General features: G+C 36.6%; 2 protein-coding genes across 2 annotated transcripts; both read left to right on the forward strand.

The window, feature by feature from the left end:
- Window positions 1–9,429: 9,429 nt before the first annotated feature.
- Window positions 9,430–45,292, forward strand: LOC129078875 (desmoglein-1-like). The gene is made up of 16 exons (XM_054583847.1): window positions 9,430–9,474; window positions 18,279–18,314; window positions 18,580–18,711; window positions 19,922–20,077; window positions 21,693–21,837; window positions 23,959–24,125; window positions 26,050–26,184; window positions 26,472–26,657; window positions 28,920–29,179; window positions 30,610–30,749; window positions 34,022–34,306; window positions 37,734–37,867; window positions 38,201–38,273; window positions 41,693–41,901; window positions 44,126–45,012; window positions 45,088–45,292. Exons 1-16 carry the CDS (start codon window positions 9,430–9,432, stop codon window positions 45,290–45,292), a joined length of 3,195 nt encoding a protein of 1,064 aa, XP_054439822.1.
- Window positions 45,293–52,525: 7,233 nt separating this feature from the next.
- Window positions 52,526–102,586, forward strand: DSG4 (desmoglein 4). Its single transcript, XM_054583810.1, has 17 exons — window positions 52,526–52,602; window positions 74,878–75,025; window positions 75,749–75,784; window positions 77,615–77,746; window positions 79,801–79,956; window positions 80,299–80,443; window positions 83,027–83,193; window positions 83,441–83,575; window positions 84,408–84,593; window positions 88,841–89,112; window positions 90,340–90,479; window positions 92,447–92,674; window positions 95,154–95,459; window positions 97,926–98,065; window positions 98,211–98,274; window positions 99,422–99,630; window positions 101,819–102,586. Exons 1-17 carry the CDS (start codon window positions 52,526–52,528, stop codon window positions 102,584–102,586), a joined length of 3,309 nt encoding a protein of 1,102 aa, XP_054439785.1.
- The last annotated feature ends 17,495 nt before the right edge of the window (window positions 102,587–120,081 follow it).

Below are 120,081 nucleotides of genomic sequence, written 5' to 3' on the forward strand. Positions count from 1 at the left end.
TAGGTCAAGTTTTCTATTTTTTTATCTTGTTTATTCTATTACAGTTGCCTCAGTTTTCCCCCTTTGCCCTCCTCTGCCCAGCCCACCCCCCACTCCCACAGTCAATCCCCACTCTGTTGTCCATGGCCATGGTCATTCATACATGCTCTTTGACTAATCACTTCACATTCTTTCCACCACTCTCTCCTTGCCCCCTTTTTTTCTGGCAGCTGTAAGTCTGGTCCATGTTTCTAAGTCTCTGGTTCTGTTTTGCCCATTAGTTTATTTTGCTCATTAGATTCCTCTTATAAGTGAGATTACATGGTATTTCTCTTTCACCAACTGGCTTATTTCACTTAGCAAAATAATCTCCAGTTCCACCCATGCTGTCACAAGGGGTAAGAATTCATTCTTTCTCTCTGCTGCATAGTATCCCATCGAGTAAAGTTACTTTATTTTTTAAATCCACTCATCTATTGATGGGCACTTAGGCTGTTTCCAATACTTGGTTCTTGTATATATAGTGCTACTATGAACATAGGGGTGCATAAGTTCTTCTGAATTGGTGTTTTGGGATTCTTAGGATTTATTCCCAGCAATGAAAATCCTGGGTCAAAAGGCAGTTCCATTTTTTATTTTTTGAGGAAATTCCATATTGTTTTCCAGAGGGGCTGCACCAGTCTGCATTCCCACCAACAGTGCACTAGGGCTCCCTTTTCTCCACCTCCACACCAGTACTTACTGGTTGTTGATTTATTGATGATAGCCATTCTGACAGGTGATAACTCATTGTGCTTTTCATTTGCACCTATCTTATGGCTCAATATGTTGAGCATTTTTTAATATACCTATCCGTCATTTGTATGTCTTCCTTGGAGAAGTGTCTATTCATCTCTTTTGCCCATTTTTTAATTATATTACTTTTATTCCTGGTGGTGAGTCATTTGAGTTCTTTATATATTTTGGAGATTAAACTTTTGTCCATTGTATCATTGGCAAATAAGTTCTCCCATACAATTGGTTCCTTTTTCATTTTGATGATTTCTTTAGCCATGCAGAAACTTTTTAACTCCATGTAGTCCCATTTGTTTATTTTTCCCTTTATTTCCCTTGCCCTAGAGCATGTATCAGTGAAAATATTGCTGCTTGAGATATCTGAAATTTTACTGCTTATATTTTCCTCTAGGAATTTTATGGTGTCACAGTTTATGTTTAAGTGTTTTATCTATTTGGGGTTTATTCTGGTATATAGTATAATTTGGTGGTCTAGTTTTATTTTTTTGCATGTACTATTCCAGATCTACCATCACCATTTGTTGAAGAGGCTATTTTTACTCTATTGTATGCTCATGCCCCTTAATCAACTATTAATTGACCATAGAGACATGGGTTTATTTCGGAGCTCTCTGTCCTGTTCCATTGATCTATGTATCTGTTCTTATGCCAGTACCAGACTGTTTTGATTACAGTGGCCTTGTAATATAGTTTAATATCAGATATTGTGATCCCTCCAACTTTGTTCTTCTTTCTCAAGTTGCTATTTGGGGTCTTTTTTGATTCATATAAATTTTTGAAGTATTTGTTCCAGATCTGTGAAATATACAGTTGGTATTTTATAGTAATTACATTGAACTTATAGATTGCTTTGGGTAGCATGAACATTTTAATGACGTTAATTCTTCCAATTCATGAACAGGATTACTATGCTTTCATTTATTTGTGTCTTTCTCAATTTCTTTCTTTGGTATTCTATATTTTCTGAACTCCCTGGTTAAATTTATTCTTAGGTGCTTTAGTTTTTTCTTGTTGCTATATAGTAAATTGGATTTTGTCTCAGTTTCTCTTTCTGATAGTTCATTGTTGATGTACACAAATGTCATTGACTTTTGAATATTGACTTTGTATTCCACTACTTTGCCAAATTCACTTATTAAGTTGAATAGCTTTTTGGTGGAATCTATAGGGTTTTCTAGGTATACTGTCATGCTTTAAAAAACCTATAGAAGCCATGTTTTAAATTTTAATTGTTATAATGGTTAAATATTGTAATTAAAACTTTCTTACATTGAACTACCTTACATTCCTAGAGACAATTTCAGTTGGTCTCCAAATTCATCTTTCTCTCCCTTGTGTCTCTTTGTTACCCATTTATCACAAAGTTTCCAGAACAAATTCTTTAAATGCAACTTTGAGTTGTCCCTTGCTCTGAAGCACACAGTGGTTATTTGTCTGTCAAAGAAAACCACCCAAATTCCTCAGGAGGGTATTCAAAGTTTGGAGGAATTTGGATTCCATGGCAGACAAATAACCACTTTGGGCTTCAGAGTCCTCCACGTTATGTTAACAAATCAGCACTGCTACCTCTCACAAACCGTACACTTAGGTCCAATCTGACTCCCTTTTGCCCTGAAAAACACATATTCCTCTCTGTCTTCTTTTTCATTTACATCTTCATTCATTGAGAATGTAGTCATCCTGAAAATTTCAAAGCTACCTTTCCCATGAACTGGTCTCCAATGCCTATAATGTAGAAATTGTTTCTCATTTGCAGGGCTCATAAAACACTACAGGCTTTTCCTAAGGCACATATGTCAATGTGCCTTACAGTAAAGATTCATCACCCCTTTGAGGTACAATCAAGATTATAGCCTTTGTAAAGAGAGAAACTTCTGTTACATATTTTTATCTCTCTTGTCAACAAGCACAACCCCTAGTAGGACTCAAAAGAATGAAGGTGGAAATCAAATTTTTAAACCTTCACTCAACAACATGGTGAAGTAAAATTTTTACTTGTTTACAGACTATAAACACACACTTCAATAATAATTATTCTAGACAAATATCAATTAATATCTTACTTTAAACCATGTTGGTATCATCATCATCAGAAGCAAGCTCTTCAAAAATGGAAGTCAAACACAAAAATTCTTAAGACTGTGAAGGCAATTGCATTTTGTTTCCACCAGATATAGTAAATAACCTGAGGATATAGAAGCTACAATATAAAGATATTTTGACCTGGGAAAAAATATGGAGTTACTGTGGTTTCTCGGGAAGAGGCATGACACATGGAAAGCACTGTTTCAGAAAGACTACTCTGGACAATGAATACAGCATGAATTAAGAGGGACGAGTGTGAGGTGCAGTTAGAAGTGTGGCAGAGCACACCAGGGGAAGAGGAACACGAGCAGATCTATAGCAGCAGAAACAAAGGCAGAAAGTCAACGCTGAGACAAAACAAGACATAAATTTGAAAGCATAGTGTGGGCTGATTTAGGTAAGCAACAAAGAAAAAAAAAAATCAAGCATTTCAGAAATCCATTTCATCATGTCATAAAGGTGTAGCCTTTAACTGTACAGTAAGTCCTCACGTAACATCATTGATAGATTCTGCAACCTTAAGTGAGATGACATACAACAAAATCAGTTCTACAATAGGTTAATTGTATAAAAAAGAGTTAAGTTTCTATAGCATCTCATCACTGTTAACTAAATTATATTGAAATGACCTTACTGTGTTGACCTTATTCGAGGACATGCTATATAAGATTTATCTAATGTCACCCCCAGCAGCACTGGACTGAGGGTTCCCAAAGCACTCTATGCATGCTTCCAATTAACAAGTTGGGGAAAAAAAATCTGTTGTCTTTTTTATTCAGCTAACCTGGAGCCACTTGAGGGCAAGGACTAAGACATATCCATGTTTATAACTCTGTCCCTAACATAGTGAAAGGCAAAGAGTCAGCCAAAGAAAATAATATTGTGAAACTGAAATGATAATTTATTATAAATAAAAGGAAGAACTTAACTTGCACTTGAAATCTAAAGAATTCACTGGTGCCTTAGCAGATACACATACATGTGTGAGTAGGGAAGTCTTCCAGAGGGAGTAGTAATACTTCTGTCTTAGTACAGTTGCAGCTACAGTGTTACCTCTTTAAAGGATGAGTTCAAAATTCTTTTGAATGTTCCACTGCACCTATCACAGTAATGAACTTGCAAAAGATGCTCAATTAAAATTATTTTTTCATTATTTAAAGAAACAGACAATAGTAAGTTAGTCTCTTTCATTTCTCTTACTTTATCATAAGATATTTAAGTATTAAAAGAGACTCCAATGTTCTCAATAGCATTTGCGGTTTTCCTTACTCGTGAATATTCTTCCTATATAAAGACTTCAAGATGTGACATGGTTTAACACATGCTAGAGATGATTAGAGAAAAATAAATTTAAGATTTTCCTTAAATCTGGTTTAAAAGGAATAAGAGTTAGACTGCAGATTATTCTAGTCTATTGAACAAAGTCTCTATGAAAATATAAAACTATTACTTGATTATAAATATGTATTCTTTCTTCAGCAATTAATTGCTTTAACTATAGTGGTTACTTTTAGTCATGATTTCTGTTCATACTCTTTAGGTCCGTATTGCAGATTTTTTCCTGTTTGTCATATTTTGTATGGCAAATTGTATGTAATCTATTCACCTAGTCCAGGGGCCAGCTAACTTTCTCTGTACAGGTTAGATAAGTAATTATTTTAGGCTTTGCAAACCACATTCTTTCTGTCATAACCACTTAGCTATGTTGTTGTCATGGGAAAGCAGCCATGATAAAAAAACAGTAGCCAGTAAGTGTGGTTGTATTAGGAAAGAACAGGCATGAAAAGGAGAAGGGAAGGGAGGAGAGGAGAGGAGAAAGGAGGGGGGAAGAAAGAGGTTGTGGGCCAGATTTAGTCCATGGTTATAATTTGTCAAGTACTTTAGTCCAATATTCTTATATTTATTATGAAAATTATCGAATAAAAGAAGAGAAATGCATACACTATCTCTTGCATTTAACAATTGTTAATATTTCACCATATTATTACTATTCAGAAAAATTCTGTCATCATGAGATTTTGCCTCTGCATAATTAAGTATGTATCTTTAAAAATAAAGACCTATTACTACCTAACCTAATAAAATTAGTAGTAACTCAACAGCCCATATTTAAATTTCTCCAAATATCCCCTAAATTATTTCTATAGCTGTTTTGTTCTGATCAGAAATCTAATTAAAGATCAGACATTGCTTTTGATTATTATATATTAAAAAAAGTCTTTTGTAATCTCAAACAGCAGCCTCCAAGCCACAGACAATTTTATATGACTCATTGAAGAGTAGTCTATTTTTTAAGCTATAGTTTACTGATTTTGCTATTACAGTTTTCTATTTTTCCCCCTTAGCCCCCTTCTACCCAATACCCCCCACTTCCTCAGGAAATCTCCCAGCCATTGTTCATGTCCATGGGCCATGCATATGAGTTCTTTGACTACTTGATTTCCTATACTACACTTTACATCCCCATGGCTATTCTGTAACTACCTATTTATACTTCTTAATTCCCTCACCTCTTTACCTATTACTCCATACCCCCCACCCACCTGGCAACCATCAAAACACTCTCCATATACATGATTCTGTCTCTGTTCTTCTTGTTTGCTTAGTTTGTTTTTTAGTTTCAATTGTTGGTAGCTATTTATCTATTGCCATTTTATTTTTCAGAGTTTTGATCTTCTTTTTCTTATATTAAGTCCCCTTAACATCTCATATGATAATGGTTTGGTGATGATGAACTCCTTTAGTTTTTCTTGTCTGGGAAACTATCTGCCCTTCGATTCTAAAAGGTATCTTTGCTGGGTAGAGCAATCTTGACTGTAGGTCCCTGCTTTCCATGACTTTGAATGTTTCTTGCCAGTCCCTTCTAGCCTGCAAATTTTCTTTTGAGAAATCAGCTGACAGTCTTATGGGACTACCCTGTAGGTAACTAACTGCTTTTCTCTTGCTGCTTTTAAGCTTCTTTCTTTATCTTTAACCTTTGGCATTTTAATTACGATGTGTCTTGCAGTGGGCCTCTTTGCATCCATCTTGTTTGGGACTGTCTCTACTTCCTGTACTTACATGTCTATTTCCTTCACCAAATTAAGGGAGTTTTCCTTCATTATTTTTTCAAATAGGTTTTCAATTTCTTGCTCTTTCTCTTCTCCTTCTGGCACCCCTATGATGTGAAAGTTGGACCACAAGAAGTTGTCCCAGAGTCTGCTCATACTGTCCTCATTATTTTGGATTCCTTTTTCTTCTTGTTGCTCTGATTGGTTGTTTTTTGCTTCCTTATGTTATAAATCATTGTTTTCATTATCAGATTCATCCATTCTATGTTGTTTCCCTATAAATTGTTCTTTATTTCAATTAGTGTATGCTTTATTCTGACTGAATCTCTTTTATGCTGTTGAACAATGTGAACAAGTACTGGAAACAATGCATGTCCTAAGAACATTCATATAGAATTTCTTTTTATATTTTCCTTAACATATTTACCTCAATTTCTTCTTAATTCTTATGTTAGATTAGACAAATATGTATATATGAATATGGACATTCACATACAACATAAAAATATATTCATGGAAATACTTGTATATGATCTATACTGTCAGTGCTGTGTAAAAATGGGGGATGGAAGGGTCAGTTTCTTTCATTAAGTCAAAAAATTCTAGATCACTAGAATCTATCACCTCTGTGAAAGATGCTGATCACTTTATCTTTCAAGAAGACATGGCAGTATCCCAGGCTGTGAGCAAATGTAGAAATGCAGATACTTGAGGTGATATTCAAGAGTTTGCAGTGCCTTATGAAAGAGGAAAATCATTTCCTGGGAAAAGCTAAATGTCTGTGAGAAAATCCGTTAGTTTACCAGGGAATTTCCAAACAGAAAATCACTCTAAATTTCATAAACTTTCCATGAAATGAGGGCTGTTGGAATATATGTGGAGGCACACTTAGTAAACAATGTTCAGCCCTGGCTAGTGCAGCTCATGGATTGAGTGCTGGCCTTTGAACAAAGCGTTGCTGGTTTGATTCCCAGTCTAGAGCACAAGCCTCGGTTGCGGGTCAAGTCACCAGTAGGGGCCATGAGGGAGACAACCACACATTGATGCTTCTCTCCCTCTTCTTCTCCATCCTTCCTCTCTCAAAAAATAAATATATAAAATCTTTAAAAAAAAATGTTCAGAGAAGAAACAGGGCATGATGAGACCAGACGGAAGAAGCAAACTTGAGGAGCACAGGTATGCGACAGTGTAGTGTGAGCTTACAGGTGAGGTGGCTGGAAAATATGACCATGGAAATGAGAGGGGCTTGTGTTATCCATGTTTTAAAGTATCTTAACTTGTTAGCAATAGCAAATAGGATCAATAAAGAGTCAGGAAACAGGACTGAACCAACTGAGATGATGGGAGCACACAAAGAAAAGAGAACCAAGAGGTGCTGATTGGAAACTGGAGCAAAGCTAGAGTGGCCTCAGTTGAGAAAAGGAGCTGAATGTGGAACAGATGGAGTTGGGGCAGAGAGTAAGTTAGAAGACAAAAGCACGGTGCAATATTGTTAATTGCAGGCACAAGTGGTTATCTAGATTTAAATTAACAACAACAAAATAAAGCTAAAAATTCAGTTCAAAAACAGCAGAGGAAGAGGTGAAGGAGGAGGGATGGTGAGTCATAGTTTCCCTTTCCCGTTTGTGCTTAATTTCCCATGTGATGGTCCAGGGAGCCACCGCTCCGCAGCAGAGGGGTCTGTCACACCCCCTCCCAGAAAGGGGCTGGAGAGGTTGCTGCTTTCCCAGTGCTCTAGGTATTGGGATTGTTAGAGCAGGGCATTGAGTTAGGGGGGCAGCCAAGGTTGGCTCTGGCTGAAGAGGGCTTGTGCACACCCTGTGCCATGCCCAGAATTCAAGGTCAACAAACGATTCACTCGCCATGCAAAAGCTGTGAGAGTGAGCTCCTTCTTCCCTGGTGTCCATTGAGTCTTCAGTCATTCATGCCATGCAACCCTCCTGCTAACATATTGCTCAGCCCAAGTCAGAGGGCAACACTCACATTTTATATTACTCGACTAATGAGAAATTTGGCCTGACCATCTTTTATTTTATTTATTCATATCAACCAATTCTAATTATAAGCATTCTTATTCACTGCAAGCAGATACAGTCAGCCTGTCTCTTCCCTCTAAGCTCCATGATGAATAGCATGAATATTCAAACCTCTGTTGAGTAACCTTCTTTGTCACACATCTGCAGTGAAATGACAGCATTCTGTAGAAGCTCTGACCCTCAGATTGTCCTTCTTTTCTAGGACATTTTTAGCATCTTTTTAGTCACAATCAACTTTTATACACTGATTGTGTATAACAATAGATCTTCCATTCCAGACCGCCATTTCAAATTCCATAGACCCTACCACGCACAATATTTATACCTGACATTGGGAGGTGAAGAGAACATTTCCCAAGAACACTGTCAAATGCTGCCTGCCTTGTGGGAGTCACTATTTATTTCACAGACTCAAGGCTGCTCAGTTTCCCATTTGCATGTGTGGGCAGCCGTCTCTTCAGTTCATTCCCCATGTTCTAATTGGTTCACTCTACAGGTTCTTGGCTCTGTGCTTGGGAATCGTCACTGGCTTTTAACCCACCTCACCTGAAGAGCAACTTCTGTGTGTCCATTAGTATTTCAGACAGAGATCCTAATCTTAAAAATTATCAACAGAATTTTAATTGGAGGTTTTGATTGTTTACTTTTAATCTTAGTGATATATTCTTTCTTTCTTTCTTTCTTTCCTACTGTACTTGAAAAAGGCAAAACTTGAAAAAGAAGAAAGTTGTTGGGGACCAAACATGATCATTTAGGGTGAAAAACGGACTTTTCCTGGACTTTTGTTGGTCACTTAAAAGCAGAGGACCTTAGAATTGTAAGTATCAGAGCTTTGCTTGTATGAATTAATGTTTTTAAAAAAATCCTCACTCTTAACATTAGGAAATTTTCTGCCTCATAAAGAACAACTTTGAACTTTGAAAAATGACTGAATATATCCTAACATTTACTGAAGTGGAAAGTTTATGATTTTCTACCATGACCTGAGCGTCTGCTGAGCACGGGTCAGATAATCCTTTTGGAATGCTATAAGCTTTCATCCAGACTTCCTTTTCTAATATAGGAAGAAGCTAAACAATCTGTGAATAGAGCAGAGTGTGAAAACCTCCTATCAATTCTCTATACTTCTTATCATTTTAAATGCCTGCCACTGAAAACCTTCCATTAAAGAGTGAATCTGCCATTCCCTACAGAGAGCTGCCTTTCAGCTGGAAGAAGGGTGTGTCCCTATCTTTTACCTGGGAGCAAGGATGATCTTGTCAAACATCTTTGTGAGACCAGCCCAAGTTTTTAGGGTGGGGATCTGAACTAGTTATAGGTACCATCAGTCCTCCCACAAAGGCAGAAACACCTCAAAGCCTGCACATAAGAACATCTACTGAGAAATTATTTTAATCAAACACCAGCTGATTGGGGAAAAGAAAAAGAACAGAGGAGAACAAGCAGCACTCCCCTGGTCCTGGATGTGAGAGCGCCCAGCGGCGATGGGCTGGCACTTCAGAGCAGCTGTAGTGCTGTTCATTTTTCTGGTAAGTGGATTCTGTTAAAAATCCTTCATGATCATTCTAGTTGTCAACAATGGAGAATGTTTTTAAATTATTTATTTATTTATTTTTAAAGTGAGGGGAAGGGAGGGAGAAAGAGAGGCAGAGGAACATTAATGTGAGAAAGAAACATCCATCCATTGCCTTTCAAAGGTGCCCTGACTGGGAACCAAACCTACCACTCAGGCACATGCCTTGACTGGGAATCAAACTAGTGACCTTTTGTTTTCATGGATTTTGCCCAGCATGGAGCCACACCAGTCAGGGTAACAGGTGAGAACTTATCACATAGTGTTATTTCTAACCTAAACCCATTAAAATTTATGTTAATGACAATGTGATTTTATGAACTAGATTTTTAAATAGTGTTTCTCTCTTTAATTGATGACTCAAGATCATATTAATGCATCAGTGTCAACTCATCATATGACATCTCTGACATCAAAGTCATTACTAAGTCATTCTGGGAAAATATTGAATTTGAGGTTTTCATCTCAATATTTAATAGCACTTTGTTACTCAAATTCTCTTTTGCAAGTGGCCTTTTAAAGCAATATCACAGATGTGTCCTGATTTTAACCTAAATATTTTTCATTCTTTTTGTACCTCTGCAGGATGCATGTGTGCTGTGGTTGATATTTGTTTCTGCTTGCTTCATTTTTAACTGGGTTGTTGGGTTTCCATAATAACAAGCTAGATCTTTGATTCAATATACATTGGTTAGTTTTAATTCAGTTTATTAATTAAGACACATCATAACCAGTGGATTTAGTTATAAATGAGCATCAGGAAGCTGGTAACTATACAGCCAAGTTGCCCTTTAAACATGAGCTCTACTCCATGGACTTTCTAATGGATCTTCAGAATCAGTTGATTTCATAACTTGGGATGTGGTGGAATTAATGAGCATTATGCAGTATGCATTTGGACAAAGGAGAATTTATTTGTACATAGTGAAAAAATAAAATACTCTCATTCTTAATTTTATGTAAATTTGATCTCTTAAGGCCTATTTAGTCACAGTTTATTAAAGATTATTCAGATGCTTGTGTACATTCATAAGTCTATAAGATACCTTATTTCATTACATTTGTGATTATTTTTAATTAATTACAGCATACAAAATTTCTTTAAACAGCCATTTTCCAATTAGTCAGTCCTCATTAAAATGTATCATGTTATCAATATTGTGTATCCTTATTGAAATTTCTTTCTTTGTACAGAGATTTCTGGGTATTTGTACACTCTTTTCTCAGTCTGGATGGGTATCTTTTGTCTGGATAATTTATTTGCTTGTTTTTGCCATATTTTTCTTTGGAATAAATCACAAGTTTCTCATATGCCTTATGAAAATTATTTCTCAAAGAACTTATTCTATGATGAATCCAAATATTTCAGTTTTTCATTATCGTAACATTTTTGTAAAACATTTTACTTTCGAAGATTTGGAAAATCATAATTTATTTTCACTATCGATTTTACCAGATTATTTAGATAAGTGTAATTTGGAGTTATAAAGTCTATTTTTGCTTTAAAATACTTTTTATTCTGAAAATTAATCACCACTCTTGAAGACTCTTCCACTTCTTTCTGCTAACCTCCCTGTGAATGTTTGCTTATACAAATAAAAAGAAGGAAAGAAAAGAAAAGAAAGAGAAAAGAAAAAATATTTATGCAAAGCCTTTATATTCTTCTCTGGTCAAAGTTGATAAACGAAAACCTATAGTAGGGAGCATAGTTGAACAATTTTGAATACCTTTAAAACATTTAAACTGCTAGTATCTTTAATGCAAATCCACTTGAGAGCTGAGCAGCCATACCTTTGCAAATATATTGTGTAGTCTGTTCAATATCCTGAAGGTATAGACCTTGTTCACATTAGTGTGTTAGAAAATAAAAATGAAGAGGCTGCTCTTGCAGTGACCCATATTGCAAAACAGGATTATTCCATTTAGACAAGTCTTTGGACACAAAATAGCTTATACCTCTTGTAACACAGCAAGCCAAGTAAATGTTATTGATTCTGCATTTATTTTTTGTTTTCACGAAATTAGTATGTGGGTGGGATGGTAATCTAGGCCAAAGAACAAAGTTATTTATGCACCAAAATATATAAGCAGTTTTTGAGAATGTTTGTGACAATGGTATAAGGTATGGCATGGTCACTGTGGGAGAGCAAAATAGCAGCAGTAGAATTTTTATAAATGGTTTCTAAAACTTATTTGTAACTTTATCAGTTCCAGTGAGTACAATCAATATACTTTGAGGGTGTCTTTTTCTAGAAAACAAACTTCTGCAGCAAGGAACTCAAATAAATTTACCATTATCTAATACCAAGAATGATCCAATTTCATCAGTACCTCATAGCAGCCTGGCTTCTTTTCTTTCTATGGCCAATACTATCTTTCAAAAAAAGCCCGGTGACCACCTGATAAACTAAGCCCACATGTTGACTTAGCTGAAATTATTTAGTCTTTAAGCAGGAGATAACCTGATTATTTCTCAATACTCAGGCAAAAATGCACAAAAAATAATACAGTCAGGGCAAAAGCAGGTTTATAGTAGTGAATAAGCTAAACATAGAGTTTATTCTTGTATGATTATTTATTAATTATTGTATTATTTATTTGAATGAAGATAATGAACCTATTTTTTCCCACTCCTGTATATACTTTATTACACAGTTCATCAACTTATTTGAACTGGACATCTTAAATACAAATAGTTGTGTTCACTGATGCATAAAGCAAAGGAAAGATAACAAACTCCTAGGCACTAACAGAAAACAACAAAAAAGAGGATTGAGCACATAGCATAATGATATATATTATAGATATTAGTATTTCAATAACATTTTTATAGAAAATGAAAGCAATATTTCTTTTCACCTGTTCAGTAAAATTTATAAATTTTATTTAAGCAAATTATTTCCATTTACATGGTGCTCTTAACTGCAGTTTACATGGCACATTTAAGACAAGCATCTTCTATCACCTTTATGAAAATTGACAGGACACATTTATCATCCTTTAATTGGTTCTTTTTGCTGCAGAATAAGAACATCTTGCCATGCCTGATCTAGGCTTTAGAAAAACCTAAAGCACTAAAAAGAGCTGCCTTGATAAATATGAAGGCTTGGGCCCTAACAAACAAGATACACCTATTTAACAGGGCTCCTGAATCTAGAAAAACAACACTCTTGTCTATACCCAGAACACTGAACTTCTGATAACTCTTTCGTTGTCCTTCTTCAAGGACATTATTGCTGAATGTACCCATGTCTTAACAGACATTGCCTAATGTATAAGCAGGAGGCATGCTTGGCATTGCAGTTAGGCTCACTCGTGCCCCCACCATTGAGGGAACACCCTTACAGATTGCTGGGTCATCCACCCTTGCTGATGGATGCTTGACATGCAAATTCCTTGAATGGACTTAAGCAAGTCAAAGTAGTTTAAATGCCTTTGGTTGCTGATCCTGCCCTTGACTGGTCTGTGAAAATAGAGGTCAGTCCTTTATACCTGTCTAATGAAAACCCACAACCCCCAAATTAATGGCTGTCTGTCTCATAAAACTATTTGACTGTAAGTTATTTGAGAGCAGGTTCTGCCTGGTTCACATTGGTACCTTTCATAGCTCATTGTACCAATGCCAGATGGTTCAATAAGTGTGTGATAACACAACATAGAGATATCAGAAGGGAATTTTTGGATAGTTTATATTTTTCTCCCTTTATACACTTCAAAAAATTGTCAAGGTATTTAACATGGAAATAATCATGTTGAGTTTCCTAACACTTACTTTTATGATGCAGCATTATATTTACTTTATATTTCATCTAATGCTTACTATAATATTTTTAGCACTTAAGCCCTTTAAATGTCTTAACCCAGCCTTGGACCCACATAACACATTCAATATATATTTATCAAATAAATAAATAAAACAATGAGCAAATAAAAGAAATCAAACTATCAGGAAATCAACTCTAGACTGATAACTTTTGTGCAAGTAACAAAAAGGAAACAGAAAAGAGGTTTTAAAAGAAAGCAAATTATTATATTTTATCTGTCTCTAGTTCATTCTTCTGATGTTTATAACAATCAAATACCTTAGAATCTGATGCTAAACAAAAACTGCAAGGAAACTGGAAGACCACCTTATAATTTATTCAATGCAAGAGGTTTTCCTTATAAAAATTATAATTTACTATTTCAAGACCAATGAAATGCAAATAAATGTAAAACTCAGTATTAAAAAAAAGAACAAAAAAATGAGTATAATAGAGAATCATTGAAATTAGCATGCAATTCTGTAACCTGTGGTTTGGGGGTTTTGTTTTAAAAAAATGTGAAAAAGCTTCTAAAATAGAGATGAAGGGGAGAGATACTGAGGATTCACTTGAAGTGAATTATTCACTGCTTTCATTTTGGATAAAATAGGGGTTTAGTGTCATATATACATGGGGAAACTGTGGTATATAATTGCTAAGTGACTAACTCCAATACCCGTATCCGGGGGGCAAGAGACTAAGAAGTACTCAATGAGCTTGACTATCCCGTATTCATCTCTAAGTAAATCTTTTTACACCCTTTGCAGAATGTACTCCCAATTTATTTTGGAATCCAAACCACTCCTCTTATTTAGAGAAAACAACCTTAACCTCGCCCTAGAGACAAGGTCTGAATCATCCATATGGTGTCCTTCAATTTCCCTGTCCTACTCAATTGATTTTAATCTCCATTATCTCACTCTTCCTTACCCTCTGTCTTCAAAGCCTTTTCTCTCTGCCTCTTCCGTCCTGCTCATCACATACCTCCAGCAAGGACTTTCTCAACCTCTCCTGTTTCAAATCAAAATCTCCCACTCTCCTCTATCTCTGCCTTCAAAATCCACATCTCCTTCTCCCCAAATATCTCCTTGTATATTTCATCATAGTCTACTATCACTTCTGTTTTCTTATATCACCAAATTTCTCAAAAAAAAGTGGCATCTGTATGTCTTCTTCCCCTCCATTATGCCCCACTCCCGCCCTTGTGCGTCAGGAAAGGCCTGTCCCATCCAACTGAAAGCATTCTCCTGAAGGTCACAGAAAACCTCAGGCTTTCTCAGGCTTCACGCTGTTCAACTTTTTTGTATATCATCTGACACTTGTTCATAGTCTATCTGTCTTTCAATTCTCCTTCCTTTGACATCCATGACATTACATTATATTTGCCTCCTATTTCTTTGGCCACTTCTTTTCCATCTTTTTCTTTTTTCCTGTTTCTTCTTTATTGCATGCCTCCCAGGTATATAATCGCAGCAATTCTCTTGATTTTATCCTCAGCCACAGGCTGTTTCTTTGCAGTATTCTCTACATTAGGGACTTCAAATTTTCCCATGATTCCAACCATGCTACATGAGCATCTGTGGATCAGGCATGAAATATTGTTCATGGTGCTGACACATATTTCAAACCACTGAACGTCTTCACCAGGCATTTCTCTGGCATCTCAAACTGGATGTGTTCCAACTTGCTAAACTCTGCTTCTGCCTTGCTCCTGATCTCCTAGATTAAAACTGCAAAGACCCACAAACCACGTGTTCTCAAACCCTGTCAGTTTCAACCCAGCTGTATTTCTCCCTTGATCTTTCCCAGTCTGTCTGTTCTTCCTCGTCTCTGGACTGACTAAATGCAGAAAACTCAGCTGCTGGTGGCCTGTAATCACTGCCTCTTCCCACCACCTCCATCAATTGTTGTCAGAGTCTACTTTTAAATCTACAATTTATCATGTCTTTACCATGATCAAGAAACTTCAATACAGTATTTTCCTATTGCACACAAGGATTTGATATTAGAATTTGAAAGATAATTGTATGTGATCTAGTCAACATCTGTCATTTTAGAAATGAGAGTACTAAAACTCAGAGAATTTAGCTAGTACATTAAAAGTTTTCTGACTTTACCTCATGTTTGTTTTACCTCATTATTTTTCCTTTAAAAGTCAAAGAGTAACTTTGCTTCAGAGTTTATTTTAGACATTGAGCAAAAGACAATATGGTTATGTCAGCACAACATATTTTTAAGACAACTTGGCAGTTTTTTTCATTGTTAATCCATTTGAGAGCCTGACTATACAGTGAAACTTACTCAGTCTTCTGCCTAAGTTGCCTCTCATGGTAAAAGTGAGAAGGTTAGCAGTCTCCGGCATGGCTCTCCCAAACGAACAGTGGCACCGACACTTCCGTGTGGTAAAGGAAGTGCAAAAGAGAGAAGAGATGAATACACAGTCCTGTAGGTATGAAGAATAGGCTCCCAAACAGACAAATGAGGTATGCCCACAGCCCCAAACAACACCCACAAATGAGAATAGTTAAGTGTTCATGAGTTCAAGGTAGCAAGAGGCATACAGCTGCATTAATATCATTTCAGTTCTGCACCCAAGCAGGACTCTATGATAACATTTCGGTTATTTGTCCAAACCATTTGGATCATTTGTATTTCTTCCTCTCCCAGTATGACTATTATTGTTGTTATAACTGAATATAAACATTCTGAAACACAAGGACAATATGAGATTAAATGAAAATCCAAATTTATTTTTTGAATTCTCAAAATTGTAATGGTTTCCTATAGTATATTTTATTTAGTAATTTACATAAAATAGGCTAGTTGTATTTGCCTCAAGCTCATTTAGTCTGAATTGTATTGGATTGTACAAAGTGATTAATATTGTAAATTCAATTTCCTCATCTGTAAAATAAAGATAATTATAGTGTTGACCACATGTATTTGTGAAGATTAAATGCATGGATTTCTCTAAACATGTTTTATACTACCTAGTTATCATTTAGTGAATTGTAATAGTGATAAAGATAATGATTAACATCAAATATATACCATGAGTATATAACTCCCATATAAAAATATTATCTTCTTAAAGTCCTCATATTAATCATAAATACAATTTTTGTGAATTATCAATTATGGTGATTTAAAAAAAGGTACTTAGAATTTAGAATCTATTTTATTTTAATGGTGAAATTAAAACTCACTATAAAAAGATATTTACTATATTTTGAAATTACTATTGTTAGTATTTTATTAAATGCAAACCATAATTTTATTTTCTCACTAATACAGGCAAAGCTTATTTATAATTACAGTTTTCATATTTTGCAATTCTAAAAATAATTCGAGTCAATGTTAAATAATATCTTATGTAGGGAGAAATAAGAACTAAAGAGTCACACTGTACTTATTAATTCTAAGTGCAATTTAAAACAATATAGGCAAACCAGCTTTCAAATCCACACCTAATTTTTTCGATAGATATTTTACAATGTCTTAAGTACGTTGATATATTAAACTTAACACATACGTGTGTTTTTTAAAATGCCTTTGGTTTTTAGAGGAAAAACAATAAGTTAAATTACCCTGATTGAACACTACAAATCATATGTAAAGGTCAAGGGCAGAACTGAGCTGAAATTAGACAGAACTGTGCTTGACTAGCTCACTTATTTAATGCAAGAACAAAAACTAATGGAAGTTGCTTACCCAGCGATCTGTCCCTGCACTGTGATCGCTCCCGCCCACCCTCCTACCCTCCCACCCTCAATCCATGGGTCCTTAATCATGTTCCTTGATGACCCTTTCCCTTCTTTTCCCCTGTTATCTCCCTCCCCCTTCCCCTCTGGTTACTGTCGGTTTGTTCTTTATTTCAATGTCACTGGTTATATTTTGCTTGCTTGTTAGTTTTGTTGATTAGGTTCCACTTATAGGTGAGATAATATGGTATTTCTCTTTTACCACCTGGCTTATTTCACGAAGCATGATGCTCTCCAGTTCCATTCATGCTGTCCCAAAGGACAGTCTTTCTTTCTGCTGCATACTATTCCATTGTGTAAATGTACCATAGTTTTTTGATCCACTCATTTACTGTTGCTCACTTAGGTTGCTTCCAACACTTGACTATTGTGAATTGTGCTGCTATGAACATTGGGGTGCATAGGTTCTTTAGAATTCGTGTCTCAGGTAAAATTTCTTCTTACAATGGAAGTATACATTTATATCACTGACTTTCTCTAGTATGAACACAAAACTACAAATATGAGCTCATTTTTACATGGAGAAAATATTTGTTTTTATAATCATATTGTATTTTTTTCATTGCAATGGAAAAATTTTTATCTTAGAACTTTATATTCTCATGTTTCAAAGCAAGTAAAAAGTTTATCATCTTAAAATTTTTTGGAATAATAGGAAAGCATCCATTTAGAATTAGAATGTGAAGAAGGAAATATTTTGAAGCTTTCTGGATATTTTATGCTTTGTATGATTTCTTCATCTCAAAACATTTTTTTTCTTTATGTCTGAGTCTACTCGGGGGCCAAAACTATACTCAAAAGTTTTAGTATCATAACTTACTGTTGAACTACACTAAATATCTCCAGCTCTTCAGACACAGGATTTACTAAGAGGACACTATTTTCCAACCCTCATTCCCACTGTGTTCTAGTTTCAAATGTCCTTGTTCATATGATTACAAATATCTGCATAAACTGAGAATAAAACAAAAATTAAAATAATAAAAAGAAGAGCAAAATTGAAAAGTAAACTGAAAGAAAAAGCATTGTTAGCATCCTTTTCAGACCTGAGAGATAAACCAGGTCCACCTGCTGCCTAGACTGAGAATGTAACTTTAATGACTCAGATTTGTTTGATTTTTTAAAATGATTTGATGACATAAATTATAAAGCATTTATTAAAAAATTAAATGTTGTGTTTATTATGTTTTTTATAGGTGGTAGTGGAAGTTAACAGTGAATTTCAAATTCAGGTAACATATATCACATTTATTTTTTCAATTTAAAAACAAGGAAAATGGTTTGAGAGTAACAACATATCCCTGATGCTCCCCCCACAAATCATCCTTATAAGTAAAGTTAATGTTATGTTGAAATTAATAGAGTTTCAAAATTACCAGTCTTCCCAAATAATTATCCTTTCTGACATGACAGCTACCCCTCCTACTAATTTTTTAATGGAATGTGAATTATGAATAAAAGTTAATAGATATCACTACTTTACCCTGCTGATTCAAGGTACGAGATTATAACACTAAAAATGGCACCATCAAGTGGCATTCAATCAGAAGGCAAAAACGTGAATGGATCAAGTTTGCTGCTGCCTGCCGTGAAGGTGAAGACAACTCTAAAAGGAACCCAATAGCCAAAGTAAGTATCAACCCCAAAACATAAAATCAAAAATCAAAATGGATGAAGTTAAAGTTTCAAAAGAATCTGTATTTTAAATATTTTATGAACTGAGAAGTTATGATGTAAAACAGAACAATAGTTATTCAGGTTATGAAAATTGAAGCCATTAAAAGGATAATTTAAGAAATGTAGGCACTCACATAAACAGTTAAACACTGACTCACGTTACTGGTGAAATTAATACACATACATAGTCATGTGTTACCCTAAACTCTAGATTTTAAAATGATAGTGATTTAAGTAATGAATTTACCACTCGGCACATTTAGAGGAACTATTTCAATGTCTGCTCTTTCTGCCTCATAATCTATTAGAATTAAATTCCTGCTTTTGGCTTGTTTATGAGCATTCACCATGTACTCTCTTTTGTAATCTTTTTCCTTTTACTTCCCTTTATGTCTTTGTAAAGAACACGCACACATGCACCCTGAGAAACACATCACCACACACTGATTCACTCATATACAAATATATGTATATGTACACACAGAGACACACTTTGACACACATTCAAACATAACACTTTCACATGATATACATAAGAGCTAGTCCCCATACATAATTTATTTAAAATAAAACTGTCCTGGTTTCTATAACCATTTATTTAAAATGGTCTTCTTATTTTCCTACTAAAATATCCTGCCCAGTTCCAGAATTTAGAGCTTCTACAGTCAGATATCTTTACTTACCTACGTAAATCCACTTCAGTTTTCTTCTTAAACACATTTAAAAATTTTTCAGAGTTGGAAGATCAAGGTTAGGTAATAACAATACTGCTCAAGTCCTTAAGGTGGTAGGGACTTCCCTGTTCTAGACCTAGTGCTAGTAAAGCCTCAAAACCATAGAGTCAAATTGCAAATGTTGAATGAATGCATGAATGAATACATAAATGAATGATCACGTAAAATTAGATATATTAGGGTGACAGTTTACTTTTTTATTATTTGGTAGAAATTGAATTTCTTCTATCACATTAACAGTTATTACTGAAAATCTGCAACTGTAATTATTCTACTTACCTAGTAAAATAATTCTCTACTTCCAGAACTTCCCCCAAAATAACAGGGACAGAACATTCAACACTTCTCAGAAAAGATAGCAATTATATGCCAAATGTAACAGACTTATTTTGTATCCTGTCATGTTTTCAACTGTGCTCTTTCCACAGATCCATTCAGATTGTGCTGCAAACCAGCAAGTAACATACCGCATCTCTGGAGTAGGAATTGATCAACCACCTTTGGGAATCTTTGTGATTAATCAAAAAACTGGTGAAATCAACATAACATCCATAGTTGATCGAGAAGTAACTCCGTTTTTCATTGTAAGTGGGTGCTGTGTCAATATACATGTTCAGTCCTAAGTTATTTTTGGAATGTCTCAAGCTCAGCTCATACTTCACTTTATTTCAAGAGTCTCATTATAGGTATTTTTGGTTGTCCCTTACTTCATGAGCAGCTATGACCCAGAGACACACAGAAAAGATTGAAAGACAGAGGGGTGTTTTTTGCATAAGAGTCTTAGCATAAATGCTAAGCTCTAGTCTGTCCTCAGTGGCAAGGGAAAGTATTTGAGTGGAAAGGCAAGTATTCAACCTTTACTTCTTTTTCTTTAATTCAGTTGAGGATGTTGGTCTGTGCCAACTCCAGTGCCAAGTAATGATTCTATAGGTACTACAAGAGTCTTTTCTGAGTGAACATACTTTAGTATAAATGCACATTGCTCAAGCTCACCTGAGCACAGGATTTGCCTTGGAAACACTTTAGTTCCTCTTTAAATGAATCTTACTCTATTCTTTACGGTAGCTATGACAAAGCTTAAGTGCTCACTCTTCGAACCCTTAACTTCATTCCTATTTTAAGCAGCTGATCTTGTGCCAACTCCATTAAAATATCTGAGGCTCTCTGCCACAGGCTCCTACAATTAATTCTCTCTGCCTGCTCAGAAATGGTCTACATTTAATCCAAAAGCAAGATGAATTTTCTGAGTATTTTTAATATACTTCAAGAGTTTCCATTGTCCCATAATTACCTGGAATCTTGTTCTATCAACTTTGCATTTTCATGGTTCTTCTACTTGCTCTGTAGGTTGTTTCCATCATGGTCCACACTTGTTAATACCTAAAATTAAAAATAAATAAAGAAAATCTTCCTCAGTCTGGTAACCTCTTCTATTGAAGCCCCTTCAATCCATCTCCAAAAATGCCTTCAAATAGTAATCTATGCCTGCTGCTTTCACTCATACTGCTCGTCTGTGTTCCTAAGACTATTTTAATTTCTGAGTCTTCTATTCCAAATTAATATTCCTGGCTTATTTCTGACAATGTTTTCTCAAAAACTCTCTAAATCAGCATGCCAGCCTATTAGCTTTTTTTAAAGTACAATGTTTGTATATGAAATATACCAAATTGGTAAAATAATACACATTATATTTATGTGCATATCTAATATATCGATAATAATAATATAATCACCCATATAGCCATGACCTAGCTTATGAATGCTCTGTTTCTTTGAAGCCCCTATATGACTCTCTTTTACCACACCCTGAACCCCAATAATCCCTACTCCTAATTTCAAACACTGTATTTTCATCCCTTTTTTTATTTCCTTGCATAAGTCCCTTTGCTTGGAACAACTTGCCAATTCCTAGCTCCACCTCTTGAAATTCTCTTTCAAGATCTACTTCAATCATTGCATCCTCCTACGATATCATAGTGTTTTTGTTCTTCCTTGTATAAGTAATCATGTTACCTTTTCTCAAATGGTATTTTGAGTTCATATTTGCCTCCCTTTATTGGTTATAAGTACTGCCTGGGCTTACACTTAAGCAGGAAATAAAGTCTTATTTTTCTTTTAGTTATACAGCACCTAGTATAGTGTCCAGCAAAGTAAAAACTTAATATTTCTTGCATCGCATCATTCTTCTTTATTTTCCAGATCTATTGCCAGGCTCTAAATGCACAAGGCCAAGATTTGGAAAAGATTCTTGAGCTCAGAGTTAAGATTTTGGATATAAATGACAACCCTCCAGTGTTTTCTATGTCTACTTTTCTAGGACAAATAGAAGAAAATTCTAATGCAAGTAAGTAATCAATTTATTCAATAAAGAAAAATATACTGGCTTCCAGATCATTCTTAACAGCCAGTCAACTCGAGGCTAAATTATGTCAATGCACCACATCAAAAATGTAAGAGATAATTATAGAAAAGCATGCAGAAGACAGAGGCATGAGGAAGTCTCCATAAAGGCTCTCAAGGGCAGAGGCAGCTCCGGTCTGTCATACACTAGCAGCCACTCCAAAATAGTGAGAACAGTTTTCTCATGTAATTTACATGCAGTTGTATAGTAGATTCCTAAGGAAAAATCCCAAAAGGACTTTGCACAGTGTTGGGAGGAGCCCTGGAAGGAAAATTCAGCCTCCCAGCCTGACTGTTTTGAAGGGCAATATCATCCACTTTTATTCATATAGCTTTTTTTTAATCTTTTTTTTTTTAACACTTTAAAGTCACCCATAGAAATCACTTTCGGGCAATCAATTATGTGGCCATAATCTTCAAGAGCTTTTGTTCACAGCAAATATATGCAAAATAAATATTGTTTGTTCTTCTACATGAGAGAGAGAGTGTGTGTGTGTGTGTTTGTGTGTGTGTGTGTATGTGTGTGTCTGTGGTTTTTATGGCTTTTTACTCAAGTTACTGATTTTATGTATCTAAAATGTATTATAACCTGAAACCTGTTCGGCCCACTATGTACCTTTAAAGCTGAATGCCTCAAGTGGTGCAAGCTGAGGGGCACCAGAAAACCTACATACAACTAGAGAGAGCACTGACCTGCAAGAGCTGCAGCAGGTAAAAGGTGCAGTGGCCTCCTTATGGATTACTGTAAATGACAACGCTTTAACTGCCAAATATTCAGTCCCGTGGAAGGGATCATATATCAGCTGCTTAGCACACAATTGAAAACTGTCCTACACAGATGAAAAAGGGCAGAGACAATTTTCATTTGAATTCAAAACTTAACTTACCATAGTTACTTTTAAACTTTAAGTGGTATAGCTTCTTATAAATTAAAAAAGAACTTTATATTTTACTTTAGTCATTAAAATACAATCTCCATATTTGAATCTTTTAAAAAGTCATTTTAAAAAATGTGTTTTGAAAACATTCACACAATATGGAAAGTAAAAATGCAATAGAAATTTGTCTTTTTTCTCTTTTCTAATAAGTGCTATCATTAGTTACTTCAGTATAGTATGTTCTATAATTATGTAAATACATACAAATATGTTTTTAGAAACTTTTCTACATACTAATGCACAACATGAACTTTTATTTCAACTTATTTTGGACATATATTCTATATTAAGAAATATAGATTTCTTCAATCCTTTTGACAAATTGCCTCAGATTCATTGTATAAATGTATAAATGTACCACAATTAATTAATTGCCATTTGAAAAAAAATTTTAAATGATGCTGAAGTGAATACAGAGAGAGAAAGAGAGAGAGAGAGAGAGGAGATACTCAAGTCATTTTTGTCTATAAGGCACAGATTGTGTTTAAAACAGTTAGAGTGTAGAAAAGAATTCCAGTTTATAAACACTGTCAGCTTTTCACATTCTCTGATGTCCTTCATCAAAACTGCTTATAGAATTAATGGTAAAGATGAAGGATAGGACAAAGTATATAGTTAAATAAGCATTTCTTTAAAACTTCTAGTTACCTAGACTAAACTAGGGACCATCCAAAACAGAACAGTAATAAATATTTACTTAGTGTGCATTTAATAGGAAGTGTATATGATTTTTCTTAAGCTGCTTTATTCTCTCATGAACTCACAGAGGACAGTACTGTTATCATCCACATTTACAGGTATGGAAACTGAGATCAAGTCATATATCAAGAAAGTTCTATAAAGTTGAGAAGCTGTTGATCTGGACTTAATATCATTTTGTTTCATCACAGCTGCATAAAAAGAAAAGCATTATATTAGAACTAGAAATGGAAAGGCAGAATAAAATATTTCTTTGTTTTCTAGCTTTCAGCAATATCTAGGTTCTTGGTAAAATATAGTCTTTTGTTAGTGAAAATGTATAGAAAGGAGTTAACACATAAATATGTTGAAGAAATAGAAAGGGAAAAAAGGTAGCTATAACAAAAATGCGAACTGTCCAATTTCAATTAATTTTCCTTGATTTCTAGATGCCCTGGTGATGAAACTCAATGCTACTGATGCAGATGAACCCAATAATTTGAACTCAAAAATAGCCTTCAAGATCATAAGCCAGGAGCCTTCTGATTCATCCATGTTCATTATCAACAGATACACTGGAGAAATTCGAACAATGAATAATTTTCTAGACAGAGAGGTAATTTCTCCTTTTTAAAAAATGAGTTGTTCATTCATAGAAACCAATTCTAAAAACAAGAGTACCTAAGAAAGAAAAAAACTATATTTTAAATTTTTAATTACCTAATCCTTTCACGTAACTGTAATGATATAAAAATATCTTTAAAGTGAAAATATTGGGATTCCTCACATACATTTTATACTGTCATTTTTTTCATCTAATCTTAATTAAGATTGGCCTCAAATTTAGAAAACTATATTTTGAGAGTGTATAAAATATGCATTAATATAAGCAAAAGCTCCATTTATTAAAAATATGAGTTATATAATATAATAAATGTAAAAGACATTTGCTATTATGTGCCCATCTTGAAGAGTCATAATGCATGTGAACGTGATTGAGCCTCCAAGAATTTTTACAGGCTAAGAAATTGGTTTATCTTTCTTTAACACAGTGTACTTTAAGCTCATTTAACAACAGAATTCTTTTTTCTTCCTATGTCACACTTACTGACTACTTAGTGATTACATTGGGAAATGAATCACAGGAACAGAATAATGGATAGAAATTAAGCAACATGTAGATCAATGTCTCATTTACAAATAAAGAAAAACAATTAGTGACTGTTATCAAATAAGAAAGAGCATTACATGGTTTCCATTATGCTATGTTGTTCCATAACTTAAAGTAAAACTATCAACTTTCATTATTTTCCAGTATTAATAGAATATAGCTGACCTATGTGTACAGTAGGGATATAAATGAGGAAGTTTTGTTTTCTAATTAATACTCAATACATTTTGTTTAAATCATTATAGTTATTTAAAAATGACAATCTCTTGTCAATGACCTAGAAGTTTAGCATAAATCAGGTTATTTTTACACTCTTTAATGATCCAAAGGCCATCAGTTTCTAGGTTACCTATATCTCTTCTTAAAATAGTTTGAAATTACAATCAGAAGAAATTGACTATTTAGCTCTTACTCAAATTTTTTTAAAAAACTCAATGAAAGTCCTTTAATGTTGAAAGAGTTGTAGCAGTGCAGTGCTCTGAAAAGCGAAGGAATTCTGTAGACACTGCATGCCACCAGAGCCAATACTCTCAACCTGGGGTCCAGGAGAGACCTCAAGATGTCTCTATGAATCCTCTAAGAGTACATCACAGTTTTGAATAAGAATGCAGTTATGCATTAGTCTGGAAAAGGAGTCATAGCTTTTAAAGCTTCTAATAATTTAAGCACCATTGAGTAGAATCAAGAAGACAGATCCTCAATAATTCCACTGTCGCAACCTGTCTCCCCCTGCCCCCCAGGAATGCAAACCATTTGTTATCTTTTCATTCCTCCACATCAGGGGCTGATTATCAAAGGTATGGAAATTTCAAGACAGAATTCTATTTTTTTTTAAAGATTTTATTTATTTATTTTTACAGAATGGAAGGGAGGGAAAAAGAAAGGGAGAGAAACATCAATGAGTGGTTGCATCTCGTGTGCCCCCTGCTGCGGACCTGGCATGCAACCCAGGCATGCGCCCTAGGCTGGGAACTTACCCAGTGACCCCTGGTTTGCAGGCCAGCACTCAATCCACTGAGCCACACCAGCTAGAGCCAGAATTCTTGATAAACTTTAATTTCTCCCCTCCTGATATTTTTGACCCACTTTACTCTCTATAAACATTTTGACATTCTGAGCATAGAATAAGGAATGAGGCCTTGAAGAAATGTTGCTTTTTTAAATGAGGCTGGACAAATATTTGGGGGACTAGAAGTGGTGACTTTCATATTGATTCATGTGAGATTTGTCAATTTCAATAATCTGTGTTACCCTTATCACCACCATAGATTTATGTAACTTTTGTGGCAATATTTTAAAAGGACTTTGCAAGAGACAGAATAAGGACTGTCTGTATCAACTGAGCTATTGTTTGTAATGTATATTTTAGCTCTATAGCCAATATTCTCTTGCTGTAAGAGGCTCAGACCGAGATGGAGCAGCAGGTGGTTTGTCAGCAGACTGTGAGTGCAGCATTAAAATCCTCGATGTCAACGACAACATCCCATACATGGAACTGCCTTCAGTAAGTATTTGTCTTTGGAATTAATAATTTTTAACTCACCACACTGTAACAGTTGTTTGAACAATCTTATTTACAGACGTATATGTTCTCCTTAGTCGCATACAACCCAAAAGTAGACATGTACTTTGGGTTCATGTATACAAAGCACAGGGAGAAAATATTTAAACAATGAAAAGTCTGACTATAAACACAGATCCTTTTTCTAAATAATGAATAACTGTGAACATTCCATATAAGTCTAGTATAATTCTCTCACTCACACAGTTTTTTTTTACTTCTTTTTTCAGTATTCCATAAGTATTGAAGAAAATGCTCTGTATTCAGATTTGCTCCAAATTAGAGTCATTGATTTGGATGAGGAGTTCTCAGCTAACTGGATAGCAGTAATTTTCTTTATGTCTGGAAATGAGGGAAATTGGTTTGACATAGAAATGAATGAAAGAACAAACGTGGGGATTTTAAAGGTTATTAAGGTATGGTATAATTATCCTACATATTTTGTTCTCCTTGTCTTTTTCCAAATGCTAATCTTAAAATAAAATGTTAAGATTTTACAAACTTGAGTGTATGAAGGGATGAAAATTACTGTTTTAAAATGGTATATGAAGTAAAGCTTTTATATAGAAAGTTCTCTATTTATATAATTTCATGAAAACAGTCATTGAATTTCTAACTCAAAACCCTTCTCTTTTTTGAGTGTTTTTTTCCTCACTGGTGTTCAGTTGGAGTTGTCCCTCCTCTTCCCCACTGCTCTCCCGGCCCCACCCCGGCCACTCCCGCAGTCTGTCCCCCCACATCATCCACGCCCATGAGTCCTCTGTTTGTGTACACTTCGATCAATATAGCACTCCCTCACAGATTATAGGAACTGAAAGAATTTTCAAACATGAAACTTATTTTATGCTTACAAAAAAATGTAAAACCAATCATTAAAATGTTGTTTTAGAATACTTAGGAAAATATTTTTAAATCAGATTTAATATAGCCATTAAAAATATGTGTCCATGTCAACATTATATGACGGTTATTATACACTAAGAATACTCATCAAATAAATGAAGGTTCTTTATTCCTCCAGTGTTTTTTATGAGATTAATATTAAATAACTGTAGTTGTAGAAACACATTCCCGTGTCATGTGGCCGCTGACCAAAGTTTATTATGACATAAATACACTAGAGATTTGGTCCAAGTCACTAGAGTTTTCCTGTGTCCCCCGTAGACTAATGATCCACCAGATTCACCTGCAGTAGAATTCCCTGTGAGACGTGAGGCAGAATGTCTGACTCCTGGGGAGCTGGCAGTGAAAACTTCACCCCGTGCTGCAAGACCTACCCGGTCTATGTTTAAAATTTGTGAAAGCGGTACATGGACTGTGTGTGGTGCGTGCAAGATGGATCTTTTTAGGAAAATACAATTCCTTTTTTGCTATTTCCTTCCTTCAGAATAATCCTCAGAAAAGACTCCTAAGGAATTCTGTCCCCTTAGGAATGTGTGATCACTTGTTTCATAAAGTGTCACCGTGGCTCTCGCGTCCATGTGGCGAGGCCCTGTGCAGAGCCTGGAGGCCATCCCTCCCAGCACCCCCGCCGTAGGTTACCCGCGCCCACGCCCACGTTCAGGCAGGTGCTGCGAGGGTCAGAGAGAGTGCGCAACCTGCTCGCGTTCTCCCGACGAGGAAGTGCTACAGCTGACATTCAGACCTCCGTCTCTCTAGCTACCCAGTCCGTATTCTTCCCACCGCGCTGCCTGGATTCCATGCTGGGGAAACGGAGTCCTAAACTATCTTACACCAAACCACTATAACGCTTGAGAAAGTTAATCTTTCCTCAATACCTCTCTCTGTAAAATGGGAATGATTTTGATTTTTTCTCCCAGACATGATATCATATTATTTCTTATTGGTGAATATATACTATATATAATATATATGTGTTTAGGTATTATATATGTATACATGATTTTATAGCCATTCTTCAAATTTCAGATACAGTTAATATTAGAGCAAAGACTAAAAATTTTATGTAAGTGAAGAGCTCAGTTTGCAGATAAATGGTCATATAAGTTACCTTCATGTGAAAACTTAGAAAACATATTTGGCATAGTAGATTGTTTGAGGATTTTATAAGTAGTGGATATCGATACCATTTTTTATAATAAAAATGACTACTTATTTATTTTATAAGGTAAAATAATTTTTTCCAGAATATGTTTAAAATATAAGAATCTGGGTTTTTTTATTTATATGCTACATTCTAACACCAGACTTATAAGTAAGTCACATTTATAGAAGTAAAATTCTTCTAAATAGTTCTTTATGGATAACCCAGTCAAATGATGGAACCTACAATGTATCCTCCTATACTTTGTATATATAGGACTAGTCTCTAAATAACATGAAATGAGACAATCTAACATAAACGGTCTTTGCACTGCAAATAGCAAGGATTTGACCATCCTTATTAAGTTTTTAATTTGGTGAACAATTAGGACATAGTCATATATTTTCAATTTTGCAATAAAGGATCTAAAACAATTGGATTTTTTTCTTACTATATATATTTTATGTGTTTGTACTGAATTAAAGAGTATGAAAGTAAGAATATATTACATATTTATGTACCTATACTTAATTTAAAAAGAAACATAAGGATTTCTTTGCCTAGTATCAAAGGATTTCTTTCACTTCTAGAATTTTTTCTTCATGTAGTAAAACTATTTCACTCTATTTTCTAGCCCTTAGATTATGAAGCTGTGAAGAATCTGCAACTTAGTATCGGTGTTAGAAATAAAGCTGAATTTCATCAGTCAATTATGTCTCAGTACAAGCTCACAGCTACCGCAATCTCTGTGACTGTGTTAAATGTAATTGAGGGTTCAGTGTTCAGCCCAGGTTCAAAGACATATGTAGTAACTAGTAACATGGGACAAAATTATCAAGTGGGAGATTTTATAGCTACCGATCTGGACACTGGTCAAGCTTCAACAACTGTTAGGTAAGACTGACATTTTCTAAGTAATTTTCATCACATATTGGATTAAGTACATATGTTCTTTTTAGAAATGTAAAGTATGAATTAAAATATTTTTCATTATCTTGAAACTATCATCTAATCATAAAAAGTACTAACTACTGAATTATTACTTAATTTAGAGTTTTTAAGAACATATAAAAATTTGTCCAAATGTAAGATGTAAAAATATGAATATGTAAATTGTGGAAATATTGAAACTTTAAAGTTTGACACTCCTGTGTTTATACATTTTGTTAATCAATTAGGTGATTACCACATATCAAGGTTATTTATGTTGGAAGATTTTCTGGACTGGGTTTCCCATTGCAAATTTGCCCAGATTGAAGCCCATTAGATTTCATTACTCTCTTTTCTTTAATCAGCACTTGATTAGTATTGGTCTATAATAACTTTGGTATGAAATATGAGTTAAAGGAAAAAATCATGCTATCTAATTTTTGAACTCTGTATATCTAAATATTTCTACTTGATCATAGAAGATCTGTGAGAACATGTGCAAATATGTTTTTCACATGTGCTTGGGACCAAGCATTACAGTGAGGGAAAGGCCTCCCAAATGGGCTCTGTAAGTTTGCTCTCTGCGCTCTTCTCACACTGTGTGAGTAGTTCTGTTCTGTCTCTTATCACACTGGGCCACCATTGCCGATAAACTCTCTTGTGCCCTGCAGATGTGAGTTCATGGAGGGCGGGTCACCCTCCAACCCACCACCCTGTTCCCCTTAAAGTTCTGCTCCCTGAGTTTAGCAGAATGCCTGACACAGAGAGTTACTGCCCAGTGCTTCCTTAACAAATGTAAATGAGGGGAGGAAAGGAGTGATGTGAAAGATGAGGAGAGAAAAGAGGATAGAAAACAGGACAGAAGCACAAGGAAAGGACAAACATAGTTTGGAATTCAACAGAAGCCCTGTGAAGTCATTGTGTATGTGGAGAGGGGGGGTGGAAATAGGGAGGGGATGACGGCCAAGCTAATGATGAAGTAACTTCTTTGGTGAGAGAATGATCTAGAATTATTATGAGCTCTCGAGAAGTCCTAGGATCTGGGTCTTCCCCAGTAGCTCTGATGCTTCCAAAGTCAAATCAAAATGAGCTTGCAAGCATTAAAGGAAAATTCCAATATCCAAGTGGGCTTGAGACATTTCATCAGAAATGGCGGCTCAATAACTCTTTTTTCTTATATTTACATCTTTGTCTATTTCTGAATGTCCTCAAACAGCTGGAAGTGCCCTGAAAAAAAAAAATGCCTCTAATAACTGAAAAGTACATCCAGGGTTAATAACTACTGACTTACTGACTAGAAACATACATTTTATAAATGAAATCTCTCAGTCTCTCTCTCTTTTTCTCTTGTTAGAAAGCTGACATTAATTTGTACTGCTGTCTTTCGAATACAGATATGTAATGGGAGATAATCCAGCTGACCTGCTTGCTGTTGACTCAAAGACAGGCATAATTACTTTGAGAAATAAAGTTACCTGGGATCAATATACAATGCTTAATGGAAAATACCAAGGAACAATTCTGTCTATAGATGGTAAGGGGTCAATTTATTTTTTTCCTTCTTTAAGAAGTTATATGTATACTCAAAAATTAAAATTTTAATTACTGTATTTTGTAGTAATGCTTTTTCCAACAAAAGTTATTATATTGGGTATTATAGAATCAAATCTTTATTAATATGAACAGTAGTACAATTTAGTGGATAAGACCATGAGCTCTGGAATGAGGCTGGATAGGTATCTTATACCATCACTTATCAGATACAGGATTTTAGAGAAGTTACTTAACCCTTTTTTTCCCTCACTCTTCAACATGGATTTAAGGAGTTAACTACATGTAAAGCACTTAGACTTTCAATAAATGTCAGTTCTTCGTAATGTAAATAACTGAATATTTTAAATTGCATGTATTGTAAAATTATTTTCAAATAGGCCAGAAGTCAAGCTAACTTAACTTTACATAAGTTTTAGAAAGTTGATGTAAAACCTTTGTGTAAACAGTTTGGAAGTAGCATGCTTATATTACTCTTCAAAACCAGTACAATTAAATTAGGCCAGCCACTAAACAAAGGAAGTTCCTGAGGGTGATTCTGGCAGCAACACTTGCTACTTCAGTTGTCCTCCTCCCTTTTTTCTCCCTCTCTTGTTCCTCTCCCAGTCATCCTAAAAATGGTTGAACCTTCCCACTTGCTTTACAGAATAAAAATAAAAAACAAAATAACACTTTTAAAAGTCATTCAACAATTCAAAATTTTTCCAAATATACTGATTTTTCCACAAAAAAAGTCTGCAAAGTTTCTTTTGAGAAATTAGCTGAGAGTCTTACAGGAAATCCTTTGTAGGTAACTGTTTTCTTTTCTCTTGCTGCTTTTAAGATTCTCTCTTTATCTTTAACCTTTGATTTTAATTATGATGTGTCTTGGTGTGGTTCTCTTTGGGTCCAACTTGTTTGGAACTCTCTGTGCTTCCTGGACTTGTATGTCTATTTCCTTTGCCAAATTGAGGAAGTTTTCTTTCATTATTTTTTCAAATAAGTTTTCAATATCTTGCTCTTCCTCTTCTCCTTCTGTCATCCTTATGATTCGGATATTGGCACTTTTGGAGATGTCTCAGAGTCTTCTTATACTGTTGTCATATTTTCGAATTCTTGTTTCTTCCCTCTGTTTGGTTAAATGTTTATTTCTTCATTATATTCCAAATCATTGATTTGAATCCCAGCTTCCTTCCCTTCATTGTTTGTTACCTATGGATTTTTCTTTATTTCACTTAGTATAGCCTTCATTTCTTCTTATGCTTTTGCTGTATTCAGTGAATCCTCTGAGCATCCTGATCACCAGTGTTTTGAACTCTGCATCTGATATATTGGCCATCTCTATTTTGTATAGTTCTTTTTCTGGTGTTTTGTTCTGTTCTCTCATTTGGGCCATATTTCTTTGTCTCCTCCTCAATTTGGCAGCCTCCCTTGTTTCTTTCTGTGTATTAGGTAGAGTTGCTTTGACTCCCAGTCTTAGCACACCTGTTAAGTTGCATGGGGTGGAGCATTAGGTATTCACCAGGCGGGCCAACCAACTTCACCACTTTGTGGTGCTGTGGGGTGAGGGAGGGGTCAGAGAGGTGACAGTGCCACTGCCGGGTTTCTGGAGCCTTGACCTACCTTTACCCTGTTTCCAGTCACTTCACCCACTTCCCATATATGACTGGCACCCTTCTAGCTTATGCCCTGGTGGTGATTCCCAGAGTGGGTGGGATTGAGTATGTTCTAGGTCTGTGAGGGCCCTTTAAACAGACTCTCCTGAGTCACCAACAGTTTCTTCCACTGTCCCCACCCCCATTGGTTTTTACACCCAGAAGTTATGAGGCTTTATCTTCCTGGTGCTAGAACTCTGGGCTGCATGGCCTGGCCTGGGGCTGGGATCGCTTGCTCCCAAGGTATCCCTCTCAATTTTTATCCACCACACATTAATGTGGGATCCCCATTCTTGGCTACCACCACCACCTCTGCAAGCCACATCGGTCCTCTCTGCCCCTCCTACCTGCCTGGATAAATATGGCTTCTTTAAAACCATGGTTGTCAGACTTCCACACAGTTCGATTTTCTGGCAGTTCTGGGTGTTTTTTATTTTGAGGTTAGTTGTAATTCTTCTTCAGGTTGTGCAAGGAGGTGAAGCTGTGACTACATAAGCTTCCATCTTGAACAGAACTCTTAAATTGAGAGCTCTTAATGAACCAGTTTTGTTGCAAGATAAGGACACAAATATAGATTCAAGTATATTTCTTATTCAATTGTATTGAGGTATAATTTACCTTTAATAAATATACTCTTTTTAAGAGTATAGCTCGATGATTTTGACAGATGTACACTTCCATATATACATCGCCACAAACAAGATCTAGGACATATTCATCACCATAAAGAGTTCCCTTTTGCAGTCATTACCACAGCTCTACTTCAGTTCTAGGCACCTGCTGATCTAAATGCAGATGTATTTTGATGTACTGCCCATTATATCACATATACTCAAATATCAGTCTACTGTTTTGATATACTGGTTGGTTGGATGGTTGGTTGGTTGGTTGGTTGCTTGCTTGCTTGCTTGCTTGGTTTAAATAAACAGCAAGTGTAGAGCAATTAAGTTAAAACAAATAACAAATGTACCTTCCTCTGTGTTTAGTCAAGGAACACAATGACTAACTAAAACTTTGAAGGAAAAGAAATAAGCAAATTGGGAATATCTGCTTATGAAACAAAAGTGTTCCACCTTCTAATTGAAATAAAAATTTGCCCCCACCTCGAATAGTGTCAATTCCCTCTCCTCTAAGTTGTTGGTTGTGAGTTTAAGAACCTGCTGTTTTATCAGTAGGCAATTTTTGTAGAAATGATATACCAGCCTGCTTGAAATCTGTTCACTTTGTCAGCTCATAAAGGGAAAAGAACAAACATAATTAAAGAATAAAGGCAGTAAAATGACAAATAAAACCTAGCTCTAGTATAAGAAATGTGCAAGAAAATAGTCTAGAAATGCCTCCACTGTGGCTTACAACACACCACTGGCCAATATTTACTTTCTGTAGTGTCTACTGTTTATGCTTCACTACACATGAGGCAGTTTTTCAGGAGCACTGAAAGTCATAGCAGTTTGATTTAAAAACTGAGTCACGAACGAGGGATGATTTGGGAAGTTACTGAATGGACGCGAATAGAGACATTGAAATAAGTATTGATGCAAAAAGAAAATAGTTTTGTATTGTCTAACAATTTTTACACTAAATGTATAAAATATTTCTTCCATTTTTGAACTTGTTTCAGATGCGCTTCAAAGAACTTGTACAGGTACAATTATTATTGACCTTGAAGGTTCTGGCTGGGAACAGTCTCAAATTATGACAACAGGTGGCCCCGGCTATCAAGGAAAACCTACTACTTCTGGATTGACTAATGAAGAGTATGACCACACAAGTGATGATGGCTACGGAGAAACAAGTAATCAAGGAGGAACAGGGGATCTATCAGGAGTGCCCATTATCGCAGATAACGTACATCTTGGTCCTGCTGGCATTGGACTACTTGTCATGGGATTCTTGGTCTTAGGATGTAAGTACTTTAAGAGTCCAATTTATATGTGCCCCCTCAAAAGGAATTGTAAGTTTTCTGATCTTTTGATAAAAAGTATTTTACAAATTCTTAGTTTGTCCAATTATCAAGATATTTCTATATTTAGTGCAAGATTTATAAGACAAAGACATCCAACAGCTTGGCAGTGGAGGATAAAAAACTTTTTCGCATTGAATCTCAGTGTAATGGGAAGTTCCATAAGATGCAGTCAAATTGTTATGTGAGTGAAGAAGACAATCAGAAACAATAGAGTAAAACACTCAGGAGAGCCTACACAGAGAAAATAAATTTTCAGTTGGGTATTAACAAAACTAGCCTATTGAAGAAGAAAAGGGGAACACATAACAAGGAGTGAAAATAATCTATGCACAAATCCCCCAAAGAATGAAGTGCTGGTTACTGAAATAAAGGACTCCAATAAAGAAGAAATAAAAGAGGTACAAGACTGCAGGGTGACTGCTGAGACTAGAAAGATAAGCAGGGGCCAGACACTGAAGGGAGTCCATGCTGTGCTACAATTAATGAAAGGGAGAGCCAGACAGACCTAGGGTTAAACTTCAGCTTCTAAATGTAATTGTCTGAGTCTTTCAAAAATTACCTAACTTGGTAATGGTCACTAGAGTAGACCAGGTCAAGATTCTAGCTAGGAGGGTATAATAGCCAATGGATTCTCTAAATGGCCTTCAACAGAGCCTTGGATGATGATAGATATTAGAGTGGAGATGGGCTAGATCTTACCGTCTCTGACGGATGAGAAGGGGAGCTCTGAAGTAAGTGGTTGACATCTGCACATTACTATTAAATTAAACATTGCCATTTTTCAGGTATAGAATCATAAAATTTCAGTGACAGAGGATACCTCAGGTATTACTTAAGTAAAACATACACACATAAAATATGAAATCAGAGCACTCCACATATGAAATATTTTTACATTAATATTTTAATACATAAACAGTTATCCAATAGATAGCTCTCACTAAATTTATTAGTAAACTGGATTTTGTCTGTTTTTAAGTAACTTTCACCCTTTTGAAATTTTTGACCAAAATTGAATTCATGTACACCACAAAGGCTTTGGACATGCTGGTAGCACAACTTAAAGTGGAGGATCTTTTCCCACAATTGAAAATGAATTCCAAAAAATAAGAAATGTATATGTAAAGTAATACGATGTCATTCTTATTCACTCAAAGGAAATTGAAACGACCATGAAAAGTTCTATTAAAGGAGGAGAAAGGTTAAAAAACATTCTTATCAGAATAAACCAAGGCAATAAAAATGCTAGGAAATTTGCAGAATGTAATATAAAATATATATGAGAAGACATAATTCTTTAATTTCCCCTTTTTGGACATGTTAATTACTAACAACATTTTAAAACTTTTAAGTTAAATATTTTTCAAAGTAACAATTGGCCCAAGTGCTGATTACTTCTATTGTACCACTACATAACTTTCACTTTGAGTTTGCTTTTTATATTGGTGACTACCTTTGGTTAGTATGGTTAGTAAACTATTTATAAATTATATTATGGGCTTTAGACTCAAATACCTCTAGATTCAAAGCTGTCTCTCAGCCTGACAGATTTTCAAAGAAGCAAAATCTCTGGAATATTTTCTTCTTTTTTTCCTTCTCCCCTCTCTCTTTTTTTTTAGAAATAAACTGTGTGTATTATTTATTACATTGGGGAAAAAAAGACCACTAATAATCATGGCTTGTGGCTTAACTCCATTGGGTTAAATACATTAATAATAATTTGCATACAACAAAAACAGTTTCCTAAACACCATAGATAAATCATCTCACATGCACATTTTGAACATATTATGTATTTATGACTCAGAAGTAACCTTGAACATTTTAAACAGCAAAATTGTACAAAGAGTGACAATTTGAAATAATGCTGGCAAAGTACCCTGTGTTTTTTTCCCCATAGACACACTGTAGAAATCTCAGGTTAAGAAAACTTTTAAAAATGTTTGGTATACTAGAACGTGTTTTGGAGAGTGGAGAGAAAAACAACTTTCTGCTTGGCTTAGGAGAGTCAACAGTTAGAAGTCACTGAACCTGGAGCTAGAAGCCCCGAGGAGCCAGAACTCTGAGGCAGGAAACAGCATGGCCAGGAGCTGGGTTGTCTCTTCCCTCCCTTCTCCAGGCCCAGCCAGGGTCCCTCCTTGAAGATGCTGCTGAGGTCACTTGTCTTTCAGAAGGGTAATCACGCCATGGGGAAGTGACGCTTTCATCTTAGTAGCTGCAATGAACCGTGATCTGTGAGATGCTCTGCCATTTTAAAGCACAAATGTCTGTATCCCAGCAGATAAACAGGCTGCACTGCTGGGAGTCTGAGCGCGACGCCTGCTGCCCGCCAGTCAGTGGCGCTGCGAGCAGGAAGCCAGGGAGGGGCCTAGCAGCCTGGAGGCAGCTGCCATGGGCTCCCAGAGCTGACTGTGGTCGCCCGCTACCATCAGTCACAGTCAGAGCTCTGCTGTTTTCTTGGCGTTAGAATCTCACTGAAGGCTTTTCATGAAAACCCCATCCCTAGGAATACATTTGGGGCACAACACATTGTCCTCCAGCTGCGGGGGGAGTGGCAGGCAGGTAGCAAGAAGAGTGCAGGCACTTTCTCCTGTTTCTCAGGAACCCAGGCTTGCCCAGCACTTCCCTCTGCCTCCTGCTCTCCTTCCTGCGCTCCTCCTGACCCACCCCCACCCTGCTTTCTTCTTCTTCTTTCCCTCCTGCCTCACTTGTAAAAAATGTACACGTCCTTTCCTCCATACACCTGTTAATTCCAAATCCTTGTTTAAGACCATATTATGTTAAAAACCCTGGGAGAGAAACACACAGATAAGAAAAATCCAGTTGCTTAATAGTAAAAGATATTGGTAAGCAGTGTAATGTTCTCTCTTTCTGCATGAGTAAGTTCAAGAAAAGAGATCTGTCTACAGGCCAATAATAGCCTCCGAGGGGATAATTGCTTGAAGCCTGAGTAAGAGGTTCCTTTGGAGATAGAAGGGCAGGCATGTGTGAAAGGACAAATATAAAGACGGGGAAGAGGAAAAGGAAAAATCAGACCTATGGACGAGTCTTTCCAGCTTTCTTTTTTCTCCCCTTTACTATTTTCCTGAGTAATGACAGGGGGAAGACGCATCTGTTTCAATAGTATAATGCTATCTGCAATCTGAATCCCATATTACAAATTAAAATGGATTGTAACCTAGTATAGTGAAGCTCACAGTGATTCTGATAGCTCACCGTTACTCAGGTTATTTTATGAAAACTTCATAATGATTTTAGGACCAAATAGGGTTATATTAAGGGTTTAAATTTAATAACGAAAAGCAAGTCATTTTGTTTTAATATAGCCCCGCTGCTAATTTTAATATTTCCATCTTCTCACCATCAGTGGTCCCATTTTTATTGATCTGTTTTGATTGTGGAAGAGCCCCTTGTGAGGGAGCCGGCTTTGAGCCTGTTCCTGAATGTTCAGATGGAGCAATTCAGTCATGGGCAGTAGAAGAGCCACAGCCTCAGTTCATGGTAAGTGTCAATCTGTAAGAAACGGCCTACGGTTGTCACCTAAACTCAGCCCTGTGCGCATGAAACCAGATGTGGGAGGTCACTGCCAGTCTATGCTGTTCTCTGTTCTGGGCTAACGAGTGGGGAAAATGGAGAGAAATCAGAGGCGCCTCACAATTCGGTGGAAGTAACCAGGGGAGGCTTTGTGAATGAGGTTCCTGTTTAAATGGATTTTGAAAGGTTCCTCAGTAGTATTCATTCAGAAAATCTGAGCTAATTTGACAATTAACCCAATGTGTGACTATAGAGACAAAAGTCAATACAAATGGGAAAATGCTGTTTCTTGTCTTTTAGGATTTGACCACTCTCCCTGTACTACAGATACCACTGGATAATGCAAATATGATTGAATGTATTGACAATTCAGGTACAATTTTTTTTTTAATTTTAACAACTGAAGGGATTTTATTCTCTTTTTGCATACCTCAATGTTTCCCAGTTATTTCATGTGTCTTTGTAAGTGTTTTGATTATTCCTTTTTATATTTTTCCTTCTTTATTTTGTTTTTTAATGCAGATTGATTTTATTTATGTTTTTTAATATCAAGATCCATTATATTAAGTAATTTAAATCTATTATAAAGTCTCAGCAATGACAGCTGCACTAAAATAATCAAGTAGATCAATGAAATAAAACAAGCATTCTAGAAACAAATGTATATATCTTTCTAACAATGTAATATATGATTAAATTGATATTTCAAATCAATGGAGAAAATAAGGCTTATTTAACAAATAAGGTGCATGGACCACTATTACTTGAAATAAAACAAATATAGAGCCCTATTTCACACATTGTACAAGAAATATTCAGGTGAGTTAAAAATAAATATGCAGAATCTAAGGAGTTTTAGGAGAAAATATAAACTGATATTTTTCTTACCCTGAAGTAAAATATTCAAACCCAGAAGCTATAAAGTAAGATATTGACAATATGACTATATTAAACATTTAAGACTATAGAGTAATATACATATAAAAAATTTAAAGGACAAGTCATAGAATAGGAAAGTATTTGCAACATATCTAAAAAAGGGTTAATAGTTTTGGGGGAGGTTTTTTAAGGAAAATACTCTATAAACATTTAATCAAAAAATGGATAAAGAATACCAGAAAGTCATTTAATGCTTTTTTTTTTTAATTTATTTACTTTTAAAATACATTTGTCTCTGCCTCCCCCCACCTCTTTCCCTTGCCGCCTCCCACCTTCCCTCCCTCAGCTCTTCCCCTTTGGTTTTGTCCATGAGTCCTTGCTATATGTTTAAAGCTTTTTAAAAATAATAGAAATAGGCAAGAAATATACAAAAACAGGTTTAGTTTCAACAAATAATAAAGTTGACCACCTGCTACTCTCTCAGTTCTCTCCCCAAAGCCTCCTTCCCCAGCCTCTCCTCAGGTGTCTCCAGGCCACTCTGCCCCCGCCTTTGCTGGAGACGAGGGTAAATGGCTGCAAACAAAAATTTATGCCTTGGCCCTTTAAACAGTTCTTTGCATCTCTAGCCTTCCCTCTCCAGCAGAGAGCAAATCTGCTTCTTTACACAGCTGGCTGTTATCTGTGTACTTTTTGGGCTCCGATGCTATATATAGGCTGGAGACCCTTGCTTATGGTTTAGACTTTCCTCTTCTCAGAGGGATCCAATTGGCTGTTTCAATATCCTTCTGGTGATGCCGCCCATGGGTGCCCCAACCACCTTCTCAAGTCTCTACCACACTCCTTACCATTTAGGTTGTACTAAAGCTGATTCTTCTGTCTGTCCGAGGTTTAAAGACTCCTCTCTCGCTATTTTTCAGTTGTTTGTTCCAGGTGATTTCTCCACAATTTAGTTGTAATTCCAGGTTGGTCCTAGGAGGAGGTCAGTGTGACTTCCACTCACTCCTCTGCCATCTTCATTCCTGATTATTCCTTTTTAAATGACTGATTTGCTAATTAAATGATGAGGAAACCCTATAGTACTATTCTTATATGTTAAATTTTTAAAATCGTTCTCAAATGTCAGAGAATGTTTAGATGATGACATGATTAGGATGTCTATAAATAGGAAAGAATAACTAAATTGTAACCACAAGTCAACATTGGTTTGGGTTTTTAGGTTTGTTTGTTTATTTGCTTTTGTTCAATAGAGGAAACCTTATTCACCCCAAAAACACTGATTAGAAATAAAGTACAACCCAATTAAAATAGATCTGTGCTCATTTATTGAGACTAGAATCAACCTCCACAATTCGTGAGTGGTTTAAAGTCACTCTGACTTCAGCTGCTATCATGACAAAATTAAACTGTATCCATTCTCAGCATCCACATTAATATTTACCTAAAAGGCTTTGTCCCATTTACCAAAATGAAAGTGGATAAAACCCTATCAAAATCTTTTAAAGCTCTCATCTGAGGGTGTGTGAGTGTGGTAGAATTACTCCTTGCACGTGGGTAAAACTCTCAGTACAATTTAATTTACAGCAGAGGTCTAGACCAATTCATAGGCAGACACCAGGGACAATTAGATTTTCACAGTAAGTGAATAGCTACCACTCTCACAAAAAGAACAGTTAACTTTTAAAAACTTCTTATACCTTTGAAAAGAGTTGCATCAGCTTTCCTTTTTTCAAGGTAAGTAAATATTATTTGTTCTCTTATTTTTCCCTCAGGCTTTTTCAAACCTGTAATCATGACTTTTCTACTTTGAACTCTTTAATATGCAAGAGTCACAGGATGTTTGTAACTTGTAGACTGGACTTTATTCAAGAACTGGACATGCCAATCTTTAAAACTATTTCTCTTCCTCATGTATTAACTTTTGTTAATGACACCTGCCTCCCCCCACCGCAGAAACAGAAAATCATCTTCTTATATCTCCGTATTCATTGATATCCAATCAGTTCTCAAGACTTGTCAAATCCTCCAGGATTTATTTACGCCTTTATTCTCTCATTAAGTCTCAAACTGTTACCCAAACCTTGAAGAGAGCACAGTGAGAGGCACCAAAGTAAGAGAAGTATAGAAAACACACCGACCCTAAAATCAAGGCCTTTACAATCCTCAAGCAGGGGACGCCTATCCCATGTCAACACACGCCTGTCCATTGCACTCCCACGGTGCAGACCGTCGTTGTAGCTCACAGACCCAGAATACTGCCAGACTTCCAGTCACTCCTCACGTCCAAGTGCAGGTTCCAGAGCCCACGCAAACCTCTCCCCTCACCACAGCCATGGCTGCTTCTCTGAGAGCCGTCATTCAGGGCCTTCGCTGGAGGCTCTGTGCTTCTAGTATATTGGGGTGTTCTCATCCTATTTAACTTTTTGAATTTAGGATATTTCCCCCCAATTTTTGTTACTTTAAAGTTAAAATCTCATAACTATGTATGGTGCAAGTTGCGTACTATAAGTATCAGGGGGAATGCTGTAAAGTATATCATGGTCTAATCAATATGTTGTAAATATGAAACTAATACAAAACAATATTAAATGTAAACTGTAATTGAAAAACTTTAATTAAAATTAAATAATCAGAATCTCTAAAGCATGGGTTTTTGTAACCTCTATGCAGCCTCTCTCTTCTAGTTCAATATATAGTTACCGACAAATAATTTAAAGCAATAATTAACAAATTAATGGATAACATTATTTTGAACTCAATATCACATTTATTATGCCTGTATTTAGATTTCATCTTCAGTTTTTTCCTTGGCTCACAAATGTATACTTAGATGAAAAAACCATACATTAAAATAAGTCACTGATTTTCAGTCTATAACACACTACATGAAGTAAATTTAATTTGATTTACTTTCAGGGATTTACACAAATGAGTATTGTGGTAGAGAATTGCAAGATATGGGAGAAGATGAAAGAATGACAGGATTTGAACTAACCAAAGGAGTTAAAACATCAAGAGCACCTGAGACATGTCAAGAATATTCTGGAATGTTCAGAAGAAATTCTATGAGGGAGTGTCGAGAAGGAGGTCTGAATATGGACTTCATCGAAAGTTACTTCTGTCAGGTAAGGGCTCTAGCCCCCATGCCTTCCTGTCCATCCTGCACTGCTGTGCTCCAGGCTCCCGCTATTTCCCAATGGGGCTTTGGCAGGCATCTCCTAGCTGGGCTTCCAGCCTCACATCTTTATGCCTGGAGGTCATTAATGCTGCTAAATAATACAGCTAAAACCCTGACTGCAGCCTGTTACTCCTCACTTAAAAACAGCAAATGCATGCCCCGCCCTGCTGTATTTTGTCTGTGGCATGAAGTCCAACATGGCAAACAAGGTTATTCACAAAATGACCCTGCCTTCACATTTCCAGTTACCCCCTACTACTAATCCCACTTGCCAAGTGCCTTTGCCTTAGTCACACCAGTCTGTTGCCCTCCATGTCCTTGTTTACTCTGTGCCTATACTGGAAAGCTTTTATCTGGTCATATCCATCACAAACCCCTACCCATCTTTGAAGACCCTGTTTAAATATCATTGCCTCTGAAGTTTTATTGTTAGCCATATCATCCAAAATAGAATTGGTGTTTCCTTACCTGTATCTCTGTAGTACATGTTCTCCTCGACTTACAATGGCATTATGCCCCCTTAAGCCCATGATAAGTTGAAAAAATGTAAGATGAAAGTGCATTTAATATGCCTAACCTACCAAACATCCTAGCTTAGCCTAGCTGGTTGCCACTTTTGTACCATCATAAGATAAAAAATTGTTAAGTCGAATCATATATGTCTGGGACCAGCTGTGCTTTGTCTATACGTTTTAGAAACATACCATTTCTAAAATCTGTTAGTGCATAATTCACCACACTTTCTGGTGTATCACGTACCCATTCTCCATATTATGTTGCCAGTACCTGGCTCAGTTCCAGGTACATAGTAAACATTCCGAAGAGTGGGTTCAAGAGACACAGCACAACTCCAAAACATTGTAAAAATCAGTAAGAATTAATTTTGCCACCCTCAGGTAGAGACAGAACTGCTGGTGGTTACACGCCGTGTGATGCTATAAAGCTTTATGGAATTTGCGCTCCCCAATACACTTGTGTCTGTCTACATCCTGGCCTCGGATGCCTTCATGGATATTCCTAAGGGTTTAGATGGTGGCCGATATTTTGAAATAAGATACTAGTAAAAGCCTTTCAAATGCCAGTAGATAATAGCAAGAGGTCTGTTGCTGAAATCCATAGAAATGCTTCCTATCCAGACCCCAACAAATTAATATATGTTCATGAAAAGTACAATTCTGCCTCCCAGCTTTTGCACTTACAGCTCCTTCTGCCCAGAACATTCTATTTGCTTTACGCACCACCACTTGATTCAAACCTCTGATCAAACATCACTTTTGGAGATGCCATCCTTGGCCATTCTGCCTGAAAGAGCAAACCCCATTATTCTGTATCCCTATACCCTGTACTCACCACCTCCTGACAAATAGGTTTATGTGTTGTCTGTCTCATCCTACTAAAATGTAAGCCATACAAGAGAGAGACTTTATCTAGTTTTGTTCATTACTTTTTTGCTAATTTCCTAATAGAGTGTATTTCAAGTAGTAAGAACTCAAAAAATATTTGTGAATGACGTGGCTCAATGAGTTGGTTTTCTAATAAATGCATTTCTGATATTTAACCTGAAAGTTTGCAATCCATTATTATGAACACCAACGATGAACTATAAGTACACATGTCTGTGGACTTTTACTTTGAATTGAAGGAGTCTATTTTTAATTTCTTTGGTCACCTTCAATTTCAAATCACAAAGTGGCACAGACCCAGAGTTAAGTGTTTCTGTTGTTTTGTAGAAAGAGCAACATTGAAATAAATTTCACAAATTGAACATAATCAGTTGATCTGAAGGAAGGAAAGCACAATCCTGAATGAACTCAAATCAGCTCAAACAACCTTTTGAATTAAACCAAAGAGAAATACACATTTGGGTGTACTTCAAATTCAGCATTTTTAAATACCTCCTTCTAACTTGGTTACAAAATAATTCATGTGATTTTTTGTGTTTTCGCATTCAATGTGCACTATTATAAAGTCCATCTAAATAAATCCTTAAAATCATAATGTATTTTTAGAATGACAGTTAAAATAATTTCTAAGAATATGTTTTATGATTTTTAGAGCATCTCTAGTAGATTTTACTTTGGTAATGACTTGCAAAAAATTAATCATAAGAACTTGCATTATTGCTAAATATGTTTTCATGATTTCATTTCCTCTTTCCTCTACCAATTTAGAAAGCATACGCTTACGCAGATGAAGACGAAGGACGGCCATCCAATGACTGCTTGCTCATATATGATATTGAAGGCGTAGGTTCCTCCGTTGGCTCTGTGGGTTGTTGTAGCTTCATTGGAGAAGACTTTGATGACAGCTTCTTGGATACACTGGGGCCTAAATTTAAGAAGTTGGCAGATATCAGCCTGGGGAAAAGTGTTGAACCATATCCAGACCTTGATCCCTCATGGCCACCTGAGAGCACTGACCCGATTTACCCAAGGGGGGAAACAGAGCCCCTTGCTAGTGGACCCCCGCCCATCTCCCCACGTTACGGCACTACCACAGTCATTTCTGAGAGCACCTACCCCTCGGGACCTGGTGTACAGCATCCTATGCCTATTCCTGATCCTCTGGGCTATGGTAATGTCACTGTGACCGAGTCTTATGCCACCTCTGGCACTCTGAAGCCCTCTGTCCACTTTCATGATAATCGACATGCCTCAGACGTGGTGGTGACAGAGAGGGTGGTCGGCCCAATCTCTGGCGCCAATTTGCATGGAATGTTAGAGATGCCTGACTTGAGAGATGGGTCCAACGTTATAGTGACAGAAAGAGTAATTGCACCAAGTTCAGGTCTCCCCACCACTTTGACCATCCCTGATCCTAGAGAGTCTTCAAATGTGGTAGTGACAGAGAGAGTAATCCGACCCACTTCTGGCATGATGGGCAGTTTGAGTATGCACCCCGACCTGTCGAACGCCCACAATGTGATTGTGACCGAGAGGGTTGTCTCTGGCCCTGGCGTAACTGGAATTAGTGACCCAGCTGGGATCATTGGAGGCAGTGGCACAGTCGGCAGTGGCTTCGTTGGCAGTGAAGCTGGAATCAGTGCCGGTGGCACTGGGCTGAGCAGTCTGAGAGGAGGCGGGGGCCTAAGTAGCAGCATGTTGGGCACAGTCGGCAGTGGCTTTGTTGGCAGTGAAGCTGGAATCAGTGCCGGTGGCACCGGGCTGAGCAGTCTGGGAGGAGGCGGGGGCCTGAGTAGCAGCATGTTGGGCACAGTCAGCAGTGGCCACATGAGGAGCTCCTCTGACCATCACTTTAGCCAGACCCTTGGATCTGCCTCTCCTACTACAGCCCGAAGTCGAATCACAAAGTACAGTACAGTACAGTATACTAAGTAGCCAGGATCCCAGCACAGATTTCCTCACTAATTGTGATTTAGGTTCAGTTCCCACCACCAAAAAGCTAACAATGTCATTTATGATGCACAACTAGGTGCAAAGGGAATTGTGGAGCTGAGTGAGAAACCATAATGAGAAAAATAGATGGAAACAGTGCTGTTGGGCAAGAGCTCTCCTTGGCATTTGTAAACTTTTTTTTTTAATATATATATTAATACTACTGGAATCATGACAGGGAACTAAAACTTTAGACGTGGTTTTCTTCACTTCTGTGTGGTCTGTAGTGCATCTCCAGCATGTGGAAGAAATAAAACTCAGTCATGTAAAACCATGGGCTTTCTGATAGCAATTGACATAATTCTCTTGCTCCTTTTTGATTAGCCATGCAGCTCAGGCAACATTTAAAAAAAACTAAACATGCCATATGTATTCATGTATGTGGAACAAATCTGAAGTTTGTGCCAAATGCCCTGTCAATTTCATAGGTAATACAAATAAAAATCCAACCATATATCCCCAGACCATAGTTCAAGACTAAAAAAAAATATCTGGTTACATAGCTAAGTCCAAGCTACCAAGCACTCCTACCTTATTAATCACACTAAGTAAAATAAACCTCAAATTAGAAAATATTTCCTGGGAGAGAAATTCCATAAGAGAGTAACAACAGTATAAGATCCATTTGGGGTGAACAGGCAACATCTGCGCCTGAATCTTAAGATGGGGCTGCAGCTAAAACTTTTATGGAGTCAAGACTTGTCTGCTTCCTGTTTGTGTTCAGTGAGATGTAATATTAACTCATATTGACTACTGGTGAGATTGCAGGATATCACACTCATTTTCTCCTTTCGTTGTGGCTCTGACTTAATAAAAGAAAACCTGCCAAGTGTACTTTTCACATTGAAACAGGTAATAACTGACATGTTTATCCTCACCAGTGGTAGATGACCTTCCACAAAAGCAGAAGGAAACTGCACTGTACTTTCAGACTGTGTTTTTAACAAGTGTTATTTATTTATATTCAGCTTCTTTATTTTGCATCTCCTAAGTTAGAATAATTTAATTAAGCTGAGTTGTATGATTAAGCTTCAGGGGAAATTTTTAAACGGGATCTGGAAAACATTTTTAGAACATGTATAATGTTAATAGGAAAACATAGAGTTGTTCAGTAAATAATATAGTACTATTAGTTTGAATTGAGTTTAGTACTTTTCAACAACCCTCTACTGCTATTTTGAAGTTAACAGCTAGGAACTTTTAACGAGTTGATGACATTGGGTCAACACAAATGAAATCATACAAGGTGACCCCACTTATTTATTCTACCCCACTTGCAACGGAATTTTCTCACTAGCATACATTTTACATTCCTGATTTGATTTCTCAGTACATTCTTGGCTTATACATGCCCCAATTTACAAATTACAAATTATATCCTATGATATATTTTTCTACCTTCAAAATTTAGTGATATAGTATTTATAATATGACATTTCTATGTGTTTGATATATAGCGTTACCTGCTTAAATGTCTGCAAATAGAATCAAAGCATTCTTAGCCAGAGGTAAATTTATCATTGCATGATAGAGGAATATTTTTCTTTTTTCTACCTCAGTATTAATATGAGCCCACTAAAGTAAAATTAGCTATGACAAAAATCTTCTAAGGATTATTACCCCCAATTACTCAAATTTCTAGGGTCTTACAAGATCAAAGAATATTCAACTTCCAATCCTTGTTAAAGGAGACTAGGGAATGAATTATTTTACCTAGAGCTATTTTGCTCTATGTTATATAGCAGATGATGTCAATATTTTCAAAAGCACAATACACATCTTATTTTAACGCTGTAGCCGACACAAAATTGTAATGTTCTGTTGCATGCCAAAATGCAGAGGTCTAAATAAAGTCATTCACAGGGAGTCATTCTTTTACTTCTTTCTCCCATTTGGGGCTTCCATTAGTGATGGGTATTTTTTCCAGAAATAAAGTCAAGAATATTTATTGAAATATACTTTGGTATGATTATGTCCAGGAGTTTGATGACATAAAATCATTATTAATTAATTATTAGTTAATTAAAGGGAGTGATATCTGACCACAAGTATCTTTCTTGTCACTGTTATATGATGTATCATCAAAAGTCTTCTTGAGACTCTTGATATCTACCAGATATGTTTTTTATGTTGTCTAACAAATGCCATAATGACTATCTTTAATAACTGTTGATATTAAAATCTATTAGTTACATAAAACCATGGAACATACAAGAAAAAAATAGCAGAATTATCCATTTTTCTAGGAAGATACTTTCAATTTAAATGTTTTTTGTTTTGGGTTTTTTTCTTGAGGGTTACACACTAATAGTCTAATTTTTTTATTCCTATATTTTAAAAGTACCTTTTAAGACATCAACCATTTAACATACACTTGAATGCGTGTTATTTTTCAATGAACAGCTTTTAGGGAAATTTTAATTCTTCCCTTTAGACATTTACTCTAATTAACAGACCATAGGTTGTTCAATATAACTGAGAAAAGACATAATTTTATAAGTGAATAGTTATCATTCAAATTCACAGTCAAGCTGAATCTTAGAGATTCAACAAAAGAGAAGAAATAATGACCTAAATGATATGTGTGCATAATTCAAAACAGTGTTTAATGTTTATACAGCATCTGCCTTCTAAAGAGGTAGTCCTTGGGGACAAAAGTTAATGCATTATAGATACTTAATTTATTATTTAATATCAACCAAAACACCTTTTTGAGCTGATTTTTACACTGACTTCCAAATATATCCGTTTCATGTTATTAACCTCTATTTATGTTGCCTGATCTAACTGTATTTGCCTTGAAAAACTTACAGAAAAAAAAAGTATATATTTAGGGTTATGTATAGGCCTTCATCAGAATATTTGTTTTATTTTTATGTATAAAGTTTTTAGCCTCATAATCTTCATTCCATGTAATGTTCTGACAGAATTTTAATTATATAACTTCAGAAATTACATATTCGCTCTCACTGGATATTTTTAATTATATACAAAATTCATTTCTGATTTTATATCATCATTTGAGTGTCAGCCAGGCTATGACATATATGACACACTTGGACTTTAGTAGGAGTTTAAAGGCATTATAATCATTGGCTAAAATGGCCATGGCTATTTGGGAAAGACATTAGAAGCCCAAAACAAACTTTTAAAAGGATTGCCACATTTTCTCATGCCTATTGAATAAATTCCAACCTTTTTTGAGATTTTTAGTATTGTTAAGGCCTACTTCATATAGCCCTGGAATATACCAGTCCACATAGATTACTAGTAGCCATTTAATACAATCTGTCTTCCAGGTCTAGATTTTTCAGTTTATGTTGGGACAAAAGTATGAATGAATCAACCTGTTAGCCATCAAATAATTTTAAAACAGTAATCTATTTTTTGCTCACAGTCCCTCCATTTAGTTATGTTAGGATTACTAAACACATTATCACCAAGCTATACTTAGTCTAACTTACCTTTCTTTTGCCATTTTACAAGTAATTTTAAACTCTAACAGTCACTTTTGATAATGCTTAAAACAAGATGCTTTCCTTCAAATTTCAATATAGAAGTTCATAGATTATTTGGGTGCTATTTCTTGCTTGGTCATCTTTGGTTGTTTTAAGTTGGTTTGTAATTTCCAAAGAGTTAGGTTTACAGCAATAAAATGACTAATATTACTTTTATTATCTTTTCTGAATTGGAAGGGGGCTGGGTAATTAGAGATGAACAAATCTAGTTATTACTTTCAGCCTATATAAGGGCATAAGTTTTTTTTTAAATACACTGTTAAAATTTATTTTCACTTTATATCTCCGATTTTTGTTCCTGTTCACTGGGGAGCCTACGCTCCAGAGTGCAGCTCAGTGACGTCAGAGCATGGCCATGGGCAGCCCCGCACAGAGGAGTTAAGGATACATATTAATAATTGTGTTTTTCACTTTTCCCTAATACCATTAACATCTTTATGCTTTTACCTTTCTCTCTATGCTCTTCTAATTTCTTTACTTTTGCTTACACAAGCATTTTATTTCTTTTAAAATGATACCCTTTCATCTTTGTTGAGTGCATCTCTTCTTTGCTCTCCAATGCCACTTTTTGGACTGTTACCACCTTCAACTTGCACAAGACCTTACCCTTTCAAGACAAGTGTGATCTGTTTACATCGCCTTCCCTCTCTGGGTTCTCCAGGTACTATTAACTGACCTCTTTCTTACTAATGTCTCCATCCTTACTGAAGGCTCATATTCTGGCCCACAGTCTTCTGTGACTTCTCTAATTCCTGAGGGTGTTCACAGTGACTTAAATGACCGCATGGGTGAGGCCCTTGACACCCCAGATTCTGTTCCCAGGCCCCCATTCTCCCTACGCCACCTCTTCCTGGTCATAATCAGCATGGCAGTACCTTGGATGCCTCTTTTACTTCCTCCTCATCCTTCCAGCTCACTTGTTTGAGTACTCCAATGGTTGCAGGTCCTCCCCTTCATCAAAACTTCCGTTTGCTTGGGACTCCCACCACTTTCTCACTATAGTTAGTTTAGCTTCCCTCTTTCTCTAATCAAGCTTTAAGAATCCAACTCTAGTCACCTCTTGGTGAATACCTTCAACCTCCTTGCCTTGCTATCCCACTTACATATCCCAAATCTTTCACCCTCCATTTCTGTCTATACACAAACGGCTTAAACAGATGATGCAAGTGAACTGACTTTTTAATTTTAAATATTCAGACTTAAATCATAGAGTAACATCTACTGCTTTTTTACAATCCTGATAGACTTCTTTGATAGATTCTTTGATAAACTTCCCATCTCAAATTTAATAAGACTAAATACTATTCCACACCTTGTTGGCCCTCAAACCTCCCACACTACCTCTTTCCTTTCCATTCCTGGTTGGTGATCTAAGCCTATTGTTCACTGAGAAAACAAGTCATCAATCTTGAATCCACTCATCTTCCTCCGCCAAACCGACATATCCAGCTGCATGTGCAACCATTTGCTCCCCTTGTCTATTACAATAGAGTTACTGTCCTACTCGTACAAAAAAGACAATCTCCATTTGTGCTCAAGGATTTGCTCCTTCTTAATAGCCTTTTTGCTATGCTCTCTCTCTCTCTTTCCCCTGAGCATTTCTATCAGCACCCTTCCTTGTACCCTCTACATCACTTTTTATTTGTTTACCAAAACTTCATTTTTAAAAATTTTTTAATAACCACATAAAACATTTAGTAATACCTTTTTATCCCAATATAATTCAAAACATTTTTTAATTTAATTTTATTGTTGTTCTATTACAGTTGTCCCAATTTTCCCCCATGGGTCTCCACTACCCTACCCACCCCCCCTCTCACAGTCAACCCACACCCTGTTTCTATGTGGGTCACTTATTCATGTTCCTTGACTAGACCATTCAAATCTCTTAAGACTCATGTATATAAACTTTTTTTCTTTCTCATGACCCATCAGACTTCAGTCCTCACCCATCAGTCCATCAGCGTGGCCCTTGTCACCTGGCAGGTGTGGCTCAGGTGCTTGGAGCATCATTCTATACACCAAAGTGTTAATGAGTTTGATGTCCAGTCAGAGCACATTCCTGGTTTTGCGTTCTATCCCCAGTGAGAGTGCCCACAAGAGGCAACAGATTGATATTTTTCTTTCACATTGATGTTCACAATGTGATGTTTCTTTCACATTGATGTTTCTCTCTTCCCTCCTTCCCCTCTCTCTCTCAGAAAAAAAATCAATAAACATGTCTTTAAATGAGAATGAAATAAACCTTAATTTTTTTTTAAAGACTAGCCCTTGTCAAGTTTGTCTAAGATGTGTACATTGCCAAATACAAGGCCCACTTTTCTGACTTTGTCTTTCATAAATTCTGGGAAGAATCTGAAAAAAGAAACTATTCTATCTTCCTTGAAACACTTCTTTCTTGGCTTTTATAACACCATCCTCTCGGGATATTACTTACATTGTATTGGTCCCTTTTTTTTTTTTCTTTGTTTGTTCCTCATCTATTCAACTTTTAAATTGTGATGTTCCCCTAAGGTTTTGTCCCAAGACCTTCTTAATGCTTTTGTGTTTTTAAAAGACCCATCTACCTATAGTGCTGAAACTCTAAGAGGGAAGTCACAGAATCAAGATTAGTTAGGAAGCTATTGCAATAATCTAGGTGAGTGAGTGGTTGTTGATAACCTATCGTTAGCTTTATTAATGAGGGACTCCTACTACCTGGTTTGACCGTAACAAGTTGGTAGCAAAACAAGCAACAAAAATAAAACAAAAACCTTAGGCAGTTTAAGAAAGCAACATTTAAAAAAGAAATTGGGAAAAGGACCCTGAGCAGTAGACTACATTCAAATCTCATTATAAAATTTCTTGGGAAAACTCAAGTATAATAAATACAACCAGGGTATTAGATTAGTCAAAAGGTTTGAAAATCACACCAGTTTCTGAACACATGTTTGATAGATTGAGTTCAAATAAGACAAATTTCAGCTGACCCTAGGACTTTATTCTCTTAATCTTACAAAGCTTAAGTATGACAAACTTGGTGTATCCCAGTCTCTGGTATGCCTGTGTCCCAGTCATCTTCCCTCATACAAAACCTAGGACACGTCCTGACTCAAGAACATTCCCAGAACTGCTGAAAATGTCAATCTTCTATTCTTACCAAGGTTCATATCCGGTTGGACCCAAAATGTAATGTGTTACATTTTTCAAAGGAAAATATTTCACTGCATTTAAATTAGTAGATCTCCATTTCAAAATACAGTGGTACCTCAGTACTTGTCAATTTGTTCCAGAACTTATGGCGAGTGCCAGATTCGAGGAGTACTGAATGATGAAACATTTTCTCTTGCTAAGCAGCGTTGTGACTCATACAGTTTCTAGGAAGTGCAATGAGTCCCAAGCAAAAGCCAAGTGCTGAAACATTTTTTTCTTGGCAAAATGCAATGAGTAGAGGGTTCTGAAATCAGCAAGTACCCAGGTATGACTGTAAATGCCAGTGTCTGCTTGATAAATTATGGACTTGGGTTTCTCAGCTTCTTTTGATCACATCTTAGATTGGGTTCATCCAGAGGTAGACCCTGAGACAGATTTTGAGGGCAATCTAGAAGGGGAAGGTAGGTAAAGGAACTACTGGTAGGAACTGAGGAAAAGAAAAAGGGAAGGGAAAGCAGCTGATGAAATGCATGCAATCAGCCAGTTACCACCACGGGCCACCAACGAAGCTCAGCCCTCCTGGGGAAAACCCTGGGAACCAACGTAGGTTTACCCATGCACTGCAGAGTTAAATCATCCCAGAAATGAAGAAAGTGTATATTTAAACACAGCTACCACCAGTTAATCGTTAAGGGTTGTCCTTGGGGACAGGATTCCCTGTGCCTGCTATACAGGTGGGCAAAGTGGCTGTGGCACCAGTGAAGTAAAGCAGCACAAGCGTTGATCTGTTACCGCCGTTGGTATACTCTGTAGCCCTCTTTGGTAAAAATATGTTACAAGAAATCTCATAATTTTCTGATTTCACAGGTTTTTCTTGAACATTCTACTGTAAATAAGAATGGACATAAGCTAAAATATTGATAGATTAGATTTAAAAACCCAATGGTATGAAATAAGAAAGTCTTCAGGTCCCCCTTGTAATTAATGATGTACCTTTATGATATTGTGACATTTATGTTAATTAGATGCTTATATCCATAGAGTAGACATATAATCATCCTCCTATAATACATGACTTAGCTTTACTGTTACACATTTAGGAGTGACCTTAATAGATAATTGGTTTTGATGTCTATTTACTTCCAGAAGAAGTGCTATGAGTCAATTAAGTCATTATGTTTTGTAGACATAACCCGAACATTTTAATCACTCATTTCTAACTATCATGCTAATTCACTCAATCTCTAAGACATCTTCTTGCACCTAGCTTATTTATACAGGTACACCAAAAACTTCTTATCATTAGTTGGATATGGAAGTAATTAAATAAAAAAATTGAATTAATGTGTGATCCACAGAGGTCAGCACAGTGACAGGCAAAAACTCAATAATTACTCCCTAAATGTATGAATAAATGTCATACATTCACTACTTAGTTTTTCTAAAATTCATCCTTGCATTGACAGCCTGCGTGAGAATTGAGCCCCCAGATTACATCGTATTGCTTCTTAAATTCCCACTGTTCCCAATAAAACTTCTTTTTCTGAATTGTTCTTTGGCATAATGATACCTCTTTTCAATGTACAGAGCATGTTTAGAACAGTGTATAGAATATGTTCATTGTAAATATTCTTAGTAAATTTTGAATATTTTTCTTAATACAAAATATAAAAGACAAATAGGAAATATCATACTAATGGTACGATATTATAACCTTTCTCTATGAAATAGAGAAAGTAATGATGTTCGCTAACAAAGTTATGTTTAACATTTTACCAGTGATACAAAAGTCCATGGAAAAAGTTATAGAGATTTGAAAGAAAGAAACAAAACTACTATTATGGTTGTCAAATTAAATAATTGTACAGTTAAAGTCTAAAATAATCTTCAGAAATATCATTCAAATTAAAAATAAGGGTTTAGCTAAACAAATAAATGAGACAAACAAACAAACAAAAACTCATAGCCACGGACAACAGTACAGTGGTTACCAAAGGGAAAGAGGGGTGGGGCAGAGGTAGAAGTGGGTCAATGGGGTAAATATATGGTGACAAAGGGAGACTTGATTGCAGTAAGGAACACAGAGCGCAATATACAGATGATACATTATCGAATTATACACTTGGAACCTATATCATTTTATTAATGTGTCACCCCAATAAATTTAATAAAATTTGAAAAAATATGAGTTTACCAATATTGCTGAATGCAAAAATCAAAAACCAAAGCCAACTGTATTTCTATGTGGAAGAAAATAAATGTTAGAAACTACAATTAAAGAAAATATATAATTTAGAGGAGGGGGCGAAGGGGGAAAATCAGGAAAACAAAAGAAAATATATAGTTTAAAATAGTACTAAATTATAAGCCTAAGTAGTCTCTGTAAGGCCTTAATAGTAAAAAAATAAATAAAATAAAACTTTATTAAATAAAATCTAAAATACAAAAGGAGGTTCCTTGTTTGAATGTTCCAATACATAACTCAGAATTGAAATATTGACAATTCTTTCTAGTTTATTTTGAAATATTGTGCAATCCTAAACAAACTTCCAGTTTGCTGTGAAACGGTGATCCTATCAGGTATAGGAAATGCTATTGGCCAAGAAAAGCCAAAGTGCTCTAGAATTGAACAAAGTGAGAGAACTTGCTCTATCAGATATCAACTTAGTATAAAACTATGCAATTAAAACAGCATAGGACTAATGTAAGAATAGACAGCTAGACAAAAGGGAAAAGAGAGAACAAAATCAGATATGCACTTTTATGTACACTTTATTATTTTCAATATTATATGTCTTTATAATTTACTTGTATATTATTTATTTGATGCACACATTCAGATTTATTATAATTAGCAGTGCAAAAAGCATACTCTTTTCACTGAATGTGTCAGGATCCTAAGGCCCACATACAAAAAATACCAGTGAAATTTGATCCCGGGCCATTTACAAGATTTCTCTATACAGGGCTTAAAACTTAACTGTGAAGGGCAGTATTTTATGGGTGTATAAAGCTTTCTTAAATAAGACACAAGAACACTACCCATAATAGAAAAAAAATAAATAAACGTGACTATCTCAAAAATAAGAATTTCTATTCATTATATCAGTTTAAAAAGGTGAGCCATAAAATGTGGGAAAATATTTGCAATACATATGCCCAACAACACATAGATATGTATAACATAAAGAACTACAAACTATTTTTAAAGTAAACAATCTAATTAAAAATGGGAGGAAAAAACTTCAATATGCATTTAACAAATGAAAAAATCCAAACAGTCAATAACTATATGTAAAGATATCCAATCGAAAATAATCAGGGAAATCAATATGAGATACAAGTACCTAGACTGCAAATTGGCTAAAATTTAAAGCCTGACAATATTTTGAGGGTCAGTGTTGGTGAGCGAGAATGCAGGCTTGTCTCACGTTAAACTTCAAACCTACAGAACTGTAAGATCATGAATTTGTGTTGTTTTCAGTCACTAAGTTTGTAACAATTTGTTACCACAGCAATAAGGAACTAATAGATAGCAGGATTGTTTATAACAGCCTGCTCTATGTAAAAATGTCATCATTCTCAATTGCAATGACAGAAGTTAATTTCTCTTACATACCTATGACAGACCTATGACAGAAGTTAATTTCTCTTACATACAGTGTTTATAAATCAATAATAAAGACGTCAGTGACACAGTGGAGAAAAGAAAGTGTTTCTCATAAAAAGAAGCACAAATGGCCAAAATTCCTCCCCCATGAAGAGATGATAATCATATCATATTTTTTTCAAAGTCCACATTTACCTGTTGCTCCACATCTACCTGTTGCCATTTCTCCCTGAGCAACTCCTGAGGCTCGGGTTAATTTCCCTGCTTCAGTAGAAGCCTGCAATCTCAGAATTACCTGGAAAGTATGTTAAAAATGAATTTATTCTAAATTTCATTGCTAGAGATTCTGATTCAGCAAACCTGGGGTTAAGAATCTGCATTTTCTGCATACTGGATCATATTTTTGGTCCAAGAGGTCCAAGAAATATATTTTAAAAAGCACAGTCTAGCCATGGCCAGGTGGCTCAGTTAGTTGCAGCATCCATCCCCATACACCAAAAAAAATGGAGGGCTTGATCCCTGGTCAGGGCACACACCTAGGTTGTGAGTTCATCCCTGGCCCCGCCAGGTAGGTGAGGCATCCAACTGATGTTTCTCTTACACACTGATGTCTGTCTGTCTGTCTGTCTCTCTCTCTCCTCCCCTCCTCTCCGTTAAAATCAATAAAAACATATCCTCAGGTGAGGATTTAATTTAAAAACAAAACAAAACACTGCTTTTGACTTTCTTATTCCTGGATTTTCCCCCAAACGACCTCAGCCAGCCCATTCAGAGTCTGCTAGATGCATAACTAACAGCGTCAAAGGTAAATTATATACACATGACAGCTTTGCCAAAGAGGGAACCTGTCACTGCCATTGAAGCAGCCAAGGTGACATCTAAGTATCACACTGTGAAACTGCTGCCACTGGGGTCATGACCAGGAGTCAGGGGGCACAATAAGATGACAGTTGGGGGGATAAGTATGCAGCAAGTATGTAATAAGTGTGTAAGTAATACACTTTAATTAAAACAAAGCTAGGAGCCACGTGATTCTCTGCGCACTTATGTGAAAAACATCCCTCACTGAAGACATGAAGTCACAGAGAGAATCCACAAGACCCCTCTGTCAGGGTATATGATTTTATTTAGAGTGTAAATTAATAGCATCCTTATGGTATTAACATAACCCTATAGGAAACTGACATTTAATCTCTATGATTTCTAACACCCACTAAATAAGCTGGTTTGCTGGCATCTTGGTTGCTACACATAAATTGACATTAATGAGGGACAGGTTTTTTATCTTCAGTGTCATTATCTTAAGGTGAACAGTCAGGCAGTATTCACAGCAACAGCTCTAAGTAAACAAGCTTTGTTCACCTTTTGTTCATTTCCCGAGGCCCGTACCAATGAAAATCCTTTTGTCTGAGTCCGCTCTAATCTTACTTGCCTACTGCATTTGACAAACACAATTTAGGACCATAAATATTTTAAAATTTCCTTTTTTCTAATACCTCCTTTCAAGAAATAGATGCCTTTGCATTCTTAAATCCATCATTAACCCTAAACCATCATAATTTGGTGGAAAACTCTGCCCTAATCTCATTTTCATACTATTTAGTTTGTTTACATTACATGTCTTTTTTGCAGAAAGAATGTGTACCACAATGTGTTGAATTAACTGCCTTCTATGGCATTTAAAAAATATATGTGTTAGGGCACTTACTATGATTTCGATCAGTGTTTTTCAGCCTTTTTCATCTTTTGCTGCACATATAAACTAAATACTAAAATTCTGCAACATACCAAAAAATATATTTTTGGCTGATCTGACAGAAAAAATAGGTAGAATTTTGATTCATTCATACCAGACAGCTATCGTGTTGGTTGTCATCGTTTTTTTATTTAACAATCTAATATTAAAAAAGGTCAGTGTCCCTGACTAAATAGTCAGGTATTGCATGTTTTAAAAATTCTTGCTGCACATTGGTTGAAAATCACTGTTTTAGATGGATACACTGCAGAGAATGAAAATGTTCCACAACTTTGGAAGCAAGGTGATATAATATCACAGAAGCACACGAACAATAATTAAGTATCAAGAGCATCCCTGAAATTCAATGCACAAGTTCACATGAGCAAATGAGAGGCTACTGGTTTGAAATCAAACATAAATAGGACAAATATAAATAATAGGACAAAATTCTGCTTGTAGAGCCAACTATTAAGTTCAATAATTTGGTATACTACAAAATATGTAAAGGTTTATTTTTTTTAAAATAAGACTTCATTTATTTATTTTTAGACAGAGGGGGAAGGAGTGAGAAAGAGAGAAAGAAACTTCAATGTGTGGTTGCTTCTCCCGCTCCCCCTACCCAGGACCTGGCCCGCAACCCAGGCTTCTGGCCTGACTAGGAATCGAACCAGTGACCCTTTGGTTCACAGGGCGGCATTCAATCCACTGAGCCACACCAGCCAGGGCGGTTTATTATTTTTTTTTTAAGTATAACATTCAGCCATGAACTCTTTTCTATTTTGCCCTCATGTATTTAGCCAATATTAAAAAGTGGCTTGGTATTTATGTAAGTTTACTATAAGTCAGGAGGTAGAATTCTTTCTCTATCTTCAGCACTAATAAACTGTACCAATACCTGTACGTCCAACATGCATAGGAGAGAAGTTAGAGAGAAGGGATTGGATTAGATAATCTCTAGGGTATCCTCAAGCATTAATATTTCATGCTCTGTTTCTGTGATGGCTGGTACCCCACAGGAGAAATGGAAGTAGCTGCTATATAAGTGTCTAAGCTCAAAACCAAGATCAAAATTTTCTTTGAAGGTTTTCATTGAAATCCTTTGGGGATTCTACTTTGAGATCATCCCCCTCAACTCTCTCAAGTAATAGGTACAAATGAGGTACCAGGGCATCAAGGGTCTACTTCTCAGTTATTGCAGATTCTTCACAACTGCCCCTGATAATACTCTCCAGATTCAAATTCTAGGGACTATTGAAACCAGGAGTCACAAATGGAGAAATCTGCACGAATCACCTAAATAATCTAGTACCTGTTCCTATTGCTTTTTATTTTCTGTGAAACTCATCTTATGAATTGCATCTCAGGTAGATTAAAAATTTTATATTTCAGGAGAAACCAACTAATCATAGTATAAAGGGTGAAAACCATTGTAAAATATCTCCATCAAATGCAGCAAATGAAGAACATAATTTTCTCCTTGTGAAAAACAATAGCACACAAGTATTTAGACCTGTTTCATTAATTCTCTTAGGCAAATTATTCTAATTCAACATTAACTGAAATAAAACAAAAATGGTTTTCTTTACCTGACTAAATAATGGTCAACTTTCTGTACAATGTATCTTAGTATAGTACACCATTGTAGGTTGCCTCAGGACCTGCTTGGAAGTAGTTCTGGGAATAAAACCATCATGAGAGTTACTGACTTCTCCCAGATCCTTTGGTTCCTTCTTAAGTTCTGAATGACCCATTGCTTAAGGCCATAAATCCACTACAGAATCCCTGTTGCATTCTCCTACTCTCTACTGTTCTGCAGTGACTCCCATTGCAATCAAAGGTCTCCCACCTTTATTTCTGCTGGATGGCCCAGAGCATAGTACTAGAAGCAGTGAAGCGTCCATATACTCTCTCATATCCCCCTTTAGATGCAGACGCCAAAAAGAATTTTATGTACTCGGGCCATGATAAACCCAGTGGCACATAGAAAGAGGCCATCGGCCATGTATTTTTTTTAAACCTTTTATTTGAGATACTGTGTCTTCTCCTCCTGTGTTTCTATAATTCAAACCTAGGCACATTAAATTTCCACAAGACACAAACCATCTCCATAGCTGTTTGTGATATGTTTCTAGAGACAGAAATACACACAGTTGGCCAAGGAATATGGCTAACTCATTGGTCCAGTGCATACTCTTATAGTCCTTCTTTATTCCAAAATAAGTCAACGGCTTTGCAGAAAAATAAAAACAAAGGCCACAATGCAGTTATAGCCAATAAAAAGGTCTTGGCAGTTTGGACAGGAGGGAATGACTTCACACCACCCTGTCTCTTGGAAATAATCTCAAGCAGCAACACCACTCATTCTCCTCACACACACAAAAACAACAGGAAAATGCTGCCATACCCCAAAAGACTGAAACTCACTGGCACTATTGATAGAGGGTATATCTCAGGAATAAAAATAATTTTATGCTCTTCTGACCTCGTTATAAAAGAAACATTTTCTATGGTAGATATAATTGTCACATTTCAAAAAAAACTCTGAGCAAAATTTCATGACAATGAAAAATGATAAAAGCTCAGTTGGATATAAAACAGTTACCAGAAAATGTATAATGTTTATTTACTCAAGCATAGCTCTCCATAACTCTTGGTTTAAAGACCTATCAAATGAAATAGTGGGTTAATAAACCATCTGGTGAATGTATGTCTATTAGCATTCTAGACAATCTAAAGAAAGACCTAAAGATATATTTTAAAACATATACATGCTTTATCTGTTCAGCTTAGATATTTTTAAATTAGGCAGATATCCTCAAATATATAAGATCTGGTTTGAGCATATATATCCAAATACTACTTTTTTGTAACAATTCACTGCTTCCCATTGCTTATATATAATTTCCTGCTCTCTCATAAATATCTCAACATATAATTCATTTTTTTTTATTTTAAGATACTCTGCCAGCCCTCTAATTGCCTTGACTCTTTCCTATGCTCCCAAAAATGCTAAACTCAGGTTCTCAAGACACTAAGTGCTATTTGGAATACATTCCATTACTAGAAATAGAGCCTGCCTTGTTTCTGAATTGTAATGATGGGGGAATGAAGACAAGATACAGCCTCCTTTTAGAATACTCCAACCAACCCATATTAGCAATTAGAGAACATTTAACTATATTTTCTTTTTATGTTAGTGGACGTTGCTGCCAGCCTGTAATTTTTTTTTCATGAGGAAACTATATCCTATTCTAAACCCATACTAATAAAGAGCAAGTGAGAAATAAAAAGGGACATAATTTTCAGAAATATCCAGATGCTGCTCTGATTTTTCTCCCTTACACTCTGAGATTTCTAATTTCAGTTTCTTCTTAAGAAATATTTATGAAGGTTTAAAAAGTGTCTCCATGGTGTCTGTTTTTTATCTGTGAAACGCCACGAGGAGTGAGCAAACTCTGTACGTGGTTAACCTGAAACATTTTAGTTAATGTTATATCATATGGGTTCAACTGTATATTCAGGAAAAAAATGTGCTAAAACAAACATGCTAGTGAAATCAGAGTTCTTTTGTCGTAACCTCATTTTTTTCAGAACATTTTTAAAATTAAAGAATGCCATTCTATTAAGATGTCTTAAGGAGAAAAGCAGGAATCACCTGAATTAGATGAGAGTTCCATTATTGTATCTTTCTCCCTACATCATACTCACCTTTTCACAATGCCCTTTGCTCAAAGAGTCATTCCTTGAAGCTGGTTTGGTAGTGGATATGTGTGTGTGTTGTCTGTATGTGTAATTTAGCTTTTACAATGTTGGCAGTGAGAAGAAGCCTACTAATTTTATTCAGCATGATGATAGGCCCTAACATTTTAATTATTTTTCATGTTGTGAGTAATTTATTATTCATTGGGTATCTTCCCTGTAAATCTCGTCTTCACTCTGTAAGATTTTTCTTTGGTGTCCAACAAAGGGTTTCATTGCAATAAGAATCAAGGTGTGTCTACGTTCTTACCCAGAACCCAAACAATGCCAGCCTTCCAGACCAGCCCAGGAGTTTGGGGTGGGGAAACAGAGTCATTATAGAAAATCTTCAGTCCTCTGTCTGGAGAGAAACAGAGTTAGCATCCATGCCTTCCTAAAAGGGCATCTCAAAGCACCTCTTGCTGCAGAGCTGAATTCAGGACCCAGAGGACTAGAACTAAAATCAAATCTCACTAGGGTTTGTGTACAAGAGCAACCCGAAGGAATGGATTGGCTCCTTTTCAGGAACATTTACCTTTTGATCATTTTTATGGTAAGTAGAATTGGAAGGCCTGGGGAGAAAATGCAGCCTTAAAGCCTTGTCTCTGTCACTTGATGAACTTTCTACAGGGGATTTAATCCATTTGTAAACCCCATCCTGCCAGGCAGTTTTCTGAGTTCAGCTTCTGGTGATTTCCAAGGACTCTCCATACTCAAGGGACTTAATAGAGAAGTGGGGGAGACTCTGGCTGAATTAGACTTAAATAGCATCAGAGACATAATCTAATTCAGATTAAATGCTAGGACAATTCTAAAATTTATAATCAGAAATAAAATAATATTTCTATTTTATTAACTATATTTCTTATACTTAATCAGACTGATAGCTATCAAAATTCCTGGTGCATATTAGTTCTAAATTTGTAGGGAAGTAAAGCCGATCAAGTCCATTTCTTTTAAGCAGTTTTATCCCTGTCAGTTTCTTTCAGGGTGGAGGAATGTTAGCTTGGTCAAAATTACATTGCAACTAATTGTGAAATATTGAAATCATATGAAAAAATTTTCTGGTCAGAAAAGGCAAAAGAAAAATGAAGAAAACCAAGCCATCTCTACACTCCAGGAAGGAAACATTTAGATGATTTATTTCTTTAAAGTAAACATGATGTTTTGTATATTATATTACTTTCCTCCAACCTCTGGTGCCCAAGGCATAAAATGCTTTCTAGTTGGGCATTTTGCATGCCAGGTGTCCTATCCTTAAAAGAGATAGTAAGGCAGCTCCTAATGCCAGGTCCTTGGAGGAACAAAGGTCAGCTTGATCAATGCACCAAGCGATTGCCAATTCAACTAGAAAAGTCTATTTAAAGAATCAATTAAACTGTTATATTAGATTAGATTTAAGTCTATTAATGGGCAAATGACAGAATAATTCAATAAAAACAGTTAAGAAAAAAATAAGTAGAAAGAGAAGAGTGAATTATTAGGAAATTGTACACATTTTTTCAAAACAAATAAAGGTAAATAGACTATAGATGGCTGCACCTCAGCCTCCCAGAAATGTCCGCAGTGGTGCTATGACATAAATTTGGGAAATGATTTCTATCCTATTATTAGGGTGACAATATGCATGATGCACCTGCGCACCAGTTCTAAAGCCTTTTAGAGGACAGCTAAAGATGGACAGATATGGGAATACACCATGTCCAGTTGGTCTAGCAGGTACCATTCTTCTAGAGTTCACATCTATGAACTTCAAAAACAGCATAGGAGCCTAGCCCTGTCAAAGGGCACACAGCCCAAGCTTGGAAGGAACCGTAGTAGAACATTCCATTCTCTGAGCTTGGGAGACATTATTAAACAAGATCATTATTGAGAAATATTTGCAAACCAAAAGAGTCCAAATAGAAGTGCAATGCCTTATTACAATGATCAAAATGTACTTACATTACTAAAGAAAGAGGGAGGAATTTGATTCAATCTTGAATAGAAATCAAGAAAATCAGTGTAGAGCACCTACTAGACTTCTATGGGGTACCTTCATGCTTTGACTCAGGTAAACCTTTAGTTTTCTGTAAGGAAAAAGGATTGGATGCATCAAGATTTTTGAGGTAACTTCTGGGCACTAAATTTTGCTTCCTATTCTTCTCCACACAGGTACATTTCATGACAATGTTATTTAATCAAAGAGTGGATTTTCTTCTCTTTAATCTGGAAAGAGAATTATATTACAGATACTTAGAATCTCTTTTTGGTTGTATTGATTTATTATCCTTCATAATTTTAGTGTTGCGATACTTAATGTCTCCCCAAAGATACTAAAGTAAAAAATACTAAAGTGAAGTGTTTTACATCTCGTGGTAATTATGATAGACTTAAGTTCTTTTCATATTTCTAATAGGTCTTTTAAGATAACCAATGATTTTTGCAATTAGGAAGTAGAAACTTCTAGCATGTCTCAAGGTCAGGAGAAATGCAGAAATGTTTAAGGAGAATCAATATACTAATGTGGATGTGGTCAAAAATGGGCTCTCCTGCTTGTCTTTCATTTCTTGAACTTCAACCCTGCCCCTTTTTCATTAAATAAATGAAAGGCTCTCTGGGGCATCATTGCAGTTCACACCAATAAGGGTGTGGCAGCTTCTCAGAGACTTACGGCTACTCTGTGTCATTTATGCTTTAACCACAAAGAGTACTTTAAATAAGGTTTTGACTGACTTAACCTATAAAAGCTCTCCAAACTCTAAGCGGCAATAGGCATTTCATTTTATCATGTGAGTCCTTCAGCATTTCCTTCCTAACGATGTTCTTCATGTTCTTCTGCTGTAAAACACATCGGGCTGGTGAGGTAGAGTCAACACTAAACCAAGCCTTAGAAGCCCCAGACTTCAGTCACAGATTCCCTTCAAGGGGCTGCGTAACTTTGGCTAAGGCACCCAACTCCTCTGGGCCGCACTGTGCCCCTGGGAGAATGAGTGGGCAGACGTAATGTCACTAAGTTTCTTCCAGTGCAGAAACTCAGATTCTATGAAACAGGTAGCATAGAAGTTCATGTCTGACTCCCAAATATTATTTTCATAACTTTGGTTGGAGAATCTAAATATTTTGGTAATGCTATGGAGTATAAAAGTTTTGCTAGGAAGGAATCACTTAAGGCAAAACAGCTATTAGCTGTCAGAGGCTTATATTTTATTGAGTTGATAAGATCATAAAAAACAGCCATGTAGCTTTTATCAGATAAGGTTTTTTTTTGTGCACATATGGTGATCATTCATGCCATATATAAAATGTTAACCTTTCAATTAAATATTCTGATTCTTGGACAGTAAAGAAGGTCAGTGGCTAAACACACAGATATTATCTCACTGTAAGTTGAAAACAGGCATCAAACCTGACCAACACATTTAGAAATAACCTAACCAATTATCGGTCTAGTTCTCACATAAAACAATGTGATTCTGACATGTGAAACAGAAATATGTATTTATTTATTTTACCACGAGGCAAATTTCTAGATGTAGAGGCTGATAAAAAAAATGTGTTTTTTGTTTGTTGTTTTGTTTGTTTTGTTTTTAGAGAGAGGGGAAGGGAGAGAAGGAGAAAAATATTGATGTGAGAAATATCAGTTGGTTGCCTCTGGTTAATGCCTTGACTGGGGACCAAACCTGCAACCTAGGCATGTGTCCTGACAGGGAATTGAACTGACGACCTTTCACTTTACAAGACAATGCCCAACCAACTGAGCCATGCCAACTAGGGCATGAAAAACAATCTTATCTGATTTGGTTTTTTATTTGTACTAAACAGAATACCTAAGATAGCATTAAATGATTGGTTCCAATACTGTTTGTTGCAGAAACTTTTTATGTTCTCATCACACCAAAGGTTATATAGAAGTAAATCTCACTTCTGTTACATCTTTTTTGGTATAAGTGACTAAAGAATTACAAAACATATTTTAAAACAAGTGGGTAAATTTATGGTGTTGCCTTCAAATTCCTGCAGAGACCATGATGGACTAAAATAAGTTTTATATGCCAAGAGATAATCAATATTATTATCATATCATAACCTGCAACTTTAATACAGTCTTGCCAATAATATTTGTTTATGGAATTGTAGGATAAAAATCCTGCTCTAAAACCAATGGTTCTTGAGATAGATGCTTTCTTTTCCTCTTTTTAAGATATTTCTTTTTTAGAGAATTTCTTAAACCTTAGTACATAGTCTTATGACTCCTTTCTAGTCCTTAAGTGTCCAGGGAGGAGCTCCCTATAAAGCAATGAATCTGTTGTTTGAGTTGCAGCTAGGTTTCCTTCCCTCTCGCCAGTGGGATCACAGTTGGAATTCCTTACTCACAAGAGCAGCTCTGACAACAGGGTGTGTGAAAGGAGTGACTGGTGAAACTTTCCGATGTTACCTGCATGAGAAATGTTTGCCCTTCCTTTCTACACAGAAAATTACACAGCGTACAAACTAAAATGGCACTACTTGATATACCTTCAATTATAAACAAAAGTGGTATAATTAGGCTTAAACTTGGCATCTCTACCATAGACCTATGGCAATTGCTTTACTCAATTATTTTTATAAGTATTATTCAGGAGAGGAAGGCTTATTAATAAGGTACTAGCTGTGCAAATGACTGTGAAAACTGACTTCAAAAAGGTAAGTAAAGGAGATGAAAAGTAGGTTTGTTCAGTAGCTACTACTTCAATATACTCATTTTGGAAGCGAATAATATGTATCCTAATATTGCAATATGCACATGTAATGACTTAGATTCCACATATCTCATATAAAATCATCATATTCTCTCTAGGAGAAAGGATTAAAGAAAAAAAACTAGAAAGCCAGAAAAACTTCAATAATTTGCCGAAAGTTGGATTGCTGTAAAATATTAGCTACCCTATTATTCTCCCTAGAATGTACATCTGTCATAACAGGTCAGAACTTATCTTGCACACAGTGCCTGTCACATAATATTTTATCAATGAAAGTTTTTGAATGAATGAATGGATTTTGTTTCTAATTCATCTTTCTTACCAAGCCATTTCACCATATTTCCCGCCTACATGCTAATAGGCAACTGTAATGCGGGTAGTGAACTTCCAAGTAAGCTTGAATGTTTAAAATTGAGACGACAAAGGAGCTGGTTCTCCAATCCCTTTCCTGCAGGATGCAGAAATCTCTCTGGTATTCAGTCTGTCATTGCTTTCCCGTTTCACCACACCACACTAGCAAAATATTTTTATAGTTAACAAAGTTTTTTTTTTACTAATGTAAGACTCCTGAACGGTAAATAGAAGTATCCCCATTTTACAAATAAAGAAAATTCCAAGGCCTAAATGATGCAGACAGCCCCTAAGTGGCACAGTCAGAATGTGGACATGGGTACTTGATGTCCAAAACTCTATCCATTGTTCCAGGGTTGACTCCTTTCCCCTTTAGGCCAATGCTACATCCTGTACATGCTTCATCTGCAATGTCTGTAATATTCCAATATTTCTTGTTTATCTGCTTTCCTCCCTCTTTTAAGATGTAATCCCTTTCAGGGCAGGTATGCACTTTTCCTCTTTCATCATATTCTCAGACATTAACACAGACACACATATTTTAAATTTGTAAGTACTTTTTTATTGCCAGAAAAAGTCTTATTCAAATTACTTTAGTTAATGCAGTTCATTGTAAGGCTATCCAAAGCAAAAAGGAAGACAGGAAACTCTCTCATCAAGTAGACCACAGCGACCGTGACACACTTAGAACACCAAAACATTTCTCAGGGTTATTTTTGCTCCCTCAACTGCAGCTGCCTCTAACTCTCTTTCTGGTACTCCACCACTGTGGTAACTGGTTTCAGCTACCTCCATGTTGTGTGCTATGTTTTAGCCAGACTCTCAGGCCAAACCCCACCCTTGGATGACAGGTGACCTACGAAAGCTCTGAAAGGTGACTTTCATAGGCAAGGAATTTCTACAATTATCCAGGGACCCATACCTACTCTTCACAGTTTAACTGAAGTTCAATGCTGTTATGGTGCGTGCAATCTAGGAAGATGATATCACTTAATGCTTCTTCCAACACACCCATCCACAAGTGTTTCTTGGAAAGTAAAGAGCCTCCTGACAGGACTCATGATTTTGATGGGCCTTAGAATAAAATCTGCCAAGTTTCTTCAATGAGAACTATACAGAAAAGGAGCACATGTGGAGGGCTTAGCTGCTGCTACCACATAGGTAGAGCCAGCCAAGAGGAACACAGAATTACCAGAATGGACCTCAGAGGCCTCCATCAGGCACAGCGTTAAGTTCTGCTGGACAAGAACCCTGCGATCTAGCATTGCAATTGCCCCAACATAAACAAATATCAGAGATAGCAAAAGGATGAAAAAGAGCTTAGACTCAGGATTCTCTGGCTATATGGAACTGTTGCTATCCTTAGGTTGATTTGGGTTCTGTAGAGAGGATAAGAGTAAGGTAAAATGAACTCAAAACACTTCTTTTTTTAAATATATTTTATAGATTAAGATGTTACTGTTTCCCAATTTTCCCCCCTTCTCCTTTCTTTACCCAGTACCCCCCGTTCCCTCCAGCAGTTTCCCCTTAGTTCATGTCCATGGGTAATGCATGTAAGTTCTTTGGCTTCTCCATTTCCTATACTATTCTTAACATGCTCCTATCTCTTCTGTACCTACCAATTGCACTTTTTAATCCCTGCACCTTTCCCCCATTCTCCACCTTCCCCCTCCCAGAAGTTAAACCTCCAAATAATCTCCATATCTATGACTCTCTTACAGTTGTGGTTGTGACTTAGTTTGTTTTTCTTTTTTTCCAAAGATTTTATTTATTTATTTTTAGGAGGGAGAAAGAGAGGGAGAGAAATGTCAATATGTGATTGCCTTTCATGCACTCCTACTGGGGACCTGGCCTGCAACCCAGGCAAGTGCCCAGACTGGGAATCAAACCAGTGACACTTTGGTTCACAGATCGGCACTCAATCCACTGAGCAATGCCAGCCATGGGTAGCTTTTTGTTTTTTGGTTTCTTTTTTAGATTAAGTTGTTGATAGTTGTGAATTTGTTGCTATTTTAATGTTCATAGTTTTGATCTTTTTCTTAATACAAATACGCAATATATTGCATATATGAAATATGCAATATTTCATATAATAATGGGTTGGTGATGATAAACACTTTTAGTTTTAACTTTTCTTGGGAAGCACTTTATCTGCCTTTCCATTCTAAATAATAGCTTTGCTGAATAGAGTAATCTTGGTTGTAGGCCCTTGCTTTTCATCACTTTGAATACTTCTCACCAGTCCCTTCTTGTCTGCAAAGTTTCCTATGAGAAATTAGCTGAGAGTCTTACAGGAACTCCTTTGTAGGTAACTCTCTTCTTTTCTCTTTCTGCTTTTAAGATTCTCTATCTTTAACATTTTATTTTAATTATGACATGTCTTGGTGTGGTCCTCTTTGGGTCCAACTTGTTTGGGACTCTCTGTACTTCCTGGACTTTTATGTCTATTTCCTTCACCAGATTTAAGAAGTCTTCTTTCCTTATTTTTTCAAATACATTTTCAATTTCTTGCTCTTCCTCTTCTTCTTCTGGCAGCCTTATGATTCGCATGTTGGTACATTTGGAGATGTCCCAAGTATTCCTTATACTATCCTCATTTATTTGAGTTCTTATTTCTTTTGCTGTTCTGGTTGAGTTCATTTCTTCCTTATATTCTAAATCATTAATTTGAATCCCATCTTTCCCCTCTTCACTGCTGGTTCCCTGTAGATTTTTCTTTATTTCACTTAGTGTAACCTTGATTTCTTCCTTTATGTTGTTGCCATAGTCAATGAGTTCTTTGATCATCCTGATCACCAGTGTTTTGAACTCTGCATTTGATAGGTTGGCTATCTCTATTTCATTTCGTTCTTTTTCTGGGGTTTTGGTCTATTCTTTCATTTCTTTGTCTCCTCAATTTGGCAGCCTCTCTTGTTTCTTTCTATGCATTAGGTAGAGCTGCTTTAACTCCCTGTCTTAGTAGTATGGCCTATCGTAGAAAAGGCACCTGTAAATTATGTGGAGTGGAGCCATGGGTAATCACCAGGGCAGGGCAACCTGCTTCACTGCTTTGTGGCTCTGTGTCAGGGGAGGCCTCAGAGAAGGGACAATGCTGCTGCCTGGCTTCTGGAGGTTTCCCCGACACGCACCCCATTTTGACACCCACCCCATTTCCCACTTTACCCGCTCCCTGTATACAACTGGCTCCCTTCCTGCTGTTGCTCTGGTGCTAAATCCCAGAGTGGATGGGTTTGCAAATATTCTAAGATCCTGCAGGCCCTTTAAGCGGAGTCTCCTGAAAATTCAGCAGTTTCTTCTTCCACCTGAACCTCCACTAGTTTTTATGCCTGAAGTTATGGGATTTATCTTCCCAGCGCTGGGACCATGGGCTGTATCCCATGTATCCCTCTTGATTTTTATCCCCACACGTGAATGTGAGACCAGCCATTCCACCGTCACTGCCTTTCTGCACCACTCCGCATCTCCTCACCCAGCGGTCTCCACGACGCCACCCCACAGCCTGTCTGGATGGGTGTGGCTTCTTTAAATCCTTGGTCGTTGGACTTCAATACAGTTCGATTTTCTGACAGTTCTGGGTGTTATTTGCTTTGAGATTTGGTTGTAATTCTCTCTGTGGTTGTGCAAGGAGGCAAAGCTTGTCAACCTACACCTTCATCCTGACCAGATGTCTTCAAACCACTTCTTTTATCCTTTTAAACTGAGGACCGATCTGTTCAATGTGGTTAATATCTTTCTCTTTTCTTTTTTTTTCTTTCCAGGCAGAAAACCTTCATTTTTATTAGTTTTTTATTATTTTATTATTTTTATTGTATTGTTGCCATACAATATTTTATTAGTTTCAGGGATGCAATATGTCTTATGATGTGCTCGCTGCACTGTCTAATAACTATCTGTCACCATGCAGTTATCGCACTATTATTGATTATATTGCCCTTCACCTTTTTCACCCATCCTTTCACCCTACCCGCTTCCCTCCGGAAGTGTTGTGGCTAATTCCACGTGTTTCAAAATGACTGATGGGTACTTTTATATGTTAGGAAGTACTGTGAGCACACCCTCTGAAGCACAGAGGAAAACTCCTTGTTCACTGTTCTTTCCTCTTTATAAATAAACAGAGCCTATTACTTTCACACTTTTAGTCTACCTGAATCAGAGAGAGGTAGAGGTTTTATCCAAGGTCACATCTGATAAACAGAGTCAAGACCCATACTTAGTTTTTCTGCTTCCAAGTCTAAGTATGTGTGTGTATATCTATTGCTTTTAATGAAGCTAACTTATAATTTAGGGGTACATATCCATTTTAAGATATAAATTATTTGACTTAGAAATATACAACTATTTAAAAAACTTTCTAGCTTAATTCCTAGTATAACAATAGTTCTTCAAATTGGAGCACAGATATCCCTATGATATAAAATCACTTCAGAGGCTAGACGTGTACAGATAGTTTTAAAGGAATTGTTTACTAGATCCTCATCTTCCATATGTATATTCTTTCCTTAAGTCCTTTGTCTGAATATGCACCTGAACCTGGTTCTGAACCTGGACATTAAGCTGGTTCTTCTCTCCCAAATCCCGCTTTTAAAAAAGTCATACCCACTGCAAATATTACTGTGTTACAGTGCAATAAATTATAAAAGTATCTTGGGCACTGTACTAAGGGATAATTCAAAATATTTATGTCAGTATCAAGAAAGAGAACTGACTTTAAAATTCATAATGAATCTTTTTGCAAGTCATGTGGTTTTTCAATCATGTATTTTCAACAAAATTAAAAGAGGACATACTAGGGATGTCAGCTAATGGGTCATTTTAAAAATCATTTTTAATGATAGATTACTCTGTAGATTTAAGTGATAAATTCAAAATAAGTTTTAAGAATTAATGACTCTCCTACTCAAAAAATTCCAATATCATCTATCTGTTTACATGAACAAGTTTTTCCCCAGTACTTACAACAGAAAAACAAAACCAAACAAAATAGAATTGATGCTAAAATTTGTTTAATTCTAGCAGTAATAGTTGTTCATGAACTATTTTTTTAAAAGCTTCATCCATCTCTTTGAAATGAACTTCTGATAAATTTTACTTTCTACATTTAATGATATTGTATCAAAATTTCCATATTTGCTGGAAATCAACTGTGTTGCTAATAATAATTGTAAAGCTAATGTAATCTAGAAGAAATTTATTTTTAACACCTAGGTCCTTACAGTTATAGAAATAACAATAAAACAAAAATTCTTATTTATATATAATTTTGTTGCAGAGTAGATTGCTCAAAAAATAAAATATGTTAAAATATATTTAAAGCTTGAAAATATATTCCAATAAGATGAACCTATGGAAGATACAGTTCACTAAATAGAAATAAGACATAGGAATTCAAAGAGAAATAGAAGTGAAATAAAATTTCTAACTATTATAAAAGAACTTACTCATCTACTATTTAATGGATGGGACAGTACATGAAATGCCTACAACATTTAGATTCTGTTGGCTACATTTAAAAAATAATGTAACAGTTTATTTTAAAATATCTATATTTATAATAGTCTTAAATTCCATCCTTTGTAGCTATGCAAACTTATAATAAAATGTTTAGGTGTCACTATAGAAAATTTTGAAAAGCACTTTTTTAAAAAAATTAAAGCTACATAAGCAAAATCTTTTGAAGACCTCTGCAAAACAATATTAATAGTAATCAATATAAACATCAATATTTTCCCAGAGCCAGAAGCCACAGTATATGAGAGTAAAATTTAAGCAAAACCAGATTGATTTGGTAAAATATCATCAGGCGATTCAATAGAAACTTTAGGTATTGAGTAACTGAATTGTTAAGAGATAAACTGAGGCATATTAATTTTTTTTAGATTTATCTGAGCAAAAAATCAAGAGTGGTTAGAAACATTTCCACCAATGGAAACTGTGGAAGAATTTTCTTAAAGAAAAGCAGGAAGCAAAGTAAATACACCATTGATTGGCTATAGCTTAAAGCCTAATTGAATGTTTGTGATTGTTTTTAATTTCAATTTCATAGCCTTGAGCCACTTACCAGCTTAGATTTTTGGTTTCCTTACCTACTCTACTCGGCATCAGGACGAGCTCAGTCTAATAGCTCCTGGTTTAATTAACTTAACAATAACAAAAATCAGCAGAATGGTGATTTGGGCCCATTCTTTCTTTAGTTGGTATTTTAACACTGTGTAGATACGATATTAACTTCACAAGCTTGTAAGCTGACAGAAACCAGGGTGAGGATACAATGACAATTACCTGCCACATCCCTGATTGCATTATGAGGGTAAGCAGCATACAAGGCTATCCTGACTCTCTGTGAAGCCTAAGACAAGGCCAAAAATGGCAAGGGAACCAGAGAAGAAAAAGAGAGAGAGAGAAGGAAAGTGGAGAAGAGGGTAGAAAGAGAGACAAGAAGGAAGCTGAAGACAGGGAGAGGGAACATGTTGTGAACCATGGGGTCACGTGCTGAGCTCACCAACTTTTTGGCATCCATCAAGGCAGCCTTCCGTTAACCTCCCCCTGGAGGACAGAGCCTGAGAATCATAGCAGAGTTAAGTCTGCAGCACTAAACTGCAGAAACTGTTGGTTCTCTGTTACCCTAGTGTCTCATCATCACCTGAATGTAAGTAATACGAGGCATCACTTGTAAGTGATACATACACCATAAAAATGTATGACATCTGCATGTATGTATTCATTGACATGAAAGTTTACCATGATAATTGCTGAGCGAAAAAAATTACTAAATGATGTGTATATTATAACTTCTTTTGGTTAAAAAGAAAGTTACAATTTGTGTACATTTATGTTTTTGAAAACAAAGTCTGAAAAAGTTTCTCCAAATATTAACAGTAGTAAGTAATCTCCCAGTAGTCAGGTTCTGTGTGACTTTGGCTTCTCCTTTATTTTCCAGAATCACCTAGTTTTCTAACACAAGAATATCTAACTCCCAAAGGCAATATTTATTATGAAATAAAATATCCTATGCAACCAAATAATAGAAGACCATCTTCTGTTAAATACTGAACTCCTTTTTGAGGTCTAGATATTTTACTAAAGTCTAATAAAATGACACACCATAGAGAACGTGAGTTAAGCAGAAACATTATGCTTCACTGCCACCTCTGTCATCTCTGGTTTTCCCACTTCTGGACTCACCTGTCTTTCCAAGTCCCCACCCCACACCCTTCACTCCCTCTTATGTCCTCCTCACATCTACAAAACCTGCTGTGCACCATTCCACCTGATCCAGTGCCTCCCTCCTCTCTGTTCACTAGAGCTCCCTGGTTTCCCTCTCTCCCTGACTCTCTGGAGTTCACAGTGGTAGCTCATCACTCCCCCAGCCCCCACTCTGCCTTGATAACAATCTCCAACTCTGGAACAGCCCTCACATTCCTTCTTACACCCCCAGGTTGCCAGGTTCTACTAGAGAAGGCACAAAACAGACGGGCTGTGCATCATACTCTTGGTTCCTAATGTCAACTGGTCCTCAAACTTTCCATCAGCTGTAGCACAATAGTTTATTTTCTCTATTTCTAATTCTCTGTGCTCAAGCGTTCCCTAACTCAAGAGTGCTAGGTGGGCCTCCTGCTGCTCCCTGATTCATGGCATTTTGTTGGCATTCTGTCACATTCCCTCTTGACAGTCTCCTCAAGCCACCCCCTCTTCACTCCTGTTCACTCCAACTCCGAAAAGCTATGTAAAAAATTCTCCTGCTCTTACACCTCAAAATGATTTTTTCTCTTCATAGTATTCTTCTGGCCTTCTGTGCAGAGGAAGAAATTGTCTTTCTCATTATCAGATCTCTGTTCCCTGAGCATTTGATTCACCATTCCTTTTCTTTTTTAGTTACAATTGTAACTCCCTGACTTTTGTCTCCTTCTCCCCATCCCTTTTTCTCTTCTTCTCCTTCCTCCACTCTTTCGCCACAAACCCCCTTCCCTCTCCCTGTGGTTTGTATTATTTCCCCAGCCTAAAAAATAAGTCTTGATCTAATTAACTCCTTGAATTGGATCATACCTCTCACATGCCTTTTATCTCCTAACCTGAAAATGTAATCTACGATTGCGCTTTCCACTTTCTCCGTAATTCGTTCCCTGACTTTAGCAATGTGACTTATCCCACTGACAAAGGTTTGCAATGACTGCCTGCCTAAGAGCCCAAGACCTCCTCAGTTCCCTGTCTCCTAGACCTTGCAATGAAACATGAACCATTAAATAGTTCCTCTTTGTCTAACTTCATGTCACTGAATTCCACTCATTCTGCCTCTTTTCTGGCTATTTCTCTCCTTATCCAGTCTCTTCGGCCTGAACTCAACTTGCCTACTCACCCTCCACTGCAACCACACCGCTGCCACTTTTCACCATTTTCATGTTCATAGAACCTGCTCTGCACCCGCCAAACTGGGTCCTTGATCTCTCTATTCTCTGCTTTTAGACTTCTTCCTTTTGTCCCTTACACAAATATAAGCACTTCTTACAAGATTCTCTGCCTACTTCACTGATCTTCTTAAGCTCATTAATGTGATATCCTTATTTCCTGCAACTTTAAATAGCACTGCTGTTTAGATAAATTCCACTTCTCTAGCTTTTATGTCTATCCCAAATTTTAGAGGGACATTGAAAATAAATAAAACGAACTTCAGTCATCATCTCCCTCCAGTGATATTCTTCTCTTGAATTTTCTGTTATTGTTAGAGGCCCCCCCATTGTCCCAGAGAGCCAACGTAAGTCACCAAAATCATCTGGCACTTCCCCGCTGCCCCTTGCCCTCACAGTCTGTAAGCCCTATCAGTTCTTCGGAAAAGGCTCCAGTGTCACATCAGCACCTATGTTCATGTTCTGTGTCTTGCCTAAGCAATTGCTAATTCTTAAGTGTCTTGACTGCAAGTGCTTTTCCCTTGTAATCTTCCCTTCATATCAATGACATGTTTTGACAGATTTTAAAAACGATGTTTTGTTAATCCTAGTATCTTATACAATAAAACCCAATCTCTTTATTCAGGTATATAAGGCACTTCATGATCTGCCTCCAAACTGCCATTCCTAATCTTGTCTCCCATGTCTCCTATTTCCTCTACCCTCCAGCTAAAATATGATTTTCCATTCCTAGAACATACTCTGAAACTTAGCGCCTTTACATCTGTGTTCATGTTTTACTCTGGCTGAAAAATTTTCCCCATCAGTTTCTCTTGTCACGGTAGCTTCATCCTACAGAGTCCTTTCAAATTCCCCTTCTCTTATGAGGTGTTCCTGAAATTTACCTGGTAACTTGAGTTGTCTGCTTTTCCTGCCACTGAGCCTGCGGGCGCCTGTGTTGAAGCACTCATCTCAGCTTCCCTTGCTGTATTTATGTCTGTGTCTTCCTTAAACATTCAAAAGCCTTTGAGGGCAAAAAGCCTGTGTTATTAATTTTGCATTACCCATATTTATTCCATATTATTAGCGAAATGCATATTTAAGAAGTAAATTAATCAGAGAACATTGTCAATGGTTTTATAACACTGCTTCCTTTAAATTATGCAAATATATGCTAATTAAATGTATGCTGTTGTGCCTTCTATAACAGGTGGTGCTGGAAGTAAACAGTGAATTTATTGTTGAGGTAATGTATAATTATTAAAACTATTTTCTCAATTTAAAATTGAAGTAAAAAATAAATTTTGTAATGCGTCACATATCAAAAGTCAGAATATTTGAAAAAAGCAATAGTAAAACCCGTAATTTAGATTTCCATGCTTTTAAACATGGGTTGTGACAGCTTAGTGTCATAGTAATTCCCATCAAACTATACTGGAAGCTTACGTCTCCCAAACTAAAAACAAAGGAAAAGAAGCATAATAACACATTAGAATTGGAGGAAGATTTTAGACAGTTACAGTTACAAGAAAGAAAACTGGATGGCCAATCAATGAGGGAAAAATGCCCCCCCCCAAAAAAAGTCTGTAATCACAACTAAATAAAACAACAGAGAATCCATTGTCATTTAGAGTGGAATTCAGGAAATAAAGCCACTATCTTCCATGGCAGGGCTTTATTTTATTATAGCAGTTACATTTTCATTATGATAATACCAAATAATTACTTTTGTAACTTCTGTTGACAAAATAGAAAACAAGTGGACATTTTAAGAAGTTGCATAAAAATGGGGAAAATGGTAATGCTTTGGTTCTTGAAAGTAGAAGCCCCATTCACATGGAACATTTCCTTCCCCCAAAGTGGTAATTAAATGACCACTTAGCTTAAACAAACATACAGTTATCTATGTTTCAACGAGTACATTAGGAGTTACAAAATATATATATGCATATGTTTATACATGTATACAGATATGTTTATACACATAATAACATTTCTAAAGTCTTTAATAGTATAAAATTCTTAAATACCCTCCAACAATAGTAAGTAAGGCCATAAAGAGAAAACCATATAGCAAGCTGAGAGACAAATGGACAGTACTGAAAATCCATATGGGTGTCCATGGGATTATGACGGTTACCATCATTTCAATTCAAATATTCTTCTAATCCTTCAATAATGTATCTGGATGCATTGCCAGAGTGGTGTCCTTATTTGCAGAAAAGAAAAATCTTTCCCTCTTTTAGGCAAGTACACTCACTAGCACAACTTTCTTTTTGCAAAGGAAACACTTAACTGGAATACCAGCAATCTTTTAAAGTCTGGAGACCAGAAAGCTTTGTGAAAGCTCAGTGAAGGGTGATGTGGGCATGGCCTCTACTTAGCATAACATTTAATCCTGTTTAAAACACCCACAGAGACATTCAGTCCACATCAAAATATCCTTGACATTTGGTTCTGTACAAGCTTAGAAAATGTCCCTGGGTTCAAATAGCCTTAACAGTCATTTATACGTTTGGTTTACAGAACTAATACATAAAAATACTATCATGTTTTATTAGTCCAATGACTATGTTGTGGCTCTATCGCCAACTATAACCCTTCTTGCCTTGGTAGCCTAGCTGGTCGTGGCACATGGGGTTAAGTAGATGAGTCAGCTTAGACATCTCCATGAACATTTTTGGACAAGACCAAATATCAAGGACCTTTTGGCATGAAGCAAATATTCCTGCAGATGTTTTAGACAGAACCAAATGTCTACTAACCTGTGAGGAGAAATTGGAAAAAAAAAATCTATATATGCCATATTATCCAGTAAAGCACATTATGAGCTCCATGCATACCTAATAAAATTTGTTTCTCTAGAATCATATAGTTAGTAATGACATGATTCCAAAAGAAATAGCTAGTAAGGATAGCCAAGCTGTCCAGAGTTGTGAATTAGTAAAAACTTGCTTTGTTCCTCAAATTCAATACCATTGCTTCCTCTGGGTATACATTATAGTGTCGAATAAATGTCTCTACTGAGTAAAATTGTCCTAACACTGTATGAAATATGAACTATTTTTTGCTTAAGGTGAAAGAATTAGACATTGAAAATGGCACTACAAAATGGCAAACTGTCAGAAGACAAAAGCGAGAGTGGATCAAGTTTGCCGCAGCGTGTCGGGAAGGAGAGGACAACTCCAAGAGGAACCCAATTGCCAGAGTAAGTGGTGAAATAACAGGAGTATCTTCTGCTGAAAACGAAAGCTTTTGAGGGGCGGGAAAGCCCTCAAACACTTTAATGTTTTGCAGTCTTTACTACTCCATAGTGATTTAGGAAGATAGGTGACAAGCAGTTACTTGTTCATGTTGCTGAGGCACCATTTGGACTATTGCATTCTGAGAGCTGCTACAGAGCAGTGTCCTTGAGTGATCCTAGAAGAGAAACTTTGATCTCCAGCACTGCTGGGTTTTGTCTGTCCATCTGTCTTCTGCTTATCATTGCCCGCACATTTTAGGAAATTTACGCACATGCTAGTATTTTTCTGACTAGCCCCCCCCCCAAATTAAAAATTTAAAGAATTGAGCCCTGGTAGCTCAGTTGGTTAGAGATTCTCTTGATATGCCAAGGTTGCAGGTTCAGCCTTCAGAGAGGGCACATGTATGAAGCAACCAATGAATGTGTAAATAAGTGGAATCAATGTTTCTCTGTGTGTGTCTCTCTCTGTCTCTCTACCCCTCCCCCTCTTCTCTCTTTCTCTAAAAATCTATTTTTTAAAAAATTTAAAGAATTGACTAATTCTCTCCAAGAAAGTAAGGAAATAAGGACAGAATCAAAAGTTCTCACTAGAGGAGCCTTAAAAGATATTTCAAATAATGGCTCTCAATAAGGAAGGACTGTTAAAGGACGAACTGTTATAAACTAACCCATGAAGGATAAGATCCACATTAACCACTTCATTAGCTTTTTCTAGGCATCTCGGACTTGGGCCACTATTGAAATCAAAAAATTATGATTTACCAGAATTCCTTCCTTAAAGCTTTACAGTAAAAATATAGTAAAAAATAAAGCATCAGCCCTGGCTGGTGTGGCTCAGTGGACTGAATGCCAGCCTATGAACCAAAGGGTCACTGGTTCGATTCCAGGTCAGGGCACATGCCTAGGTTGCGGGCCAGGTCCCCAGTTGGGGGCACACGAGAGGCAACCACACATTGATGTTTCTCTCCCTCTCTTCCGTCTTCCCTTCCCCTCTCTCTAAAAATAAATAAATAAAATCTTTACAAAATACATAGTAAGCATCAGCAACAGTATCATAGATTTAATCTCAGCTTGAGAAAAGAGATTTGTTCTTTCACAGATGTTTTCAAATTTTTGGAAAGCTTTTAAATTATCCTTTCCATTCAGCCACAGTTACAGCTTTATATTACCCCACTTGTACTGTACATTCCTTTCTTTATATTTTTATTTGAGGGATTTCCTGGATTTTTTCATCTATATACATAAGATATTTGGACTAGAATGGAACTCATCCAAGTTGTATTTCTAGCTGTCTTCATTTCATTGTGGATATTTAGATAACAAACTTTGGTATATTACTGAGTGTTCTCATCTTTAGTATATAGGTTAGATTTCAAAATTTAAACCATCTTTGTTTAATTTTATGAATCATAGATACAAAACTATGAAAACATCATCTAGATATCAGAATATTTGCCATAAAATCTACTTGGCAGATGAGCGATATGGTATGTTTTGATTTATAAAATTATTTCCAATATCTCTAAGCACTGTATTTCTCTTCTGATATTCTTAATTTAAATTACCTACCTTTTTGACTAAACCTCAAACTCAAGTCTAGGCAGGTACATATTCATATGCCACAATCTTCTTACAAAATAGTAAAGATTCTGATTTCTTTTGTCTGTCAAACTCTTTTTGTATGTGCAAAAAAAGAAAAAATCAGAGAAGTGAACAACATAATGTTAATAATAATAAATCTAGCATCAGGTGTGGATGTGCCATATGTCAGTCATTAGAGTGGGGTGTATACAAGTTACCTTATATAATCCCCACAACAGACCTAGAACATAGGTGGTATTATCCCATTACGAGATGGTGCTTGGCAAATTTAAATGACTTGTGCAAGGTTTCACAGGCCTATGTCACAGTACCGTGTTTCAATACAAGACCCATCTGGCTACAAAGCCATTTTCTTGTCGTTCCACTACATTGTGAAGTTCACGATCTGCTCTAAATCCTAGCCATTCTCCTCATAGATTAGGTCAGACTGCGAAGCAAACCAGAAGATCACATACCGCATCTCCGGGGTAGGGATCGATCGACCGCCCTATGGAGTGTTCACCATTAATCCTCAGACTGGGGAAATTAACATCACCTCAGTGGTAGATAGAGAGATAACTCCGCTTTTCTTGGTAAGTCACAGCAGTGTGTTTCGGTTTATGCATATTATTTTTCTTCCTTTTAAAAAATTATCTTCTCAGGACTAAGGCTTACTTTTGCTAAAACACAGTAGAATGAAACCAAATAAAGGGCTTGAGGAGATGGAAAGAGTATCAAAAAAGTTCATTTTTCAGGATTCTGTGGTGTGTTGCACATGCATGTGATCAAATGTCTATATAATGTCTAAATTACTAGACTGTAAAAATAGTCTGAATTTACTGAGAAAATTGTTTCTTTGCACATTTCCTTATATATTTTAAAATGTGTTACTTAATTTCCTTTGGTGGAAAAAGTTTTTTTCCAACTTTCCACAGATCTATTGCCGGGCTCTGAATTCACGGGGTGAAGATTTAGAAAAGCCTCTTGAGCTTAGAGTCAAAGTTATGGACATAAATGATAACCCTCCAGTCTTTACACAAAATGTGTACACAGCCAGCATTGAAGAAAACAGTGATGCAAGTGAGTACAATGATTCTCCATCTCTTTATTGTACCATATTGATCTCTCTTGGTCAAAAGCTTTAGGAGATTAATATATTGTACAAGTAACTGAATGATAAGAAAAAGTCAAACTTGTGAAGAAACCCCACAAATTCTAACTTAAAATGGAGCTACAAAAAAAAAGTCACATCTGAAATGCTAAACATCCTCTTGTTTGTGAAGGATTCTTATACATCTGATTTAGGAAGGGCTTAGCACCTTCTTCAGAGATCATTGCTGGGCTTGTGATTCACTTAATCCAAGAGAATAAACTGAGTTAAAACCATGAGTGTGAAGGAGGGCCCTGTTCTGTTCCTCAAGTTCTAAGTTGAACCACACCAGGTGGAGTATGATGAAGGACGTGTCTGCAGTTGTACTGTTGGGGCCCAGGGTAGGCTGTCCCAAGATATTCCACAACGGCATACTCATCGTCTTGAATTAAAATTACTTCGGAAACTGCCAACACAAGAAGAACATGCTGATGTTTCTTTCTCTCTTCCCCCATCATCTTGAAATCAGGAGACAAATGCCCCAGATGAAAGGTGCCCTCCCTGCATCTGGAGATACCCAAAGAGCTAGAGTTAAGGAACACAGAGCCAAAGAACCTATATAAACAAACCTTGTTGCCTCTTTATAAATTTGCTTTCCAAGCCCAAACTTCATTTAGATTTTTCCAGATCTTGCTTCAATTCCTTTCTAATGAACATTAACTTTTCTTTTGTCCCATCAATTCTTCAAAAATGTATTTTTATTTTGTCTAAAATGTCTAAAATGTATAAAATGCTGGCCAGTCCATCATTTTTCAGAGCATCATTTATGATTCTCCCATGTGCACATATTAAATTGGATTTTTCCTCCTGCTGATCTGGCCTTGAGTCAATTTTATTATTAGTCCAATCATAAGAACATAAAGGAGAATTCTCCCCCTTCCTGACAGTACCCTTCAGATCACTCATGAAGGGTAATCAAGTCCACAGTCTACACTGCAAGTTACATTAGGTTCTCTCTTTTTTTTTCATTTTTTCCGTCCTGCTTAATTCCATCTCTAACTCTAATACCCTCCTCTTTTTCCCCTCTTTCTGTCATTTCCCCTGAGCTTCCTTTCTACACTTCTGCTTTTCCTATATTGCCACTTTCCTCCCTGCTCTCCCCCTTTGCCTTCTGCGTCTTTCTTCCCCCAATCCCCTAATATTCCTTTTCCTTTCACATCTGTATCTGTACTTATGCTTCTTAATAAAAATTTGGGAAAAGAGAATAGAAAAAGAAGTTTCAGAATAAAAGCAGATTAAAAAGGAAGCTAGAAGTAACAGTGACCAGTCAAAGAAAGAAGGATGGAGAAGTCTGGAGGAGAAGAAAGATAAGAAATGACGAGGAGATAAAAAAAGAGGTGATAACAAAAGGTGGGGGTCGAGAGGAGGTGTCAGGAGCACTTCTTCAGACCCTCTGAAAAAAGTGATGTTGAACATCAAATGGGAGAACGTAGAGAGGCAAAGTGAGGACTTTGGCTAAGAAAGGCAAAACAGGGAGAGGGTCCCCAAAGTCCATCATTGTTTCCTCACTAACACACTTCAGGACAAGCTTGGTGAAGGAAGGCAAGGTAAAACCCATATGCACTTCCACTCAATTGCTGATTAGCAGCCTTGTTAATGCTTCCCCATGTGAGGAGAGTTAACCAGAGGGCAAAAGCATACTTTCATAAACTATGATTTCCATGAAAGCTATTCAGTCTATCCCTGGTTCTCTGTGCAAGGATTTTTCACTTTGAAGCCAGGCTGGAAAGCACAACATCAGGAAACTGCCAACTCTGGAAGACCTGTGGGCTGATATCCTTGGGGATTGACTTAGTCTATCTGTGCTTTGTCACTATGAAAAATTAAGAACTTCTAACATTACTGTAAACACATCTTCTTTTCAATAATTATGTATTTGTGACTGTTCAGTAAAGTACTATTATCTTTCAAGGCAAAGAACAGTAATTCCCTGCTTTCTGGATGAGCTCAAAAAAGAATGGAGGCACTCAATAAACAACCGCAATGTTGAATATAATTAAGTAATCATTTTTCTTAATTAATCATTTTAAAATAATTTCACAAGATAGTGGCAAAAACAAATTGATAAAATCCATTTCTTCAGCTTTATGATAAAATTTATTGAATTTCTTTTGCATACATTAAAGATCACTGTATTTTGCTACTAATATACCATTTAATCATTTAAGGAGTGCAAGTACTTTATAAATTAACTAAACATTTTATAGAAGCAAACCACTGTTATTATTGTAATCAATGGTGTAGCTAAAGTTATGGTAATACAGGGTGGGACAAAAGTAGGTGTACAGTTGTGAGTACATGGAAGAGTTTATTCTTGTATTATTTATTATTGTATTATTTGCCATACAAACAACTATAAACCTACTTTTGCGCCACCCTGTATATTCTCATGGATAAATAGAAGAAAGAGAATGCAGGAGGAGGCCAACCACTCCCTCTTCCTTTGCCTGATGATTTATTGAGTTGATTTTAACAGAGTCCCAAACATTCTCCATCTCCATCTTCATTTCTAGACACATTGGTAGTAAAGTTAAGTGCCACAGATGCAGATGAAGACAATAATCTGAATTCTAAAATCGCCTACAAGATTATCTCTCAGGAGCCAGCAGGTGCACCAATGTTCATCCTGAATAGATACACAGGAGAGGTCCGCACGATGTCCAGTTTCCTTGACAGAGAGGTAAAGCCTCCTACAAATGAATGATAAGAAATAAAGAATACAATTTTGAAAATTCTTTCAATGTACAGCAGGGAAGGAAAAATAACCCAACAATTATGTTTAGTGGAAATTATATAGAAGAATTATATACATTATAGTACAATACTGTATAAAATTATAAAAGAAAAGTGGAATAGTGACATCAAATGCGTTGGATTTTATTCAAAACAAGAACTAAGTCTTACAATTCCTTTTCATCTGGATTAAGGAACACAGTATGTATAACCTCCTTGTGAGGGGCTCAGACCGAGATGGAGCTGCAGATGGACTGTCTTCCGAGTGTGGCTGTAGAATCAAGGTTTTGGATGTCAATGATAACTTCCCCGTCTTGGAGAAAACTTCGGTAAGTTGTTTCTCTTAACATCCTTTTATATAAATGTCAGTAATTGATTTCCTTTCCCACTAGGGTGTGAACCTAGTTTTTTTACATGTATGGATATTCAGCTTTGCTGTATAAACCTTGATATTTCTTATGTAATAATATATCTTAATATCACATATTTGCCTTTGAGTCGTTATTCCATGCAAATCTCTTCTGTGAAAGCAACAGACCATCTCCTCCATACTCTCCACTCACAGAAATGTGGAAATTTATTAATATTATTCTGGGAATCGTGTAACAACATTGATGAATCTTTATGTGCCTGATCATTTACTGAATTAATTCTAACAGAGTCCCAAACGTTCTCAACCTTCCACTTTCATCTTGAGGCATAAAGAAGCATAAAATTGTAATCAACTGAGCCAAATCTGGCTCACCATTGGTTTTGGTAAAATATATATATTGGACCACAGCTGTGCTTATTCTTTTACATGTTGTCTCTGGCCGCTTTGATGCTACAGCAGCAAAAATGAGTAGCTGCAACACTAACTCTCAGGCCCACAAAGCCTAATATATCTGCTGACCCTTTACAAAAAAGGAGGAAGCTATGGAACATTAAAAGTAAGCAAAAAAAAGGAAACGAAATGCCAATTTGACCTTGATTTTACATATAGCACATGAAAATCAGTTCTGTTAGCTTATAACGATATCATTCTTAGATTTCTGATCAGACATAATGATGCAAAATCATTGACACAGTTTGTTGTTAGTATTTTAAATGATAATAGTTATTAGAAAATATCTTTTCTCTTTTGAAGATTCATTGATTATAACATTGATCTATGTTATTCAGTACTCAGCGAACATTGAAGAGAACTGTTTAAATTCAGAACTGATACGATTAAAGGCAATTGATCTTGATGAAGAAGGCACTGATAATTGGTTAGCAAAATATTTCATTCTCTCTGGAAATGATGGGAATTGGTTTGATATTCAGACAGACCCACGGACCAATGAAGGCATTTTGAAAGTTGTCAAGGTACAGTATGGGATCTGCAAGTTTTTCTTTTAAAGCAGTTCTGAAATACTCTTAGAGACAGAATCTTCCCCTAACAAAGCAACCCATAACCTTGAATATTGTTTATGTGAACAAGCACCCTAAATAAGTTTACTATGTTGGTCTGAGACTTCCAGTCAAGCAACACAATATCTGTTACTAAGGAAAATAAGGTAGCTATTTTGTTCTCACGATACCCAAATAATATGAGTTGAAAGCATAATAAACAGTAGTATAGAAGTCATATTAAACATAATCAATTGCCAAACGGGTGAAATATGAGATAATTATTATGATAAGAAGTGTGATTCTGTGAGCTAGTTTTATCTAAAAAGTCTTCATGCAGGGAATAAGGTTTAAGCAGGACCTTGTAACTGAGATTGTTAATGTGGGAAATGAAGTGAGCACACATATAGGGGTGAGAAAGTGTGAAGCACGTTCAGGGCATGGTAAGAAAAACTGTGGGGCTGTAGCGGAGGATTTGCCAAGAGAAGCTACGAAATTCAAGAAGGGAGATGGTGAGTTGGAGCTGGTCTGCTGAGAAACTCAAATACCAAACTACAGGGCTTTCCTTTTCCTGTGGATTAAGTTTTCTCAAACTCCTTTCCATTTTTACTTTATGGATGGCAATATAATCTAAAAAATACTAATTAGAAACAAAACTACAAACTAATGAGATTCTAGTTAACATTCATGTAATAAAGGAAATTAATTTCTCTCAAACAAAATTACTAACAGCATAAACAGAACTTATAGCTGTGAAAATACATACTGGTAGACACGTGCACACATTTAGTGTAGCCCACAGTGTGAATTGTGATTATTCAATTCTGTCACTACTTCTATCTATTCCAGTTACAGTGAAACTGTTTTTGGACGGTATATTAAGAAGCAATTTAGCCTTCTTCTACTGCAAACATATCATTTACATATTGAGTCTCTATTCTTTTTGAAGTCAGCTGGAGCAATTAAAGCATTAGTACTACCACGAAGTACAACCATTGGCACTGAAAGTATATGGTGTACTAATTTATGAGGTGGTCATCAAAATTATGGAAAAAAATTTATACTTTTTACACTTCTCATTCCAATGAACACACAAAATTTCAGAATTAATAATTCAGGCAATCACAATCTATGACTTATGGTGTGCCTTCTGTGACAGCCAAAATTTTTTAGAGATATACTTACTTTATTTCAAAAAAAATTAAGAATTCAATTTCATGAATAATTGATCAAAGTAGTGTTAGATGTTGTATAGACAAAATATCTGTCTTTTATTCCTGGATGATAACTTCCCAAATCTCTTAAAGAGAGCAGGAAAATATGCTTAAAAGTATCAAAATAATATGGAAAGTCAATTAAAATGAAATGAAAAACCTTACTATATATGTTAGCACATAGCCAGAAGAACTATGTGTTTAGAGACTACAGGTGTGATTTTCCTAGGATGTGGCATTTGAAATGATGTTGCTAATGTCCTTTTACACCCTCTTCATTTTCACTCATGCCACCCTCAATCACGAGCTTTTGACTAAGTCTTCTATAACTTTTTTCTTAGTCTGAAAGCATTACAAATTATTTAGTTTAACTCCCATTTATCGAGAATTATGATGCGCTAGGAATACGAAGGTGAATGAGACATGTTCCCTGTTCTCAAGAAACTTGTATTTTAAAAAGACAAAATCTTTATGAAAATCAAAAACCTCTGTCAGTCACATCTTTTTGTTATTTATTGATAAGTGTGTTTTAAAACACTAACAAACATTATAAATATATGTGTGTATATATACACATTCACTTCGACATTAAGAGAAATTGCTACTCAATTAAAATTTTTACAAAAAACAGTATTGGTTCTCTATTTTTATAATAATTCTAATTAGTGTTTATTAAGTAATCACTGAACACCAACTATTGGGCTCTATTGTGTGTATAGAGGTGTTGTGCATATTAGCTCATTTAATCATCAGAACTCTGGGAAGAAAATATTGGAATTTCTTTTTTATAAAAAGTGAAATAAAATCAAAAAGGAAAACTAACTTGGCAAAGGGTAAAGACATGATCCAACCAGAGCTGGATCCCAAAGTCATTCTTAACTGCCATTTCCACACCTGACAATGTCACCTAGGGCCAGTGAAACAAGCTTTAGGGGAAAAAAGGGGCCTTAAGAGTCCTCCTCCACAATACCTGTTCACCTCTGAAAGCTCCCTCCCAACTGTGTGTGCCGTTCTGACCTCTTCCAGACACTTTGTACCAGGAAGATTTCAATTCTGAAAAAGCAGAACAAACATACCTGGCAGATATTTGACCATCTCCTCAGTCCCCTACCAAAAGAAACTGTTTTGCAGGGGGGGTTGGTGGGTTTGTGTGTGTGTGGGTGTATGCAGAGACTTCCTCATTCACACTTAATTCTAAAATGAATCAGGGGTCCCTGAATTAGCAGTGTCATACTAAATTAGACCCATAAACAAACAAACAAACAAACTTGGATGTGATCATTTTATAGCTTATTTTCTATATTAAAATTTACAGAAGCAAAGAACTCGCCAGAAGCCAATTCTGTTTCTGGAGAGGATCTCCTTCACTCTGAGCCCCGTCCAGAGCCTCGCTGTAGAGCGCTGGAGGTTGACCCCCTTACTTTTCTAACACATACCTGCATATCTTTTGTAATGCAGGTATTACAAAAGATATAATGCAGGATTACTTGTCCGTCAGGCCTTAACCTGCAGAAACTGAGTTTCTCAGGCCTATTCTAGCTCAAAGCGGAGACTCAGTTGTAAACAGGCGTTTTTATTGCTCTCTGCACCACCCTGAGCCCTGGGCACAATCAGTGAACCCTTTTGATAAAAGGCCCCAGTTGCAAAGAATGAATGAGGACTTTCTGACTTTATTTGCCATTTGTCTTCCTTGTGCCTACATTCTGTGAATGTCTATCATTGATACAACTTCCAACACATTTATATATTTCCCCACACTCTATTTAATAGGGAGAGAACTATTATAACAAAAAAAAAAATCACTCGTGTGTGTACATAAGAAAACCCTTAAAGATATAGCTATAAGAACAGAAAAATCTCAGCTTTTTCATTTATTTGAATATAGCACAGAATTCCAAAAAATAAAAATTGGGCTGTAGGAGAGGAATCCCTTCCAATTGAAAATCTATTTTTCAGTTTGTAATTCATATCCAGCTCTGAGCTATATGTGGACCAGGGAGGAGAACAGATGTACAAAAGCAATCAAAATCCCAAACCTCAGTGGTTTTAGCTAATATTTAAGTGAGTCACGTTGAGCCAGCACTTGTGAAGAATGTGACTTAAACCTAAGAAAGTGTTCATGATATCACAGAACTTCCACAAAAAGCAGAGATTTATCTCAGGATCTTGTTGATGGCACACACAGCTTGACCACTGTTGTTGGTATATGTGTTGCAAATGATGCTTACATTAGCTTCCAGAAACTTCTAAACAGATACTGCTCAGCAGTTCCTTTGTTATAACTGCTTTTTCACTTGTAACTTTTCATGGCACCACATCAATCATTATGGATCAAAAGATCCTATTCACCTTTGATCCAGGGAATCCATTTCAAAGGGAGTTTTCTTTGGGTATGGTATTTACTTATTTAAACGGGCCCTATGAAGGAATCTTCTTGTCCACCATATCCAGCACAACTGTATCATAGTTTAGGACTGACTACAATAATCATAAAGTCTCCTTTAGAAGTCATTTGCACTATATTTTTTAATTTATATGTTCAATTACATCATATATATATATTGGCTCCTGTATTCTGCTGATTATACTTTCAGAAATTCTCAGATGTAATTTAACAACGGATAGCAGGGCCCATATATTCATTTAATAGTTGTGGATATTTTTAAATTTCATTCTAAGTTTATTTTTTTATTCTTCATTAACACCTCACTTGGAAAGATAGATCATCTTCCATTCTAAGGTTTTTATAGAAGAAGTGTAAAATTCCAAATTTGAGACCAATTTAAATTCACAGGCCTGAATTACCTATATGCCTCATTATGCTAAAAAAAAATAATAAAGGGATTAACATGTCTAAAATACCTCATGCGGTAATAAATAAAATGTTGTCAATTTAAAATCTGAATTTCATGGCTCCTGAACTTTATTCTGGTGTGTTATATTCTTATCATGACTTCTTATCCTGTTAAAAGAGAGTTCATTAATGTTTCAGTCTTTCTGTCATTTCAGATGCTGGATTATGAACAAATGCCTAATGTTCATCTTGGTATTGGAGTCAAAAACCAAGCTGAATTTCACCACTCAGTTGCCTCTCAATTCCGAATGCATTCAATCCCTGTAATAATTCAGGTTATTAATGTGAGAGAAGGGCCCAAGTTTGATCCAAATTCTATGACTTTCCGTGTGCGAGAAGGAGTAAGAGGAGATTCCTCAAAGAATTATATTCTTGGCACATATACAGCTGTAGATTTGGACACAGGAAATCCTGCAACAAATGTCAGGTACTACAAATCCTTTGCTCGCGTTTGAATGATAAAGCACAGTTCTCCCCAGTGCTAATTCATGGAGCACATGCTAGTGTATGTGCGTTGAAATATTTTTGGGGTTTTGCTTTTCCTGTTCATTTGTCATTGTTCTAGAAGACTACGGTGTCATTGACATTTTCTGAGAATGTTAAAAGTGTTTTAAAGGCTGTAAGGGCTCCAACTGGTTCTGAGAGTAATTGCATCCAGGGAACAATTATAAGATCAGAGTAACCTTTAATTATTCTGTGAGTCTCTTTGATCTCTTGTGGCCAGTTGTACCACCCTGACCCTGGGCTGATAAAGCCAGGTTGTAAACTATAAGTCATCGTAAAAGATGAATCACAGCTTGTTTTGTAAAACCTGTGTTATCTGTAGCTTTGGGTCTAATTTCAACCTTCTACTTACCTGAAGGAAAGAAAAAGGATAATAAGAGAAGCTAAAGATAATGTAGAGAGTCAGAATTAAAAAATAGAAAGATAAGAATTAGGGGCACTAGGTATATACATTTTATATGAATTAGGCCTATATAAGATATTCTGAAAAATAATTATGGTGAAATATACAAGTATTTTATATATCCTTTCCTTGTCTCTTTTCTTATGCCCAATATTTTTGGAGTGAAGAGTGTATTGACCTATAAATTACATTAATAGTAACATGGGATAGAGGAAAAGTACATGTCAGATAACTGCCTTCAGCACTTAAAATTATGTCTGGTACAGACACAAGGCCTTCATCCAAGCACTTTGAAACCATGTATGTCATAAAACCCATATACACAAATAGAGTAGATGACACCACAATCCCTAAAAGGCCAACAACAAGGCTCTCTAAAGCCAATATACATAAAACTGAAGAACAAGTAAGTACATCCATGTGAAGTGAATAAAGGCTATTCCCTTGATATTGTTAGGACATAATAAACAGACATGAAATAGATTTATATTTTATTAACATTTTATTGTACATTTTATTTTATAAAGAGCTAGAAGAGTAAAAATTGCATAATTTTTAAACTTGGTTATGAACCTATATATTAATGTGTTCAATACTAGACTTTTATTGATATATATACATTTTATAATCCAAAGCAATTATTACTGTAAAGTATGCAAAAATCATATATAAGTTTAATATACTGTATGTGACTAAGATTATTATCTTTCACATAAGCAAATGATGAATTTATTTATTTAAAAACAGATATATTGTAGGACATGATGCCGGCAGCTGGTTAAAAGTTGACTCAAGAACTGGTGAGATACAATTTTCTAGGGAATTTGATAAGAAGTCAAAATATATTATCAATGGGATATACACAGCAGAGATCTTGGCTGTAGATGGTAAGAAAATGTATTTTCAATATTTTAACAAAATTATTATTCCATTAAATATAAATATTCTAATGTTGACAGTAGATTTAGTCAAATAAAATATCATTCAGTGGTATCTGCAAGGCTTATACAAAGTTCCAAATACCTTAGACTAAGAACTGAATTCAGTTCACTTACAACCGTAATTTATATTGGTTATAATATATTTCACCTACTTCTAAAAAAGAATTGTACATGACTTACAGTTTAAAGCATAAAATTTTAAATATATAAATAAAATTCACTTTCTGTTTATGGCTTTACCTCTGGAGATGGCTAATGCAGCCTGTAGAATATGTTAGGAATGTTTACTTAAACTAAGTGCTACAAGATGTGCACAGAGTTCATCTGGGGATGACCTCAGGAAAGGCAGTGTCCCAAAGAGCAGTTATTTTAGAGTCACTAAACTTGTGCTGCACTGAGAGGCCTGTGCAAATGTTGCTTAATTAGACATGTTGTCCAAAGTAAGATGTTAAGAACTAAGAAGCACAAGGTTATTCCAAATATAAGATCCAAGTTAAAAGTCAAAAGCACAGGTGCACTGAATTAACTAGTAACCAAGATGCTTTTCAAATGGGAAAATGGACTAGGACTTCCTCTTGGTAAGTAGCAACAGAAATTTGTTTATCAACAGTTAATGATTCTCTGGAGCACTGCCTAGGAAACCAGTTATCTCAGAACAAAACAACAGAAAAGGTCGGTAACCAGGAAAGACAGGGGAAAATAAATGTCCTAGATACATACCTAATAGATGGTATGTACCTAATACGTACCTAATAGAGCTTTACGGTAGGAAAGAAAGAGAAAGCTAAATGGACAGCGTAAGATTATAAAAGAAATCATGGTTCTCTTTTCTTCACATCCCCACCAACACTTGTTTGTTGATTTACTGTTGACAGGCATTCTGACAGGTGTGAGGTGGTATCTCATTGTGGAGGACCAGAGAATGACACAGAAAGCAAACTGTGGGATGATCTGATATCTGTCTCATGAGAGCCTAAGTCTAGAAAGTCCAATGCTGAACCGGGTATTAAGAACACAGTGTACATAACCATATAGGATATGGATAGGCTTCCAGTTTATTAGCTTTTGATTAACTAAGTGGCTCCACTAGTTAGGCATGCAAAAGTCATCTATAAAAAAGTTTATTAATTTCTCCAAAAATGTCCTAGTAAAATACCCAAGAGATGATAATGTTCTAGTTTACAAATGATAAAACTAAGACCTTTTGCAAGTTAAAAACAAATTAATTATTTATTCATTGTAACAGAACATAAAGTAGAAAGGTGGACTAAAACTCAGCCTACTACTTCTTGGTCCTTTGCCCTTTCCAACAAACTATACTCACCCAAAATTTGCTCCAAAGAGGTTAGGGGGAAAAAATCTAACATTTTCATACTTGTTTTCGTAAGTGTCTTTTTGGAGAGAAATAGCATTTCATGGATAGAGTTAAAATAGACAAAATAGAAAGGGTAGATACAATTATTTAATTTCAGTTGTGGTTATTTCAACAACACAGGAATCAATGAGCATCCTGAAATGGAAGGTTCTCAGCTGGTCTGGAGGTCTCATCTATGGTGACTGGGTAGGAATGGGAAGCAGTAACCCTTCTCTGAGTAAGGACATCTAATTTCACATTTTAGGATGAGTAGCAGTTAGCAGAATAAAATGGAGGTGAAAAACATTTTAGGAAGAGTGAATAGGATGAAAAAGAGTCTTGAGTTAGGAAGAAGTTTGTTCAAAAAGAAGCCAGTGTGACTGGAATGTTGTCAGCAAAGGCAAGAGTGGCTTCAGGTTGTTGAACTAGGCAGGAACCTTTCACGCACCAAGTCAGGAGTCGTTCAGGTTGCTTCTGTCTGCTGTGACATCATCAGCGGATAAAGAAATTTCTCCCTGACACCATTTACCCCAATACTGCTAATGCTTTACCATTCCAGATGGCTCTGGGAAAACAGCTACAGGAACCGTATGTATCGAAGTTCCTGATGTCAGTGATTACTGTCCAGTCATTTTTGCTGAAAGCGACACCATCTGCATTGCCTCTCCATCAATCCTTATATCTGCGAGAGACATTAACCATCATTCCTATGGGTCTCCTTTTACCTTTTGTGTCGTTGATCAGCCACCAGGGACAGCTGACTTGTGGGATATCAGATCAATAAATGGTAAGTAGAAGACAAATTTGTTCATATTTTAAAGACCAAGAGCAAAAGCAATTACCAAGTAATTAGTCAAGTCATGTAATATTTTCTCTTTCCATTATTCTAGCCATATTCATATTAAGTGAAAATAATTTTTCATATACACACAGGTTATTTGGAAAAATTTTGAACTGAAATAAAAGTAAAAATGTTTTATCAATATTGTATTTACAAATAATAGTGGTATATAAATATCAGTTTACACATCATTTTATATAGGTAGAGTACTACACAAATATTTGCTCAGTTTGAAATAAACAAAACCCTCAACAAACTCACCAGATGTCATAATTCCCTACCCTAAATTACTTCAGGCAAGTCACTTAAATGTCTCTGAAATTCAGGTATGCTATAGATTTACATGTACACATTTTCTAGTTACTTAGAAGAACATACGATCAATGAAATTGTTTTTATAAAGAGATAGGAGACCAAACTTATATTTAAGGGTAAAAATTTAAATCTAAATTGGGCAATATTAGAAGAAAAGTTAGGCATCTGTGGTTCATATTATTAAGATGTAGTACTATGCCGCATTAAAATTAAATTATGTGAAGCATTTAGATACAAAGGAATGCATAAACTGAGGTATGTAAAGTACAAAGATCCCAGAGTATATGTGTGTTTGTGCTATTGCTATATAAAAATAAAGGCATTGGTAAAGACTGGGAGTAAATTTCAGGCACGATAATATTTAATATACTTCAAGTTATCTTTCCTGAAATGTTAAATGTATATTAGAAAGTGAAATGCTGTGAAAAGACCTCATTTGAGCTAAGACAGCTCCCTAATCTCACATTCACTTGGGAAGATAGGAAAGACTTTGTGGGGGCGGGGGGCAGGGGTGAAATGGGGGTCATACTGCAGAGCCCAAGGTGAGAGGAAATACTTCCCACCTTTCTGAGGCCACCAAGCTTCTCCATTCACAGGAAGGAAAAACCATAAAATAATGTTGGAAAATAATGCCACCACTAAGGACTTAGTCAAAAAATGAAATAATTTCACCATAAAACCTTTTAGCTCTTTTCTACAAAACCACTTTATTCTTTCTTGAGGCGATTAAGTGGTACAAATAGTTACAGAATAGCTAAGGGGATGTAAAGTAGAGTATACAAAATGGAGTAGCCAAAGAACTTGTACGCATGACCCATGAACATGAACAATGGTGTGGGGATCACTTGAGGGAGTAGGGGGTGTTGGGTGGAAGATGGTAAAGGTGGACAAATCAGGACAACTATAATAGCATAATCAATAAAATATATTTTTTAATATTTTATTTACTTATTTTTAGACAGAAGGAAAGAGAGGGAGAGAAACATCGATGTGTAGTTGCCTCTCACGTGCCCCCTACTGGGGACCTGGCCCACAACCCAGGCATATGCCCTGACTGGGAATCGAACCAGTGACCCTTTGGTTCACAGGCAGGTGCTCAATCCACTGAGCCACACCAGCAGGGCAATAAAATATATATTTTTAAAGCTAAACACATTAATGCAATTCTATTAAAATCAAGACAACTCTGAATTCACCTTTCCCTATAAAGTCCAATAGCCCATTCTGAAATAATAATTGCTAGCCACTTTTTCTTCATTCAGATCCTAAGTATTATGAGTAACAAATATAAGAAAAAATGTTCAACACAAAGGTTGGTAAAGACATTCAAATGATATTATAGATTTGCCAGTAAAAAATATATAGAATGACACTTGAGATAACATTCTGAGAGCCCTGTTTTAATGAGGGTGTTGAAGAACAAAATAAATTTTCTCCTCACATGTTGTGCCACTGCTTTATTTGATTCTTACTTTGTGCCCAGGTTACATTTTGGTAGAACTAGCTGGTTTATCATACAGCAACTGAAAGTAATAAACAGTAATTATTATTATTATTATTGAGTGTTAAGGATCAATCAATTACTATTCATGATTTAGGTGTTAAATTTAATCACCTTTAAACTTGCTTCAGTTGATAAGTAAATTTCAACCAATATTTAAGCAACAGTTCCTATTAAAAAAATCAATAGTCAATAATAGCACAAAGATTAGGAAAAATTATAGCTATTGAAGTAATTTTAAATAAAGGGCAACAATTTTGAATTAAGATATAAACAGCAATCTTAGGGAGGATATTTGTAAATTGTAATCCTAAATAGAAGACTTCCAATATTTCCTTTCAGCTCAATACTCTTCACTTATAGAACAAATATTTATTGAGTTTATATCATAGGCCATGTATCATTGCTCTAGAAATAAGCTGCAAGGTCCAGTCCTCTTTGTAGAAATAACAATCCAACAGAAAGAAGTCTTGAACGATCCATTTTAAAAGTTTCTTTTTTATATATAAGTACAGGGAGCTCTGTGACTAAGGCCCTAAGTTAGTCTTGAGTATTAGGAGGGGTCACCCCCAAGTGATTTTCTCTTCTCTTTCCTCGCTTCCCTTTCAGCAACCTCTGCAATCCTGACGGCTGAGCAGCCTTTATTTGCTGGTACTTACCAAATTCCAATCCTGGTGACGGACAGCTACAACAGGGCATGTGAACTACCGCAGATAGTCATGTTAGGTGCCTGCGATTGTGACAACAACCACATGTGCTTGCACGCTAGTACCCCAGCCATCTCCACTGGGGACAGCAGCTCAGTTATCCATGACATATATGGGCCTGTCCCTGAAGACCGAATTAAGGGTTCAAATGTTGGTCTCGGACCAGCAGGGATTGGCCTGATCATTCTGGGCCTCTTACTACTGCTTTGTAAGTACTGGGTTAAATCCCTCTTTTCAACAGTTCTCCAAAATAAGAGTGTGACCAAGGCTTACTAGGAAGCTATGTCCATTTGGCCATTTCTTTTTGGTGTCTCTGGCAATTTTTGCGGAAATCTGGAAATAAACAATGGGACTGGTAAGGGCATGTACTTGTTCAATAATGATAACTAAAAAAGGTCTAAGATTAGTAAGGGTGGTAAAGATGGGAAACACATGCAAATCCTAAGTATAATATTGCAGAGCATAAAATATATTTTACAATGAAAAATTCAGCAGAATGCTTTAAGAGTAGAGAGGCAGAAGTAATTAAGTCCAAGTGGGAAGGTTGGGGAAATCTTTCTGGTGGAAGTGGCTTTGAGCCAGGCCCTAAAAAGCTGAGAATTTTCTTAGAAGGAGGATGGTGTGTGTTGGGGATGGGGTGGGGGTGGGAGGGATCTGATCTGCAATCCAGGACAAAGGAACAATACACACATCAACAAGTAGGGGTGCAAGGGCACAGCACACTCAGGAAGTGGAGAAGCTAACAGGTAGGCTGGGAGCCATCATGCAGAAATGTTTGTGATCGGCCCAACCTTCTGGGCTTCGGTCTACAGGCAATGAGAGTCACTGAGGGCTTGTGAACGCAGGTGGCCTCATCACTCTGGTGTTGCAGGAAGCAGGGGTAAGAGGATAAAGAAGAGAATTAGCTTCTGGGCTCTGGATGAGCGCCTAAACTAGGACCGCAGCCACAGGCATGGTGAAGTCACTAAGCAAAAGTTTCAAAAAGGGTCCTCCTCTCCCTATACCATTTTTAAAAACATCTAGATCCTTAAAGGATAAATGCTTCATGTGTTGTAAGTGGGCCTTGCAACACAGATTTTGTGGAGATCAAAAACTGGATTCTAAAATTAAAAATGACTAAGTTCTTCAAACTATTATATTATGAATGTTTTGATGGTTGAACACAAACTAAAGCATTCTCGTTTTTGAGGTATTAAGAAATAACAACTGACTTTGGGGCAGGCTTTCTTTCTTAAAATGAGCTGAGTTTTCAAGGCTATCCAAGGATCATGAGTGAATCTCATAATGACTTCTGAGACATATTCCCAGGACCTGACTCTACAGTAACTGAGCAGAGGTGTTCACTTACCTTTAAGCCAGTAGTTCTTAACCCTAGCTGCGCATTAGAATTACTTGGAAGTCTTTAAAAATCACTTGTGCCCAGACAGGAGTATTCAAGCTGAGACCCAAGTTTCACCATGTTTAAACCCTCTGGTGAAGCAAACACACAGTTTAAGGATTGAAACCCAGAATTAGCTGCCATTTCCAGCAGGTTAGCATTCAAATTTTCATGACTCTTCCAGAACCAGGCAAAGAAAGCACGAGAGTTGTTCCATTGATTGTAGCATAGGAGGGGAATACTTTTGAAGACAAATTCACTTGTTCTCAACAAAGAATCCCAGGGTCAGTTATGGAGGGTGAGGAGCAGAGTAATGCTAGGGGAAGGGGTCCTAACACAAATGGCCTCAAATGAAGACTTTTGATGTTAGCTCCAAACAAGAGTATGCATGCAGCAACTATATTTGGTATGTACTAAAAACATTCATTTCTAAAATCTCAGAAAACTTAAGTGTTTGTGTTTATGAACTAAAGTATAGAATTGAGGTGAATTTTTCCATTATATTTTATAGACAAAGTCTCAATAAATAGAAATAGCTCAATTAAGCTTAGTGGGTAATATTTGGTTGATTCCTTTTATGGGTATATATATGAAGGGTTGAAGGAAAGGTCTGTCTCTAGGTTCAACAACTGAATCCTGTATCCAATTCTCTTGTTAACATGTATTGACCATGTGTTTAACTTATATGTATGTATATGGTGTTTGGTCACATGCGTTTGTGTATACCAGTTTCCATGTGGGTATAGAAAATGTATCAATATCAACAGAGATGGTCAATGTATACATATATCCAAGTACCTGAACATAAACACATATCTATGGAGGTAAATACATATTTATTCATGTGTGTACACGCATATACACCTACAAGTACATATATATACACCAATGATTATATGTGAATAAATACACATATATTAATGAGCATGCATTTATGAGGAACTAGGAATCATAAAATTTGATTTGAACCCTGAGTCTACCACCAACCAGTTCAGGAATCTTGGACTAGAGGAAAGATAGGACCTTACTTTCCTAACCTGTCAATCAAGAACCCGGATTACATGATCTCCAGCTCCATTCATTCCAGCTCTAAAAGTCTATGTGATATGCTGGTTTTGTATTTATAAACATGGGTATATATACTCAATCCTTCAGGGAAAAACTGATGCTTCCTTACACTTGCATTTATCCCTGTGGTTCTAAATATAATGTCACACTTTCCCAAAAATAATACACTGAATGACTTCCTAAATTGAGCGTTATGTGTTAACTCTTCCTTTTCACTTTCTTCGGCAGTAGCGCCACTGTTGCTACTCATATGTTGCTGCAAACGAAGACAGCCAGAAGGCCTGGGGACAAGGTTTGCTCCTGTGCCAGAGGGGGGAGAAGGAGTGATTCAGTCCTGGGGAATAGAAGGGGCCCATCCCGAGGACAGGGTGAGTGTAATGTTACTTTTCCAGAGAAGCATGGGGTTTCCATGGAAATCAAGCATGTCTTGGCAATTATACAGCACAAAAATAAAAAGATGTCAATTTTCAGTATTTATATACACCACTTATTTTTAATATATCTTCTTTTCAGGACGTGTCAAATATATGTGTGCCAATTACAGCTTCTAATACCCAAGATCGTATGGATTCCTCCGGTCAGTGGATGCCAAAATCTGTTTTTCTTTTTAAAATTTGCAAGATTATTTAACCAGATAAACCTCATGTATAAGTACCTTAAAAAAAAAAAGCATGTCTGTTGATCTTCTTGTATGATAGTATATGAGTGTAAGTTACATGTTAGAAGTGGCCACCTTATTTTTCTGTCTTAAACTACACACAGTGAAGTTATGGTATAGCAATGAAAATGGTAAACTTTAGAACCAGAATGCGAGGGTATGATTCCTAGCTCTGCCTCCAACAAGTAGATCCCAGGGTAAAACACCTCTCTGGGCTTCAATTTTCTTATCATTAAAATTAAGTTTATGATAGCACCTACCACAAAGTGTTGCTGAAAGGAGTAAACAAATATATACACATATGCATATCATATGTATATTATTTATAGTATATATTATATACGCACATTATATTATATATGTGAGATATGTATATATGAGTATATATCAGAAAATATGAAATACAATAATGCCTGGTTCACACATGCATTTGCCTTCTCAGCCTTATACTGTCCTAACTTACCAGGCCCACGCACACCTAACGCTACTGAAAAATACCCAGCTATCAGGCAAGGATTGAACAAAGTAGAAAAATTGCCCAGTTGTAGAGCAGACATGGGAATTCTCCAAAACGGTTCCTTAGTATCCCAAGCAAGACACTTTGGGACCTAAAGAGCCTGAACGATCCTATAAAAGCCAGCTCTCCATCCAGCACGGGGGCGAATGAGGACTGTGAGTCCCAGTTTCCACAAACATGTAGCTGGGAGTTTCTGGAATGGGAGCGAACCTTCTCAGACAGACCGGGGGCGCTTGCCAGAGGCAGCATTGGAGGGAACTGGTGCAGGCACAGGAGCCCCTCTTCTGGCTAGTTCTACACCTGTAAGTCTCAAAGGACAAAGTTTGTGCAAATGGGAGAAGGCCAAGTCAGGTGGCCTCTGTATTCACTCTTATCCGCAAACCTGGACACGGGAGCTGTGATTCAAATCGCTCGGTGCCTAGCGTTCCACGACCTGCTTGCTGCTGTGCGGTGCTCGCTGTGTGCTGCAGACAGCAGCTGGCAGTGGTTTACTTGGATAAGCAACGCCGGCAACGCAAACATTGAGGCATGACCACCCTCTCTTTACAGAAATCTACACTAACACCTATGCGGGCGGAGGAACGGTGGAAGGGGGCGTCTCAGGAGTGGAACTCAACACAGGCCTGGGGACGGCGGCTAGCTTGGCGGCTGGGGGAACAGTGGGAACACTGAGGAGGAGGAGTTCGACGCTGGGAACCCAGAGGGATTATGTAGACACCGGCGTGAACATGGCGTTCTTGGACAGCTATTTCTCTGAGGTAATTCCCTTGCACTGTTATACACAGGGTAGTCTTGCGACTGAGCAATAGTAATAGTAATAGTAATAACAGTGGCAGTGGGCTCTTCTGAAATGTTCAGTTATTCTTAACCTCATCCCAATCCAGAATAAAAAAACAAAAATGTCACTCCTTAAAATACAGAAGCCAATGCGGTGAAGCATTTCACATTTAGCATCTCTCATCATTCTCTCCTTCCCTTTTTCCACTCTTCTATCGTGTGTTTCCTGTGGTTTTCCCACTTTATTTCCTGTAGCAACCAGAAAGCAGCAAGCTCCTGATCAAGAACACAAAAGTGTGTATTTTTGTCCTCTCTTTATGATATCCTTCCTGCTCTACAGGTGCCTCCAATAGAAAGGAAAAAAATAAATTAAAAGCCAGGATTGGGGAAGAAAGACAGTGGTAACTCAAGAACAGAGCATCGGCCCGACTTGGTGATAGACCAGGGCCTAGAACACAGGTCTCCTAACCTCTATCCAGTGCCCCAACCACCGAGTGTCCCTCAATTAGCAAAGGGATCAGGAGTCTATGAGTGTTGCAAACGGAAAACCCCATGGGCACTGAATTGGCCTAGCGGGTAGCCTAAAGGATAAATAAATTCTCTCCTGAATTCCTATTTAGTATGTTTATTTCACTTACTTAGCTGTCCATTTTGTCTCATATTTCAATTAGCCTGTTTTACTTCCCATATGATAATACATCAATTTCACCACTGTCCTTAACAACAACAACAACAACAACAACAAATGCTAAGGTGCTATTCTAATTATCAGCTCTATCTTAAAATTGGTAGTTACAAATACTATTGCAGGCTGTGCATGAATAGTATTGATTATGTATGATCGATACTACGATGCACATTTCACAAATGGGAACAAACTGTATCTTAGAAATGTCATAGAAATGCTATTTAACAAATCATTCATAAAAATCTCGTGAATATTCAAGGAGCTTTACCATTAATATCGAATTGTACTAGGCATTTTTTTTTAATGGTTACAACTGGTGCTTTATAGGACAAACAAAAGCCAAATGTATTATCCTTTCTCCATGGGCACTGAGGTCACCCTTCCCCAAACATTTTAGCTCTGCACTTTAAAAATGGCCCTAGATTCAGAAGTTGTGAGACACAGCCTCTCCATCTTCCAGAAGCCTCTGAAGAGCAAAGCCAATGCTTCTTCCCTGTCGCTGTTTACACCAGTTCCACCCACCCCAGCAGCCAACTCGCGCCCCATGCTAGAGGATTCTCCTCTCACCACACTGTCATTTAAAATATTAAATAGCAAAGTTGTAAGGCAACCCCAATCCCATAAATAATTGACTTTAAGACCTAAAAGATTCTAATGGTAGAATTTAGGTTCTGGTACAGACCAGAGGGGAAGCAGCATGATGTAGTATAAAAAGGATAGTTGGATTTGAAGTTGCATTCTGGTCAGATTATATCAGGCGATTCAGATGGTGCTGGGCGGGGCCTATGGGATTTCATGGAACCCACCAAGGGCCATAGGCGGTAAGAGAAAGCGGAAAAGAACGGCGGGTCTCTGCTCCCACCCCAGCCCTTCAAACAGAGATATTGCACTTTCATCAATTCTTCTTGTTGGGTTCCTACATAAGATTTCATTTAAAGGGTCTGTCCGAAAAAATCGTTTGAAATCACAGGTGCCCTCCTCCTGTTAACCGAACTCCAGAGATACCAAGTTCTTTTCACTCGGTCCACATAAAACAGGCCTGAACATTCTGATATAAGTCCCAGAAGCTTAGAGATAGTAACAACTTTATACTTGTTTTTATTCTAAGTTGATCAAGTATGTCCCCTTAAATAATATTTTGAACATAACTCAATATATTTTATTATTTTTTGACCACCTCAGAAACAAAAGACTGCAAATCCAAAAGGTTAACACACTATCTTTGATTCACAACCTGAATAAAATGTAAAAATTCTCACTCGTTAGCTTTCAAATAAGAGAAATGCACATTTATTCAAATTCTATGCACCATGAATGCACAGTGAGCTCCTTTAAAAATTCCAGTTATTTAGAAAGACTGCAAAGAACCAGTGCATTTCTCAGTTCATTCCATAAAATTTTTTTAAATCAAATGCCTCTAAGGCACTGATTATCTTAATGGAAAATAAACTTCTAATTTCCCATTTTTCTTCTAATTTTAGAAAGCATATGCTTATGCAGATGAAGATGAAGGTCGACCAGCAAACGACTGCTTGCTCATTTATGACCATGAGGGAATAGGGTCACCTGTGGGCTCGATTGGTTGTTGCAGCTGGATTGTGGATGATTTAGATGAAAGCTACATGGAAAATTTAGACCCCAAATTTAGAACTCTTGCTGAAATCTGCTTAGACACAGAAATTGAACCATTTCCTTCACACCAAGCTTGTATACCTATCAGTACTCATCTCCCTTTGCTCGGGCCTAATTACTTTGTTAACGAATCTTCAGGAATGACTCTCTCAGAGGCTGAATTCCAGGCAGAAATGGCAATACCTGAACCCATGGTCCATGGGGATATTGTAGTGACTGAGACTTACACTACTGCTGATCAATGTATGCAACCCACTACAATTGTTTTTGATCCTCAGCTTCCACCCAATGTTGTAGTAACAGAAACAGTAATGACACCTGTCTACGACGTTCAAGGGAATATTTGTGTTCCTGCTGAATTAGCCAACACACAAAATGTAATCTATACCGAGAGAGTATTGTCTAGTCCTGGTATGCCTGACATGAGGAATAGTAGCATGACTGATGGTTCTATGGGGCCTGTGATGAGTGGGAGTATTTTAGTAGGGCCAGAAATTCAAGTGACACAAATGATGAGTCCAGATATTCACATAAGCCAAACCATTGGTTCCACATCCCCAATATCATCTCGACGCAGAGTAACACGGTATAGTAACATACATTACTCCCAACAGTAAGCCCTTTATGGTCAGTATTCCTTGCAACTTGTAATCACCAACATATCCATCAAAGATGTATAATGTACTATATTTAACATTTTAATAGTCAACAAATATTCAGATTTCTTCAATTTAATGGCATTCTTTGATTATATCTTTTTTTTGGAGGTAAATAGGGCTGAGCACTTTAGATAAGCTCTTTTAAATTCTTTCTGATTTTAAATAATAAGCCAAACTTGAAAATTGTGTCACGTCCTTTGATACTGTCTAATAAATAGCACGTAACTCATAAAGTGAAACTTAAGAGGTCTTCAGGCCTGTAGAACTGGTCATGTAAACCAAGATGCCCTTGTCCTTGGAGGTAGCAAAAGAAGTCTTGTCTGCAGTCACCAGTCATATGTATCTTTAGAAAACTATCTCTAGGAAATATTTTTAATTGAAAAGGTGAATGAAATGTACATTTCTGAAGGGAAATTGGGAAGGGAGATAGAGCATTTATCAATAGAAAAATAAAGTCATTTGTCTCTCCAAACAATTTCTCAAGATATGAAATATTTACTGCATGCTTAATATGATACAGGGAAAGAGTTTACCCACTGAATGCATCACTGAAAATGGTCTAACAAAAGGCATCATATATGTGTTTAGATATGCATATATACATGTATACATAAATCAATATGGATTAATTTTTGTTGCACTTTATTGATTTATATCACTAACTGTAAATTAATTTAGAATAGCAAAATATATAAATGATACCATCACAGTAGAAACAGTTCTTAGGGGAAGTAGTAAAATTTTCCCCACTTACAGAGAGTTTTTTCCCCTACTCTTGCTACTTATATCAGAAGACCATACAGAATGTGGTTTAATAAATGTCATTAACCTGAGTTATAGCATTTTTATTTGGCCACCAGATCATCTCCAAAAGCACCTCTAGAAGTATGTATATATTCAACAACATGTACTTAGAAACTGCTGTATGTTGAGTGCTGGTCTTTGCTCTAAATTTATAGGGGAAGAACCATATCTAAATTTACAGGTGTGATTCTTGTCTTCAGACAACTTCTAATTCATAGCTAGACTTAATATTCTGGAGATACAGGTTTGAGTTCCTAGCAAGAATAATTAACTAAATATGTAAGTCCATTATCAAGTTCTGATTTGGTTTTTTTCCTTTTAACACTGCTACTTCTATTGAATGAGTGAAATAGAAACACACGCACAGGTTGTTTTTTTTAGTATGTATAAAGCTGGCTTGAGAAAAAGACATTCTAGTGAGATGGTTTTATTTGATTCTGTAAAATATGTAAACTATAGAGTAGCAATGATAATATGACTCCTAAGATGATATAAATGAAATAAACTTATTATCAGGGATTTTTCCTTTTGGAAAGAATTTTAGTGCTTCTACCTTAATTTTGTTCCTTTATAAATAAAACTATTAGACAATTTGGGGCATCTCACACATACCCTTGCCCAATTCTCTAATTTTACAGAAAAGGAATCTAGAACTAGAGACAGTAAGTGACCACAACCAGCCAGATGTGGTACAAAACTTGAACCCATTGTTCAGGTACTCTGGCCAGTGTGCTTTTCAATGCTATAACTGCATCAGACATAGGAAGGATCTAATTTGGCCTGTTGCATGGTCTTTGCTATCTCCCATTTGGAGGAAAAAGTATCTCTCAAAAAAATAAAATAGGTTTTGTGAAGTTTAAATACAGAATGACTGAAAGACTATAATGCCAGGTCATTTACATGATTTCTAGTTGTTTCCAAATTGTATTGCCAGTCATTATAGCCATTCTTTATTTTAGTTATTCACAACCAAGATTCTGCTACATTTCATTACTCTATAATTTGGTGAAATCCATAGCATAGCCCCAAAGCATTGGTGCCAGAGTCATTTCAACACTCAATCAAAAAGCAGCCACATAGTATATCTTGCATAAATTCAGTCCTATGACATATCCTGACGTTACTGTTTCTTGAAGTTTTCATTCTATTTAGGTCAGTAATTCTAAGACTTTTGAAACAATTAGTAAATAACTTAATGTAAGGTGCTAATGGGATTAAAACTAAAGCTACTATTATATTTGAGAAATTATGAATAAAATAATATTGAGCATTTAACAGGCAGATTAAAATTTTAAACTTAGGCAAACTCATTTGCAAGAAGGGTAAGATAATTTTCTGTGAACCATGCTTCCAGAATTGGCAGTCTACCTCTAACCGATGCCTTCCTCCATACAATCCATGGAAACAAGAACAGAAACATTTCATTTTTTTCTCTCAACATTATCAGTGAAGAACTCCTCTATCATTCCAATGTTGTTAGTATCATTCATATATGACTCAAGCCTCTGAAACTGGCATATTTTAAAAACATCATCTCAAACAAAATACAAAGAAAGGTTTTCACTTCACTGCTTAAGAGCTAGGGAATTGATTTAGCTAGTAGATAAAAGTGATATAGCACTTAGGTTAGGGTTTTGAGTCATATCTCCTGCCCTGTGTGTTTACTTGAGGGGATAGCATTATTAAATGAATAAATGGGTTTTCTTAGAAAAGTCTTAGCAGGTGAAGGGAAAGAAAGACTTTAGGAAGAGTATTTATAAACTTGTTTCATAAAAAATTTATTTAAAAATTTCATTTTTGGATTAGATGTTTCTGATTGCAATATATTACCCGTGTAATAATGTTTTATATATTTCTTCAATAAAAAAACGTGATAAGAAAAATATGTTTTGCCCTGACCAGTGTGGCTCAGTTGGCTGAGCATTGTCATCCTACAAAGTGAAGCATCTCCAATTCTGTTCCTGGTCAGGGCACGTGCCTGGGTTCTGGGCCAATCCCCAATCGGGTGTGTGCAAGAGGCAACCAATAGATGTTTCTCTCACACATTAATGTTTCTCTCCCTCTCTTTCTCCCTCCCTTGCCCTCTTTCTTAAAATAAATAAATAAAATCTTTTTAAAAATAAAGGAAAAAATGTTTTGTCTCTTTTGTGTATGTAGTAGTCCATACACAACCACACATTCAGAAAAATTTTCCCCATTGTGTTTCTAGGTGAATATCATCTTTATCATTATGTGTATAATACAGGAGCATGCATACATCTGTAAATTAAAACTCAGAATAATCCATTTATCTTGTCAATAATAGAATTTCTTAATATAATCATTATTTTATTAGTAAATGTTCACTATATACTAACAAATCAATAAATCTCCAACTATTGTTCTAGATGTCATGTAAGTTACAGAATTAAATACCATCTCTTCCCATTAGATTTAAATTCAACAAAATTATTACTACTGTTCCTGTACCTATTTCTGTTGAAATAACAAAAGAATAAGTAATTCGAATTAAGAGAATTGAGGAAGGCTTTTGAACAAGGTGAGGTCTTTGCTAGGCAAAGTAGAATTTTGTCTAACAGGGATTCTAAAAGGTATAAAAACCAAAATCGCAGGATATAGCCAGAGAATATTAAGTAGTCAAATTATATATTTAAAGAATGTCTAAATCAAGTTAGGGATTATAAAATTATTACACAGTCATTTTATATGATGCTTACTGTACCAGTGGTTCAAGATACATTATCCTATTGAATTCTCAAAATAACACTGTGTAATATTATGACAGGATAGTAAGAGGCTAGGAAAATTCCTGGGCAAGTGGGATGGGGAAACTGAAACAAGAAAACAAAACAAGGTCAAACAATTTGAGCAACTTACAGCCAGCTGGTGAATTGCAAGACTTTATCTCCCGTAACCAAGGACACTCGAGAGTAAATGGTTTATACCTCTCCTCCATAACCAAAGATCTCCCTGGTCTGGGAAACAGAGAACAGAGAGCCAATTAATGTCATTTGTGCCAGTTAACCCCAAAGACAGATGCAGTCCAGGGAACCAATAACAAAAACCCCATTAGAAGCCAGACAGACCCAAGATAAAAGTAAAACAATATAGCAGTCCAAAGAATATTCCCAAACCTCTCTATGCACTCATTCTGATGCAACAGCATATTACAACTGCACCCAAAAAATGGGTGAATATTCTTCTGAAACACTTCCCCTAAGATTCTCACCTGAAGAAGAAAGATAAAAGCTCTCAGGACAAAGATTCAGGGTGACTCACTCAAGAGCACACCCACGCCCCCTTCCCAGGCAAGAACGTTTTATTTACTCCTAAACTCGAATGGTCTCCAGGCGACTTGCAGCCAGAGGAGCAGTGGGCGGCAGCAGCTCCACCTGGAATTACACCCTGTTGCTGTCTTCGGGGCCCCCTTTTTCTCTGACTTCCTGATGAGCTAAAAGCAGCCCTGCCTTGGCTCACTCTGATAACCTTTCTAGAGAGCCAAAGCGGAGTACCACCTAGCTTCTCTCATTACTTTTTCTACCCTAAGACCTTCTTTTATCTTGCTGTCCTTAGCCTTAATAAACATGCTATCAAAATCACCTGAACTCTCGTTGTGAAATCTTTCCTACAGAGTCAAAAACCCACACACTACCGACCGTTCTGACACAGACCAGCTACGGGCCGCTCGCTGTCTGGCAACCATACGCCACACCAATGTCATAGATGACGGCACTAAAGCCAAGGGCATTTGATATTTTTATGTTAGAGCTTGAGTAGCAGAGTTAAAATTCAAACCCAGAATAGCCTAATTCCAAAAATCTTATTCTTACTTACCAAATTTTTAAAAATTTAATTATGGAAGAACATGTGAGAGGAAGATGGTAGAGGATCTTGAATCCCATTAGGGATGTGAATTTAACTTGGTAGAAAATGAGGACCCAGTGAAAATTCTTTTTGCTGGTGAATAGCTAGGTGCTATTTCACAAGACAACGCTGGGGCAGCCCTCGGGAGTCCTGATAAAAGTTGATGTGCTATTGATCACAGGACACGGAGTCACCACGATGGCTGGATCATGAAGGCAGAGAACAGAGTGTGGTGGTCAGGATCTTCAAAAAAGCCAACATTCCAAGATTGAGTTCACTGGCCCCGGCGTCTGGGGACTCCTCTAAATCACCACTGAGGCGAGCCGGTCCATGTCATGTTGTCTATAGTGACTTTAATCAACCGTTCCATATGCGAAGTATTTGTATATTGAGTGGCCTTGGCCTTTTTTATTACTTTAGGTGTGGTGTATGGCCTATTCACAGTTTCTAGACTAGGGCATACTTTCTCATAACTGTCACTTTGCCCCGCCCTAGTTCCTTGCCCTGAAACCCTCTTCACCCCCCTTATCTATCTACTTAACTTTTTCTTAATCATCCTTCAATGTTCCCTTCAGACTTTGCCATTTCCTGAGAGCATTTCTTGATCTGCCTTCCACTGTGCCAGGCTGCTTGCTTACTTAGCTCTACTTCTTCATGCCCAGTATCAACACATTATTTTAACATACCTGTGCCTGACAGCCCGTGAGCATCTAAGATAATGATGATACTTTTCTCCTGTTTATATCTCCAGTGTAGTAGAATGTCTAGTACATAGCATGTACTCTTAAATTATGGGAGAGAACAGTATAGTCACAGTCTCTCAGGCACCTAAAAGGGACCTCAGGCACCTCTGTCTGCAGTTCCACAGAGTTGCCTCTAGGTAGCAGCCCTTTGAACAATCACTGGGAAGCTCCTGTACACGCCCCACTTAGCAAGAAAATGCAAATGAATAACTCATTGAGACAACTACATTTCAGGAGAAATTTACCTTTGCAAAAAGAATAATAAAATTATTGAAAGCAACTCTACATTCCTTTTGAAAGAAATTATAGTATAGCTAAAACAAAAAGTCTAAAATGTTACAGAGAAAGTGATTTTATGCACAATAAATACTTTAGAAGAAAGTTAAAATTTCTGGAAATTTGATTACCTTATGCCATTGGTTGGTTGATAGTTAGTTTGTTTTGTTTTGTTTTCCTTTCTCAAAACTGTTTCTTCTATTTCCTATGTATAAATTAAGTAACAATCATGTCATATAGCAGGGGGCAAAATAGAGTTCTTAATATTAAGAGAAAATTTCTTTACTTTTCACCATAAGATATTTTTCAGAACCATAAAAATTAAGTATGTGAACCTTAAACATTACATTTACATGATACATGAAAAAAAATTCCCAGAAAGCCAAAACTTATTGCCGCTAAATGTTGTTTTATTTTTTTCTTGAATATTACAATGTGTAAATGATTGTTAAAATATTTTAAACATGGACTAAATATTAAATACAGATAATGAAAATTGTTTTGCTAAGATAACTTCTTTAAATTCTATTTCATTTTATTTAAAATAATAGTAAAACTGAAGAAACTGAGTTCATGCTTGGAAACAATTATTGGAGGGGTTTGCCAGTGTTTTGTGGATTGTTAAGAAAGTTAATAAACAAAAGATGGTGAGATATCATAAATTTTAAAAATAACAAGGGAAAAGGCAACAAAACCATTCCAATAATCATACAAATAAGTTCTGTGTCATGGATAAAAAGGCAATCGTCTGGCACTGAACTGCTGGCAGGGAGGCATCATGTGCTAGCGTGAAGCACCTGTTCATTAGCTCATATGCAGGCTGAACTGTGCATAAGAAAGGCAACGTAAGGGCACCAATACACAATGTAGATAAAGTGAGTTGAATGCAAATGGAAAAATTAAAATTGAGGACTGCCTGTATTTATCGTTATTGACATAAAAGATCAACTCTAAGCATTGAAAATTGTTTTCTTAAAAAGAGGACCATACTTCAGTTAGAATTCATAGTTTCTCTGATTAGTAAGATGACTGAGTTAAAGATGAGAGAGATGCTGAATGTACACTTACTGGGGAGGAAATGAATATGTGTGGTGAGTGATAGTGAGGTGTTAGTACAAAAGTCACAGTGCACACATGTGATCAGCATAAGTATTGCTTGACAGGGAAGTCTTCATTATGTATTTAGCAGGGAGGCACTAACTGGGTGGGGACTTTGGTATCAGTGAGCCATAAGCAACCAGGTGTGGGGAACATAAAACTAGATAGGGGTTATAAAGAGAGAAGAATTTATTTCTCTCTTTATAACAAACAAATATATTTTATTCTGTGCCAAACATTATGCTAATTATTTTTCAAACATTTTCTTACTTAATCCAACTTTTACAGATGAAGTTAAAAAAAATGATATGGGAATTACTGCAACCCAGTTCCAAGCTCATTCATGCATTAAATATATTTTGAGCATTTCACCAGTTCCTTGTGAACTAAGTGCTAGAAGTAGAAAGGTGAACTAGCGTCCTTGCCGTCAAGGATCTCTTATCAGATGCAGGAAGAGGTAAAGAATTAAAATACAGTGTGACAAGTATTCCACAAGGAATACTAAGTAAAGAATTAAAATCCACAAGGAATACTTGTCACCCTGAATGAGTAAAAGGGATATGGGAAAAAAGAAGGGGCCCCAGCTATGTGCAGTTGGGAAAGTCTTCTCAGAAGAAATGATCTTTGGCTGAGTATGGAGGAGCCCATAGGAAATACTGCAGATGAAGAAATGGGTAAGACTTCTAGACCAATAAATCAGAATGGGAAGAGAAGGAGAGAAATGTGGAACATGGACAAAGAGATTAGAGCCTTTTGAAAACTGAAAGTACCATAGTTGCTAAGGCTGGAGAATGAAAGATGATGTTTAGATCAGAAGTTAGAGATCTAAATATGTATAACATCCTAAGGGATTTTTATTGAACCTGAAAGTTGAAGAGAACCCCTGAAACACTTAAAAGAGAACAGAGAATTTGGCATCACCTGTGAAGTTTGCTCTGATACACATAGGAGGGGCACAAAGATGCTGGTAGGGAGGTCAGTGAAGAAGTTGTTTCAATTTGAGTTTTATGTACATGTCACAATCCTTGAGCTAACTGACTAATTAATGGCCCATATCACAAAGTCCTACTACAATTGTGCATTTACAATTGGCAGCATTAACATCACCCATGATAAATGGCTGTAACGAGTTATGCCAAAGATGTCACTGCTACCTAAAAACACCAAGACCAGTAAATGCTCTTCAAATAGGATTCTCCCTGGAGGGCTCTCTGCTGAAGAAGCAGAATATGCAGATGATGACCCAGGCTTTCACAACAAGAGTAACACTGTCTGCCTTTATAAGAAATAAAAAATAAAATTTATAAACAAGTCAGTGTCAAGATTTTAAGCTAATTTTTGTTGTTAGTGCAGTCAATTTCCTAGTATAAACCTAATGTCTATTTATTGTAGAAAATTTAGAAAATGTAAAAATACCTTTTAAAAAAGTGAAAATCATGTTCTACTACCTACAGATGACTATTGCGAATATCATGACAGTTTTACTTTCACTTAATGCTAGCACAGCTTACCCTTCAGCTGCCACCAAACACCTTAGGAACCCAAATTCATGACACCCTTTCTCTATGTCCTTATTCGTTACATCTTTTAAAGTTGGGACTATTACATATAAAAGTTTGTGCCTACTTTTTAAAATAAGATGCATTTATTTATTTTTAGAAAGAGGGGAAGGGAGGGAGAAAGAGAAGGAGAGAAACATTGATACGAGAGAAAACATCTCACATCGATGGTTGCCTCTCATATACACCCCAACCAGGGACCACAGCCTGGACACGTGCCCTGACCTGGAATCCAACCAGTGACTTTTGGCCTTGCAGGACAACACCCAACTGAGTCACATGGGTTAGGGCTATACCTACTTTTTAAAATTCTATGCCAAAATGTTTTAAAGGATATTTCATCCCACGAAGGGACATTTTGGTTTCTTCTACTCCTTTTATATTGTAAATAATGATGTGGAGCTTTGCCCATGCTTTATATTATTTCCATTGGAATTGAAATTTCTGGGTCAAGACTATGCCCATATTTGAGAATCTGTATATTATAGGACATTGTTAACAAGATAAGTCCTGAGTATTAGTGAAAATACCTTATACACCAAAATACAATTATCATAGCTACAATAAGTTTTTGAAATTTTTGGAGTTTCAGGTTCCCTTCCAGCTCTGAAATTGAATCCGTGAACCCAATAGATTTAATATATCATTATGAAGCCTACATTCATTCATAAGGATGCCAGTAGTACAGAAAAGTATTTAGATAGATATCCCAGCTATCAAGACTTAATTTGTCCCAGGATATTTTTGATGGTCACAAAACATACTCATTCTTTAGAATGAAGACAATACAGGCTCTGCTGTCTATGATGTGTTCATCCCTGATCTATGTATAGTATAATCCTAGAACCAAAGTTATGAGTTGTAATTTTCTAGGTACCAAATCGTCATCTGACCTTGAAAAAAACTTCTCCCCCTAAAAGGCATGAGAAAATCTGAACCACCACGCCACACTGACGTCTCCTAAGGGCCACCTGTAGGCTGGTTGATAGAACTAGGTTAACCATTGATCATGAAAGATTCTTAGATTTAAATATTTTCTTTGGAGAGGAAAAAATATTCCCAGCAAAGATAAGACGTGATTTGACATGATGACGGGAGATCCTAACCCGAGATGGCACGTATTAGTTATCTTTGTTCTTAAGTTCAAATAAAAAAAAAATTGAGATTTTCATTCTGTCCAGATACATTAAACTATGACTAATCTTTCACAATCCTGGATTTCAAGTACCTGCCTGTTCCCTGTTATTTTCCATTTCTATAGTTTTAAGCCAATGTTTCAGTCCCCCAGCCTGCCTCCCTTAACTTAGAGAATTTACAGTCTCTCTTCAATTGCACTGACATACTGGCAGGAGAGAAGTTTCTGTGACAAATGAAGATGGAAAACTAAGATAAAATGTTTTGTTTTAACCCTTGAATACAGAAGATGGAAGATCGAGACACCTGAGGGAACATTTAGCTTATCCGGTAATCACTTTCATTACAATTTCAAGCTGGGGTGCAAACTTTTGAGGACCCAAACAAATATCACAAGCTAATAAATCATTAATTCTTTCTGATGGGTGTTATCTGTTCATAATTCTCACAGCCTGATTAGAGGCCAGCGGCTTCCACCAACTACTGAAATCTCATAGCACTTTAGGCCCAAAACATACAGCAAGTGCTACAAAAAGTTAACTGGAACCTTAACACTTTTCATCCTTCCCAATTTTGTAAAATGTATCAGTGAAAAATAATTATCTACACAAATAAAAAGAAAATACTTCTTTCTCACATTCTGATAATCAGCTGGTTTAAGTGCCTTCCTTAATCTCTCCATCTTCATATTTCCTGTTGGGAGGCTAAGGGGAGCCTTGTTTTCTGCGTGAGAGGAAGCAAGCTAAGATTTGAAGGAGGGAGCTGCTGCTCTCCAGGGAAGAGGGAACAAGACACCTACCCTCCATTAGCTCCAGCCTCTCCCAACCTCTCCAAGTCAACAGATTCTCTCTGCCCTGCACCACAGGCTACCCCAGAAAGGAAAACGCAGCAGGCCAAGGGTGCAGCAGACTCCTCCCAGATTCCTCCCCGACACTGTTCCCTCCCCTAGAGAGCAAAAGAAGTGGGGGAGGGGGAGAAGAGACCACAGCAAATCCCACTGGTTTAGGAATATTATTTCCATGGACTTGAAAAGCATGTCCTTCCTCTGAAGATCAGGGTGTGTTCTGTTCATTGCATATTTTGGCAGCATACTTGTCAAGCACCCTCAGCTAAGGCAGAAAAGCCCGTAGCCTAACAAGAAAAAAGCTGAAGCTGAAACTGCTAAGCTCCATGAAGACTGATGAGCAATGAATACTTAAAAGAAAAGGCATCCATCGCTTTGTCGACCGGAAAATCTGGCCAAAATAAAAAATGCTTTATAATGAATTTTGCCATTTGGAACAATTGGTGATTCTTCAGGTTATGTGCATAATGAATAGTAAGCGTACCTTCTGGATTTCTAGGACAGATTCATAATCATTAATGATTATTACCATCCCTTTCAGTCTGAACTTAAAATCATCTACCTATTGCCCTCTTACATACTCATCTTGACAGACAAGTTGAGTTTTCAAAAATACAGTCACCATTTTAGGCATTCATTAAATATTTGTCAATTTCACATGACCAGTTAGTCAGGTATTGTAAAATCCTAAACAACATCAATTAAATCTTCACCTTTCTTTCCAAGTTTATGCACACACCCTGATCCAGGATTCTACCACTATCTCATCCATCTTTGTATCTCTAGGCCTTAACTGTACTTGGGACATGTTAGATACTTAATAAATGCCTCCTGAATAAGTACTTATTGACTGAATTAGCCTTCTCAATCACTTCTTAATATTGTTATCAAAACTATCTCCCCTACTATCTATAGATTATGGGGGATTCTATCTTTCTAAGGGAGAAATCATAAAGAGATATTAATCTATCAGGAGAAAAAATAATTAGATGCTTCAATTTCTACCTACCAAAGCTTACTGCTCTGCATAACTAGACTGAGAATTCTATTCATATTTGGGTCCAATTCTTGGGTAAGTTACTCAAATCTGTTCATCTTTTTTGTAAAATTAGAAAATTGGATTAGTGTTTTTCATACTGTGAGCTATATACTCCAATAATGGGCCATAAAGTCAATTTAGAATGTCTAGCAGGACAAACATTCTTAATGGAATTAAACAAAATATAAAAGAAAATAGCAAAGTACAGCATATACAGTGTCTGTGTATGTGTGTATATTGGTTGATGATAAACAATATTTTTGCCCATGTTTAAAAAAAGTTTGAACATCACCAGACTACATCTTAAGTTTTCTTGGCCTCTCAAATGCTTGAATTTTATGAATAAGTTGGAAGAGAAATAGGGAGAGTGTTAGTGTTAGGAACAGGGAAGCTAACCAAACAGACAGGGGACAGCGCCTGCTGGAGCAGAGCAACAGCTGTGCACCTGAGAGACACTTCAGTGCACTTAATTGTATGAGGGGGGACCCCCCAAAGCATGGAATTATCTACTGGAGGTCAGGGCCCTTGTAGTACAGGCTTCCCCCGCTAGGTGGGTGTTCTTGGAACCCATCTGTGTCAGCGTGCCAGCTGGAATTGTTGTGAAAGGCTGCGTTCCGCTTCAGTGGATTTTTTTGGAGGACTCTTTCAATGCGTTTGCCCATTTCATGATGGGTGATTTACAAGCGCACCTGCCCACACCACACTGAATGTTCAGCAGTTTTGGACCAAAAATGGCATGACCCCTGTGCCCCACCCTCTCTATTCACCCGATCTCACCCCAGGCAACTTTTTATTTGTTTCCCCAATGAAAAAAGTCCTCAAAGGAAAACATTTTGCTGATGTGGAAGAAGTGAAACAATAAACAGCAGAAGCACTAAAAAGCATCAAAACTGACGAGTTAAAAACTGTTTTGAGCAGTGGAAAGACATCTTAATAGGTGTATTGAATCAAATGGAGGGTACTTTGAAGGCGACCGAAGTTTAAACATGAAAGAATAAATACACAATTTTTTATAAATAAATTCTAGTTTTGGGTGGTCTCCCCTTGTATTCATATATCACATGAAGATAAGCTAAGCATGAGAGAGATCTCTTATACAGAATATCTCTTCCTGGAAAGCACTGGGAAATTAAGGAAGTTATCAAATCCCTGAGGTACTGCAGAACAATACATAAAAATGAACACTCAATGGTCCTTCTCTACTATAGGCATAATTATAATCCTGACTAAAGAAAGACAGTTCATCTACATGGAGAAAAAGCAGCGGGGTTGTAGGCGCATCATATCCTCTCCTTTAAATTGAACCTAGTAAACCCCACTTTTGACTCTTTGTTTGGATATTCAACTTCTGGAGTATGAAATAGATCGTACTTTACAGATGTTGAGACATGTGGCCATGATTCCTGCTCTGTAGCAATTTGTCATCCTAACTTGGATACGGGGGATGGGATTCTCACCATAGCTCCACCACTGATGAGCTATGCACAGTAGGGGAGCCGCTTACCTCTCTGGGCTTCATGGTTATCACTTATAAAATGTGAATTCTTGGGGGGCAACATATGTTCTCTGGGTATGAAATTGCCCAGCTCTCACCTGTTCTTACTTAACCAGATAATCCCTGTTAAATGCTAAATCTTTCCTGAAATGAGAGGGAGCTGAGGCATTCCAGGCATTCCAGGTTCAAGAAGAAACCAGTTTGGGAACCCCTGTTTGCCAGTAAAACTCCAGGTATGAAATCCCCAACTGAGGAAGCTGGGAATAAAGCCTTTAGAGAACAATGTCCCCTGGGAGATAACTGTTTTAAAAGGCCCTCCCGAATTCCTTGAGATTCTGGGTGACCCACCCTCTCTCCCTGTGCTGCCCTTTCTTGTGGGCTGGGTGGGGTGGAATGGGAGAGGTGCCAGAGTCAGTGCATCCACTTCCCTCAGCCTCACCCCCACACACAGGAGCTTGCTTTCCTTCAGACTCTAGCAGAGTGGGTTTTAATTAAATCTAAATAAGTATCAAGCAACCTGGGGTCTTCTCTTGAGTAAAAATAGTTTGGGGTGTGACATTTACATTTTCTAGTGAAAATACAAAACATAAAATTTCCTGATAAAGACATTAGTGCAAACATCAGGCCTACATTTTGCCCAGAAGTAGTGTGAAAGAGGGAAAAGAAAAATAGAAAGCAAAAATAGAACATTGATAGGCAGGGGGAAGGGAAAACCCTGAAACAGCAGGTAGGAGAAGGAGAGGGAAAGAAAGGGAATCCAAGCAGAGAGAGAGGGAAGCTTCCAAAACGACAGACCAGAGGTGGGAAGTGCCCCGAGGGTGCGAAGGGGACGTGCAGGCTCACTAGCCCCTCAGGAGCCTGCCTTTCTCTGGAACCAGCCACACCCACCCAACCTGCTCTGCTCTCACCAGGAAGCCCACCACGAAGAGCAGACTTATTCCAGGCCCGGAGTAGACATTCCTGTCCAGATTTGGAGCAGCGTGAACTGCCTGGTTGCTTGTTCCAACTTCTGAAGGATTGTTCCTAGTTCATACTCCATTCGCATTTTTGTTGTTTTTCTCATGCTAGTTCTAAACACCTAACTCTTGATTTTTATTCTGACTGCTTCTCCCTTCTACCTGACTTGGACTTCTGACAGCTAACATAACAAGAACTTTTTCAGACACTGATACTTGCCCGCTTTCTAAAGTCTGGCCTAGTATCTGTGACTCTGATCTTAGGTTTTTCTCCTGGACTCTCAAACCTGTTCTCTCAATGCAAGGCTCCAGAGACATGATTCCTGATCCACAATTTTCTCAGACTTTCAATCCACAGAGTTCATTTCATTTCAACAAATATTTCCTGAGTATCTGATATGAGCAGGCTAGGCACCGGTGCTAAAAAGGAATAAGACCAAGTCCCATCCTTGGGGATATGATACACTTGGAAGAGGGATCAACTTTTAAGCAAACATTTCAGTATAATCCTCAAGGAAGCTTCACCCAAGGTGCTGTGTATGAGCATGAAGTGCTGCACAGGCTACGCTGGAAGGTCAGAGCTAGAACCAGGACAAAATGAATCTTGAGCTTAGTGTTACGGAAGCAGCCAGCAAAGAGGTGGGGAGGGGGCGTGGGGGTGAAGGAACCCCAGTGGTCTCCAGTCTGGTGTGACACAAGCCTAAAAGTCATAAAATACATGCCAGGGAATGGGAGGCCATGAGTCTTAGACGTCCATTGGACCACACCATGGAAAACCACGTGTCTACGTTAAAGAGCTGGAAGTTTATCCTACACTGAAGGGATGTAACCAAGGAAAACACGTGCTCAGATTTGCATTTCACATGAATCTTTTCAGTGCCTCTGGGCTGCTGAATGTGTGCAGAGTAACTTGCTGAAGGGAGGGAACTGGGCTGACCCCACTTTCAGTTCCGAACTCCAAGACCGCCTCCTGCTGAGACAGTCTGTGACCAACTAGGCATGACTCCCAGCAGCTTCACAAACTGCTTTGTCTTTTGACGTTGAAGGATGTTACCAATGAGCCAGTTTAATATGTAATGTATTTTTGAAAGGGTAGGCATCAGCAGTTTAAATGTTTTGAAACTTTTAAAAAATTTTTATTAATTGATCTGAAAAAAAGAAAGAGAGAATTGTTGTTCCACTTATCTATGCATTCATTGGTTGATTCTTGGATGTGCCCTGACCGGGATTGAACCTGCAACCATGGTGCATCAGGACGACACTCTAACCAACTGAACTACCTGGCCACATTTTGGAACTTGTCTCACAGGCTAAGAAGACCATTACTTCAGATCATTAGAAGCTTCCCTGAAGTCTTCATAACCTGAATATTAATCAGCAGTGTTAAAACAAACAAATAAGAAACAAGTGGGTTACCCAGGTATTATCCTGTTTTCTGATGAGCTGCAAAATGAAGGACATAGGATGCATTCTGGACAAAAATGCTTGATTTGAGTCTGAAAAGCATTTTACCATGATAAGGAAAATACAAGGGATTATAAATAAGGAGAGAGGGAACAAGTGAACTACCACAGACCAATCCAATAGTGGGACATTCTGTAAGATAACTGGCTCAGTCTCTATCACAAGTTGGTGTCATTTTTTAAGAAATAAAACAAAAGAACAGATTAAAATAAATTTGAGGTGGAATTATGGTTCTGAATTAGATGCTAATTTAGACAGGACAAATCAGCTTTAAAAGCTTCTCTTTTTTTTTCCTTATTTGAGGACACTTGAATACGAACTAAGTATTTGAGAAGATAAGTGTTTATTAACATGGAAAGGTACAGATCACTCATGTAAAAAAGCAAATGACAAATAAGCATGTACAGTAGACTCTCATTTTGGCTAAAACAATAAGTCACATTTATGTGAATAGGAAAGTAAGGGGAAGAATTTCAAGCAGGAAATGAAACAAATGTTTACCTTCCATGTATTTAAATATTATGCTAGGTATTTTCTTCACATCACTTATTGAATTATTTAATTCTCCCAAACACCCTGCAAAGAATAAGTAACTAGCCTCATGTTCCAGACAAGGCATGTACTACTTTAAAGGTTAAGAGAAGTAATCTCTGGATGGTCAGAACTTGGTGACTTTCTTTTCTATTTTGCCTGTTTGTATTTTCTAACTTTCTATACTGCATATTTACTGCTTACATAATAATAAAAAGATGGTTTTTATTTTTTTTAAAACTATATGCCTTGGGGGAGCCCCACTACAAGGGATCAGTCCCCCTAACAGGTCTTCGCCACACCTCTCTCTCCTAGTTTTTACTTGACTTCCCTGCTCACTCTGGAGCCCAGCTTAGAATTATAATTCAGTTCTTTTCATCTCTACCCCTTCATTCAAAGAGTCATCCATCCACTTATTTACTCAACAGCTAGCCTTGGAGAGCCAAGTCATGGACAAGGTAAACAGTGGCAAGGACTGGGAGGAGGCAGCAGGCGAAACGCCGTGTGTACAAGTCCTGCTCCCAAGCTCACGGATCAGATGATTTGTCCTCCACCCTTGAGCAAGAGCACAGCAGGGGTGCGGAATGAGGTCACCTTTACTGTAGCTGAATCCACCTCACGCAGAAACACGAGTCCAGGGGCAATAGGAGTAGTGAACATTCGCTTTTTTGAATCATAACAGCATTACAGTGAGTTTTGCTATCTGGTAAGGAAAGAATCCTTTGATACTCTTCTTAGTCCTTTCTTTATTATCTGTTGAGGACATTTTTCTCTCCCACATAGATTTTAAGATTTTTTTATCCCCCTCCACTTCTATCCCTCATATAGACTATGGGTCAAGATTAAGAACTGCATTAAGATTTTTTTTTCCTTTGAGGAATTGACATTTTTAAATAGAAATTCTTCTCATCTGGGAACATAACAATATATTTCTGTTTTCCTAGATCTTATGTCCTTCATTAATATTCTTCTATACATTGTTAAAGAAGTTAATTCCAAATATTTTACAGTTTTTAACTAAGACTGTGAATAGAATATTTTTCTCATTTTACTCTCTTGATTTTTATTACTAGGGTAAAGAAAAATTACTGAATTAATCTATAAAAATCTACCTTAAAATTTCTTTTAAAAAGCACTATGTGCAAATGTGTGATAATAAATTTGAAAACACTGGAAGATATAAATTATTTCCCCTCAAATATATATATCATTAAAATGAGGTCCCTCCAAAATGGAAAACCTTCAGTGAAGTGAAATTTAGAGTAACGAGAGATAAATTTCATAACATCAAAGCACTTTCTGTAAATGCAGCCTGGCCAACCCAAATTAGTATTAATTGCATCACCTCAAAGTCTAAAGGAATAAAAAGGGTGTTCTGAGAATCTGTCAACCCTGACTTCATATGGAGAACTGAAGATTAATGTTAAGTCACCAAGTTGCACAAGGTAATCAACATGTACACGTCCATAGAAATTGGCCTGTGTCTAACTCATCAGAAATGAAGCCCACACTGACTCATGAGTATGCTGTGCTAACAAGGAAGGACAGAGGCAGAGTTTTCTCTAGCTGTCATCTCTCTTACGATGTATGCTTCCAGAAATAGGCCAAATATGTTGCAGCTGAGCCAGCACTAGATCAAAAAACAT

The sequence above is a fragment of the Pteronotus mesoamericanus genome, unplaced genomic scaffold (assembly GCF_021234165.1).
Source record: "Pteronotus mesoamericanus isolate MK-2021 breed Mesoamerican mustached bat unplaced genomic scaffold, CSHL_Meso_final contig_74, whole genome shotgun sequence".
Taxonomy (NCBI): Eukaryota; Metazoa; Chordata; class Mammalia; order Chiroptera; family Mormoopidae; genus Pteronotus; species Pteronotus mesoamericanus.

What these genes read in the sequence shown, in the direction of transcription:
- LOC129078875 (XM_054583847.1), top strand. Translation starts at nt 9,430, where the DNA reads ATGGGCTGGCACTTCAGAGCAGCTGTAGTGCTGTTCATTTTTCTG. An exon ending in AAAGGAACCCAATAGCCAAA is followed by an intron (nt 18,712 to 19,921) that starts GTAAGTATCAAC and finishes CTCTTTCCACAG; the next exon opens with ATCCATTCAGATTGTGCTGC. An exon ending in GGATTTTAAAGGTTATTAAG is followed by an intron (nt 26,658 to 28,919) that starts GTATGGTATAAT and finishes TCTATTTTCTAG; the next exon opens with CCCTTAGATTATGAAGCTGT.
- DSG4 (XM_054583810.1), top strand. Translation starts at nt 52,526, where the DNA reads ATGCATGCAATCAGCCAGTTACCACCACGGGCCACCAACGAAGCTCAG. An exon ending in CCAGTTTCCTTGACAGAGAG is followed by an intron (nt 83,194 to 83,440) that starts GTAAAGCCTCCT and finishes ATCTGGATTAAG; the next exon opens with GAACACAGTATGTATAACCT. An exon ending in CCGTCTTGGAGAAAACTTCG is followed by an intron (nt 83,576 to 84,407) that starts GTAAGTTGTTTC and finishes TATGTTATTCAG; the next exon opens with TACTCAGCGAACATTGAAGA.